Source organism: Prionailurus bengalensis, chromosome D4, assembly GCF_016509475.1.
Source record: "Prionailurus bengalensis isolate Pbe53 chromosome D4, Fcat_Pben_1.1_paternal_pri, whole genome shotgun sequence".
Classification (NCBI taxonomy): domain Eukaryota; kingdom Metazoa; phylum Chordata; class Mammalia; order Carnivora; family Felidae; genus Prionailurus; species Prionailurus bengalensis.
Genome location: NC_057359.1, coordinates 57954121 through 58098299, shown reverse-complemented (window position 1 = coordinate 58098299; position 144179 = coordinate 57954121). Strand labels below are relative to the sequence as shown.

At 43.2% G+C, this 144179-nt stretch overlaps 3 protein-coding genes and 1 long non-coding RNA gene across 16 annotated transcripts; 2 read left to right on the top strand and 2 right to left on the bottom strand.

Moving 5' to 3' along the window:
- Positions 1 to 46258: 46258 nt before the first annotated feature.
- GNE (glucosamine (UDP-N-acetyl)-2-epimerase/N-acetylmannosamine kinase) lies at positions 46259 to 88114 on the top strand. Of its 6 annotated transcripts, none has more exons than XM_043566191.1 (12): positions 46272 to 46409; positions 51605 to 51810; positions 58146 to 58597; positions 59989 to 60141; positions 63047 to 63259; positions 68143 to 68230; positions 68972 to 69182; positions 72054 to 72183; positions 73231 to 73452; positions 75347 to 75529; positions 84608 to 84724; positions 85923 to 88114. In XM_043566191.1, exons 2-12 carry the CDS (start codon positions 51647 to 51649, stop codon positions 86156 to 86158), a joined length of 2169 nt encoding a protein of 722 aa, XP_043422126.1. In that variant the 5' UTR covers positions 46272 to 46409; positions 51605 to 51646; the 3' UTR covers positions 86159 to 88114. The 6 variants fall into 6 exon arrangements, with proteins under 6 accessions (XP_043422127.1, XP_043422126.1, XP_043422124.1 ...); XM_043566189.1 differs by having other exon boundaries at positions 46273 to 46409; positions 73231 to 73446; XM_043566187.1 differs by having other exon boundaries at positions 46274 to 46719.
- On the bottom strand, positions 86752 to 117123 carry CLTA (clathrin light chain A). 8 transcript variants are annotated; one of them, XM_043566193.1, is made up of 7 exons: positions 116756 to 117109; positions 108703 to 108740; positions 106564 to 106681; positions 101854 to 101965; positions 97506 to 97559; positions 96299 to 96334; positions 94909 to 95341 (listed from the first exon to the last, which is right to left on the bottom strand). In XM_043566193.1, the coding sequence occupies exons 1-7, from the start codon at positions 116970 to 116972 to the stop codon at positions 95170 to 95172; spliced, it is 747 nt and encodes a 248-aa protein (XP_043422128.1). In that variant the 5' UTR covers positions 116973 to 117109; the 3' UTR covers positions 94909 to 95169. The 8 variants fall into 8 exon arrangements, with proteins under 8 accessions (XP_043422135.1, XP_043422128.1, XP_043422130.1 ...); XM_043566200.1 differs by lacking the exons at positions 94909 to 95341; positions 96299 to 96334; positions 97506 to 97559 and adding exons at positions 86752 to 87320; positions 88897 to 88900; XM_043566195.1 differs by lacking the exon at positions 96299 to 96334.
- LOC122474873 lies at positions 108105 to 126155 on the top strand. The gene is made up of 3 exons (XR_006295032.1): positions 108105 to 108205; positions 124388 to 124394; positions 126145 to 126155. It is a non-coding gene; the product is annotated as an uncharacterized LOC122474873 (long non-coding RNA).
- A 13313-nt stretch (positions 126156 to 139468) lies between these two features.
- Positions 139469 to 141565, bottom strand: CCIN (calicin). Its single transcript, XM_043565533.1, has one exon. The coding sequence runs from the start codon at positions 141297 to 141299 to the stop codon at positions 139533 to 139535; it is 1767 nt and encodes a 588-aa protein (XP_043421468.1). The 5' UTR covers positions 141300 to 141565; the 3' UTR covers positions 139469 to 139532.
- Positions 141566 to 144179: the final 2614 nt, after the last annotated feature.

Here is a 144179-nt window from a genome sequence, read left to right as displayed (position 1 = left end):
CTTCAACACTCAAAGATAAACCACAGTGGCTGTCACAAATTGATTCAGAGTAGTTCGGCTTCCTAGTATATCCATGAAAATGTGTAAACTATGAAAGTTAACTATAAATATATCGTCAGGTAAGTGAGCAATTAGCACTGTGTTTTAAAGGGGAATGTTTACACTTTGACCGTGATGGTTTCTCTGATAAATCAAAATCTGATGAATCATGAAAACATGGTAAGTGAAAGAAGTCAGACAAAAGGCCACATATTGTGTGATTCCACTTATGTGAAATGTCAAAGGCAAATCTGTAGCAATAGATTATTTGTTGACTAGGGCTGAGGGGATGAAGGTCAGGGGTGACAGCTAAGGAGGCGTGGGGTTTCTTTTTGGAGTAATGAAAATATTCTGAAATTGTGATGGGTGTGCAATTGTGGGAATATATTGAAACAAATGCATGCACCAAAATGCATGTATGAGAGGGGCGCCTGGGTGGCGCAGTCGGTTAAGCGTCCGACTTCAGCCAGGTCACGATCTCCCGGTCCGTGAGTTCGAGCCCCGCGTCAGGCTCTGGGCTGATGGCTCAGAGCCTGGAGCCTGTTTCCGATTCTGTGTCTCCCTTTCTCTCTGCCCCTCCCCCGTTCATGCTCTGTCTCTCTCTGTCCCAAAAATAAATAAACGTTGAAAAAAAAAATTTAAAATGCATGTATGAGAATATTCATAGCAAACTATAATAGCCTCAAACTGGCAACAACCCAAATTTTTATCAATTATTGAAATGACAAACTATGGTTGAGCTTTACAGTGGTATTGTTATATAGCAAAGACAATGAACTACAACTACGCAGAGCAACGCGGATGGATCTTGTCAAATACACTGAATAAGACACAAAAGGATACATACTGATTATTCCAGTCGTATCATACTCCAACTATAGTACGTTCAAAAACAAGCAAAATGGATCTATGCTATGAAAAATTACAACAGTGGTCATCCTTGGCCCTAGAGGTTGTAGTGAATAAAGGAGCCGAGGGCATAAGCAGGGGTCCATCCAGGCTGTCTGTAATTTTGTTTGTTGATCTATGTGCTTGATTACCCAAGTGCTTCAGTTTGAGAAATTTGCTGTGCTTTATGATTTGTTTAATTCTCTGTATATATAATTTTGTAAACTTTATTTAAAAAAAAAAAAAGGGTAGGTCCCCCTCTGTGACCCATTTGGTAGAAGGACAGCTATACAAAACACATGGGCAAGTGAGTTTTTAACCAATTTAAAGGAGCCCTGCTAGCTACATCAATATCCCTCCCCAATGTTGCATGTTGCATCCCACAAAACCTAAATAAGCTAAAACCTAAATCAGTCACCCCCACCCCATGTGTAAGAGCAGGAATAATGTTTTGAGAGGATTGCCTTCTTGCTAATAAAAGATAAGTTTTTATGCATGACATCCACACCAGGGGGCACTGTTGTACACAGCCAAGTTCCAAATAAAAGCCTTTAAAATACAGGTCAGGATCGATGTGGTTATAAACATCCAAAATGTACCTTAATGTTGCTTTCACCTAGAAAGCATACATAGAAAATCTTTTCTCAGAATAGTACAGGATCACAAGAACTCAGAGACTCATTCCTTTCTGAGTAACACTGTTCCATACAAAGTGGGGTTTCTCACAGTGTAAATTTTTTAAGTTTTTTTTTAATGTTTTTTTTTGAGAGAGAAAGACAGCAGGGGAAGTGCAGAGACAAGGAGACACAGAATCCGAAGCAGGCTCCAGGCTCTGAGCTGTCAGCACAGAGCCCGATGCGGGGCTTGAACTCACGGATGGCGAGATCATGACCTGAGCCGAAGTCAGAGGCTTAACTGACTGAGACACCCAGGTACCCCTAAATGTTTTTAACGTTCAGTCTACCACTGGTTGGTTGGTTGGTTTGGGCTGTATTCTAAAATGTTTAAAATCAGGCTCCCTTTTATATTGATCCAGATCAATTCATAGGTATGAACTCCACTCCCATACTCCTTCCACATGCACACAGGTGAGACAGAGGCTACTGTATCTGCTAAGACCAGTCCCAAGTTTACCAGCAGCTTCTTAAATGTCAAGTCCAGTGAACACTGTCCAGTCTTAGTCTTGCTGGACTTCTCTCTGGTGTATGACACCACTCATTTCTTAGAGCTGTGTGCCTTTGGCTTTTGTGATGCTCTTCCCACTCCGACCTTCTCTCGGTATCTCTTCTCTCCCCGCTCTCTTAGTTTCTTTTCTTTGGCCCGCCCCTTTCCTTTCCAGGCTCCCTAGGATGGTCTTCACCCTCTGGTTTCCCTACTCTGCACACTCTCCCTGCATACATTCCTCCTGTTGATTCAACGGTTGTCTCTCGGTTCTCGTGACTCACAGATTCACATCTCTTATCCCAGCTTCTCCCCGCAGAGCTTCTGCCTGTGTTCCAGCTTCCTGCTGACCTCCCCTCCCTAATATCCCTCAGGCACTCAAACTCGGTGCCTCCAAATATAAACTCATCACATTTCCCCCCCAGGCTTGTTTCTCCTTCTGTGTTCTGTTTCCATTGCTGGCCCCACCAACCACCCAAACACCCCAGCCAGAACCGAGAAGTCATTTTAACTCACTCATCTCCCATCTCCCCCTAATTTAATCAGTTGTTCCTTTGTCTCCCCTTCCTCCTCCCCTGTCTCCCCTGGTTCAGTTTCCATCATCTGCCTTCTCAAGATCTTGCTTCCAGCTTTGCATCCCTCCCACCCACCCTCTTATTCAAACCTCTCCACAGCTTCCAGTGTGAGCCATTCAAAATGCAAATCGGATTTCCTTCACCACCCACCTCCCCCACGAAGTCCCAAACCCTCAAATGGCTCTCCATTGCCTGCAGAACTAAGTCCAGTCTTACTCTCCAACAAAAGCCCTCCTAAGTCGGCTCCTAATCATGGTTCCAGTCTCAACGCTCAAGACGCCTCCTCTCCTCCACTCTCTTCTCTCCTGACTCAATGCAGGCATCACCTCTTCCAGGAAACCTTTCCTGATCCCTGTGCGCTGGGTTAGACACTCCACTCCTCCTCCTGAACAACCCGGTGTGTCACACTCGTTCTTGTGGGTTCCCCACTGGCCTCTGAGCATCTAGAGCCTGTTCTGATGCCTGTCTTTACCTTTAGGGCCTGGCACAGAGTCTGGCACTGGGTAGTGGTTCAAGAAAGGTTTCTTGAGAGGAGGAATGGAGAATGACTCCTCAGCTTGAATGGTTAGGGGGCTGGAGGGAACAATCGCCCAAGGAATGAATCTTACAGGAGGAGCAGGTTTTGACAAAAATGAGGACAGGAGAGGAGAGTGTGTGTAAAAGATGAGGACCTGGCCTTTAGACGCCCTCTGAGGTGAACACATAGGGGCGGATGGATACCCAGTACCCAGGTCTGGAGCGCCAGAGAGAAGCTCCGGCCACTGAGTGTTAGAAACATTAAATCGTGTCAGCTAAGAAAAGGCGGACTTGAGGAGGCCTCATCAGGAAGTCTCCTCAGGGCTGGCTGCGGAGCCAACTGCACCTTCTCCCAGATCTGGGCCAGGTTCCACGTGGCTCTGGATGGTAGAAAATAAACACACTCTTTTGCTGACACGTGCCAGAGAGAGGCCGCCATGACTGTACCAGTTGCGGTACAGTGAACTGCCCTTCCTGGATTTGGGTAATGAATGACTTCAGGTCACCATTATCCCAGGCAGGACGAGAGCCACACCCCACTCAACCAATACAGGTGGAGACCGCAATCAGGAGGAAGACCTGGCCTGTGCGCGGAACCCAAATGCCATCGGCTCCTTGCTTGTCCCCACCCCGGGCTGGGTTTCATGACTCTTCTAGGAATCCACTGCCCACACCCAACCTGGAACCAAAGTCCACGCTGGAGGGAATGCCCCAGAATCGCATTGCACAGCAACGTAGCAGGAAACTCAGCTTCCAAGCGACCGTTTCAATGAGGGTTCTCAATCCACTCTGAATCGCATGATAAACTGCTGTAGGGGTTTGGACAACAGGCCTGCGGAGAAAATAAAGAAGTGGGCTCAAAACTCGTTTTGCAGCAACCCACCTGCTGCTGTAAGCCCCTGACTGAGCACACAGAGGTTTGCTACCTGTTGCTGGTCCACAAAGAAAATACTGCTCCTGGGTTATGCACTCCACTCATCATGACCTTAGCTAGGGGGGCAGAGGAGCAGCCATTTTGTATAATGTCATTTATCCCCTGTGCCCATGTGTGTGCCACCTCCAGGATTTGGGAATTGAAGGAGAAAGAAGAGGACGGTGACATTAGTGGCATAGATGTCCCTGGCACAATGTGAAGGGGGGGGGGGGTCCTCAAGGGTGTGGATGCCGGGAGGCCAGGATCACTGGGGGCTGTCTTGGAGGCTGGCTACCAGAGCAGTGCATGGAAAGATGTCCCTGGGTGCAGAGGAGGATGGCTGTGCATCTCCTGGAGGTCTGGCACCAAAGTCCTAAACAGCTCACTACAAAGGAGAAATGTTCTTGACACCTCCTGACTTATCTCTCTTGTATTAAGTACTGAATCATTATGTTACATCCCTTTTTCGCCAAAACTTTTAAATGAATGTGGCGCTGTTGTAGCCCCATGGCATACATTGGGTGTGTCCAGTGGTAAGCTTCTCCCAACTTGAGAAGCAGGGCAGGGGGTTAGATGGTGACAAAATGACAAATGTTTATAAGAATCAGCAGCTAATGGGGCGCCTGGGTGGCTCAGTCGGTTAAGCGGCCGACTTCGGCTCAGGTCATGATCTCACGGTTTGTGAGTTCGAGCCCCATGTCAAGCTCTGTGCTGACAGCTCGGAGCTTGGAGCCTGCTTCTGATTCTGTGTCTCCCCCTCCCCTGCCCATGCTGCATCTCTCTCTATCTCTCAAAATTAAATAAATAAGTGTTTAAAAAGAAAGCAAGCAAGCATCAGCAGCTAATTTAAAAACCTGCCTGAGGTAGCTTGTGAGCACACACACAAAACAACCCAATGTCCATCATGAAATAAATAAACGATGGCATCTGTGACTGGATATTAAGGCGGGATTCTTTGTGTCTATGTTTCAGCTGAGACCCCAAAGGCCAAGACTACATACACAATGGATGCTTAGTTCCCCTACATCCCAAGGGAAGGACTGCACCACATATGTGGATCATGCTAAGACATCATGAAACACTCTTTGCTGGCATCAGTGCTCACTCCCAGCCAGCCTGTGGAGTGCCAAGGCCTCCCCTCCCCTCTCCATCACCCAGTGGGGAGGAGAGATGCTTTCCCCTCCCCTGAAGCTGTGCCCCTGGACTTCGGGGGACAGAAGGGATGACATCTGATGCCTACCGGAGAAGTGGGGAGGCAGAGGGTACGGGAGACTGAACAGGGCTGCACTGGCAACAGTGACTTCTCACTGGCCAGGGCTGGATAGCAGGTGTTGGGGTAGCAAGCTACCTGCACTTGAGTGTCTAGAAGGATCAGAACCAGAATATTAACAGTGACTGTCTGCAGAGGGGAGTGGAATTCAGGGTTGAAAGGAGTGGAAGGGAAGGAAGGCTCTGATGTTTTAATCCAAACACTTTTACACTGGTCAAATAAAATGTGCTTGTATGCTACAAGGACCAAAAAAAAAAAAAAAAAAAGAGAGAGAGAGAAAAGAAAAGGAAGACAAAGGAATAAAAAAGTGCATACAATAAATACAAGACAGTAAATTGTTTCTCCTAGGAGGCAGTTCTGGGAAAACACTTGAAGCAATTTTAGATTTTCATTGTGTTTGAAATTTTTACAATGAACACATTTTATTCTTAGAAACAGAAACATATCCAAAGACAGAACTTAATAAATGAGTGAGTGAATGCATGCATGCATGAATGAATGAATGGAATAAAAGCCACCACACTGGCCAGTTGCGTCCCTCTTCTCTTCATTTCAACACACAACTCAGACCAGCTGGGTGGGGCTGCCGCTCTCCTGTCGTGGAGGCCGTTGGCACCTGTAGAACATTCTCTCCTTTTCTCAGACTGCCCACACCCAGGGTGGGGGCGTCCAGCCAGGACTGCGGGTGGGTTTGTGTTTAAGAGCAGCAGTGGTTAACTTTCCGATATGGGGAAACCGAGGCCCACTGGGAAAAGGAAGTCAAGCAGAAGGTTAGAGAGAGGCAGGGCCAGGGCTGGGACCCAGCTGTCCTAGTAGCTAGTATCATGTTCTTTCCATGAGTGGTGTTTGTGTGGGTGGTGGTGAGCATGGCGACTTTTTTCCTCCTTCGCCCTCTCCCAACCAGCAGCGCAACAACTCACCTATTTGCTCTTTGGCAAGTAAATGAGATTGGCTAGGTTTTTTGTTTGTCGTTGGTTTTTGATCTGTATAGCACTGGATTCCTAGGAAAAACAGAGCACGCTTTGCTTACCGTGCCTGCCCCTGCAGAAAGCTCAGCATTGCCGGATAAGAAACCTGGAGGCTCTGCGGTGACTGCAATTACCTTCCCACACTCTCACCTCTCCTTACCTACACCTTAGCTGGGGCTAACCAGGGACATATTTCCGGGGCAGTCACTCTAATAACCCTCCACAGCCTAGAGCTTTGCTATCCCCAGAGGCTGCTGCTTAAGCCACCATACCAGTTCCCACAGAGCCTTTCTCCTCCCTGGTCAGAACCCCTTCCTGTTGGCTCCTGGCCATGCCCCTTCATCCCCAGGGACTGACTTGGAGAAATGGGCTGTCCCCAGAGTTAATGTGTCCTTGACGCATGGCCAGACTCTAAAATAGCCTCCTTAATGAAACAGAAAAATTAAGTTCAAGTGGGTGTTTAGCACTGAACTTTGGCTCGTACACTCGGTGACCAAATGGCAGCAGAGTCACCAAACAAAAGACCATAAAGTCCATCTTGACCTTCTTGAGGCAAGATGTTTGGAGTCTGAGAGTCCTTCAATAGGCAGGGCAGCTGGCCAGCAGGTGTTAGGAGCCAGCTGGGAGTTTTAAGCAGACAGTTGCTGAGTCTGTAAGGAGCCAGCTGATGCCCCAGAGTAAGAGACACTTAAGGGGCCAGGGGCCCCAAGCCTCTGCTGATTTCCGCTCTAACTTAGGTGCTTAGACTCCATCGTACAGTGTGTTGGGGGATGGCAGTGGGGAATGTCAGCCGTGACTTTCCTTTCCTTCATGTCTCCAGGGGCCTCCGCCCATTTGCTCCCACGTCTCCATCCTGTTCTCTGTTTGCCCTTGATCAACTTTCCAGGGCATGAGCAACAAAGAGCTTTGTGTCTTCTGAAAAGGATGTTGAAACGGAACTAAACACTTCTGTATTTTCAGAACCTCCCCTTTGCTGGCTGCTGTTCTGAGTTCTTAACCTTTCTGTGTGCCATGAGCTCACGCCTTTGGCAGGCTGGCAAACTCTGGACTGCTTTTCAGAATGCTGTTTCTTAGAATTAATTAATTAATTTTAATTTTAGAGAGAGCGTGTAAGTGGGGGAGAGGGGATGAGCCAATCTCATTTACTTGCCAAAGAGCAAATAGGTGAGTTGTTGCGCTGCTGGTTGGGAGAGGGTGAAGGAGGAAAAAAGTCACCATGCTCACCACCACCCACACAAACACCACTCTTTCCCCCTCTTTCCCCCTCTCTCAGAGAGAGAGAGAGAGAGAGAGAGAGAGAGGACCGTAAGCAGGATCCATGATCAACGTGGAGGCCAATGCAGGGCTCAGTCTCACAACCATGAGATTATGACCTGAACCAAAATCAAGAGTCGGAGGCTCAACTGACTGAGCCACCCAGCTGCCTCTTAGAATGCTGTTTCTAGCTGAAATAACTGTGAAGGGAACTGATCATATTGAAATATAGTTACCAAAATATAAACAAACTTGTGATGTGGAAAATAAATGTTACTTTATTAATGCATTGAAGGACAAAATCTAGGGGCGCCTGGGTGGCTCAGTAGGTTAAGCGTCTGGCTCTTGATCTTGGCTCAGGTCACGATCTCATGCTTCATGAGATCTAGCCTCATGTCAGGCTTGATGCTGACAGTGCAGAGCCTGCTTGGGATTCTCTCTCTGCCCCTCCCCTGCTCGTGTGTGCTCTTCCTCTCTCTCTCAAAATAAATAAATAAACTTAAAAAAAAAAAAGGACAAGATCTAGCAGTAGGTCTAATAACGATTATGCTTTTGAAGAAGTGATGAATGGGGGCACATGAGTGGCTCAGTTGGTTGGGCATCCGACTTTGGCTCAGGTCATGATCTAATGGTTCATGGGTTCAGGCCCCACATTGGGCTGTATGCTGACAGCCTGGAGCCTGCTTCAGATTCTGTGTCTCCCTGTCTGCCCCTTCCCCACTTGCACTCTCTCTCTCTCTTTCTTGCTCTCTCTCAAAAATAAATAAGCATTAAAAAAAATTGAAGAGGTAATGAATGTAAGTGCTATTTCAAGGTCTCTGCAGCAATCATGTGATAGTGAAAACATATGTAAGCCTAGCTGGGGCAAATGCCATGGTTTGTTGGCTACAGTCTTAACTGAAGGCAAGTCTAAATTGTAGTTAGAGGTTAGTGAAAATCAGAGTGTAAATGCTTCCTTACTGATTGTACAGACGCTCTCAGTTCTATCTGTGGACATCTGGGAGCCCCCAAGTCAAGGCTTCTGCCTGTAACAGGCTCTTTGGTAGTGCTGGCCGGGGTCTTGCAGCCAGGCTCCCACCTTTATTCTCACCCTGTCCTTAGCCCCCATCCCCTTCAGCCTCTCCTCAGCACTCTTTCCTCAGGGCTAGGAGTTAACATTTTCAGATTTAGATCCATTCGGCAAGAGCCAGGCGTTGTATCCCCCAGTGAACCAGCTGATAGGCAGGTAATATCAACCTCAAAATCCAGGTCTGCCAGTGCTCAAAATAATGTTTTTTCCCACTAGGTCTGTGGCTTTCCCAGTCATCCATAGTGTTGCCCCCAGAAAAGCAATGACTGTCTCTGCTTCCCTTTAGCTCTGCAATGGTTCCCATAAATAAAGGGCAGCCAGTCAGACCTGTAATAAGAGAACTTTCAAATGCTCCCATGCGCAGTGGGGCAGGAGAGCACTCATCTGGTTTTGCCTGCCTGTTCTTCAAGGGCTCCGGCCTGTGCACCCCAACATGATGGTGTTTCAAAATGTTGTTTGGTAAATGGGGCGCCTGGGTGGCTCAGTCGGTTAAGCATCCGACTTTGGCTCAGGTCATGATCCCGCAGTTTGTGGGCTCAAGCCCTGTGTCGGGTTCTGTGCTGACAGCTCAGAGCAGAGCCTGGAGCCTGCTTCAGATTCGGTGTCTCCCTCTCTCTCTGCCTCTCCCCTGCTCACACTCTGTCTCTGTCTCTCTCTTTCTCTCTCAAAAATAAACATTAAAAAAAATGTTTTAATGTTGTTTGGTAAAGATCTCCCTTTATAGTCCCTATTAAAACTGGGGAAAAGGATCCAACCCCAAACCTCTCCCTGCCAAAGCCAGATACTTGTTTGTGTTTACTGCCTCTGTGTCCTACAGACGTGAATCAGAAAGCCTCTTTGACTGGACACAGGGGAAATGAAGGTCACACTACCCCCTGCACACATTGCTCTGAGGCTGAACAAAGGTTTGCCCACAAAAGGCAAGTGTCTGCTTCTACTTTCTTTGCAAAGGATTTAAAGAGCTGTCTACCAGTCAGACCTCTTTTTGAATGGCTCATCTGTCCCCCCAACTCACACTCTGTCCCCCTCTTCCATTCCCTTGATGGAATCAAGACAGCCTTGCATATTTCATCCATTCATTTATTCACCCATTCACTAGTCATCACTTGATGAATATACAGATAGGTGCCTGAAGCCAGTCTCACCAAGCTCATGATCATTGGATTAAATTCCCTCTTAAAATGGATATAACACCGTGTTCTTACATTGCTTTTTATTTTTTTCTAGAAACACGTTCAAAAAGAGGATACTGGTATCCGAAAGCAATTTGTACATAAGCCTATGGATTATGGCTGTTGTTAGAAATACAGAAGAGACAGAGCTTTAGTTCTGACCTGAAGGCCTAAAGGATGGACATCTGTCCTCCCTCCCCTGATAGCCAGAACCCTCTGGATGGCCATAGGGAGGGTCCTAACCTATCTTCTCAGCACCATCCTGCGTAAACCCTTGGCTCTAGGAGCTCTGGTCAGGCTTAGATGCTTCCACAAAGCATCTCCCTGTCCCTGCTTTCGCCCTGAGACCCTCTGCCCTCCCTTGAGGCCCCGTGGGTACCACACGTCCTCTGCGGGGGGCCTTTCCTGTTCCCATGAAGTGAATGCCTCTCCTCCAAATGGACACGCTGCTGTCTGTGCTTCTTACCTGATGCTGGCCACGTGAGTTCTAGGACCTCGCGTGCATGTCATGTTTCTGTGTTACGACCAGCCGTGTGGCACCTTCCCCTCCAAATTCTCGAGATGCTGCTTCATCGTGTTCCTTACATCTGAACCTTTTTGTCAGTTACCTCCAGCCCTTGTCACTTCATCCTGAATATAACCTTTTATTTAGCGTCAGGTGCCTACTTGAGGCCACGCTCTGTTCTTTTTTTCAGTTTTATTGAGGTGACAAATAAAATCGTAAGATATTTATTTTTTTTTAATTTTTTTTTTCAACGTTTATTTATTTTTGGGACAGAGAGAGACAGAGCATGAACGGGGGAGGGGCAGAGAGAGAGGGAGACACAGAATCGGAAACAGGCTCCAGGCTCCGAGCCATCAGCCCAGAGCCTGACGCGGGGCTCGAACTCATGGACCGTGAGATCGTGACCTGGCTGAAGTCGGACGCTTAACCGACTGCGCCACCCAGGCGCCCCGTCGTAAGATATTTAAATGTACGTGATGAGTTGATATATTCACATTGTGAAAGGAGTCCCACCATCGAGTTAATTAACACACACATTATTACCTCACATTTACCTGTCTTCTCTCTTTCTTTCCCTTCCTCCCTTCCTCCCTCCTTTCCTTTCTTCCTTCCTTCATTTCTTTCTTGTGAGAACATTTAAGTTCTACTCTCACAAAGGGCAGAAGTCTGCTTCTGCTTTCTTCACAACTGATTTAATGTGGGGTCTGTCCTTTGGGGGGCAGCTGCGAAAGTTGGAGCCCTTGATGTGTGGACAGCTCCTTCTAGGAAGATAACAGTGACTGGGGGTTACTGTTGGAACAGGCTGGAGGGAGAAGGCAGGAGGATTTGAAGGACAGCAGCCAGTCCCTAGCTTAGAAGCCAGGCCCTCAGACAGCATCTTGAGTAGTGTCTGCAACCAAACCTCTGTCAGGGAGGGGCGTCTGGGTGGCTCAGTCCGTTAAGTGTCCGACTTCTGCTCAGGTCATGATCTCGTGGTTCGTGAGTTTGAGCCCCGCGTTGGGTTCTGCGCTGACAGCTTGGAGCCTGGAGCCTGCTTCGGATTCTGTGTCTCCCTCTCTCTCTGCCCCTCCCCCACTCATGCTCTGTCTCTCTCTCTCTCTGAAAAATAAATAAATGACATTTTAAAAAATTAAAAAAAAAACCCACCTTTGTCAGGGAAAGACAGGGCACTCTGGCCTTCTCTCCCTGTGCTGAGCCCCGGGGAGATAGCAGCAGTGCTGAGCACCCATTGATAACTGTTTCTTTGTTAGCTACAGTCCTGTGAGTCTTTTGAAGGTCAGTTTTTCACGTGGGAGTCTTTTGTTGTTTGTTTGTTTGTTTGTTTTTACATCCAAGTTAGTTAGCATCTAGTGCAATAATGATTTCAGGAGTAGAATCCAGTGATTCATGCCGTATGTATAACACCCAGTGCTCATCCCAACAAGTGTCTTCCTCAATGCCCCTTACCCATTTAGCCCATTCTCCCCACCCACAATCCTTCCAGCAACCCTCAGTTTGTTCTCTGTGTTTAACAGTCTCTTTTGTTTTGTCCCTCTCCCTGTTTTTATATTATTTTTGCTTCCCTTCCCGTATGTTCATCTGTTTTGCATCTTAAATTCCACATGAGTGAAGTCATATGATATTTGTTTTTCTCTGACTAATTTTGTTTAGCATAATACCCTCTAGTTCCATCCATGTTGTTGCAAATGGCAAGATTTCATTCATTTAAAAAATATATTTATTTATTTTTGAGAGACAGAGACAGAACATGAGCAGGGGAGGGGCAGAGAGAGGGAGACACAGAATCCGAAGCAGGCTCCAGGCTCTGAGCTGTCGGCACAGAGCCCGACGCGGGGCTCGAACTCACAAACCACGAGATCATGACCTGAGCTGAAGTTGGACACTTAACCGACTGAGCTACCCAGGCGCCCCTAGATTTCATTCTTTTTGATTGCCGAGTAATACTCCATTGTGTGTGTGTGTGTATTTATTTTCTCTGAGTGAGAGATAGAGAGTGGGGGGAGGGGCAGAGGGAGAGAGAGAATCTCAAGCAGGCTCCACACTGTCAGCATAGAACCTGACAAGGGGCTCAATCTCACGCTTCAGGAGATTATGATATGAGCCGAAATCAAGAGTTGACACTGGGCCAAATGAGCTACCCAGGTGCCCCTATTCTAACACTCTCTATCTCTTCAATCAATATTTATTTAACATCTAATTAAACGCCTGTTTAAACACCTAATTTAAGACCCATTAAATATATATTTAACATCTAGTATTGGGTGGTGGTAGAGGGGAATAAGTTTCAGCTGTCAAAGAAGTACAACTTAATTGAAGACATAAGAAGTAACAATTTCTAAAACTGTAGACAAGTTAAATGATATGATACAAGATAGTACATGATAGTTCCAAGGTGATACATGATGAATTGTTTGCCAAACCACACAGTTTTGCAAAATTCAGGATGTATTGATTCTCTCTGGCTTGGCTTGAGGGCTTGCAAGGGCAAAGTAGGAGCGTGGCATGGGAAGCCTGTTGGGGCAGCAAGTGGATGGAGGTCTTAAAGAATGGAGCTGCACATACAGCTAGCCCCTGGGCTGGAGGAACAAAAAGGTGGGTTTTGGAACTGGCTGTCCAGGCACACTGTCTCTAATCCCCATCATGCCCCAGAGAGAGCAGGATTCCTGTCGTCAGTGACTGGGAATAAGGAGTTGGCTATGGCAAGGGCCTGCCTATCTCGATCTAGGCTGTTCTCAGCTGACTTTGTGGTCCCACAGTTCAGAGTGAGAAAATGGCAAGCCTCCCTCCCAGGCCACATCCTAAATTAGGTGTAGGTTCTGTTAAGAAAAACTGTCCAAGACGGAAATAGGCAAAAGTGATTACATACTAGGTTTCCTTTCATTAGAATGCTTGGGGGCGCCTGGGTGGCTCAGTGGGTTGAGTGTCCGACTTCCACTCAGGTCATGATCTCCCAGTTTGTGGGTTCAAGCTCCATGTCGGGCTCTGTGCTGACAGCTCAGACCCTGGAGTCCACTTTGGAATCTGCGTCTCCTTCTCTCTCTGCCCCTCCCATGCTCATGCTCTATCTCTCTGTCTCAAAAAATAAATAAACATTAAAAAAATTTTTTTAAAGAATGCTTATCATCACCTCTGGGAATCTCTGTCATTTTCTTTTTTTTTTTTTTAATTTTTTTAAATGGTTATTTATTTTTGAGAGAGAGAGAGACAGAGCATGGGCAGGGGAGGGGCAGAGAGAGAGGGAGATGCAGAATCCAAAGCAGGCTCCAGGCTCAGGGCTGTCAGCACAGGGCCTGATGCGGGGCTCGAACTCATGAACTGGGAGATCATGACCTGAACTGAAACTGGACGCTTAACCAAGTGAGCCACCCAGGCACCCCAGAATCTCTGTCATTTTCTGTTTCTATAGATTTGTGCAGCTTGACTGATTTCTTGGTGGTTGAGCTATTTTCCAACTCTGTAGGAATTGAAGCAAACCTGTGAAAATGGCTCAGTCAGTTTAGTGTCTGACTCTTGATTTTACCTTAGGTCATGATCCCAGGGTTGGGATCAAGTCCCAAGTTGGGCCCTAAGCTGAGCACTGAGCATGGTGCCTGCTTAGGATTCTCTCTCTCTCTCTCTCTCTCTCTCTCTCTCTCTCTCTCTCTCTCTTTCTCTCTCTGCCCCTCTCCCCCACTCCAGTACTCTCTGTCTCTCTCTTTCTAAAAAACAAAACAAAAAAACCCACAAAAAAACAACCTAAAAAAACAAAACAAAACAAAACAAAACCCAAATTGTTAGTAATGCAAGTAGTTCTTATCCATAGCAATACAAATGAATGTTGTCTGGTAAAGATACAAGCGATTTGTTCTCTGCAGAAAAGATAATCCCAAACATGACATTCTATTGCACTAGGATATTAATTAGTTTTGCATGTATTAGCAAAACCATTTTATCTTTCCTCATTGCCTCTCTGTTCCTCACATTCTCCTTTGAAACAGTCTTAACATCTTACTGGTACCCTTATGAACTGATGGGTTCGATTAAAATCTTTGACCCCTGTTCGTGTTATATTTGCCCGGGAGTCAGGTTTTTACATTTTTGAAAACATCATACTTGAACACTGTTAATTCCTGCAGGTTAATCAGAAGAAAAGATCTGCCACAATTTCCATTAATGAACCAGAAGTAGTTTCCAGAAATTCTAACTGTGGAGCTTATTGGCAACACTTTGAGAATGCTAAGCAGAGTTTTAAACAGATGCTTTATGAGCAATTAGAAAAGAAGGGGAAAAACATTTACTGTGTATATTGCCAATTGCCACGCTAGGTGATTTACATATATTATCTCACTTAATCCCCAGCAAATCTCTGAAAGAGGTATTATTGTCCTAATTTTGCAGGTGAATGAGCAGGAAATATTTGAGTAAGTATGGTAACACCCATCGGCAGATCATGTTATGTAAGTGGAAAATTACAGTAATGGTTCATGAACCCCAGTGGTTAAAAGGGAACACCATAGGGACGCCTGGGTGGCTGCATTGGTTAAGCATTCAACTCTTGATTTTGGCTCAAGTCATGATCTCACAGTTCGTGGGTTGGAGCCCTCTGTTGGGCTCTAGATGGACAGTGTAGAGCCTGCTTGGGATTCTTTCTCTCTCCCTCTCTCTGCCCCTGCTCTTTCTCTCTCAAAAATAAACTTTTTTTTAAAAGGGTATACCATAAATAAGGGTGCAAATGCAATACATATGTGAGTGAGCGGATAACCAGCAAGATTAAAGTCATGAATGAGTAAAACTGGTGCCAATGCTTAGCTGTGCTCTTAGTGACACGGGTAGAGATATTTACACATCCTGTTTCTTTACACCTCAGTTAACAACAGATCTTCCCACATATCCACCTTCTGCTGTCTGCTTCCCCTTCTGAGCGGGAAAGAGCGAATTTAGGGTCTACTTCAGTGCCTGCCTTCCAGTACCAAGGGACGTGTGCTCCTCTGCCAGAAGGCATCTCCCCCGACTGGAAGCTGAAGGAAATGGAGTCGCCCCTTACAAACAGGAAGGGCGGACCCCTCTGTGATATTATCTGTGATATTAATCTCATTACAAGACTTACTGCAAAATGGCATAATGCTAACATTGAAAAGCTAGGCAGTTACATTTTTCTCTTTTCCTGCCTCTGTATTTCATTAAAAAAAAAAGGTTTATTGTTAAGAGGGAAAAACATCTGGCGGGAAAAGGTTTAAATTATTCATTTCGATTCTGGCCCACCCTCTAACAGCAGAGAGATGAGGGGGCCGAGGCAAGGCGGGGATGAAGCCTGGTGTTCTCAACACCCCTGGGGCCCCTGTTCTACCCCTGCTGCTCCCAGGCCATGGGCTCTTCCTGTCCGTGTCCGACCTCCCTGGTCCATAGTCCTCTCTGTCTTCCACGTGATAGATGCCTCTTCCTCTGGGACACCATCTCTTGGAAAACGCAGGCCAGCGCCGGGAGATCCCACACTTACGAGATCTGCTGGCGGAGGCCGTGAGCGTCTGTGGGTCTCATGCCTCCCCTGGTTCCGCTCTCCTGGCTTCAATTCTCACCCAGCCCCGCCCTCTGAATCTTCTGCTCCTCCTCTCTGTATCTGTGTCTTTTATTTTATACTCTCATCAATATATCCCCCATCCAACACACACACACACACACACACACACACACACACACACACACACACACACACACACACACACACACACACACACACACACACACACACTGGCCCAGACCAGTGTGTTACAGGTGCTGCAACTTCACAACAAACACCTGTTGATAATAAATCAGAGCCTGGGGGGTGGGTTCCTGCCTAGTTTTGCCTGAAGGCGACCCGTCCGCTCTGGCTCTGGGAACCACTGCTGTAATGGGGTGGACGGGGTGGCCCGTCCGCTTCTTCTTTTTTTTTTTTTAATTTTTTTTTAATGTTTATTTTATTTTTGACAGAGAGAGACAGAGTATGAGCAGGGGAGGGTCAGAGAGAGAGGGAGACACAGAATCTGAAGCAGGCTCCAGGCTCTGAGCTGTCAGCACAGAGCCCGACGGGGGGCTCAAACTCACGGACCGCGAGATCATGACCTGAGCCGAAGTCGGACACTCAACGGACTGAGCCACCCAGGCGCCCCAACCCCCTCATTACACTCTGGCAGCTCTGCCCAAGTCATTGGGAGGACCTGGGGCTCACATTCCAGCAACACGGTGAGTACAGCTCTAGGAAAACACCTGTCACCCCTCCCCAGGACACCTGTTTCCCCGCTGGCAGAGAAGCCGCTGATGTTTTTGAAAGAGGTTTCTGCCACGGTCTGATAAAAAGGAGCGTGTGTAAGGGCCTCCAGGTCTCGGCAGAGAGCACTAGGTGGGCTACGGGATGCTGAAGAAGCCTGGAATCGCAGCAGGGGAGGGGGCTGCCCACGGGCTGTCACAGGAACACTCCTCAGGCCTTTGTTTTCCTGACCTTACCTGAGTCTCGGGTCACTCTGACACCGTCACGGTGCCTCAGGGGCTTTTCCTTCTCCCTAAGTCCCACCCACAAGTCTTTACGGTAAATGGTCTTACTTCACTCTCACCTGACCCCCGGGTCTCCCTCCTGACAGTAAGTCTATCCTGACCAGCTCAGACTGACACCCATGTGGAACCAGGGGCCCCTGTCTACACAGTGCCCCAGGCAGCTGACTAGTTTGCTTCCTGTCAACAGAAAGCAAGGCGGCTGGTCTGCTATGTCTCATTCGTTATGAATCTTCTTGTTCTTCTGAACCACCTGACTCCCCGTGGATCATGCTTCCTTTCTGAAACCCCGGGTTTTTCCTAATGACCTTCTCAGAGGCCTTGTCACGTGGCTTTCAACATTTCTATTTTTAGTTCTGGGCTCTGAGGGGACATGAGAATGGAACATGAGAGAGAAAATGTCTCATGAAGGCTGAAGGTACACTGTGTGGAAGGGCACCTCGGCCAGAACTGCTCTGAGAGGGTTGATGAGTGCAGGGAGACAGGGAAAGAGACCAGAAAACAGCCCCCTGGCTGCCCTCATCCGGGAGAGGGGGGGGGGGGCAGAAGATGAGTCAGGAAAAGACTTGAAAAGGAGCCACACAAGGCCCCCCCGGTGCCACAGTCAAAGGAGGGTCAATGCGCCATCATAGGCTGCCGAGGTGGACAAGGGTGCTGACTTTTCAGATGGCGGTTTCAGGAGAGCGGTGGGGCCCGAAGGCAGACTGGACAAGTTAAGGAAGAGCGGGTGGCTGGCGAGTGGAAACCCTAAGTGTAACCTGTTCTCACAATATTATGTCACGAGAGGAAGGAAGGAGATGCCCCTCCCCTCAGGCAAAGTGGCTACAGTATCGAGAACTGGTTTGGGTTGATTGTGTTTGTTTTTGTCCTAGAGAGACACGTTGGTACACAGACAGGAAGGCCTGTCGGGAGAGGAGGGGACTGAAAAGGCAAAAGACGAGGGGGATGATTGAGCAAGGCCCAGTCCCAGTGAAGGAGGAGCCTTGAAAAATCAGACTGAGGTGAGAGTCTGTTGTGTTGAAGCAGCACGCACATCTGACAGTCAGACAAAGCCGGGTGGAGCTCTTGGCCTAGCATAGAGCTAGCATCTCCCAAACCACCCCCATATCCGAACCTTGGCATCTCAGCGCATGGACCTGGAGCCCCAAGCAATGTTATGAGAAGGATGTAGGACCCTGAGGAAAAGATAAGAGGGTAAGTGTGGCTGGCTTACCCAGTCGCCGTGGCCCTGAGCCAATTTACTCTGCAACGGCCCGGAAAGAGGAACTGAAGGCAAAGAGAGAGAGAGGAACACACACACCCAGAAGACGGCCAAACCCACACAGCAGGCTTGAGTCGACTGTTTGTGGCACTTACCTATAAGGAAGACTTAGATGAGAAAGTAAGAACAAGATGCTCAGGCCTTCAAATAGACCTTCCAGCCCCCAGCCCTTGCAACTTCCCTCCGTTCCACTGCATCGAGGCAGTGGGAGGGCAAAAGAAAGCCTCCCGGGGGCGCCCGGCTGGCTCTGTCAGTAGAGCGTGCAACTCTTGATCTCAGGGTTGTGAGTTGGAGCCCCACATGGGGTGTCGTGATTCCTTTAAAAAATAATAATAATAAATAAACTTGAATGCAAGAAAGCCTCCCACCCAAGGCCTGGGGTCGAGTGCACTCTGCCTGGGCTTCTTGGTAAACACATAACAGACCCTCCTAACCAGTGTGGCAAGTCATGGATCTTAGTCCCAGGAACAAGGGGGGTCTGGGGCCGACTGCCTCAGCATGGGTGCTTGAGGGCCTAGATTTGTGCCAGGCTGTTCTAACTCTACTATCTGCTAAATGAATGGCTACATGTATTCATTATCATTTGTATTGGAAAAAAAATCTATTAACTGGCATGGTAATCCTATGGAAAGCATAAAAGTCACTCCATATCTTTTAAAGATCTGTGCGTTGGAAAAATATATAATCAGTCAGTTAAACCCATGATGTCACAAATATTACTCGCTAGTACAAGGTTAAGTAAAGAAAAACAAAGAGTCGATTTAAAGTTGATTTCAGGAAAAATAAAAGTAAAACAATATTACAAGCAGATAGGGCAGTCATCAGACTGAGACACACGGTCTCTCCCATTGCCCTCCGCCCACGAGCGCCTGTGTCCCATTCTGCCCGGGCCTGGCGAGAGGAAGGAGCTCACTGGGTGACATTCAGTGTCACTGAGTGTCAGGCGTTGGGTGTGCATTTTGCATAGAGGTCCCCTTCGACCTGGCAACAGTCTTCTGAATATTCTCCCTTCGGAAGTATCATCAACCTTAGAAAAGCCCAAGGTCAAGCAACTACAAATGGCAGAGGCAGAATTCAAACACAGCTCTGGCTGACTCCTCCACCTGGCTCCTTTCACTCTCTGTCAGGCACGGAGAAGAGGGTGAGTCAGTGTTTAGAAAACATTCAGCTTAGGGGAGGAAGCATGAGGGAGTTTCCTTGGGAGGTTCTCTGTCTCCACAAAGTCGTTGGTGAGGCCACTGTGGGGGATGTGATAAGAAATCACGCTGACTGAAACTTTCATCTTGATATGATCGAAAATTAAAAGAAATACAAGCCCTGGAAAAGGAAAGCCTTCAGTAAGTTTGCAACCACCCATGGCTCCTCATGCTGGGAACTACTTAGGGATTTACCTGTGGCAAGATACTTTTACACTCATCCCCATATTTGAAGGGCCTCAAAGTTTCACAGTCCCCCCTTCACAGGGATCTCTAGCTCCTTACTGCTTACAGTGAGGTCCGTTGGACCAGTATTAGGGTCGTCAACCAACTCGGTTGGCTTGGGGCTGAGGGACAAGGGGACAAGGACATTTCAGCGCTAAAACTGGGATAGTCCTGGGACACATTGGTCACCCTGACCGGTAGCACCCGGAAGCTTGTTAGAAATGGGGAATCCTGGGCCTCATTCCACATCTACTGAATCAGAATCTGCACTTGAGCAAAATCACGTGCCTATTCAGGTCTGAGAAGCAGTGTCACAGAAGGGATATTGGTATAGTAGATCTAGTGATCGTCGCCTGGATTAGTCAGGGTTCTCCAGAGAAACAGAGCCGATACACAATATATGATAGATAATAAAGAGGTTTATTTTCATGAATTGGATCACATGATCGTGGAGGCTTGGCAAGTCCAAAACCTCCCCGATGGAAGGGGCTGAGAGGCTGGAGACTCAGTAAAGAGTTGTTGTTTGAGTCCAACGGCAGTTAGGCTGGAGGCCCAGGAAGAGCCAATATTGTAGATGAAGTCTAAAGGTCATCTGCTGGCAGAATTCCCTCCTGCTTGGTGGAAGTCAGCCTTTTGTTCCATTCAGACCTTCAACTGATCGGATGAGGCCCACCCACATCTCGGAAGACAGTCTGCTTTACTCAAAGTCCACTGATTTAAATGTAAATCTCATGCAAAAACACCCTCACAGAAATATCCAGAATAACTTTTGGCCACATATCTGGGCACCATGGCCCAGCCAGGCTGACACATGAAATTAACCATCACACCCCCTCAAAAGATATGTCCACGTCAAACCCTGGGAGCCAGCGAGTAAGTGTTACCTTACTGATAAAAAAGAACCTTTGCAGGTGTAATTATGTATCTTGGGATGAGAACATCCTGGATCCTCCGGCATAAACCCTTAATCCAATGACAAGCATCCTTACGAAAGACGGAAGAAGAAAAGGTCATGTGAAGATGCACAAGAGGTGAGCGTGACGTGGCCACAGCCAAAGAAACCAAGGCACATCTACAGCCCCCAGAAGCTGGAAGAGGCAAAGGAATCTCCCCTCGAATCTCTGGAGGGGGCGTGGCCCTGCCGGCACCTCCATTTTGGACTCCTGACCTCCAGAACTGTGAGGGAATACTTGTCGTCGTTTTAAGCCCCCAGTTTGTGGTAACTTGTTGGCTGCCATAGGAAACGAATGCCACCGGGAAATAGCCAGAGGCTCCCTCTCGCCCACCTCTCTGCTGTGGTCCATCACCTGCACATTTGCCCACCTGTGAGAAAAGGCTAGAAGCAGTCCTTCCCTCCTACTCCCGGCTTCTGCGACTTGGGTGGTTTGAGTCCAGGCCCCCATCCCACGTCAGGACCCTTCGCCTCTAGTGTCCTCGAACCTCCTGCCCACCCAGCCCTGCAAGCCTGCCCGCCTCAGGCCTCACAGACTGCCCGTCTCCAGGGACATATTGCAGATGGTGTCTTTCAGGCTCTCTGCTCGGCCTTGGGCCCCCACGCTGTCACCGTCTCAAGTCAGCAAGCGTGTGTTGTGTGTCTGCTCCTGATGCCCGCAGAAGTCCTACCCTCCATAGGTTTACTGTCAGCTCAGTCATTTCCCACCCTCTCACCTCTCCGGAAACGCGGCCCGCGGCCACCAAGGCCCAGCAATCCGCGAGGTGCCTGCTCCTCGGTCTCCCTGGGTACGAGCACACCCCACACCCCCGTGTGGGGGGGCAGCGGGACCGATGGAACTGTGGAGCCTCTTTGGAATGTGCACTTCACCTGTTGGCCTTTGCTGGGGAAGAAGCCAGGTACCAAACGAAAGTAAGGCGTGGGCTGACTTCGACCCATGGAGTCAGAGATTGTCCTTTCATGAAAACCTCAGACCCGATGCTCAGGCATGTTTGTATAAGAAAAGATAGGGAACAATGAGGGTATGTTTTCCAAACTAGGATAGTTAAAATTTACATAACCATTACCACAGCCGCTGGAAAAATATAAGGGCAGGCCTCATTTCAAATCCTGCATCATGAAAAGAACTTCACACTGTAAAATCCACTCACTTCAATAATCAAGATATTTCATCAGTAGAGATTGGTATTTATTTATCAATTTATTATACTCTTTGAGGATGGGAGAGTATACTCTCTCCACATCTGATTTTCTTTTAAAAAAAAATCTCTTTCATATCTTTGATATAGTTGTTGTCACTTTAAATAATCCAAAATGTGTTTAATTACTTAAAAAATTTTGTTTAATGTTTTATTTATTTTTGAAAGACAAAGAGAGACAGAGCGTGAGCAGGGGAGGGGCAGAGAGAGAGGGAAACACAGAATCCAAAGCAGGCTCCAGGCTCTGAGCTGTCAGCACAGAGCTGGACGCGGGGCTCAAACCAGGAACCGTGAGATCATGACCTGAGCTGAAGTTGGACGCTCAACCGATTGAGCCACCCAGGCACCCCATGTTTATTTACTTTTAATCGATCAAATAATCTACTCTAGACATAAAATCATGAAGATTAAGACTGAACTGACCTTCAGCACCAAAGAGACCATTCTTGTCTTTCTCAGCATTTTTTTTTTTTTTTAGTGTTCTTACCCCCATTTATATCAGAAATCATGGGGGTAATTATAGCAGAAATTATCTCACTTTCATCAAACTCACTATTTACCTATTTGCTGAGTGTCTACTATGTGCCTGGCATTATACAAGATTTTGGAAGCACAAAGATGAAGAAAACGGCTGTGGCCAACCCTAATGGAGTTTACAGTCTACCGGAAGTGCCATAGCATACATCGAGCGGTGGTTCTCAAAGTATGGTCTGGGGACCCTGGAGAAGGGCGAGGGGCCCTGAGACACTTGCCAGGGCTGTGTGTGAAGCCCCAACTATACCCCTATATTCACAATAATGTAGCCTGTTCTCGTTACTTGCAGTAGTTATGTTCTATGAGGTGGCTGGGGATACTGAATCAGTGAATACTATTGCTCCCAAGGGAAATGTAAGGTTATGTTCCTGCACATCTCTGGTCACAAAGTTTTTGTCAATGGATCAATAGAAAACCTTGTTTTATGTGTGTTTATGTTTAAAGGCACCTTAACATGAGGGGATGGGAGGCTTGTGGGCCATCTCTCCCCTCCCCAACTTCTCTGGGAGGATATCTTGACATGATTTCTTTTTTTTTTTTAAGCTTTATTTATTTATTTTGAGAGAGATAGAGACAGCGTGAGTGGAGGAGGGGCAGAGAGAGAGAGAGAGGGAGAGAGAGGATCCCAAGCAGTTTCCACACTGCCAGCACAGAGCCCGACGCCGGGGCCAAGCCCACGATACTCTGAGATCATGACCTGAGCCGAAACCAAGAGTGGGACGCTTAACCGACTGAGCCACTCAGGCGCCCCTGGTGACATGATTTCTTAAGACCTTCTAGGTTCTGATGCGGTGAGGGGCCTTCTGCCTCAGTCCCCTCAAAATAGACCTTCAGAGCATTAAACTGCTCAGCTGCAGCCCAGAATGGGCTCTTCAAAAGCGGGTGTCCTACCTCTCTACAGAAGCAGCCAGCTGGCTTCTGTATTGTCCTTTCTGGTGTGTGGGACGAAGACCAGGGGAGCTGGCCCCCCAAAAGTGGCTTGTTGTATCTTTACCCAGTCGGGCTCATCCTCAGCCTTGTGTGTACTTGATAATCAGGGAGACCAAAGGGCAGATGTAGGAAAGTTACTCTGTTCACAGCTGAGCCATCTGACTCGCAGACCCCAGCCTGCAAGCCAGCGACGAGAACATTCTTTCAGTTTTAGCCCTCACGGCTGAGCCCTCGTGACAGAGACTGGAAAAGGAGGGAGGGGAGAGGAGGACTTTTTTTCCCCCGAGAGGTTTTAGGTAAGTGAAGAGGAACAGACTGGATGTGAGGAAATAGTTGGGAACGAAGTGTGGAGATTTAACGGAAGAGTGTTGCTGAGGGTTTTGTATACCCTTAGTCATTTTTGGCAAATGTAAGAAAAAAAAAATTGAGTTATTTAAAAATCCTCTTTGGTGGCCCAGCTGGTTTCTCTGATTGCAACACTGCTTTTAAATTCAAACCATGGCTTGCTTCATAATCTGTCAATATATAATGGTTAACTAGGAATTTCTGTGCCTGGGGGCGGGAGACTCATGAGGCACGACACCCTTGAATGTCCCGACGAAATGGCAGAAGACATTTCTATTATTTTCTATATAAGTACAAATTCCTTAAGCTTTCTACGTGTGGTGAAAACAGAGTGGGCGTAATACTTCGGCAGAATTTCCCAGTGGGAATGGTCCTACCTTTTGGGACAGGAAAATTTCTTGTTGGGCAAGAGAGTTTCTGGCATTGACAAAAGTTCTCACCCAGTGAAAACCAAAAGCACCCACTCCCCCTTGTGACAGTGGAAAATAACACCCTCCTCCACACACATTGTTTTAAGTTTATTTATTTATTTTGAGAGAGACAGAGCCAGGGAGAGAGTGTGTGCAAGCATGCACAGCAGGGGAGGGGCAGAGAGAGGGAGAGAGAGAATCCCAAGCAGGCTCCACATGGTCAGCGCGGAGCCCGACATGAGCCTCAATCCCATGAACCATAAGATCATGACCTGAGCCCAAACCAAGAGTCAGATGCTTAACTGAATGAGCCACCCAGGCCCTCCCCGCTCCATTTAAAAATATACCCCCTTGGGGATGGAACTGCATCCCTTGAGAACGACTGTGAGTCAAGAGTAGATGAGAAAGATGAGAACTTCAGGCACTGGATTAGGTGCTAGAAGCGCAGTGAGAACAAGACAGACATGGCCTCTCTTCATCAAAGAGCTTGAGAAATTTCATCAAAGAAATCTTTGATGAATTCTTTGATGAACTTCTGAGAAATTCAGCTCCAGCCTTCTTCTGCCTAACTGTGCCATATCATTTATTTCACTCCTGTAGCCTCCCCATGTTGACGGGGCAAGGGAGAAGGGGGCCCATCTTATGAGGCATTCTTGGAGACCAAATGTTTGTGTCTCCCCCAAAACTCATATGTTGAAACCGTACCCCCCCCCCCCAAACGTGATGGTAGGAGATGGGACCTTTGGGAGGTAGTTCGGATTAGATGAGATCATGAGGGTGGAGCCCTCAGGGATTAGAAGAATTAGCACAGTGCTGGCTTTCACCAGAACGTAGCTATATTGGTACCCTGAGCTCAGACTTTCAGTCCCAGAATTGTGAGAAATACATTTCTGTTGTTTACAAACCGGTAAATTATTTAACTATAGACTAAAACTTCTTCCTGTAATTAACTATACAGTGAAGATAAAAATTTAAACTCCCGCAAAACATTTTATGTTGAGTAATTATGCTATTATAGGTCATTCATTCATTCATTCATTCATCCATCCAAGCATTCTACAAATATTTATCGAGTACTTACTGTACTTCAGGCACTGGGTTAGGTGCTAGGAGCACAGTGAGAACAAGACAGACATGGCCTCTTTTCATCAAAGAGCTTTCAGTATACAGGGACAGAAAAAACTTACAAATTAATTAAACCAATAAAAATCCCAGTTGGGTTTCTCATGAAACTTCACAAGTTGATCCTAAAATTTATATGGAAAAGCAAAAAAGAGAGGAAAAAGAATAGTCGAGTGTATCATAATACTAAAATAATTAAATAGTAAAGACTATATATCTGAATTTTATAAATCTATAATAGGTTTAAGTGAAGACTGGAAATCCTATTTGAATTGTGCTTTTTTGAATGTTACATTGCTTTGGAAATAAAATGTGATTTCGTGACTACAATAGTTATTGACATATGTATACATAACTATCAAGTGTATAGAATATAGTTTAGATTTCTTTTTTACATACATGGGATCATACTATTCATATAGTTTTGGTGTTCCTTTTTCTTTTCTTTCCTTATCTTTTCTTTCCTTTTCTTTTCAAGTAGGCTCCATGCCCGGCATGGAGCCTAATTTCGGGCTTGAACTCATGACCCTGAGATAAAGACCTGAGCTGAGATCGAAAGTCTAATGCTTATCCGACTGAGCTACCCAGGCATCCCTGATACTCCTTTTTCATTTAACAGTGTGTCCTAGAAGTGTTCCACGTGTGTTCCTTTTTTTTTTCAGATTAATTAATTTATTTTTAAATTTACATCCAAGTTAGCATGTAGTGCAACAATGATTTCAGGAGTAGATTCCCTAATGCCCCTTACCCATTTAGTCCATCCCCCCTCCCACACCCCTCCAGTAACCCTCTGTTTGTTCTCCAAATTTAAGAATCTCTTATGCTTTGTCCCCCTCCCTGTTTTTATATTATTTTTGCTTCCCTTCCCTTATGTTCATCTGTTTTGTCTCTTAAAGTCCTCATGAGTGAAGTCATATGATATTTGTCTTTCTCTGATTGACTAATTTTGTTTAGCATGATACCCTCTAGTTCCATCCACATAGTCGCAAATGGCAAGATTTCATTCTTTATGATTGCCAAGCAATACTCCATATATATATATATATATACTCCATGATATATATATATATATATATATATACTCCATGATATATATATATATATATATACTCCATGATATATATATATATATACACTCCATGATATATATATATATATATATATATATATATATACTCCATGATATATATATATATATATATATATATATATATATACTCCATGATATATATATATATATCACATCTTCTTTATCCATTCATCCATGATGGACATTTGGGCTCTTTCCATACTTTGGCTATTGTTGATAGAGCTGCTATAAACATTGGGGTGCATGTATCCCTTCGAAATAGCACACCTGTATCCCTTGGATAAATACCTAGTAGTTCAATTGTTGGGTCGTAGGGAAGTTCTATTTTTAATTTTTTGAGGAACCTCCGTATTGTTTTCCAGAGTGGCTGCATTCCCATCAGCAGTGCAAAAGAGCTCCTCTTTCTCCTCACCCTCTCCAACATCTATTGTTGCCTGAGTTGTTAATGTTAGCCATTCTGACAGGTGTGAGGTGGTATCTCCAGTGTGGTTTTGATTTGTATTTCCCTGATGATGAGTGATGTTGAGCATTTTTTCATGTGTTGGTTGGCCATCTGGATGTCTTCTTTGGAGAAGTGTGTATTCATGTCTTTTGCCCATTTCTTCACTGGATTATTCATTTTTTAAAAATGTTTATTTATTTTTGAGACAGAGAGAGACAGAGCATGAACGGGGGAGGGTCAGAGAGAGAGGGAGACACAGAGGCAGAAGCAGGCTCCAGGCTCTGAGCTGTCAGCACAGAGCCCGACGCAGGGCTTGAACTCACAGACCGAAAGATCATGACCTGAGCCGAAGTTGGACATTCAACCGACTGAGCCACCCAGGCGCCCCTGGATTATTCATTTTTTGGGTGTTGAGTTTGATAAGTTCTTTATAGATTTTGGATACTAACCCTTTATCTGATATGTCATTTGCAAATATCTTCTCCCATTCTGTCTGTTGCCTTTTAGTTTTGCTGATTGTTTCCTTCACTGTGCAGACATACGTGTTCCTTTTAACAATTACATGGTATTTTATAGTATGGATATTCTACATTTATTTACCTAGTCTCTTATTAGAGTTATTTAGGGTATCTCCAGTTTATTTAAAAGGTACAATGATCATGATTGTACAAGTGTCTTTGTATGCATTTGCAGGTACATAGGTATAATAGATGAGTAGAAGTGGCAGTGATTAATCAAATAGTATATATATTAAACTTAAAAATACCGCTAGATAATGAGGTGCTTAGGTAGCTCAGCTGGCTAATTGATGGACTTTTGGTTTCAGCTCAGGTCAAGATCTCATGGTTGGTGAGTTCGATCCCCTCGTCGTGCTCCACGATGACAGCAAGGAGCCTGCTTGGAATTCTCTCTCTCCTCTCTCTGCCCCTCCCCTGCTCAAGCATGCACGCATGCGCTCTCTCTCTCTTTCTCAAAATAAATAAATGAACTTAAAAAAAAAACGGATAGATATTGCCAAATTGTTCCCCAGGGAGGATGCAACCATTTATACTCTTATCAGCAGAGAATGAAAGTTCTTGTTCTGCCAACATCTTTGCCATCATTATATATTATCAAATCATTTTATTTCATTTTATTTTTTATTTTAGAGAGAGCACACGAGTAGAGAAGAGGGGCAGAAGGAGAGAGAAAGAATCTTATGCAGGCTCCATGCTCAGCCCGGAGCCTGTTGGGGTGCTCAATCCCAAGCCCTTGGAACCATGACTTGAGCTGAAATCAAGAGTTGAATGATCCACTAACTAAGCCACTTAGGTGTCCCCAAATCAATTTAGCTTTGGAAGATTTGATAGGCAAAAGATAATTACTCTGTCTTTGTTTTCATTTATGTTTCCCTGAGAACTAGTGAGGTTGAATATCTTTTCAAGTATTTACTTGAATATTTGTGGGTTTTGTTAGTTTTTTTTTTAAGTTTTTTCAATTATTTTTATTCTTTTAATTTTATTTCAGAGAGAGAGAGAGAGTACAAGCAGGGGAAAAGGGCAGAGGGAGAGAGAAGGAATCTTAAGTAGGGTCAACATGAAGCCTGACTTGGGGATGGACCCCATGACCCTGGGATCACAACCTCAGACAAAATCAAGAGCTGGAAGCTTAACCGACTAAACCACTTAGGTACCCCATCAAATATTTACTGGAATATTTGTGTTTCTTCTTCTAAGAATTATCTGTGTTTCTACTCTTTTTGGTCTATTAGCCTTATTTTTAATCCTGTATTTATAGAAATTCTATATATTACAGTTAAGCATTGTCTATGGTATATGTTGCAAATATGCTTTCTAGTCATTTACTATGAGGAGTTTTGAATTTCTATTTAATAAAATCTGTTTTTGCTTATGAATACTGATTCTTTTTCATCCCATGGTTATAAAGATACTGCCCTGTGTTTTCTTTTAGTGCTTTCATAATGTAGGTCTTGAATCAGTCTGGATTTATTTCTGAGTATGGTATGGGGTAGGAAGTCACTTCATTTTTTGTTCTTGTGGCTCTTTTATTGTGCCAGTACTATTTCTTTCTTTCTTTTTTTAATGTTTATTTTTGAGAGACACAGACAGACAGTGTGAGCAGGGGAGGGGCAGAGAGAGAGGAAGATGCACAGAATCTGAAGCAGGCTCCAGGCTCTGAGCTGTCAGCACAAAGCCTGATGTGGGGCTCGAACTCATGAACCCCGAGATCATGACCTGAGCCAAAGTTGGATGCTTAACCAACTGAGCCACCCAGGTGCTCCTCTTTCTGAATACTCTTTCATTTTCCCACTATTTAGAAATTCTGCCTTTACCATATGCTAAAATCCCATGAGTACACAGATAAATTTTTGGACTCTATCCTCTTTCATTAATTTATTAGACAAATAAATTCCCACTCCAGTACTGCATTGTTATAATTACTGTGGTTTTATAGATTGTTTTCATATCTGTAAGTTCTTCACCTCATTTTTTTCTGCAAACTTTTTTTCATTATTTTTGTTGGCTGCACCGGCTTGCATTCCCACCAACAGTGCACAAGGGTTCGTTTATCTCCACATCCTCGCCAACACTTGCTATTTCTTGTATTTTTGATTTTAGCCATTCTGACAGATGTGAGATCTTGGATTGTGGTTTTGACTTGCATTTCCCTGATGATGAGTGATGTTGAGCATCTTTTCATGTGTCTATTGGCCATCTGTATGTCTTTGGAAAAATGTCTACTGTTAGTGTCTCCTGCCCATTTTTAATTGGATTATTTGGATTTTTTTTTTTGGTGTTGTGTAAGTTCTTTCTATTTTTTGAATATTAACCCCTTATTGGATATAGCATTTGTAAACATTTTCTCCCATTCAGTAGGTTGCCTTTTTGTTTTATTGATAGTTTCCTTCACTGCACAAAAGCTTTCTACTTTGGTGTAGTCCCAACAGTTTAATTTTGCTTTTGTTTCCCTTGCCAAAGGAGACATATCTAGAAAAATGTTTCTATTGCCAATGTCGAAGAGATTACTCCCTATGTTTTCTTCTAGAAATTTTATGGTTTCAAGTTTCATATTTAGGCCCTTAATCCATTTTGAATTTATTTTTGTGTGTGGTATAAGAAAGTGGTAGTTTCATTCTTTTGCTTGTAGCTGTCCAGTTTTCTAGCACTATTTGTTGAAAGACTACCTTTTCCCCATTTTTTATTCTTGCCTCCTTTGTCATAGATCAATTGGCCATATAATCACGGGTTTATTTGTGGACTCTCTATTCTGTTCCATTGATTTATGTGTCTATTTTTGTGCCAATACATACTGTTGTGCTTACTACAGCTTTGTAGTGTATCTTGAAATCTGGGATTGTGTTGCTTACAGTTCTGTTCTTTTACATGATTGCTTTAGCTATTTGGGGTCTTTTGTGGTTCCATACAAATTTTAAGATTATTTGTTCTAGTTTTGTGAACAGTGGTTATTTTGATAGGCATTGCATTAAACGTGTAGATTGCCTCGGATAATATCGACATTGCAACATTATTTGTTCTTCCAACTGGTGAGCATGGAAGGTCTTTCCATTTCTTTGCATTGTCTTGCATTTCTATCATCAGTGTTACTATAGTTTTCAGAGTATAGGTCTTTCACCTCTTTTGTTAAGTTTATTCCTAGATATTTTTATTGTTTTTGGTTCAATTGTAAATGGGACTGTTTTCTTAATTTCACTTTCTGCTGCTTCATCATTAGTGTGTAGGAATGCAACACATTTATTTTTTTTTTAATTTTGAAAAAATGTTTATTTATTTTTGAGAGAGAGAGAGAGTGGGGGGGAGGGGCAGAACAAGAGGGAGACACAGAATCTGAGGCAGGCTCCAGGCTCTGAGCTGTCAGCACAGAGCCCGACATGGGGCTCAAACTCACGACCCGTGAGATCGTGACCTGAGCCAAAGTCTGACGCTCAACCTACTGAGCCACCCAGGCACCCCAAATGCAACACATTTCTTACGGCGATTTTGTATCCTGCAACTTCACTGAATTCATTTACCAGTTCTAGTGGTTTTTGGTGGCATCTTCAGGATTTTCCATATATGGTATCATGTCATCTGCAAATAGTGAGAGCTTTACTTCTTCCTCACCAATTTGGATGCCTTTTATTTCTTTTTGTTGTCTGATTACTCTGACTAGGATTTTCAGTACTATGCTGAATAAAAGTGGTAAGAGTGGATATCCTTGTCTTGTTCCTGATCTTAGGGGGAAAGTTCTGTTGTTACCCACTGAGGAGGATGTTAGCTGTGGGTCTTTCATATATGGCCTTTATTATGTTGAGCTATGTTCTCTCTAATCCTACTTTGTTGCGAGTTTTTCTTATGGTAGATATTGTACTTTGTCAAAGGCTTTTTCTGCATCTACTGAAATGGTTATATGGTTTTTATTCTTCCTCTTCTTAATGTGGTGTATCACATTGGTTGATTTGTGAATATTGAACCAGCCTTGCATCCTGGGAATAAATCCCACTCGATCATGGTGAATGATTTTTTTAATGTATCATTGGATTCAGTTTGCTAATATTTTGATGAGGACTTTTGCATCTGTGTTCATCTATAGTTTTCTTTTTTTGTAGTGTCTTCGTCTGGTTTTGCTATTAAGGTAATGCCAGCCTTGTAGAATGAATTTGGGACCTTTCCTTTCTCTCTATCTTTTGGAATTGTTTGGGAAGAAAAGGTATTAACTCTTCTTTAAATGTTTGGTAGAATTCATGTCTGAAGCCATCTGGTCATGGACTTTAGTTTGTTGATAGTTTTTTGATTACTAATTCTATTTCATTGCTAATTGATCTGTTTGAATTTTTGGTGTCTTCCTGATTCAGTTTTGGGAGGTTATATGTTTCTAGGGATTTCTGCATTTCTTCTAGATTTTCCAATTTGTTGGTGTATAATTTTTTGTAATAGTCTCTCTAAAAAAGTTTTTTTTTAATAGTCTCTTATAATCTTTTGTAGTTCTGTGGTATTGGTTGTTATTTCTTCTTTTTCATTTCTGATCTTATTTGTTTGATTGGGAGTCTTTAAACCAATTTCTTTTTAAAAAAAAATTTTTTTTTTTACATTTATTTAATTTTGAGAGACAGAGAGAGACAGAACACAAGTGGGGGAGGGGCAAAGAGAGAAGGAGACGCAGAATCCGAAGCAGGCTCCAGGCTCTGAGCTGACAGCACAGAGCCCGACGCAGGGCTCGAACTCACAAACCGTGAGATCATGACCTGAGCCGAAGTCGGAGGCTTAACCGACTGAGCCACCCAGGCGCCCTAAAACCAATTTCATTTTTGATTTGTGCTAGCTTGCGCTGGTTCAGTAAATGTGCTAGCCTATGCTAGTGTATATGCTTCCCACTGTTCATTGTTTTTTAAAAAATTTTTTTAAATGTTTATTTTTAAAATTTTTTAAATGTTTATTATTTTTGGGAGAGAGAGAGACAGAGACAGAGAGCAAGCAGGGGAGGGCCAGAGAGAGAGGGAGACACAGAATTGGAAGCAGACTCCAGGCTCTGTGCTGATGCAGGCCTCGAACTCACAGACTGCGAGATCATGACCTGAGCTGAAGTCAGCCGCTTAACCGACTGAACCAACTAAAAATAAATGCTTATTTATTTTTGAGAGAGACAGAGTATGAGCAGGGGAAGGACAGAGAGAGAGGAAGACACAGAGTCTGAAGCAGGCTCCAGGCTCTGAGTTGTCAGCACAGAGTCTGACACGAGGCTCGAACTCACAAACCATGAGATCATGGCCTGAGCTGAAGTTGGAAGCCCAATTGGCTGAGCCACCCAGGCACCCCTGTTCATTGGTTTTAAAAACAGCGATATAAAGTATTCCAAAGTAGAATGTAAAGTTGTGTAGTAGATAAGGATAGGCTGGTGATGTGTTCAAATGAACACACACCAATGAAATGGAAATAAGCAGATGATCAGCCTATACCCTTTGCCACCAATCTGGCTGCAAGGGTCCCTGAGCACCAAAAGTGCAAGGTATATCCTTGCTAAAATGTTGCAATAATTTTCTATTCTACCTAGCTTAAATAAAATGTAACAGTACTGATTTTTCCTTCAATCTCATGAAACTAAGGATTCTAAATCTGTTGAGGTCTGTGACTATTAAAAACCTTGAAACCCTCCTTGAATTTTAGTTTAATGTTTAAATTATTTTAGTTTTAATTTAATTTTAGTTTAAGTTCTTTGCTTTATTCCTTTGCTCAAGTAGTACATCAGTTGGGATTCTGAAAGATTTTTGTTTCTACCTTTAATAAACTCAAAGGAAAATACTTTTTTCTAGTGGAACCTAGAATCAAATGGTAGAAACAGAGAAGTAACACTCAGACATTGACTGTTCTCATGCTTTCAAGCTACTGTCCAGGAATACAGGAAGAATTTAGTGGTTTTTTTTTTTTTTTTGGTCTTCCTTTTCAGAGAGGCGGGGCTCAAGATTTAGTCTGGAGTTCAGATGCCTATTAATGACTGCTCTGTGGCAGCTAAGCCAAGAGAACAAACAGCTGCCCTGTTCGTTAATTTGAACAACACCAGGTCCAGAGCTTGTGCTACAAAGCTTTTTGCTCCGGGATGGAAATCAATGTGTATCCTCACTGGAAGTTATGTTTTCAAGGACCTCATGTAAGTAATTTGGCAATTCGATAGAGCTTCATCATGAAAATTGCAGTCAGAAAAAATGAGGACATTACAAGGAAGAAGAGGAAAGCTTTGGTTTTAAGTCTGTCCCAGCCATCTTTTTTTTTTTTTTTTCTAACGTCTTCTTTTTACTGCTAACTCAGGTTAGTCATTCTGTGGTTCCTATTTATTTCTCAGTTACTGTGCTGAAATCCCCAGTCTCCTTAGCATTTCTAAACTGAGCTGAAAATGAACTCTTTCCCTCAGATTCCTAATGTCTTCATCAGATAAGGTGGGTTTGCTTTTACTTTATGAAACTCTGCTTCATAAATGCAGTTTATTCCCCAAAGTGTGATGTTTGTTGCAACTATTTTTACTTTCTTCTTTGTTTTTGGTACATAATGCATAGAGGGGCCCAGCTGATACTCCTTTCTCTCCCAATTGTTTAACTATTGACTAACCACATGGGGGAGAAGAGTGTGTTTACTCTGAGTTAATTAGTATCCAATGATAATGGAAATTACCATGTTTATCAAAATATATCTATGTCATATACTGTAGTATATTATAATGTAACTTATTTAACTTCAATTTTTTATTGAGGTGTATGGAAATCCAGATGTTTTAGGAATTATCATCACATTTCAATTTGGTGATTAAACAACAACAACAACAAATATATATATATATATACATATATATATATGTATATATATATATATGTATATATATATATGTATATATATATAGTTTTTAAGATCACATAGGGGCACCTGGATGATTGAGTCTGTAAAGCATGCAATTCTTGGTCTCAGGGCTGGGAATTCAAGCTCCACATTGGGTATAGAGATTACTTAAAAGAATAAAATATTTAAAAAAATAAAGATCATCTACAGTTAAGGAATGGTTTATGAGCAGTTTTCAATCAAATAACATCATTCTTGCAATTATTGTCAACACAGTCGACTTCCAGCTATGTATCATTAATGCCTAATTTCAATTTGCCTTCCTCACTGAGAATTTATTATCTTTATTTTTTTGTAGCAGTTGCACTTACGTTTAGGCTCAAGGTCAGATTTTCTGAGTTCTAAGTTGGAACTTCTTAGGTGTTTTTTTTTCCCCCCTGTCATGTCTTCAATGAAATCTAAGAAATGGTTGTCTTTAGTTACAAAGGTAACGGTTGTTCTGACTCCCATTTTTCATGGGACTGATTTTTTTTTTTGATGCACCTTGAAATTACCATTTCACCCATCTGCCTAATGTCTGGTGGCTCTACAACCACATCAACTCTGAAATACTGTATGTAGTTTCTAAGCTCCTTTTCACGATACTCTTCCCCTTAATACTACACCCATATTTTCCAGTATTCCTCAACAAAACTTCTCTCCTGTCACGCTAGTCTCCTCTACATATTATTGTCCCTCCCTTATTATGTTCAACCACACCATGTTCTCTTCTCGAAAGATGCCTGTCTAAAATGTAAAATTAATAGGATTTCATGACAGAGTGAATTTGAGAGCTAATGGGGCAGGAGTCAAAGAAGCCTCCCAGTTACTGGGTGGAGGATGATACCCTTCACAGAGAATTAGAGTAGAGAAAGCCCAAGTTTATGGAGGAGGAGAGAATTTCTTTTGGGCAAGTGGATTTGAAGTGCCGGTGGAACACAGCCAAACCCAGATGTCCTGAAAGGAGTTGGTTATTTGGGTTTGGACTGAGAAGACCGGGCTGGAGGTTCAGATTTAGCAAAAACTTAAAATGCTAGTTTGTGAGGCCATGTAGGTGGATGAGGTCACCTTAGGTGTATAGGGAAGTGAGATGAATGTAAGCTAAGAAGGGAATTCCTAGAAAACATGAGCTTTGGGGGTTAGCGGTTTGAGGAAGGATAGCAGCCAGAGAGGTTGCGGGTGGGCAGGAAATCAGGTGTCATGGAAGCCTGGGAAGTACAAAGTTGGAAGAATGAGGCAGTGGCCACAAGTGTAAAGAAGGGGTTAAGAGAAGAGCCGCCGAAGGGCAGAAAAGACTAAGGGCCCGGGCAATCGGAAAAAATGAGTGGGGAAAGAGGGAACTGGCCAGGAAAACACCACTGAATGTTTGACATAGCACACAACACACTGAAGTCTCTGGGTCTCCACAGAGTTTTATACCCTGATAATGTCTAAGAGTCTAATCATCTAGGACTTAGAAAACTGTTATATGTAGAATATTAGAAAAAGCGTGCTGAACCGGCCAGGAGTAAAAGTATAACAAACTGGGCTGGGCATCAGGGGCATTAAAAACGTCTGGCGAAACAGGTAGAACAAGAAATGTAGTTGGGTGCCTTGGGCTAAGAGTGTGCCGGGCGGTGTATTTCAAAACAGATTTGAATTTTGTTGGATGAATTATGCGTATCACAATAGGAATCTCCGACCCATATCATTCTCCAGGTCCCCAATCAAAGGAAAACGCCCTTCAAGCACTGTAAATTCAACATATCCAAATCAGAGATCCTGTCTTAGCACCGCCTCCAGCCCATCCCGGAACCTGTTCCTTCTCTGTTTCAGACGGCTCTGCGGGCCACCCAGCTGCTTGAAATAGAAACCTCAGAAGTTCTCCTACATCATCAGGCCTCCCATCTCATCTCTGCCATCAAGTTCGGTCCGTGCTTTCTCCACATTCTTTTGATTCCATCCTCTTAATTCCCACACCGCCACCTTAATTCGGGTCCTGAAATAGGATTCCTGACTGGTCTGCCTTCTTCTAGTCCTTCCCCCTCTTCCCGACCCATCTTCCGCAATTGTAATTAAGCAAATCTGTTCACGTCACTCCCCTGATTTACAAAACCTGCCCATTCTAGCGAGGAGAAAGAAAGCCTGACCTCCTCGGCAAGACATCCTACAAGGCCCTCACTGACCTGGCTTTACCCCATATCTTAGCTGCATCTCGTTGCTTTCTGCCTCCACATCCAGCGTATAACACCATTAAGTTTCCCCTGTTCTTCAACTCAGCATGCTTTTTTACACTGAATCCCCTGTAAAGTCCGAGCATCGGTGCTGTACTAGTAAGATCATAAGCTTGGGTGCTGGAGGAGGGGAGATGGGGAAGTTGAATCCAAGTGACATGGACTAGCCATAGAGAAAGGAACAGGGACTTTTTTTTTTTTTTTTAAGATTTTATTTCTTTCAAGTAATCGCTACACCCAACATAGGGCTCAAACTTACAACTCTGAGATCAAGAGTCACATGCTGTACCGACTGAGCCAGCCAGCTGACTGGCAATGACTCTTTGATAAGAGATAGGATCCCCCCATTTCGCTCAATGCTTATTAGAGTGTATTTCTTTTTTAAAATGTTTATTTCTTTATTTTGTGAGAGGGAGAAAGAGTGCGTGTATGGGTGCACCCACGAGTGGAGGAGGGGCAGAGAGAGAGGGAGAGAGAATCCCAAGAAGGCTTCATGTCATCACCGCACAGCCTGATGACTGTGAGATCGTGACCTGAGCCTAAATCAAGAGTTGGACACCTAACTGACTGAGCCACCCAGGCGCCCCAGACTGTATTTCTTTTAAAAGTTTTTTTTTTTTTTAATGTTTATGTGTTTTAGAGAGAGAGAAATAGCGCAAGGTGGGGAGGGGCAGAGAGAGGGAGACCCACAGAATCTGAAGCAGGCTCCAGGCTCCCAGCTGTAAGCACAGAGCCCAATGCGGGGCTTGAACTCACGAACCATGAGATCATGACCTGAGCTGAAGTCGGAAGCTCACCCAGGCGCCCCCCAGGTTGCATTTCTTACATAAGTCATGGTTCAAGGAACTATCAGGGAGACAAATATACCCAACAGAACAAACTTCAAGGAATTTCTGATCTGATGAGAAAAACAGGACATAGAGAGTGAGTAACTAAAGTGACCGATTTTCTTAGGTTCCTTATAAAAGATCAGATCCATTATTTTACAGTCATAAATATATACATTCAAAGATACCAGGTAATTAAGTGTGAAATGAGTAATCAAGACAAATGCTACAGGCATTTAGAAGAAGAAGAGATTATTTTGGGATGGGGTGTTCCGATTAGGTATTAAAACAGAGATAGGACCTGAAGCATGAGTAGGCATGTAAGTAGCAGGAGGGATGATGGCCTTCTCATTGTGGGCAATGACACAAAGTGAGGCAGAGAAGGATCTGTTCAGGACAAAAGGATTTGGGTAGGACAAAATGTGGGTGACAGAAAGAGGTCAGGGTGTGATTCTGGGGGACCTTCAAAGCCAAAGTTGATGTCCTAGGCATACCTTGCCTAGCAGGGAATGGGGAGCCACTGAAGTTTTTCTTAAGCAAAGAAATGACTTCATGAAAGCAGTCCTTTAAGGGGGGATTGACCAGGCGGTAATGTGCAGGACAGATTACAAAAGCAAGGGAACACAGGCTGGGTGAGCAGGTAGAGGCACAGTAATTTAGGTCTAAGATGCCATGTTTTCCTAATTCCAAGACACTATTGACATAACAGAGTTTGTAATAAAAATAACTCTACATGAAATGCACATGTTGATTGTAAGAGAAATCTTGATTTTAGGTATGAAACATCATAAAAATGTAGGCAATTTGGAATTAAGGAAATAAAGGCACCTAGGTGGCTCAGTCAGTTAAGCATCAGACTCTTAATTTCTGCTCAGGTCGTGATCTCACAAATCATGGGATCGGGCCCCATGTGGGCTCTGTGCTAGGCGTGAAGCCTGCTTGGGATTCTCTCTCTCCCTCTCTCTCTCTCTCTGCCCTTTCTCTGCTCTTTTTCTCTCAAAAAAGAAAAAAAGAATTAAGGAAATAACAGGATGAACTAAGATGGTGATGGTAGGAATAGGAAGGAAAGAGTAGATGCAAAAAAAAGCGGGGGGGGGGGGGCGCCTGGGTATCTCAGTTGGTTAAGCGTCTGACTCTTGATCTTGGCTCAGGTCATAATCTCACAGTTCGTAAGATTGAGCCCCATGTGGGCTCCACGCAGACAGCATGGAACCTGTTTGAGATTCTCTCTCTCTCTCTCTCTCTCTCTCTCTCTTTCCTCCTCTGCCTCCCCCCAACCAAACACAAACACCCATGCTTTCTGTCTCTCTCTCTCTCAAGATAAATAAATAAACTTTAAAAAACAAATCCAAAACCATTTTGAAGAAGTTGAGACACTGGATGTTAAAAGTCAGAGAAAAGATTACAATGACACTGTGCTTTCGAGTCTGAATGCAAGTGGCAAGTTGGTACCATTAAAAGACATGGGGAAGTCAAGAGGAAAAATAATGAACCAAATTTTATATATTGAGTTTGAGGTAAGGAAATACCTAGCAGGCAATTGGGACATGGGCCTAGAACTAGGAAGAAAGGTCAGGCTAGAGTGTGCATCCACGGAATTATCTACACAGAAGTCAAAATGGAAGACTTGAAAGTGAATAAAACTGAAGGATGGAGTATGTGGAGGACAGGGGGCAGAGGTGTAATCCTTAGGAAATACCCACATTTGGAGACAGGAAGCAGGGCAGGGAAGAAACACCGAATGATATGAAAGGTTGGATTGGATTTGTTCCAGGGTAGGGGCATGAAAGTCATGAGAAGGGAAAGGTTGAGGCTTTATGTTCATGCTTAGGATTTATAGACGTTAATTATGTGTACTTGGATGTGTCTCAAGCATTCTCACAAGTATGAAGAAGCCCACTTCAGTCCAAGGGAATGTCCATGTGGGACCCACCTTCATCCTTAGCTGCAGGCTCACTACCAGGTGGGGGCTATTCCTCAGCTCCAGGGGGTTTGGACCAGTATCTTGGCTGGTTCTTCAGCCTATGCTGAGAAATCATGAAGTTTCCCCAAAGGCTTGTTGCTGGTGTTGAGTGCTGTTGATTTTAGCCAGCTCCTTTTAGGTCCAAAAGAATATCCTTCTCTCAGAACTCTTTAATAAGCAGGTATTTTAGAACATAATTTTGTTGATCTAACTTTTTATAACGGAGCCAAAGTTAAAGACAAACTAGTTTTTAACACTTTTCCGGTTCTTCTGGAAGAGCTGTGCAAATTAAACTTTGTGAACTCCGATTGGTCAGGGATGGCTGAGCTGTCTCTGGCTTACCACATTCCCTGAGCAGACAAATAAAATTATTTACTGGTTTGAAATATGATCCTTTCATAGCTCATAAAGAAAGGTACATTTAGGGCACCTGAGTGGCTCAGTCGGTTGAGCATCCGACTTTGGCTCAGGTCATGATCTCACAGTTTGTGAGTTTGAGCCCCAAACCAGGCTCTCTGCTATCAGCGCAGAACCCCGCTTCGGATCCTCTGTCCCCTCTCTCTCTGCCCCTCCCCTCCTCGTGCACTCTCTCTGTCTCTACTCTCCCTCTCTCAACAATAAGTATTAAAAAAAAAATAAAGATAGTCTTAAAGATCCCAAAAAAGGGCAACATTTCACAAAAGCAAACACATGGTCATTGCATTTATTTGTACTTTTCTTCTATAACTGGGAAAACTGACCCAGGGATGGCTCACAACCACAGGTGCTCTAAAAAGCTGATTGGCTGACATAATACACTGATTAGCCATTGGGGATATGAATAGTGATTAATGAATAGTGATGAATACTGAAATATGAATTTCAAAAGGCCTCTCTTCTTGTTATGAATACCTTAATCAGTACCTTTGTAAGCATATCTTTCCAGCTCATGCTCTTGCAAACCTGAAGTTGGCATACAGTTTAGGACGTTACCGAATTATTTTCAGTCAATGTAACCTTAATCCTTATGTGCTTTTCCTAAAGGGAAAAGAATTGTTTCTCCCCCTATGTAGTGTAGCCTCGTCAGAGCAGTAAGAGAAATCCTCTCTGTTCTATGAAGGTGCCTATATGACTTGGTTAGGCTATAAACAATCTTACGCAGTGATATCTGGTTTGTAAGATGTGTTTTATCTTTTTTATATCCTCAAGAGATTCCGGCAATTAAAAGTGTTGTGCCTGAGATACAGAGTAGGGTGAGGGGAACAGTTAACGAAAGGATATTTATTAAAGGGGAAATATCCAGCGTAATATGGTGATTAGTTGCTCAATTTTTTCCATGTCTTGATTTCTTCATGACACTGGCTGAGGGCAGGAATGGCAAGTACGTGGCACCGTCCCTGCCTTCCTCCCATCCTACCCCAAAACAACATAACAGATACCAGAAGACTCTTTTCCATTGAACACAGTCTTTTCCATTTTCCACGCGGTTTTCTCAGCAGCCACTACCAAATGGTCAGAGTTGGGAATTGAAGTGATGGGGTTGGGGATTCTTCCCGGTTTACGATTTTGATGTGAGTATCTTCTGATTGCAAGGAAACAGGGCACCTTAAGAAAAAGAGGATTTATTTTAAAGACACACATGGATTGAAGTTGTTCAGGATCCAAGGCAAGTCAGGGACTGGATTCTCTCCCTATGGCCCACCTGTCCTACCTTTTATAACATATCTGCTGTGACTATGATTTGTGCCTCATTTTCCAATCCACTACAAACTGGCCAATCCTCCCAGTATTCCACAGTCTAAATGCTTCCAAGAGCTAGTATAGCATGCTTAATCAGTACCCTAGTGTCTATTAGTAAGCATAGCCTTGGTGCTAGGTCTTTTCATAGGCCATGGACAGGCAGTCCTTGGGTACACAGCCCACAGACACTGGCGATGTTTGATTTCTTTATTTTAGTGGTAGTTATCCAGGTATACTCACTTTATGAAAGTTAAGAATTCAACACATACTTATTTTGTGCAAGTTTCCTTGTTATATTTCAATAAAAAGTTGATTTTTTTTTAAAAAAGGGCCAAACCAATCTCATTTTCTTTTTTGAAGGCTTTATAAAACTTGAGTGGCAGAAGACTGTCATAGACATTGTATATCTTGATTTTAAAGGAGATATCTTTAAAAGTCTCTTAAGACATTTATGTATGCAATTCAGAGAGATGTGGCTGGATAATAGAAGAGTTATGTGAATTCTTTTTTTTAAAGTTTATTTAAGAGAGAAAGAGAAAGGGAGAACATGGGAGGGGCAGAGAGAGAGGGACTGATAGAGAATACCAAGCAGGTTCCACACTGTCAGCACAGAGCCCTATGCAGGGCTCGAACTCACGAACTGTGAGATCATGACCTGAACTGAAATCAAGAGTCAGATGCTTCACCGACTGAGCTACCCAGGCACCCCAAGAGTTATGTAATTCTTAACTAGCGGAACAGCATACCCAAAGATTGATGAGCAAGTTCAACCTGAAGGTTTCTGTCATAAGAAGGACTCTGTTTAGTATAAAGAGAAAATATAGGGTAGTGGCTAAACATGTGGGATCAAGGCCTGGGTTCTTCTGTATAACAACTGTGTGACCATAGGCAACTTTCCCTTTTGTGGTTTCCCCCTATCTATAAAATGGGGGCGATGAAATCTACAATTTTGTTGTTAGGAGTACTGAGGGAATGTAAATAAAGTCTTTAGAATAGTAGAGTACTAATACATGGGCAGAATTTATAGAGAAGCAGAGTACTTTTTTAATTAAACCACCAAATAAAAGAGGAAAATAAGTCCCTATTAGAAGAAATGTTCCCAAAGTCAGATGAACGTCTGTCGGGGATGATTTAGAGAGGTCTTCTCCTTCAATGAAAAGGGTGGGTTAGATAATCTTTTAATATCAAGGATACTTGTGGTGCCTGGGTGGCTCAGTTGGTTAAACATCTCTGACTCTTGACTTGGGCTCAGGTCATGATCCCAGGGTTGTGGGATCCAGCCCCACTATCGGGATCTATGCTGGGTGTGAAGCCTGCTTAAGATTCTCTCCCTCTCTCTCTCTCTCTCTCTCTCTCTCCCTCCCTCCCTCTGTCCCTACCCCACTCGAGGTCACTCACTCTCTTTATCTCAAAGGAAAAAAGATTTAGGATTCTCTGATAACCTAATTATGCCATAAATGCTTAAAGTTATTCTGTTTATGGAGTAATCTATAGAAAAATATGATTTTATTGTATTATAAAGCCATAAAAGTACTTTTTTTATAGCTTGTAGAGCCCTCAGATTAAAGCCAAAGGAAGCCAAACCAAGCATACAGAATGTAATGACTTGGGAAGATTTTTGATATGTTAATTCACTCTGTTAAATAGCAAAGTAACAGAGATCCAGAATTATAATATTACCTATAGAAATGTGATCTCAAAAAGCCAGAGGGAAATGCTCCTACAGCTCCTTGCTACAACTACATCTTAAGAGAATATAGGGGAAAATTCTAAAAAGAGGGCCATTTCATTCATTTCATTTTCATTTCAAGGTGAAATGATTCCATGAACACAGAACTACTAGACTGTATATGGAAATATACAGTTCTCAATATTGGTCAAGCAAACATAAAATCTACAAGTGGCTTAATAAGGCACAAATTCTCAAAATTGTATTATCTTTACAAAATGTATTTATATTTCTAGTTACATTTTTTCCGAGCTATCATCTTTTTTTAATGTTTATTTATTTTTGAGATACACACACACACACACACACACACACACACACACACACACAGATTTCGAGTAGGGTAGGGGCAGAGAGAGAGGGAGACACAGACTCTGAAGCAGGCTCCAGGCTCTCGGCTGTAAGTGCAGAGCCTGAGGTGGGGCTTGAACTCATGAACCACGAGATCATGACTTGAGCCGAAGTCGGACACTTAACCAACTGAGCCACCCAGGTGCCCCTGCATTAAGTATTTTTAAAAAACATTGTATTGTACTTGGGGGTACTTCGTAGCTCAGTTAAGCATTGACTCTTGATTTCAGCTCAGGTCAAGATATCACGGTTTGTGCATTCAAGCCCCGCATGGGGCTCTGTGCTGACAGTGCGGAGCCTGCTTGGAATTCTCCACCTCCTTCTCTCTCTGCCCCTCCCCTGCTCTCTCTCTCTCTCTCTCTCTCAAAATAAATAAACATTTAAAAATTATATTGTATTTCTACATAGAAAAAAGTGCAGATATCTTAAGTGTACAGTTTGAGTTCTAATAAACTAAACACACCCATGTAATAAGCACCCAGATTTTTAAAAACTGAACATTTACATTGTTTTTTAAAAATAATTTTTTGTAACTTTCAAAAGAAAAAAATTAGTGTTCTTTTCTGGATATTTGCTGCTGTGGCGTGTAACTTTATTTATTTTTAAATGTTTTATTTTTAAGTAATCTTTACACCCAACATGGGGTGAACTCACAAACCCGAGATCAAGAGTCACATGCTCCACCAGCTGAGCCAGCCAGGTGCCCCTGGCATGTAACTTTAAAAGCAATATGCCCATCTTGAACATCTCCTGGGAGTTTCAATAGCACTTGTGGTAGGCAACATAGTAGTTTCCCAAAGACAGCCATGATCATCTAGCCATGATCCCTAGAATTTGTGAATGTTTCCTAATACAGCAGAAGAGATTTTGCAGATGTGATTAAGGATTTTGAGATGGGAAGATTATCCTGGACTATTTAAGTGGGCACAATGTAATCACAAGAGTCTTTTTAAGTGAAAGAGGAGGAGAATCCAAGGAGATGTGACAAGGAAAGCAGAGGTCAGAGGGCCACAAATCAAGGAATTCAGCCTGTAGAAGCTGGAAAAGGCCAGGAAACGTTGTTACTTGCTCCCTAGGGAAGGTAGACCCACTGAAAGTTTTTGTTTTTTCCTAATTATTTTATTTTTGAGAGAGACAGAGACAGCATGAGCTGGGGGCTAGAGTGGGGGCGCAGACACAGAGAGAGAAAATCCCAAGCAGGTTCCGTGCCGTCAGCACAGAGCCCGACGTGGGGCTCAAACTCACAAAACTATGAGATCATGACCTGAGCTAAAACCAAGAGTCAGCTGCTTAACTGACTGAGCCACCAGGTACCCCCCACTGATACCTTTATAAAAAATTGACATATATATTATATTTTATATATATATTACATTAGTTTCAAGGGTACACCATAAACATTTGGTATATGTATATACTGTGAAGTGATCACCACAATGTCTAGCTAACATCCATCCCCAAACATAGTTACAATTTTTTTCTTATGATGATACCAACATTGCTACTTTGATTTTAGCTGGGTGAAACCCATTTCAGACTCCTAACTTCCAGAACTGTCAAGATAATATATTTGTTTTTAGTCATTAAGTTTGATGTGATTTGTTATAGCAGCAATAGGAAACTAAGACACCCTCTGGTGAATCCGTGTCCAGACTCATGTATCTTACTGCTCACTTAGTAGCTTCATCTGGCTACTTCATAGGCATCTCAAACATATACCAAATTAAAGCTTCCCTTCTAACTCCCCAAACCTGGTTCCTGCCTCAGCTTTTCTCTCATCTTGGTAAATGGCACCCATCAACCAATGACTAATGCCAGATACCTGGAAGTCACCCTTGTTTCTTTTCCTTCCTTTTCTGTCATTCCCTCATAGCCAATCCCGAATTTTCAGTTCTACTTCCAAACTCAACCTCATAGTCATCCGCTTCAGTTGAGTTTCGCTGCCACCATTATTTTTGTTTTACAATTAATTGTATTCTCTTTAATATGAAATATGTATACATATTGCAAAATACAAAAGATATTATAAATAGGTATTCACTGGAAAAGTCCATCCCCTTGCAGCCTGTCGGTGTTACCAGTTTTTTACGCATCCTTTCAGTAATTTTTTTTTTTACACTGCCACTATTCTTTAAATGCTAATCCATTCTCTCCATAGTAGCCCAAGTGATATTTTAAAAAGAAATCTGATGGCACTTACTTACACAAATCCCCTTAAGATCTCTCCTTTTGTGTCTGATATGACCTTCTAGTAGCTCCAAGCTAGTTGCAGGGTAACTGATAGTATATTGAGTACTCTGCAAATTAGAGCTTCATTATTAATGTTTATTTATTTTTGAGAGAGAGAGAGAGAGCGCGAGCACAAGCAGGGGAGGGGCAGACAGAGAGGGAGACACAGAATCCAAAGCAAGCTCCAGGCTCTGAGCTGTCAGCACAGAGCCCCAATGTGGGGCTCTATCTCCCAAACTGTAACATCATGACCTGAGCTGAAATTGGACGCTTAACCAACTGAGCCACCCAGGCACCCCTAGAACTTCATCATGAATTGAAATACACGATGTGCAAAAGTTTGATTGGATTTGAAAAAAAATTTTTTAAGTGTTTATTTATATTTGAAGAGATAGTGAATGAGCAGGGGAGGGGCAGAGAAAGATTGAGACAGAATCTGAAGCAGGCTCCAGGCTCTAAGCTGTCAGCACAGAGCCCTAGCTGGGGCTTGAGCTCAGGAGCTGTGAAATCATGACCTGAACACTTAGCCAGCTGAGCCACTCAGGTGCCCCTGAAATTTGCTTTATAGCAACAACTCTGGATGGGTTGTTAGATTATTTAAATAGTTTTACCTGTGGTAAATTACTTAAGGATTGTAAAAAAAATGTTTTACTGTTTTGTAACACCAACTCATTCAACGTTTGTCACTGGTGCCTTAGCGATTTGAAAAGATCACTAAAAAGCCTTTATTAGGAGCTGTGGGAGCCTTTTCCCTGACACCTTTTCTGCTGCTGCCAAGTTCCCAGACCGATGTCCCTGGGGCAGGGCTGGTGGGAAGTTTCCTAAAGAGGAGGCCTAGGCTGAGCGTCTTATAAGGATCAGCCGGTGTGTGGCTTGTTTGGGTCATCAACACTCCATCAGAGCCTTCTAGGAGACACGGTCTTGGAGCGACAAGGGTTTAACTCAAGAGATGGCTCTGTGGCTGACCGGCTGCACGGCAGAATTGTTTTGGTGATAGCCTATAAAATGCCCGAGGGAATACAAGGCCTAATTCCCCCTGGGTGCAAGGCCAAAACCACTACCCTGGGTGAGGACCCGGGCTCCCGAGCGTGCGTAGCGGCGCAAGAGAAGGCGTCGGGGCGGGAACAGAGCGAGACCAGCAAGACCCCGACCGCCACGACAACGGAAGGCCCTCGGCGCCCCTGCACCGGCCCCCTGCAAAGACCGTTTGGCCAGGGGGTGGGGCACGGGAAGGCGCAGCCAATCACAGGGTCGCTCTCAGGTTACGTAAGGGCGCGTTCGCCGATTCGGCGCTCGGGGTGGGCGTGCAGGGGAGTGCGTGGCTGGGATCTAGACCCAAGTCGTCCGCGCGCTCGGCCGACGTGCGGAAGGCGCGGGGGCGGTCTTGGGCCGGCCCGCTTGCTGGTGCTGCGTTCGGCTCTGCCCGCGAGGCGGGGTGGCGGCGGCGTGCGAGGGAGCTGCGCGCCAGCGTGTGGTGAGAGCCCCGCGTCGGCCGGGACTCGGGAGACGGGCCGGGGAGAGCATCCTTCGGACCCCCACGGCCTCTTCCCCCGGTCTCCGCCTCGTGGCCCCCGCAGCCCGGCGGCCGCCCGGTACCTCTCCGCGTCCCCAGGCCCGCACAGACCCTGGCCTCGCCCGGTCTTCGCAGGCCTACGTACCAGGGCCCCTCCGTATTCCTGTTACGGGCTCCGTCTTGTGGCCCGCGGAGCAGACCGCTTCATTGCGGGCCCCGGGCGGGTAGCCGGAGGCCTGGCATGATTCCATCCCCCGGGCAGCGCTGCCCAGTAAGGAAAGGGGCTGTCCTGGGAGATAGTGAGGGTTCTGTTACGGGGGTGTGCAAAAGAGGGCGGAGAGCTCCTTGACAGACAAGTTGCCCTGGGGTGTAAAGGGTTGGATTAAAAGATGAGTTGGAAGGTCTGCGCCCAACCCTGCCATTCTGAGTCTGGGCTTCCGTAGTAGTTTGATGCGCGTTTATTTTCCTCTCCAATCTTGAGCACACCTGTAAAATTGTTAGAGCACGAACAAGTATTCTGGGCTCCTCGGAAAGAGAGGAGTGCCGTGTAGCAGTCTAGATAATTGGCTAACCCAGCTAGAGAAGCTCTGGAAGAGGCCAAACCAAACTAAAGCTCGGGAATAGGCTTCAGAAATTTCAGGCCGCTTTTACATAGCTCCTTCCGTCTTAATTGTAAGTCGCATCCCCGCTGCACCGAGGAAAGAGTGGTATGTCATGTTCTCTTAATTGCTATGGAGCTTGGCAAGACCTGCCACGAAGAAGGCCCGTGGATGTTAAGGAACAGACACTAGGCAAACACTGGATGTGTAATATCCTGCGTGCTGGGTCTGATTTTTAGTTCTGGCAACAAACTGTACTTTGGGGCAGGTAAATTATTTTGTCTGTACCTCAGTGTCCCCGTCTGTAAAATGGGATTGGTGAGAGGGCTCTCAGGATGAGATGGTTAATGTAAAGCTCTAAATATAGTTAGTGCTTAGCACCTCAGAAGTACTTAGCAGATGCTTACTGTTACTGTTTCCTCTGCTCAGTGACTACTTGAGCCAAGCGCTGGTGAGTCTTTTTCCAACAGTTCAGTTGAGAGGTCCAGAGGAATATTTTTCTGGGAAGTGTTGATCATGTTGATCACCTTTTGTTAGTATGTAAAATGATCACTCTTGAGAGAATGCAGGAAGTGGGCTTTAAGAATTGGGTTTCTCAGAGACTGCCAGTGAATTCGAGATGAAAGCATACTTCTCTGAAATTTAGCTATATTTTAGTTACAGTTCTGGAATTAATAGGTGAAATGGGTGTAAATATCCAGCCCCTCCTGACTTTCTGAGCTTTAGGCTTGAGGGAAATGTGGACAACATACCTACTTCACAGTGTCTATTTAAAAGATTCTTAAAAAAAAAAAAAAAAAGATTTCTTATTTTGATAGTGACAATTTCAAGTATGCTGAAAAGGACAGAAGACAATATGACACCCTCTACCAGTCACCAAGATTTAACACATATTAATATGTTACCGTGTTTGTTTCACATCTCTGCCTGTGGTATGATTAAAAAAAATAAATGTTACCTAAGCCTTTTCAGCCCCATTTTTCTTTCCCTTCTCTCCCTCTCCAGAGATAATAACTACTTTCCTGAGTTGGTGTGTAACTTTCCTGTAGAGAAATAAACAACATATAATGTTTTATACATTTAAACAGTACATTATACATTAAGACATTTACAAAAAAATGGTACCTTATGTATCTAAGATTTTAGAATTTGTTGTTTTCCTCTAATGTTCTGTTGCTGAGATTCACAAGTGTGGACAAATATAGACATAGTCCATTCTTTTTAATTGCTGTCTGGCATTCCAGAGTGTAAACGAATTTTATCTTGTTTCCTTTACATTGCACTTTATGCAACTTAAATCATGCTGGTATAGTTTAAGTCCATTTTGCCACATTTACTCATTCTATACTGGTTACGGGGACTCTGGTCACAGTTCTCAGTATAAAAATGTATCTTTGGGTATGACCTCTTATGCAGAATAAATGATAATGTATACTGGGCTGAAAAAAAATGTATTTTGTTTCTGGTGCTCCTATTTGGGAAAGTGAACTAGTTAAGATCTATTATGTGGCCTGGTGTCAGGTATTAGATTTAAGTTTCTAAAAATCAGAGACTAGGTCTTTCTCAGCTCTGTGTCTGTCTCAGCTCTCTTCATATTAAGTTCATATAAGAACTGTTCTCAGTTCTCTGCACATAAATGTTTGTGACATTGATTATTTTTACTTTTGGGGTTCTCATACCCTTCATATATTTGAAGAGTTGATGGTGCAATTTTCAAAACTTTTTGCACCTTTAGGTTTAATATTTCCAGTGCCTTTTAAGTTTTCCAATTTCCCCATTCAATTCAGAAACAAAATTAAAAGCATGTTTTTTAAATTAAAAAAATGTTTTTATTTATTTTTGAGACAGAGAGAAACAGAGCATGAGCAGGGGAGGGGCAGAGAGAGAGGGAGACTAATCTGACACAGGCTCCAGGCTCTGAGCTGTCAGCACAGAGCCTGATGTGGGGCTCAAACTCACGGACCGTGAGATCATGACCTGAGCTGAAGTCGGATGCTCAACCGACTGAGCCACCCAGATGCCCCCAAATTAAAAGCATTTTAAAAAGCAAGGTATGAATATCCGTTTGTAGAATGTTACCAGTTGCATAATATGTGCTGTATGTATTTGTAAGCAAATACATCTGTATTTATATATGCATATAGTTTACTTATAGAAGTATAGATAAGAATATAGTAACTCATAGCATCCAGTGAGAAGAACTACATGGCTGGGGAACACAGATGAGAAGAATTTTTGCTATGTAGCCTCTTGTGACTTCTCAGTTTTAAACCATGCAAATGTATTACCTAATCAAAAAATAAGTTAAAATTATATATATATATATATATATATACACACACACACACACACACACATATATATGTATATATATAAAACTTCTCCCCTTAAGCCATTCTACCATATTTTTAAGATTTAACTTCCTTTCCTTAAAGCTTTGGCCTTAATAACATTTTTGCCTTTTTCATTGTTGGTTTATTTAGCTAGGTTACTCTCAGTTTTGTTAGAATAACCTTTGACTTACTTGGTAAATACTAAGTATTTTAGTATTGCAAGATAGAGTTTACTGTTCTTCTTAAATGAAAACAAATTAACCAACCATGAAAGATTTGCTTTGCCCCACCCAGCAAGTTGAATATCACCAACAAGTTATTCAACTCAAATTTAATCATCAGTGAAAGAGGGATAATGCACAAGAACATTTAAAATAACCATTTTTGGAAAAATATTTTTGCCTTTAACGATATTGGTAGTTGGTTAGAGCTTATGAATACAACTGTCTTGACAGATGCTTATTTCATTATTTTATAAATGATTTCTGTTGGGTGCCATTAGCTTTTACCAGAGATTGTGAAGTTCAGAATGGGCCTAATGATGGGGCAGTTTGTGTGCTCACAGAAGTTCTAGCCCAATACAGAGGTGAGATGGCCACTGATGAGATTTCCAGCGGGTTTTAGAGTATCCTGGTCTAAAAGGCAGCTCCCCTTTTACTGGCATCTTTACTCAAGCTTCTCTGTATTACTGATTGCAAGTTCTAAATATTGACACACTTCCTGAAGCAAAAGCATTGCATCCATGAGGTGGAATTTCACATTGATATAGAGAAGTTTAAAATGCTCCATAAAACATCTCTTATCCCTTGCCACCAATTTTTACTTTTGAATGAAGGGTGTAGATGGCAGGAGGGCAGAGGAGTTGAACAAAAGTATATATGTGTATGGTAAGGCCACACTGCTCAGAGGAAGATAGCAACTAAAAGGGGTGAGGTGGAGAGGGACCAAAGTTTATGTCAGGGTTTTCAGTAAGAGGCAACCCTGAGACCGGGTTTTGAAGAATGGGGAGGAGGCCAGGCAAGGGGAAAAGGAAGTTTTAGGTAGAGGTACTTCTATCTAGAAAGGCACAGAGATTTGAAGATTCGCTGGTTGAACCGCAGGCACTTTGGTATGGCTTTGGCACCAAGTACAGGTAATTGTAGGTCGAGGAGAAGTGGTTGGAAAGATGGGCTAGGCCCAGATCAGCAATTCGTACTTCATCCATACGTTATGTATTCTGTCGATCATGGTAATCAGATTTACAAACTTTGGACCGATCACTCTGAAAGCCTGTGCGAGGCAGGCAAAGACTGGCAACAGGCAAATCCCTGTGGCACCTCTTAACAGTAGTTCAAACCTAAAATGAGAGGTTGGGCTGGGAGATGTCCTGGTGGGGGGGAAGAGGAGGAGCTAGATTTGAAAGCTGTTTAGGAGGCGGAATTGACAGGGCTTGGGAGGTACAAAGTAAGGAACAGAGAAGACAAGGATGTCAGAGCATTTGGATGAATGGAAGTTCATAACTGACTTACATAACAAGGAAGGAGGAACAGAAATGAGGGGGAAAAAAGTAAGTTTGGGTTGGGCTACTGACTTTAAGGTGTGTGTATAAGACAAGAGATGTCTCGTCTCGTAGGCATTTGGAGTTGTCAAGTTTGTAGGCACTGGCTGTAGGTGCTAATGAGGCTTTGAAGGTAGGGGTTTTTATTTTACCGTTCTCTTCCTCAGCACTAATCACAGTGCTTTGTATATAGTGGGTATTTAGTGTGAGGGGGAATAGATCTTATCCCTTATAAAATGTGATCTTGAACCTTGAGTTAATTTCCTCTTTCAAGACCTGTGTTTCCCTTTTTGTAAAAGAGAGAGTTGAACTAGATCAGTTATTCTCAGTCACAGTTTTGTAGTAGACCGGTATGTTGGGATCAGTTGTGAGACATTGAAAGTAGTTTCTAACTAATTAAGAGCTGATGGTTCCTTGCCCTTCAAAGAGGAGTTGATTTATATCACTGTTTCTTAATTGCATTCCAGTGTGTTTTCTTAAGTGTCACAGAAAGGGGTGGAATTTGTCAGCTGGAATTTCTTAGCTCTGGGTGTACCAGTGGGTGTGTCACACAGGAGTGGGGGTGGAAAAAAGGTTAAGAAGCACTGTGTTAAATGTTGGTTAAAGGCTTATTAGAACTGCAGAATTCTGTGTTTGTATCTAGGACCTATCATTCTGGTTATAAATAATTTGTTTTTGCAACTTTAGGAACTCTATTTTAAGAATCTTTCAAAGCAAAAGAAACAAGTCATGGAGAAGAATGGGAATAACCGAAAGCTTCGGGTTTGTGTTGCAACTTGCAACCGTGCTGATTATTCGAAACTTGCCCCGATCATGTTTGGCATTAAAATGGAACCTGAGTTCTTTGAACTTGATGTGGTGGTACTTGGCTCTCACCTGATAGATGATTATGGGTAAGATGAAAGCATTTTCTTATGATATTCTTAATTGCAACAAGGTGTGCAGAGAGCTTGGCTCTTGGCCTCATGTGGACCTAGCTTCAAATCCCAGTTGTGCCATTTAGTTTTTATATGGCTTGGAGAAGTTGCATCTTCAGGTTCCTCAGTTATAAAATGGAATGAAAACCTATGTTGCATGTTACTGTGGAGAACGGAGATTGTGCTGTAAAGCGTCCATCACAGTGTTGCTGCTTAATAGGTGCTTGATAAATGAAAGCCATAAATATTTTTATTATTGTTACATTCAGGAGAAATGCTACTTATAAATCTATATTGTGTGACTACAATAATGTAACTACCTGTAATGTATTTTGTGACTTCTAATGGTACTGTGTTAAAACTCATGTATAGATTGACCGCATCCCAAGTAGTAGATATGGAATAAGATTTTAAAAATCTAATTGATCTACAACATAAGGTAGAATGTTACATTACCATTGGTATTTATTTTGGTGATATTAGGTTTATTATTGATCACAGTCTAAATTTGAAAAAATGACAGTTGGGAAATCTTGGAATAGAATGTCTAAACCAGAGATAAACATTCATTGTGTTCTGTGTAATAAAGTGGCATTTAGTGCACTCTTGTGGCATAAAAATATTAATGCAGTTTCCAAAGATATCAATAATACACTATTACATGTGAGAGAACCTTGTGTTAAAGTACAATTGCCTTTTTCAGACTATTCTTTAAAAGCAAGACAACAACAAGAGCAAAAGCAAACAAAAACCTGTCTCTAAAAACCAGTCCGCTCTAGGTAAATACATAAAGTAGAGAAGAAACTTATGGCTAGCTCAAAAATTCATAGGTTTTAAACATGTCAAATGAATTCTGGCTATCTAAGAAAATCCACTGGGTTTTCGTATGTACATAGAGCAAAGTAGAAGAGAAATTTTAGCCAGAGCCTGAGATGAAAGTCTAAGTGGTTCTTGTACTTCTGTGAGAAGAATTTGACAGGAAGACTAGTGGAAGAGAGGCTGTGAAGGAACTTGTGCTAGGTCTCTTATCTGCCAGCCACTATAAGGTTAGAAAGGCAGTATTTGTTTGGTGAGACTGATAGATAGGCAACTTGACTGGTACTTAATGGAAATGTTGTATGAAGTACACTGACATAAGTTTCCGGGAGAGGAACTGGATGACTGGGAAACAAAAGTGAGAAGGTAGCCTTTTCCCTGTAGAACCTTTTGTATCTTAAATTTTAAACCATTCGAATGTATTATTATATTAAAAGACATTAAAACAACAGAAAAATAAGCTACCTTCTATTTCAACTACCTGGGTACTTTTTTTAAAAACAGCATTTTTAGGGGTGTCTGGGTGGCTCAGTTGGTTAAGTATTTGACTCTTGATTTCGGCTCAGGTCATGATCTCATGGTTCACGGGTTTGAGCCCTGCATGGGGCTCTTCGCTGACAGCATGGAGCCTGCTTGGGATTCTCTCTCTCTACCCACCCCCTCGCCCCCCCCCCCCCCCATCTCTCTGCCTCTCTTGCTTGTACCCACGTGTGTGTTCTCTCTCTGTCAAATAAATAAACATTTTTAAAAAACATAGTATTTTTATACTCCTAAGAATTGGGTGAAAAAGAAAATCAAATAAGTAACAACAGACTACTTAGAAATTCATTTGTTCATTCATTTCCTAGGAGTTGGTAATAAAAAATTTTTTTAAATTTTAGAGCAGTTTTGGGTCTACAGCAAAATTGAGCAGAGGGTTCTGCCTCCACACATGCATAGTCTTTCTCATTTTCAACATCAGCCCTCCATCCCTAGTGGTACATTTGTTACAGTTGAACTTAAATTGGTACTTCATTATTATCGAAAGTCCATAGTTTACATTAGGGCTCACCATGGTGGTTTAAATCCTATATGTTTGGGCAAATGTATAATGACACGTATCTACCATTATAGTATCAGAGTCGTTTCCTTTCACTGCCCTAAAAATCTGTTCTTTAACCACTGTTCCTTTTACCATCTCCATAGATTTGTCTTTTCCACAATGCCATAGTTGGAATCATAAAGTACACAGTCATTTCAGATTGGTTTCTTTCACTTAGTAATATGCATTTAAGTCTCCATGCATTTTCATGGTTTGATATTCCTTTCTTTTTAGCACTGAATAATACTCCATTTTCTGGATATACCATAGTTTATTGATTGATTCACCTACTGAAGGGCATCTTAGTTACTTCCAAGTTGAGGCATTTATGAATAAAGCTGCTGTAAATATCCGTTTTGCAGATTTTTGTGTGGACATAAGTTTTCAGCTCCTTTGGGAAATACCAAGGAGCATGATTGCTGGATTGTGTGGTAAGAATATGTTTAGTTTTGTAGGAAACTACTGAGCTGTCATCCAAAGTGGCTGTATCATTTTGTTTTCCCACCATCAGTGGGTGAGTGTACCTGTTGTTCCACTTCCTTGTCAGCATTTGGTGTTGTCAGTGTTCTGATTTTGGCCATTCTAATAGGTTTGTAGCAGTATCTCGTTTTAATTTGCATTTCTGTGTTCTATGATGGGGAGCAGCTTTGCATATGCTTATTTGCCAATTTTGTATCATCTGTGATGAGGTGTCTGTTAAGGTCTTTAGCTCATTTTTAAATCAGGTTGTTTTGGGGCACCAGAGTGGCTTAGTTGGTTGAGCATCCAACTCTTGATTTTGGTTCAGGCCATGATCCCCGGATCGTGGGATTGAGCCCTGTGTCAGGCTCTGGCTGAGTGTGGAGCCTGCTTAGGATTCTCTCTCTCCCTCTGCCTTTCTCCACTGCTCATGCACACTCTCTCTCAAATTAAAAAAATGAGGTTGTTTTCTCTTACTGCTGAGTTCTTCTTTTTTTAAATTTTTTTATTAATGTTCATTTAAAAAAAATTTTTTTTAACATTTTATTTTTGAGACAGGGAGAGATAGAGCATGAACAGGGGAGGGTCAGAGAGAGGGAGACACAATCTGAAACAGGCTCCAGGCTGTCAGCACAGAGCCCGACGCGGGGCTCGAACTCACGGACTGCAAGATCATGACCTGAGCCGAAGTCGGCCGCTTAACCGACTGAGCCACCCAGGCGCCCCTATGTTAATTCATTTTTGAGAGAGAGAGAGAGCACGCGCGAGAGCATGACAGCAAGTGAGGGAGGGGCAGAAAGGGAGACAGAGGATCCAAAGTGGGTTCCAAGCTGAGGGCAGAGAGCCTGATGCAAGGCCAAACTCACGAACTGTGAGATCATGACCTGAGCCAAAGTCAGATGCTTAACCAGCTGAACCACGCAGGCACCCCGTTCTTACTGTTGAGTTCTAAGCCTGTGGACCAAGTAAGTTTTAAGGGAAATTGGAAAATCTTCTGAACTGAATAATATTACAGTATATCAAAATTTGTGGGTACAGATGAAGGAGTGCTTGGAGGAAATTTATAGCTTTAAATACTTAGGTAACAAAGGAGAAGTTTCGAGTTAATTGTCTATTTTCACTTTCTTAAATGAGAAAAAGATGAGAAGGCACCTCAGTAAGTAGAAGGGAGAAAAGAATGAAGAGTGGAATTCAATGAAACAGAAGTAGGTTAAGCAATAAAAGAATTATATTTAAAAATATTAAGTTGACAAATTCCTAGCAGAGCATAAGAAAAAGAGAACACAGAGATTACCAATTTAAGATGAGAAAGAGGATATAACTACTGATCTTATAGCCATTAAAAGAATAAAAAAATATTAAGCCAGTAAAGTTGGCAATCAGTGTATATAAAATGGACAAAGTCTTTGAAAAAAAACACTGCTTACCAAACTGACACAGAAGAAATAGAAGAATCACAATAGTCCTATATCAAAGAAATTGAGTTCATTATTAAACACTTCCTATGAAAATAATTTCCTACAGAGATGGGGTCACTTATGAAATCTATCAAACATTTAAGCAAGAAATAACACCAGTCTTTTTTTTTTTTTTTAGTTTTTAATTTGAATTCCAGTATAGTTAACATACAGTGTTATATTAGTTTCAGGTATATAATATCATGATTGTATGCATTACCCAGTACTCGTCATGATAAGTATACTCTTTAATCACCATCACCTAGTTCATGTATTCCTGCCCCCCCCCCCCCCCCCCACCGCCGTAACCATCAGTTTGTCCTCTACAGTTAAGAGTCTGTTTCTTGGTTTGTCTTTTTCTCTTTTTCCCCCTTTGGAAATAACACCAAAATTCTTCTATATTAAAAATTTTTTTTTAAGTTTATGTTTCAGAGAGAGAGAGAGCATGCACAAGTGAGGGAGGGGGCAGAGAGAGGGAGAAGAATCTTATGCAGACAATATGCTGTCAGTGCAGAGCCCGATACAGGGTTCAGACTCACAAACCGTGAGATCATGACTTGAGCCAAAATCAAGAGTCAGATACTTAACTGAGTTACCCAGGCGCCCTGGGAATAACACCAATCCTACATAAACTCTTTCAGAAAATAGAGGAGAGGGGAACTTTCCCAGATTGTTTTATAAAATCTGCATAATCTTGATAATAAAACCTGACAGAGACATTGTAAGAAAAAAAATTACACCAGTATCCCTTATGAACATAGATATAATTTTGTTTTTTTTTTTTAATTTTAGAGAGCATGTGGGTGGGGGTCGGGGAGAGAAAGAGAGAGAAGACCTTAAATGATCAGCACGGAGCCCAATGCAGGGCTCTATCCTGTCACCCTGTGATTCATGACCTCAGCCAAAGTCAAGAGTCAGATGCTCAACCGACTGAGCCACCCAGGTGCCCCCATAGACATGAAATTTTTTAACAAGATATTAACAAATCACATTCAGCAATATAAAAAACAGCTAATACATCATAACCAAGTAGGTTTATCTCAGGAAATCAAGACTGATAGAACATTTGAAAATCAGTGTTATTCACATATTAACAGAATAAAGGGGAAATACCTGATCATCTCAAGAGAGGTCAAAAAAGCATTTGACAAAATTAAATCAGTTATGATAAAAGCTCTTAACAGACTTTGAATAGAAGGGAAATTACTCAATCTGGTAAAGACCGTTGTTAGAGACAACATGATGGTTTGTGTAGGAAAATTCCAAGGAATCTGTAAAATGACTGTTAGCACATGCACATGATGTAAAATGATGTATGTAAAGAATCTTTCATGATCAGAGAAAATATGTATGAAATGGATTAAATAGATTATAAAATTGTGTGTGTTCTCCCCATGTTAAGGTATCATGCATAAAATGGCAAGAAAAAAGAAAAATGATTACACTGATATTGCTGAGTGGTAGGTTTAGGGAGGATAATTTTCTATATTTTCCAATTTAAAAATACAGATTTTGAAAAATTATACAGAATTACATTATTATATGTTTATTAAAAACCGTATTTTTTTAAATCAGCCATAACAGACAGGAAACTTCGAGGCACTGAGAATTGCTATTGTTACTAAAGCATGAAACAGACATGAAATTACATTTTATAGCCAATTTAATGCTGTAAAACCTACATTTACACCCCATTCAGAATTATGCTGCACTGATGGTACAGTACAAATTCAGAAGAGAATTTCCATCATTCAGAAATTTATAGTATAGTGACAGGTCAGGGATCCTGATTGCCTATTTTTTTTTAATAAAAAATGAACTTTTCTTTTATAAGTAACATTTTTTAAAAATTAGGTAGCGTATTGTTTTAAAAAAAAAAACTTATAAAAAGAGGAAGAGAAAAGTCAACCACCAAAAACTTTGGTCTCTATTTTAATAAAAAAATTCTCCCCCAGTACCCTGAGTGCCCAGGTATTGGCCAGGACACTAGTGAGACACTAGTGAGGGTGCTGGATATGTTATATCTTGATCTGGGTAGTAGCTATAGGGGTATTTATGTAAGATAATCAAGGGATCTGTACATTAATGATCTATGCTTTTTAATTTTTGTGTGTAAGTTACACCTCAGTTTGTCTATTTTTTTTTTTAATTTTTTTTCAACGTTTATTTATTTTTGGGACAGAGAGAGACAGAGCATGAACGGGGGAGGGGCAGAGAGAGAGGGAGACACAGAATCGGAAACAGGCTCCAGGCTCTGAGCCATCAGCCCAGAGCCCGACACGGGGCTCGAACTCCCAGACTGCGAGATCGTGACCTGGCTGAAGTCGGACGCTTAACCGACTGCGCCACCCAGATGCCCCTCAGTTTGTCTATTTTAACAAGTACATTTTATAAAATATTTCTCCCTTCAGCGTTGCTCTTAGATTGGTTTTTCATATGTTTTTATGGTCCTGTGTTGAAGAACATGCTCTCATATCTTTATTTCTCTCCTGCTTTAGGAACACATATCGCATGATTGAACAAGATGACTTTGACATTAACACCAGGCTACACACGATTGTTAGGGGGGAAGATGAGGCAGCCATGGTGGAGTCAGTAGGCCTGGCCCTAGTGAAGCTACCAGATGTCCTTAATCGTTTGAAGCCTGATATCATGATTGTTCATGGAGACAGATTTGATGCCCTGGCTCTGGCTACTTCTGCTGCCTTGATGAATATCCGAATCCTTCACATTGAAGGGGGAGAAGTCAGTGGGACCATTGACGATTCTATCAGACATGCCATAACAAAACTGGCTCATTATCATGTGTGTTGCACCCGAAGTGCAGAGCAGCACCTGATATCCATGTGTGAGGACCATGATCGCATCCTTCTGGCAGGCTGCCCTTCCTATGACAAACTTCTCTCTGCCAAGAACAAAGACTACATGAGCATCATTCGGATGTGGTTAGGTACGTATCAAACTGTATTCACTCTGATGGTTGTTTTTGTCGGTGTTGGGTATGTTTCAGTTCTTTCAGAAACCATTGTAGGTAGAATATTCCATTAGAAATCGGAAGGCTAAAGTTTTAGTTCATAGATCTTACCTTATGGCATGACTTCACCTCTCTGAGACTTCTCAAGTTTTTATTTTTACTTATTTTGAGAGAGAGTGCACACCCACGTGTGAGCAGGGAAGGGGCAGAGAGAGAGGAAGAGAGAGAATCCCAAGCAGGCTCCGTTCTGTCAGCACAGAGCCTGATGTGGGGCTCGAACTCATGAACCCTGAGATCATGTTTAGCTACACCTTAAAGTAATCTTGAGTTTCATCGATTCATTAAACTGCTGGTAATTTGCTAGAAACGGAGAAGATTTACATTTTTCTAATGCTTTGAAATATTTTGGATTTTATTTAATTTATTTATTTTTATTATTTTTTAATGTTCACTTAGAGCAGAAGCAGGGGAGGGGCAGAGAGAGAGGGAGAGAAAAAATCCCATGCAGGCTCCATGCTGTTAGTGCAGAGCCCAGTGTGGGGCTTGATCCCACAGACTGAGATCATGACCTGAACTGAAACTAAGAGTTGGATGCCCAACTGACTGAGCCACTCAGGTGCCCCTATTTATTTACTTTAAAGTTGAGCCACTCAGGTGGCTATTTATTTACTTTAAAGTTTATTTTGAGAGAGAGAGAGAGAGAGAGTGCAAGAGTGTGCATGTGAGCAGGAGAGGGGCAGAGAGAAGCGAGGAGAGAGAGAATCCCAAGCATGCTCCATGCTGTCAGTGCAGAGCCTGACTTGGGGCTTGATCTCATGACCTGAGTCGAAATCAAGAGTCAGATGCTTAACCAACTGAGCCACCCAGGTGCCCCTGAACTATTTTCGGTTTTAAAACAATGGGTTCTAGTGACAGCTACTTAAAGTTAGATATTTTGTTTATGGTAGCAAGCACCTTTATAAAATTTGCTGGATTCTTGGACTTGGTGCTCTAAATTCTTTTTTATTTTTATTTTTTTTTATTTTTATTTTTTTGAGAGAGAGTGCACAGGGAGGGGCAGAGAGGGAGAGAGAATCTTAAGGTCCACATCCAGTGCCAAGCCCAGCTCGGAACTTGATCTCAGGACTGTGAGATCATGACTTGAGCCAAAATCAAGAGTTGGATGCTTAACCGACTGAGCCACCCAGGCGCTCCAAGTTCTTAGTGTTTGATCCTATGTCCAGATACTCTACCTGGAATGTGACAAACTGGCTTTTCCTTAGAACTTTTGAAAACACAGACTTTGGGGTCTTACGTTTTAGAATTTGCTTCTTCCTCTTTAAGATTCTTAACTAATGAAGCAACGTGGTTTGATTTTCTTTAAACAGGTGATGATGTAAAATCTAAAGATTACATTGTTGCGCTACAGCACCCTGTGACCACTGACATTAAGCATTCCATAAAAATGTTTGAATTAACATTGGATGCGCTTATCTCATTTAACAAGCGGACCCTAGTTCTGTTTCCAAACATTGATGCAGGTAATTGGAAATGAAATTATGCCACCTCCTTTTCTGATTTTATGTTTCTATTATGTCCCCTTTTGACTGCCCCTCCTATCTTATCTTATCATTGAAGGCCACTGTATTCTGAAATGCATTCCAGTTTTTAGGGGGTCACCAATTTTGTAGTGGATTAAAGTTTGTGATGTTTTTGCCAAGTCTGATAGAAACTGGGTAGGAAAGAAAGAAATACTTAAAAAAAGTTTTCTCTAATCTCCACTCTAGTTCCAAGTTTAGTCTCTGTCCCCCAGTTTCCACCAATGAGAAAATGCAATAGCCAGAAGACAAACCTTAGAAAGTGAAAGGGTATCTCTAGGAAAGTAATGATCCGAGTGAGTGCAATAAAATAGCCCTTACTGTTATTTCTTGTTCCCTTATTTATATTAGCTATACCTTAATCTTGAGCACAGGCAGTTTATTTATTTATTTATTTATTTATTTATTTATTTATTTTTTTCTGAAATTTATTGACAAATTGGTTTCCATACAACACCCAGTGCTCATCCCAAAAGGTGCCCTCCTCAATACCCATCACCCACCCTCTCCTCCCTCCCACCCCCCATCAACCCTCAGTTTGTTCTCAGTTTTTAACAGTCTCTTATGCTTTGGCTCTCTCCCATTCTAACCTCTTTTTTTTTTTTTTTTTCCTTCCCCTCCCCCATGGGTTCCTGTTAAGTTTCTCAGGATCCACATAAGAGTGAAACCATATGGTGTCTGTCTTTCTCTGTATGGCTTATTTCACTTAGCATCACACTCTCCAGTTCCATCCACGTTGCTACAAAAGGCCATATTTCATTTTTTCTCATTGCCACGTAATATTCCATTGTGTATATAAACCACAATTTCTTTATCCATTCATCAGTTGATGGACATTTAGGCTCTTTCCATAATTTGGCTATTGTTGAGAGTGCTGCTATGAACATTGGGGTACAAGTGGCCCTATGCATCAGTGCTCCTGTATCCCTTGGATAAATTCCTAGCAGTGCTATTGCTGGGTCATAGGGTAGGTCTATTTTTAATTTTCTGAGGAACCTCCACACTGCTTTCCAGAGCGGCTGCACCAATTTGCATTCCCACCAACAGTGCAAGAGGGTTCCCGTTTCTCCACATCCTCTCCAGCATCTATAGTCTCCTGATTTGTTCATTTTGGCCACTCTGACTGGCGTGAGGTGATACCTGAGTGTGGTTTTGATTTGTATTTCCCACAGGCAGTTTAGATCCGGAGTCCCCAACCAGTTTGTCCTTAAGCCTGACCTGGTTGATCACCTACTGGTGGGTGGTACTGTAGCCTTTGGTGCTAGTGAGACCTTAGGCAGGTTAATGGGAATGTGAGCTATAAGTAAGAAATGCAGAGCAGGGCCTGGTGCTATAGAATTTTCAAGTACTGGTTTAGCTGACACCACTCGTTGCTGAGCTTTTAGGCATTTTTTGGTAAAGGAGGCAGGACCCTTCTCTGCAGTACCAAGATGTCAGCATCTTACTCTGAAAGTATCCTTCTTAGTGTCTCTTGAATAATCTTTTCTATTAGGGGAAACAAAGTAGGATGTTAGTTGGAAAAAAGAAGAACTCCCAACCCAGGTTTCATCCAGGTAACATATTAGTATTTCAAAAATGTTAATATTGATTCTTCTAACCCTTTAATTTTTCTATAAATATTTGGTAATGTAATTATATATCTCTGATTCAATATTCATTGTCCGCGATACTCTGTTTATAATATACTTTCCTGATTGTACACACTTTAGAATTAGAGATATTTTTCCCCAGTGAAAATAAAGGTCCCAGGAATGCCCAAATCATGTCTGCTACATGCCCCTCTCCTCCTCGCGGGGCTTTTGATAAAATTAACACAAGGAACTTTAGGGAAGTAAGAATCACGGCATCCATTTATCATTATGAGGCTTAGTGCCCAATTCCCCAATGGAGGAGAATAGAAGTAGTGTCTGTGGTTTAGGCTTAAGGCCAGAGAAAGCCTTCAGTGAGCCTAAATCTGAATCTCAGAATAGTACTACCTTCTGGCGTACTAAATACTACAATAATTATAGTTGATGACTGACGTGCTCTGGCAGAACTGGATATAGAGAGGGGTGGCCAGGTCTGCAGTAGGGATTAGACCCTGAGTCTGTCACCTACCTTTCCACATAGAGAAAGTTAAAAAGAGAGAAAGCACATGTGTGCCCAACTTCTGTTACGTCAATGGCTCCGCCCACCATTAAATATGGTGTGCTAACACAGTTTGGTGCTCACGGTCTTGTCTAATAAGATTAGTAACCTTATCTCCCTTGTTAGATGCTGGTTAGGAAAGGGTGAGTAAAGAGGCAAGCAGAGAGGCATTAATTATTGCCTCCTCCTTCATACACCTGTACCATTTTAAATAATCCTGCATTTAATATAAAATACCAGCCACAATATCAGGTTCTACATGCATTTTGTTGGAGTTTAGTCCATGTAATCAGGGATGCTATCCAGTTGAGCAGTTGTTAGGGTAAATATGAGCATAGCTAAGGCAGAGGCTCTCTAATCAGCTTGGTGTGTGGAGCCCAAGACCTTTCAATTTAGGAACTCCCAGCTTAAGAGAGAGAGACTGTTGGCCGTTCTTGCTTCTTAGTTGTTGTTTAATGTAAAGGCTTTTATTGGGGCATTAGTAAGAGGTATTTACTTTGATGAATGCTGTTTAATGTTCCTAGATGAGTTGAAGCAGAGAGCTGACCAGACATTTTAAATATTCATCATTCCTGGAAAGATCAGTAATTAAAATTATTATCTCCCTAATAACCATTGTGCATCTGCATAGAACAATTTCTTTAAGTGGGGCTATACTTGCCAGTGAAAATGGTTTTTTTAATCTCATAAACCATTTAACAGTTGATTTTCGTTTTCACAGGGAGCAAAGAGATGGTTCGAGTGATGCGGAAGAAGGGCATTGAGCATCATCCCAACTTCCGTGCAGTTAAACACGTCCCATTTGACCAGTTTATACAGCTGGTTGCCCATGCTGGTTGTATGATTGGGAACAGCAGCTGTGGAGTACGAGAGGTTGGAGCTTTTGGAACACCTGTGATTAATCTTGGAACACGTCAGATTGGAAGAGAAACAGGTATTTACCTTTGTCCATGTCTCAGCTATCTAGAGATATATATGAAAGCAGTGGCTCTGGCAAGCACAGTGTGGTCATTGCCCTGCTGTCTAACCAATCAGATTAGTAACTTGGCCTCCCATGGTAGGCAATAGCTAGGAGAAGGTGAGAGAAGAGGCATTAAGTACTGGCTCCCCCTCATACATTTGTAACATCTTTAAAATTCTGTATATGAATTATTACAAGGCAGTGCTGGCATATATTTTTATGAATCAGTGAGTGAATGAGATTAATGACCAGTTGTAGCCTAAAATTTATAAATAGCACAAAGTGATTACCAAATTTTTTTAGGGCTCTACATTTATTTTTAAGGTCTTTGTAATATCAGAGCTAAGCGTTTCTTAGCTGATTATGGTCTTTGATGGCTGTGGGTAAGTTGGAATGGTTGAATGTATTATAAGTATATGAATGCTAGTCTCATTTTTGGGTACAGTAGAGTACTTTTAGTGAGTACTTTAGAGCATGAAAACTCTAAGATGCTCCCTTAATAACTGAAGGATAAAGAAATTTTATTATTTGCTAATTGAGTTAGATCTTGTTTTTAATAGTAGTCTAAATTCTAATACTATACATGGAAATATATTTCTGTAGCTAATGGAAAAATGTATGGACTTTGTGAAAAAAGAACAAGACTAGAATCAAGGAGGTTAGTTTCAGCTCTGCTTTTTCTCTATTCGTAATTGCTACCCTAATTTTCTGTTGTCTTTAGGTCTTCTTTCCCTTACGTTATTATTATTTGTTTTTAATTTACATCCAAGTTAGCATATAGTGCAACAATGATTTCAGGGGCAGATTCCTTTATGCCCCTTATTAGCCCACCCCCCCCCCCACAACCCCTCCAGTAACTCTCTGTTCTCTATATTTAAGAGTCTCTTATATTTTGTCCCTCTCCCTGTTTTTATATTATTTTTGCTTCCCTTGTGTTCATCTGTTCTGTGTCTTAAAGTCCTCATATGGGTCATATGGTATTTGTCTTTCTCTGACTAATTTCACTTAGCATAATACCTTCTAGTTCCATCCACGTAGTTGCAAATGGCAAGATTTCATTCTTTTTGATTGCTGAGTAATTGTGTATATACACGACATCTTCTTTATCCATTCATCCATCGATGGACATTTGGGCTCTTTCCATACTTTGGCTATTGTTGATAGTGCTGGTATCAACGTTGGGGTGCATATGTCCCCTTGAAACAGCACACCTGTATCCCTTGGATAAATACCTAGTAGTGCCATTGTTGGGTCATTGGGTATTTCTGTTTTTAATTTTCTGAGGAACCTCCATACTGTTTTCCAGAGTGGCTGCACCAGCTTGCATTCCCACCAGCAGTGCAAAAGAGATCCTCTTTCTCCACATCCTTGCCAACATCTGTTGTTGCCTGAGTTGTTAATGTTAGCCCTTCTGACAGGTGTGATGAGGTGGTATCTCAGTGTGGCTTTGATTTGTATTTCACTGATGATGAGTGATGTGGAGGATTTTTTCATGTGTCGGTTGGCCATCTGGTTGTCTTCTTTGGAGAAGTGTCTATTCATGTCTTTTGCCCATTTCTTCACTGGATTATTTGTTTTTTGGGTATTGAGTTTGATATCCCCTTTCATTCTTAACATATTACCTTGCTCCCCACTTCACAGAGAAAATACAAACCACTGAATGGAAATTCTTTTGACTCCATTCATTAAGAAAATATTTAATAAACACCTAGTATGTGTAGGCATTGGGATTTGTCAGTAAACCAGACTAACAAGGGCTGAGCTCTCGTGGAATTTCATTTTAGTGGGAGGGGAGATAGATGATAGACAAAAAAGAAAAAAAAAAAGAAGACTGTCAGAATTTATGTGTGGTGTGCAGGGTGTAACCTGCAGGTGATGTGCCGGGCTACATTAGACTGCATCAGGGAAGGCCTCGTTGAGGAGATGACACTTGAGCTGAGATCTGAGTAACAGTGAATCTGCTGTGTGAGGATCAGAGAGAAGCAGAGGGAACAGCCAGTGAGAAGACCCTAAGACAGGAACAAGCTTGATGTATTTGAGCAGCAAAAGGCCAGTGTAGCAGGAGGGTACTGGGCGGGAGGAAGAGCGATACAAGATGATGTCAGAGAAGGAGGCAGAGCTTTGTAAGCCAGGGTAAAAAATCTGGGGTTCTTCCCAAGCATCATGGAAAGCCATTTATGGGAGGATGACACGATGTGACTTGCATTTTGGAAAAACCACTCTGCTGCTCTATGAGAGTGGAATGTGGTGGGACAGGAGTGGAAGCAGGGAGACTACTTGAGAGGTTATTTCAGTTGATATGAGAGTTGATAGTGGCTTAGAGTACATGATAGTAACAGAAATGGACAAAAGTTAGATTTGGGGATTGTTATAGGACTTGCTGCTGCTTGGATGTGAGCAGTGAAAGGAAGAAACTTGCAGATTTTTGGATTGAGCAGTGGGGGCACTCTTTGCTGACATAGGGGACACCGTGGGAGGAACACATTTGGGAGGGGTGCAATTAAGAGTTCTCCAATAGCTGTGTTAAGTTCGAGATGCCTATTAGATATCAAAGTGGACATGGCAGACAAGCAGCTAGATAGTTCCAGGGAGAGTCAGAGTTGGAGATAGAAGTTTTAGAGTGATTGGCATGTGGATGTTGTTTAGTTAGGATATTAGTTCATCTGCTGTAACAGAGAGAACCAAGATAATAGTGCCTAAGTGGGATTTTCTTTGTTTCTCATTGGTATAACTCCATGGTTATCAGAAATTTAGCCTCCATCTGTCTGCTTGAGGGATGCTAATCTTGCTATCAAGTCCACATTTTAGTCATTGGGAAGGAAGAGGAGGGAAGATGTCCTTCTTTTAAAAGCACAACCTGGGGGCGCCTGGGTGGCGCAGTCGGTTAAGCGTCCGACTTCAGCCAGGTCACGATCTCGCGGTCCGGGAGTTCGAGCCCAGCGTCAGGCTCTGGGCTGATGGCTCGGAGCCTGGAGCCTGTTTCCGATTCTGTGTCTCCCTCTCTCTCTGCCCCTCCCCCGTTCATGCTCTGTCTCTCTCTGTCCCAAAATAAATAAAAAACGTTGAAAAAAAAAATTAAAAGCACAACCTGTAAATTTCAAATATTTCCTCATGTATCCTGTCAGAACATAGTCACAGGGTCACAGCTAGCAGTAGGGGAAGGTAAAGAATATAGTCTTGAGCTGGATTATCAGATGCCTGGCTAAAAATTCTGATGCTAGTACAGACAAAGGATATGGAGATAATGGTGCACCCTGCCAGAGATGTCATTTTTTTTTAAATTTTTTTTCCCAACGTTTATTTATTTTTGGGACAGAGAGAGACAGAGCATGAACGGGGGAGGGGCAGAGAGAGAGGGAGACACAGAATCGGAAACAGGCTCCAGGCTCTGAGCCATCAGCCCAGAGCCTGACGCGGGGCTCGAACTCCCGGACCGCGAGATCGTGACCTGGCTGAAGTCGGACGCTTAACCGACTGTGCCACCCAGGCGCCCCGAGATGTCATTTAAAATGAAGGGATTGGGGTGCCTGGGTGGCTCAGTCGGTTAAGCGGCCGACTTCAGCCAGGTCACGATCTCACGGTCCGTGAGTTCGAGCCCCGCGTCGGGCTCTGGGCTGACGGCTCAGAGCCTGGAGCCTGTTTCAGATGCTGTGTCTCCCCCTCTCTCTGCCCCTCCCCCGTTCATGCTCTGTCTCTCTCTGTCCCAAAAATAAATAAATGTTGAAAAAAAAAAATAAATGTTAAAAAAAAATTTTTTTTTTAAATAAAATGAAGGAATTATAGGAGATTAACCAGGGTAACACGCAAATAGGGAAGAGAATGGAATCCACAACCAACTGCCGGAGCTAGTCAGCATTTAGAGTTCTGGTGAGGAGGAGGGGACCAGTGGGAAGACTGAAAAGGAGTTGCCAGTGAGTCCAGAGGAAACCCAGGAGTGTGATAGCATTAAAGCCCAGAAAAGAAAATGTTTCCAGGAGATGGTGTTGAACGCTGCTCAGAGTTCAAGGACAATGTGAAAGAAGAATTGAACACTGGATCTGGCATTGGGTCTTTAGTCAAAGGCAGTCTTGTACTTTGTCATTTGTCACCACACTTCTATAAACACATGTCCATCCATCCTTTCCTCCATACCTCTTTACATTGGAAGGGTTGGCATCTCTTTCCTGCCCATTGCTCAGCCTTCTACCCGTGTTCTAGATCCGTACCCTTCCTGCCTTCTCAGGGACCTCAGGGGTATCCTTTCTCTACCATGATTCTTTAGCCTCCTCATCATTTAAACATGCCTTCGCCTCTCACATCTGAAAACCAACCCCTTCCTCAACCCCATGCCTTTTTCCAGCTCTTCTCTTCTTAGCTAGGTCTGTTGAAAAATATGGCCATTTTCACCGTATTTACTCCATTGCACTGGTCAGAAAATATATGGAGAAAAAGTGACTGAACAGCTGACTGGCTGATAGACTAATGGAACGACCTGGCCTGACTGCTGATGAACACCTGGCCGAGTAGATGGAAAGCAGGGTGGATTGAAAGAATGGATGCACTGAACGATTAGATGAGGGGTGGGGGGTAAGTGGGTACTAGATTAATGTACATCATTTATTTCAGTAAATCAACAAAAACTTGATTTATTCTTTTTGGGAATAAAGGATCCTAGTGTCCTTAAGTATTTGGTACATGAAAATCTTGTTGAAAGTGCTTTAAAGGTATAAAGGAGAAAAGTCGATGTTTCTCTGATAGACTCATTTGAAGTCCTCTGGGTTTCAGGGTTAATAATGAGCACAACACATTGCTAATTTCTTTATTCTTTGGATATTTCCACTTCCAAATCATTGTAATGTGTCACTGGGTTCATCTAGGGGAGAATGTCCTTCATGTCCGGGATGCTGATACCCAAGACAAAATACTACAGGCACTGCATCTTCAGTTTGGCAAACAGTACCCTTGGTGAGTATATACCCTTTGTAAAGAAGTGATTTAAAAGGGGGAGCTGTGGGCACCATTTTTAAGCTGTGATCATTCTTCAGTCATTTTAACAGAGCTTTTGTTATATATCCCTAGGGGTCCCTAGCTGTCAGGGAGACAGGGCTTGGCAATAGAACCCCTGTTACTCTACCAGGGGTTCAAATGGAGGACAGCTGTTTTTTATTTGTCTCAGTTAATTAATATAGCACTTCTGCCAGGAAATACTTCCTTAACCTACTTTGACTTTTTATAAATATTAGAAAATAACTGATTTTCTTTAAAAATAGTCTAGTTCAGCATTTTAATTTAGACTGCTCACCTTTCTGTTTCAAATTAATGAGATTTTCCTTTATTTGGATGTTTGAAATGTTTGAATTCTGAAAATAACTTTTTTTTCCTCACGAATGTAAAGGTTTAAAAAGCAATAAATAAATAGATTCATTGTCCCAAATTATGTTATATTCTGAAATTGGCTTAACAAAGGTAATTTGTCTTTGATGATAGAGACATTTGTTAATGGTATCCCAGTCTGGAATAGTTGTATTTCAACCAACAGTGGAGTTAGACATTCCGTTGATAATACACTGAAGATATCAGATGTTATTTTAAAATGAAAAAGCACAACTTTATTACCTGAAGTCTTGGTTTCTATTAGTACCGTGTCCTCCATACCATTTCACATGTATGAGAGAAGCATTTAATTTGACTTTTTTGATACTGCAGTTCAAAGATATATGGGGATGGAAATGCTGTTCCAAGGATTTTGAAGTTTCTCAAATCTATTGATCTTCAAGAGCCACTGCAAAAGAAATTCTGCTTTCCTCCTGTGAAGGAGAATATCTCTCAAGATATTGACCATATTCTTGAAACTCTAAGTGCCTTGGCTGTTGATCTCGGTGGGACAAACCTCCGAGTTGCAATAGTCAGCATGAAGGTAAAATAATTCCTAAGTCTTAACTTCATACCTCATATAAATAATTGATCTTTTCTTTAAAGTATGGTTGGAAGGTAGGACTAGAAACATACATTAGAGTTTATAATCATTTGCCCACAGGATTGACTTTTAGATCCATTACAATGTTTGTCTCGCAATATTTTACAAATTATTGACATTTCAGAGAAATAAAATTCTCCGGGAATCCAAGTTAGTGAGACTTGAATTAACCATGGGAGACCCCTTAGGTACCAGAGAGGGCTCTTGCCACCCAGGAGACCTGGAATTCTGTATTTGGTAACAGCATGTAGCATGTTGATTACGGTCATTATCCAGAGGAAGACATTGGCAAATGGGGAAGGGAATTGCATCTCCTCTAGAACATGATTTTTAGTTGAGTACAGCATACTTCAGTCCCTTAACCAAAAAATCAGCAGTGTTGACAGAGACTGAGAGAGCATCATAAAAACACTAAATTGTTCATATTAAAAGATCTCTGATGACTTAAGAATAAACCTACCAGAGGGGCACCTGGGTGGCTCAGTTGGTTGAGCATCTGACTTCGCCTCAGGTCGTGGTCTGAAGGCTGGTGAATTCTAGCTCTGCGTTGGGTTCTACGCTGACAACTCAGAGCCTGGAGCCTGCTTCAGATTCTGTGTCTCCCTCTCTCTCTGTCCCTCCCCTGCTTGTGCTCTGTTTCTCAAAAATGAGTAAAGATTAAAAAAAAAAAAAAAAAAAAAAGCCTACCAGAGAAGGTTCTGAAATCTTGTGGATATATAAAGTTTTAGGAGTCCATGAAAAATAGTAAGGTCTTAAAAAATAAAGTTGTTTAGGGGCGCCTGGGTGGCTCAGTCGGTTGAGCGTCTGACTTCGACTCAGGTCATGATCTTGCGGTCCGTGAGTTCGAGCCCCGCGTCGGGCTCTGTGCTGACAGCTCAGAGCCTGGAGCCTGTTTCAGATTCTGTGTCTTCCTCTCTGACCCTCCCCCGTTCATGCTCTCTCTCTGTCTCAAAAATAAATAAACGTTAAAATAAATAAATAAATAAAAGTTGTTTAGATCAAATAGAGCAAAACAAAACCTAATTTTCTCAAAAGAAGTGGTGGTCTCCTTTGTAAATACTCTTTAAAAAGTATTAATAGAATGGGCACCTGGGTGGCTCAGTTGGATAAGTGTCCAACTTCGGCTCAGGTCATGATCTCACATTTGTGAGTTTGAGCCCCCCACTGGGCTGTCTGTTGTCAGTGTAGAGCCCACTTCAGATCCTCTGTCCCCCTCTCTCTCTGTCTCTCCCCCGCTTGCATTCATGCATTCTTTTCTTTCTCTGTCTCTCAAAAATAAACATTCAAAAAAATATATTAATAGAAGATTTTCTTAACCTGAAGATGATCTATTCTGTGTCAGTGGTCAGCACCCTTTGTAGTGGTGAAATTCTAGAGACATCCCTATTAAAATCAAGAAGACAAGAAATGTTTTCTGCAACATTATTTCACATAATTCTGGGGGAATCACAAAGGGATAAAGCAAGGAACAAACAGCACAATCTCTCCTTCTCTGCCCCTCCCCTGCTTGTGCTGTCTCTCTCAAGATACATAAATAAAATTTTAAAAGATCAGTAACTTTCTACTTACATGAAATTTTAGGCAGATTTTTGAGTTTTCCTCTTGGTGAGTGTTTGTTAGCCTGACTGCCCATTAACATTACCTGGAAGCTTTAAAAAAAATACAGATGCCCAGGCTATTTGAATCTCTGCAGGTGGGGTCCAGGGCATCACTATTCGTTCACTATTTGTTGAAGGTTGAGAAACACAACTTTAGGTTTACTTTTTAAAAAAATATTTATTTACTTTTGCACATGTGTGTGCACAAGTGGAGGAGGGGCAGAGTAAGAGGGAGACAGTGAATCCCAAGCAGGCTCCTCGCTGTCAGCGCAGAGTCTGACGGTGTGGATCTCAAATCAAGTCAGATGCTTAATCAACTGAGCCACTCAGGCGCCCCAATTTCGGTGTCTTTTTAATGACAATCATTAGTGATTGCTTTAACCCTTGTAAATGGATAAAATCCATTAATAACAAAAGATTGGGAAAGAGCCTATTCAGAACAACAACCAAAATTGTAAGAATCATCTAAACTAACAACTTTCGCAATCTATCTATATGAAGAAAAGTATAAAACTTCAACAAATAATGTAAAGGCTTGAAAAGTGTCCTAGATGGGAATGCTGAGTATTTTTAAAATGTCAGCACTTTTCCAAATTGAATTACAAGTTTAATACAATTCTAGTCAACATTTCAGTGGGATTTTTTTAAAGTTTGGCAACATTATTCTGAAATTTACTCAAAATGATGCACAAGTGAGAAGAGCAAAGAAAAAACTTAAAAACCATAATTGGGAGAGACTCTCCTTGACTGGCTTTAAAACACATCACAAAGCACAGTAATTTAAACATTTTGGAACCATGCCATTATTGGCTTCACTTATGGGAGGTGATCAGAGCTTACCTCCCTAGGATATATATTTAGGTGCCTCAGTTTTTAAGCAAGGAAGTTTTTCCAGCCTGAAAGAGTAAACTACGACCTTTTCGTGAAGATTGTGATTAGCCAGCACTGACTTTATGCGTAAGAGGGGCGCCGTGATTTGCTGTGAGCTGTTGTTGCTTCAGTAGCCATGTGCCAGGATGGTTTCTCAGGAAACTACTTGGACATACCCCACGGCCGCCCACATCAGAGCAGCTCCCTTCCTGAGCAGTCCTCTAAATCTACAGTACTCTCTATCCTATAGTGAAGTCTGATGTATCGTGAAAAAGGTCAGAAGATTCACAGGCTGCTTCTTAGCTTAGATCAGTGAGACAGGGCTTGTTCTTTTCTCTTTTAGGGTGAAATTGTCAAGAAGTATACTCAGTTCAATCCTAAAACCTATGAAGAGAGGATTAATTTAATCCTACAGATGTGTGTTGAAGCTGCAGCAGAAGCTGTAAAACTGAACTGCAGAATTTTGGGAGTAGGTGAGATTGTGAATTACATATTCAAGACATGTTCGTTTTTTTTAATATGAAATTTATTGGCAAATTGATTTCCATACAACACCCAGTGCTTATCCCCACAGGTGCCCTCTTCAATGCCCATCGCCCACCCTCCCCTCCCTCCTACCCCCCATCAACCCTGTTTATTCTCAGTTTTTAAGAGTCTCTTATGGTTTGCCTCCTTCCCTCTCTGTAACTTTTCCCCCCCTTCCCCTCCCCCATGGTCTTCTGTTAAGTTTCTCAGGATCCACATAAGAGTGAAAACGTATGGTATCTGTCTGTCTCTGTATGACTTATTTCACTTAGCATAACACTCTCCAGTTGCATCCACGTTGCTACAAAAGGCCATATTTCATTCTTCCTCATTGCCAAGTAGTATTCCACTATGTATATAAACCACAATTTCTTTATCCATTCATCAGTTGATGGACATTTAGGCTCTTTCCATGCTTTGGCTATTGTTGAAAGTGTTGCTATAAACATTGGAGTACGCGTGCCCCTATGCATCAGCACTCCTGTATCCCTTGGGTAAATTCCTAGCAGTGCTACTGCTGGGTCATAGGGTAGGTCTATTTTTAGTTTTTTGAGGAACCTCCACACTGTTTTCCAGAGCGGCTGCATCAGTTTGCATTCCCACCAACAGTGCAAGAGGGTTCCCATTTCTCCACATCCTCTCCAGTATCTATAGTCTCCTGATTTGCTAAGAAACGTTCATTTTGACATACAGAGTTTTCCAAGTTCTGATGCATGACTGACCGTCAAGTCACTGCTCTGTGTACAGATGGCTCCAGGACCTATCTGTGGGCCCCAAGCGTGAGGACTTCCTAGAACCCCAGTAATTGTTACGGGTACATTGGTGGGGAGCTACAGATTTTGCTCAGAATTGCCTGACATTTCCTTGCAATCTTTGGTAATGCTTGTCTTAGGAGATCTTGGGTGAATTAATTTGTGTTTGAAACCCAGTAAGTTGGCATACTTTCTAAGGTTGCTTATGAGAATTATTTTCCTTGTGTGTGTGGTGGAGCTCAGGTATTTCCACGGGTGGCCGGGTAAATCCTCGGGAAGGAATTGTGCTGCATTCAACTAAACTGATTCAAGAATGGAACTCTGTGGACCTCAGGACCCCCCTGTCTGACACCTTGCATCTCCCTGTATGGGTGGACAATGATGGCAATTGTGCTGCCCTGGCGGAAAGGAAATTTGGCCAAGGAAAGGGCCTGGAAAACTTTGTGACACTTATCACAGGTACAGGTAAGAGGAGTAAGAGGTTGTTTGAGGAGCTAGAATGGGTGTTGGGGCATGCCTTCAGCACCAGCAGGCAGCTTGTGAGTCTTCTTTAGTGTTCACTTCCTGCCTGAGTAGAGCCAGGAGGTGAGCCCCACATGAGAACTTAGGGCCTTCTCAGTCTTTCCTGGGCATATGCCCTGCCCTGGGCATGTGTGTGGACCTCCGATTGCTAGGAACTTGTCAGAGCTGTTCAAAGCTCTTATTCCCCAAAGCTTCTCATTCCCAGCTTTGCCTCCCAGTCTTCTTGGTTAGTATATTATTTGCCTCATCTGTCAGCTGTCGCCCTAGGCAGCAGAGACGAATAAATATATTTTGCCTTTAAATGTTTTTGACAAAGACCACCTGAGTGCCTCCCCAGCTCTAGGGGAGTTCTGAGGTCAGTGACACAAAGGTGAGCTGAGCTGAGCTCTTCGAGTTGGTCCTCCACTAGCCGCCAAGTAGGTCAGAACAAGCAACCACAGGTTTTCGAGAATGAAGTTGGTCCTGCTTCTTCCAGTACTGCTGTCTCTGTGCAGGATGTGGGCTGGTTCAAGGCCACCAAACTGGGGAGTGGGTGGTGGGACCAGAAAATGCCAGAAGGAGCTCTTAAGACTCAGTTGTTGTTTTTTTTTCTTGAGTAAGCATTCCCTGGTTGTTACAAAACCTGTGATTAGTTTCCAGAGTTACAAAAAAAATTGGTTCTGAGAGTTTTTGCCAGTTTATTCATTGCTTTAGTGGAGGGATGGACTTTTGGAGTCGCCTACTTTGCCATTTTTGCTGATGTCCTACTTTTGGAATGAAAAACAGACTGAGCTAGTAAGTGATTGAGCCACCATTTATCCCAGATATATGTAACTTCAAAACTTGTGTGCTCTTAAACTCTGAATTATGCTACCTTCTCTTGAAGCTCAGGCCCTTCTTCTCTTAGTTGCAGATACAGTTTCAGCAAGCTTGGATATCATTTCTTAGTTCAGAGCAGGTAATTTGCAAATGAGAAGGGTGGAGTTAAAGAGTAGGTGCCACAGGAAGTAACTGATGGCAAGAGAGCTCTAAAAATAGTCTTCTCAGGCTTTCCTCCTTAATAACTCCTAAACTTGGTAACAAGAGTCATTGATATTCATAATCATTGAATCATAGATTTTTGGACATGGTGGCATTAAGAGGCAAAATCTTAATATTCTCTGTTTAAGGAAGAAAGTGGTGTGTGAAAGGTGGTGTGCGATACATTTGGGAAAGATGGTCTTATCTTGGGTTTCTCCCACAGCAGAGCCCAAGACGAGGACTTAGGTGTGAGAATTTTATGTTGGAGGTGATCCTGAGAAGCAGGAGTAAAGGAGCGAGAAGAGTAGAACAGAGTAGATGGAAAACCGTTATCCAAGTTGCCTTGAGGGCAGTGGGGGCTGAAATCTACCAGAACCTCTCAAGAAGCCTGTGGAATATCATCCAGAATTGTCCACTGGAATCTGTTGGCTCTTACCTTGCTTGGTTGAGGATGCCCTGTGCTCACATGGACAGTTAGGCTCTAACGTTAGTGTTGGCGATGGCCTTGGTGAGAACAGGCATTGTGAGCTTGAGGTGGTACACTGGCATCACACGGTGAGTCTGAGCCTGCATGGATCTGTTCCCCACAGCTGTGCTTGAAATCACAGTGAGCCACGTAGGTGCGACACAGGGCATCAGGGGATCTGCTAGATAGATTTTCCTCCAAGATGCTTCCAGGTGAAGTGTTAATACTTAGTAAGTTTCCGCTATTTAGGAAAAGGGGCATCATAAAGAATCACACATTCCAAAGCTTTGCTAAACACATGAGGCATTGCCATATTCCAGCTTTCTGTTTCAGGGGAAGAGCCACCTCAGTGATTATTGTCTCTCGCTGTAGGAATTGGCGGGGGTATCATCCATCAGCACGAATTGATCCATGGAAGCTCCTTCTGTGCTGCAGAACTTGGCCACCTTGTTGTGTCTCTGGATGGGCCTGATTGTTCCTGTGGAAGTCATGGGTGTATTGAAGCATATGCCTCTGGAATGGCCTTGCAGAGGGAAGCAAAAAAGCTACATGATGGTTGGTTTCTTTCTCCTGAGGGGTTAAATAGCTAAATTGTAGACAAGTATTTCAAAGTACATATTCCAAAAAGAGCTGAACACTGAAGCCAGAACTTCTACCCTTCCCACTTCCTGGAGGAAAGATGGGGTTCCTCATACTAAAACTCCCAGGTACCCTTAGTCTTGACCCATATTAACACTTTCCTCTCCAATGCTGGGGGTGGACAAGGGTCTTGAGCTCCAGGAGAGCAGGGAGGATTTTTTAAATTTTTGTTTCCTCAGCCTCTAGCACAGGGTGGGTGCTTAATACACATTTTTAAAACTTTCTTTTTTTAATGTTTGTTTATTTTTGAGACAGAAACAGAGTGTGAGCAGGGAAGGGGCAAAGAGAGAGACACAGGATCTGAAGCAGGCTCCAGGGTCTGAGCTTTCAGCACAGAGCCTGATGTGGGGCTCGAACTTGTGAACCATGAGATCGTGACCTGAGCTAAAGTTGGACGTTTAACCGACTGAGACACCCAGGTGCCCCCTTAATACACATTTAAAAAAAATTTTTTTAACATATATTTATTTTTGAGAGACAGAGGCAGAGCATGAGCTGGGGAGTGGGGGGAAAGAGAGAGGGAGAGAGAGAGAGAGAGACAGAGAGAGAGACAGAGAGAGAGAGATACAGAATCTGAAGAAGGCTCCAGGCTCTGAGCTGTTTGTTAGCACAGAGCCTGGCACGGGGCTCGAACCCACAAACTCCAAGACCATGACCTGAGCCGAAGTCAGGTGCTCAACCAACTGAGCCACCCAGGCGCTCCCCGTCCCCCCACTTAATACACATTTTAATGAAGAAGTAAATGGATTAACATAACTACAGTTGTGAAGTCTGAGAAGTCTGTTTGAGTTAAAGCTATTTCTGGACATGTTAATAAAAGGATGGTTTCTTGCCTAAGAAAAAGGAGTCATTTAATATCATTATAATATAGTGTCAAGTGCACTGAGAACGATGGCCAAGGAATGTAGACGTATAGAAGGACACCAGCGTTCTCTCCCTGCCCTCTTCATATGGGGAAGGGAGTGTTAGGGTGCTGTCTGGAGGTTGAGAGAGGGTAAGTAGAATTAGCAGGGCAAGTTGGGATGAGCCAGGGATGCTTCCAAGCCTGGGAAACAGTGGTATGGGTACATAAAGGGCAAGGTAGTGTAGAGCGTAGCAAGAGGGAGGCCAGGACCAGCAGCTAAAGAAGCCATTGAGAACTTTTAGGGTAAAAGCATGGTCAGATCTGAATTTTTTTCTGTTTTCTGGGAGAAAAATAGTAGTTGAATGGAGTGGCTTTATTTTTCAAAATCTTATTTAAATTCTAGTTAACATACAGTACAGTATTGGTTTTAGGAGTAGAATTTAGTGTCTTTTTTCCATTGGATATTCTTTTCTGCTTTGTTGAAGATTAGTTGACCCTATAGTTGTGGGTCCATTTCTGGGGTTTTTATTCTGTTCCATTGATCTATGTGTTTTCATGCCAGTACCATACTGTCTGGATGACTATAGCTTTGTAATATAGCTTGAAATCCAGAATCGTGATGCCTCCAGTTTTGTTTTTTTCAGGATTGATTTGGCTATTAGGGATGATTCCATAGAAATTTTAGGATTATTTGTTCTAGCTCTGTGAAAAACGCTGGTGGTATTTTGATGGAGATTGTGTTAAATGTGTAGATTGCTTTGGGTAATATAGACATTTTAACAATGTTTGTTCTTCCAATCCATGAGCAAGGAATGCTTTTCCATTTCTTTGTGTCCTCTTCAATTTCTTTCATAAGTGTTCTATAGTTTTCAAGAGTTTTACCTCTGGTTAGGTTTATTCCTAGGTATCTTACGGGTTTTGGTGCAATTGCAAATGGGATCGATTCTTTGATTTCTTTTTCTGCTGCTTCGTTTTTGGTGTATAGAAATACAGCCAATTTCTCTATGTTGATTTTATATCCTGCAACTTTGCTCAGTTCATGTATTAGTTCTAGAAATTTTTTGCTGGAGTCTTTTGGGTTTTCTACATAGAGTATCATGTCGTCTGCAGATAGTGAAAGGTGGACTTCTTCCTTGCTGATTTTGATGCGTTTTATTTCTTTTTGTTGTCTGATTGCTGAGGTTAAGACTTCCAGTACTATGTTAAATAGTAATGGTGAGAGTGGACATCCTTGTCTTGTTCCTCAAGGAGAAAGGCTCTCAGTTTTTCCCCATTGAGAATGGTTAATTAGCTGTGGGTCTTTCATATGTAGCTTTTATGATGTTGAGGTATGTTCCATCAATGCCTACTTTGTTGAGGGTTTTTATCAAGAATGAATGCTGTATTTTGTCATCTATTGAGAGGATCATATGGTTCTTATCCTTTCTTTTATCAATGTGGTGTATCACGTTGATTGATATGCACATATTGAACCAGCTCTGCAGCCCAGGAATAAAAAATCCCATTTGATTGTGGTAAATAATTCTTTTAATGTAGTGTTGGATTCAATTTGCTAGTATCTTGTTGAGAATTTTTGCATCCATGTTCATTAGGGATATTGGCCTGTAATTCTCCTTTTTATTGGGGTCATTGTCTGGTTTTGGAATCAAGGTAATGCTGGCCTTGTAGAATTAGTTTGGAAGTTTTCCTTCCATTTCTGATTTTTGGAATAGTTTGAGAAGAATAGGTATTACTACTACTTTTAAGTTTGTTTGTTTATTTCTGAGACAATGTGCATGCGCAAGCTGGGGAGGAGCAGAGAGAGGGGAAAAGAGAATCCCAATCCATGCTGATAGCATGGAGCCTGAGAGAGGGCTCAATCCCACAAACCGTGAGATCATGACCTGAGCCAAAATCAAGAGTCAGATGCTTAACCTACTGAGCCACCCAGGCACCCTAGTATTAACTCTTCTTTCAAGGTACGGTAGAATTCCCCTGGGAAGCCATCTGGCCCTGGACTTTTGTTTGTTGGGAGTTTTTTGATTACAGTTTCAATTTCTTTGCTAATTATGAGTCTGTTTAAATTTTCTATTTCTTCCTGTTTCAGTTTTGGTAGTTTCCATGTTTCTAGGAACTTGTCCATCTTTATGATTGCCCAGTTTGTTGGCATGTAATTTTTCATAATATTCTCTTATAATTGTATTTCTGAGGTGTTGGTAGTGATCTCTCCCCTTTCATTTGTGATTTTATTTATTTGGGTCCTTTCTTTTTTCTTTTTGACAAGTCTGGTTAGGAGGTTATCAATTTTATTCTTTCAAAGAACCAGCTCTTAGTTTTGTTGCTCTGTTCTTTTTTGTTGTCGTTTGTTTCTGTATCATTTATTTCTGCTCTGTCTTTATTATTTACCTTGTTCTGCTGGCTTTAGGCTTTCTTTATTTTCCCTTTTCTAGCTCCCTTATGTGTAACGTTAGGTTGTGTATTTGAGACCTTTCTTGATTCTTGAGGTAGGCCTGTATTGCAAGATACTTCCCTCTTAAGACTGCCTTTGCTGCATCCCAGAGGTTTTGGACTGTCGTGTATTCATTTTCATTTGCTTCCATGTACTTTTTTTATTTCTTCTTTAATTTCCTCATTAACCCATTCATTCTTTAGTGTGATGTTATTTAACCTCCATGTATTTGTGGTCTTTTCAAATTTTTTCTTGTGGTTGACTTCAAGTTTCATAGCGTTGTGGTCTCAAAATATGCATGGTTGATCTCAGTCTCTTAAGGGCTGATTTGTGACCCAATATATGATCTATTCTGGAGAATATTCCGTGTGTACTCTAAAAGAATGTGTATTCTGCTGCTTTAGGATCAGATGTTCTGACTTTATGTGTTAAGTCCATCTGGTCCAGTGTGTCATTCAAAGCCATTGTTTCCTTGTTGATTTTCTGCTTAATCTGTAAATTGGTATAAGTGGGTGTTAAAACTCCCTACTAGTATTGTATTTCATCAGTGAGTTTCTTTATGTCTGTTAGTAATTGATTTGGGTGTCCCAGGTTGGCATAAATATTTACAATTAGAACTTGATGGGTAGACTCCTTAATTATGATATAATGCCCTTCTTCATTTCTTTTTATGGTCTTTGGTTTAAAATCTAGTTTGTCTGATAGAAGTATGGCTATTCCAGCTTTCTGTTAGTATCCATTATCATGATAGATGGTTCTCCATCACCTCACTTTGAATCTGCTGATGTCTTTAGGTCTAAAATGAGTCTCCTATAGACAGGTTATAGATGGGTCTTGTTTTTGTTTTTTGTATCCATTCTGATACCCTGTATCTTTTGATTGGAGCATTTAGTCCATTTACAGTCAGGGTGATTATTGAAAGAAAGATAGGAGTTTACTGCCATTATGTTACCTGTAAAGTTGGTGTTTCTGATGATGTTCTCTGTTCCTTTCCAGTCTTCGTTGCTTTTGGTCTTTTTTTCCCCCCAGAGTCCCTCTTAATATTTCTTGAAGGAATGGCTTAGTGGTCACAGATTCATTCAGTTTTGGGGGAAACTCTTTATCTCTCCTTCTATTCTGAATGACAGCTTTGATGGATAAGGTATTCTTGGCTTCATATTTTTCTCATTCAGCATGTTGAATATATTCTGCTATGCCCTTCTGGCTTGGCAAGTTTCTCTGGGCAGATGTGCTGCGAACCTGATCTGTCTTCCCTTGTAGGTTAAGGACTTTTTCCCCTTGCTGCTTTCAGGACTCTTTCCTTGTCTGTGTATTTGGTGAATTTGACTATGATATGCCTTAGTGATGACCAGCTTTTGTTGAATGTAATGAGAGTTCTCTATGCTTCTTGGATCTTGATGTCTGCATGCTTCCCCAGATTAGGGAAGTTTTCAGCTATAATTTGCTCACTGAAACGTTCTACTCCTTTCTCTCTCTCTTCATTTTCTGGGACTCCTATGATAAGAGTGTTACTCCGTTTTAATAAGTTGCTGAGTTTCCTAAGTCTACCTTCGTGATCCATTATCTTTGTTTCCCTCTTCTTTTCAGCTTCATTATTTTCGATAATTTTAACTTCTGTATCACTGATTTGTTTCTCAGATTCACCCATTCTCACTGTTGTGACATCTTTGCAGTTTGGTTATAGCATTTTTAATTTCAGCCTGACTAGGTTTTAGCTTTTATCTCTGCAGTAAGGGATTCTCTACAGTCTTCTAAGCATTTGTCGAGCCCAGCTAGAATCCTTATAATTGTTGTTTTATTTTTTTATTTTTTTATTTTTTTTATTTTTTTATTTTTTTAATCAACTGTTTCTTTTTTTTTTTTTTTTTTTTAATTTTTTTTTCAACGTTTATTTATTTTTGGGACAGAGAGAGACAGAGCATGAACGGGCGAGGGGCAGAGAGAGAGGGAGACACAGAATCGGAAACAGGCTCCAGGCTCTGAGCCATCAGCCCAGAGCCCGACGCGGGGCTCGAACTCACGGACCGCGAGATCGTGACCTGGCTGAAGTCGGACGCTTAACCGACTGCGCCACCCAGGCGCCCCTATAATTGTTGTTTTAAATTCTAGTTCAGACATATTACTTATATCTCTATTGATTAATTCCCTGGCTGTCATTTCTTCCTGTTCTTTCTTTTGGGGTGAATTCATCCATCTTGTCATTTTGGAGGGGAAAAAAATAATAATAAAATGGAATTTAAAAAATAATAAAGGAAGCTAGATCCTTGGTGTATAGCTTGAAGCTTGATAGAAGAAAAAAGATTAAGAAAAGGTAAAAAAAAATTTTTTTTAATTAAAAAAATAAAATACAATAAAAAATTTGCTTTCTGTATCCCAGGAAAAAAACAAACACAAAAACAAATAATAGAAACAAAGCAAAGAAACAAAACCCAAAGGAAGCTAGATCCTGTTTCCCCTAGAGCTGAAGCTTTGCAGCATTCTATGATCTGTAGACCTAGTGCATGGAAGCGGTTTGTGTTGGTCTTCTGGTTGAGGGGCCTACTACTTTGATTCTCAGGCCAACTTGCTCTACCAGAGATGTGCCTGGAGGGTCCAAGGGGGCGGGGCTTGGTGTATTGGCTCTGTTCTCCACTTGGTGGCTCCATTCTCTACTTGGTGGCGCTGTTTAGCTCACTGAGGTTGATCAGTGCTGATGGGCTAGGGGTGAAAATGGCTTCACCCCACTCTGTAGTCTCCAGAGAGGGAAGTTTGTGCCCCCACAGATGTGCAATCAGTCATCCTCCTGTGTCCCCAGATTCTCTCAGCTCCCCACCTTCATTCATCCTGTGTCTGCGCTGTCTACCTGCCATATGGTGCCACCCTCCTGGGTTTTATCTCAGACACAGCTGTGTTTCAAAACCCCACACTTCAGAGACCCCTGCGGCTTGGGACCTGCATTGAATCCTGTGGGACCGCATTTTGCTGCACTGTGGCTGGTGCCGGCTTGTCCTATGCAACAGTTGGGCGACTGTGCAGCAGCAGTGGCTTAGAGTTTATGGTAAATTGTAACACGCAGCCAGCATCTTTGTTCCTGTACTGGTGAGTGGGGCAGCTCAGTGGTACCCACCAGGGCTTTTGCCTGCTTGAGAGGCCATGTCGCCTCTACCAAACGCACTCCAGGGGATCCTCAGACCACACTGCCCGCTCCGGGGCTCTGCCCTGCTTCCTCGAGGGAACTGACCTCTAAAACTTCAGACTCTGCACTCCACCCTCTCCTTTTTCCCCATCATTGGTTTTGGGGAACAGTTTTTTTTATGTAGTCCCCTGCATGTATTTTCACTCTTTTATTTTTTTTTCTTCATTCTTATCTCCCCTCCCCCTGATCAGGGATCCCTCCCCTTCACAGGGTCAGCCATTCTTTTCTTCCAACGACTCAACCTTCCACAGTTCCTACCTTGCATAGGTTGTTTTTCCTGTTCGTAGACATGCAGTTTTGTCTTCTAAGACTTCCGGTCAATTTCTTAGGTGTTCAGAATGATTTGATACTTATCTAGCAGTTTGGGGGAGGAGGCAAGCTTGGAGTCACCCTACTCCTCTGCCATCTTGCCTTAATCCCTCCAAATGGAGTGGCTTTAAATAGTACAATTCTATAGTGACTTCCCGTTTTCTAGTCGGACAGCTGGGGGTTGACAATATGAAAGGAGGAGCAAGTTGTGGCAGAAGATGATGGTTGGGTGCTTATGGGACATAGGGTGGAGATGTGTAGGCAGAGTCTGGCTACAGGAGTCTGGTGCTCGGGAGAGAGGACTAGAGGTGGGGATTTGGGAATCCTCAGTGCTGAGGTGGCAGTTAAACCTTTGAATTGAATGAGATTGGAGTGAGGCAAGAGTTAGAGGTGGAACCTTGCAAAACAGTGTTTAATGGGCAGAAAGGAAAACCAGGAATGGGTAAAGTCACAGAAGCCAAAAGGGAGAGTGCTTCGGGGAGGGAATAGTTGGGAATGTCAAGTGCTGCTTTTGAGAGAGAAAATCAGAAAAAGGTATTGATTTTGGCCATGAGGACGCTATTTGAAGCCCTGAAAACTATTTTTCAACCTCATTTTTTACATTCAGCCCCCCTTAGGAGCCTGTTCAGACTTTTCTTAGTCCTCCCCCCCCCCCATAATACTTTAATACCATATATCTGTTGATCTGTTTGTATTTATGTATTATTTGTATAAGAAGAATAAGCTTATATACTGCCCTCCCCACCCCCCCCAAGAACCAGTTTTGGTCCCCATCAGGGCAAATGCATGTCTTAAGAAAGAGCACAGTCGGGGCGCCTGGGTGGCTCAGTCGGTTAAGCGTCCGACTTCGGCTCAGGTCATGATCTCACGGTCTGTGAGTTCGAGCCCCGCATCGGGCTCTGTGCTGACAGCTCAGAGCCTGGAGCCTGCTTCAGATTCTGTGTCTCCCTCTCTCTCTGACCCTCCCCCATTCAAGCTCTGTTTCTCTCTGTCTCAAAAATAAATAAACATTAAAAAAGAAAGAGCACATTCAATCACAGGAGCAGAAACTTGACTACGCTGAGCGGGAAGAAGTGCTTTGAGGACATGGAAATTGTGACCACCTGCCAGTGGAAAGCAGACAGTAGGAATGGAAGCAAGGGTTGAGAATGCGGGAGGGAAAGGGCAGTTGAGTCCCTGCTATAAAGCTCCTGGCGAGGGGGTGGGAGATGAGCTGCAAGGCCTCGACAGAGGGCCCAAGAGAGGGGAAGGATGAGTGAAGGTGTGCAAACAGACGTGTTTATAGGTGGGGGCAGAAAAGTGAGGGGACTGCTGCCTGTTGGTGTCCTTTAGCAGAGAGGCCAACAGGACGGAAATCCTGTGGTAGGAGGTGGGGTATAAGGTGTGAGGTGGTGGAAACTGAGAAGAGCCACGGGGGGGAACGGGAGAGCGCTGGCAGGGGCAGCTGTGAGAAGATCCTTGGATGGGGTCAGGCGGCAGCCTGCATGGCTGGGATTTTCTCTCATCAGCACACAAGTATGACAGCAGACGAGGAGGCAGATTGACCTGGGTTGATGACGGGCAGGGTGAGGGGCAGAAAAGACCAGGACTATAGATAATAGACGTTTTTAGTGAGCATTGACTCTGGCCAGCACTTAACTAAGTACTTGATATCTGTTACCTCATTCAGTTCCTCACATAATCCTGCCAGGGTACATGGTGTTACCCGTTTTATAGAGAAAAGAAGGGTCTGCAGGTGGCGTGACGTGGACAGGGTTGTGCAGCTGGTAGTGGCCGAGCGCCAGCAACTGAGAACCCCTGTCAGCGTCAGTTCTTCAGGCCCTGCCGTGGAACGTGGGGCACTCGCAGTAATGTGACCTGCATCTGGGGTGGATAAAGGAAGGAGATAAATACAGAGGAGTCTGATAATTTGGGGGAAAAAACACGTTAAGGACTCAGTTTCACGTGGCGGTGAGAAGTAAAGAAACTAGAGAGCCGGATAGGAGGCTGTGGTTGGAGTTGAGGATTTTCCAGGTGGGGAAGTTCTGGATGATAGGTAACCAAGACAGCAAGAGGGCAGCGGCCTCTGGAAAATGTATGTGGACATTTGTGCGTGGTAAAAAGCTTTGCAAATGTGAAAAGAAACCATGTCTTCCCACTTGGGGGCTTGCTGCCCGCAGGCAAACTTAAAAGGTTGGCCCTGCTGCAGGGCTGCCACAGCTCAGTGATGACTGCTGCCTCTTGCCTCTTCTCTAACAGAAGACCTGCTCTTGGTGGAAGGGATGTCAGTGCCAAAAGACGAGGCCGTGAGTGCAGTCCATCTCATCCAAGCCGCAAAACTTGGCAACGTGAAGGCCCAGAGCATCTTGAGAACAGGTGAGCATGTGGCTCTGGGCAGCTGTGCCCTAGAGGGCCCCTCAGACCGCCCAGGGCTCTGACACGTACCCAGCCCCCCTCGGGACCAATGCTCTGGAATGTGTGTTCAGGGCCGTTTTTCCCTGCTGTCTGAGAGTGAAAAAAAGGAAATGGCATTCAAGGTATTTGGCAGCATTGCTTTATTAAACAAGTTTTTTGTTTTGTTTTAAAACCATGAATAAACTACTTACTCATTTTATAGGAGATCTAGAGAAATACAGGAGAGTAGGAAAAAGTATCCCTTTGGGGAGCCTGGGTGGCTCAGTCAGTTGAGCGTCCGACTTCAGCTCAGGTCATGATCTCACTGTTTGTGAGTTCGAGCCCCAAGTCCAGCTCTGTGCTGACAGCTCAGAGCCTGGAGCCTGTGTCAGATTCTGTGTCTCCCTCTCTCTCTGCCCCACCCCCACTCTCTCACATGCACTCTTTCTCTCTCATTCAAAAATACACATTAAAAAAAATTGAAAAAGTATCCCTTCAAGTTTTGCTCTTCAGAGATAGTCAACTATTAGCATTCCCTTCCAGTCTTTTCCAGTTTTTTTTTTTAAACATAGTTGAGAGCATATGGTGTAGTATTACCATATCTAGCTTTTTTTAAATTTCGAAGCATAACAACGTTTTCTCATATTAAGAATAAATCATGAGGGCGTCTGGGTGGCTCAGTTGGTTAAGCATCCGACTCTTGATTTGCCTCAGGTCATGATCTCACAGTTTGTGAGTTTGAGCCTGCATTGGCAGTGAGGAGTCTGCTTTGGATATTGTCTCTCTCTCTCTCTCTCTGCCCCTCTTCCACTCAAGCGTACGCTTTCCCTCTCAAAATCAATAGAAGCGGGTGGCTCAGTCTAATGGCCAACTTCACCTTAAATCATGATCTCATGGTTCATGAGTTCGAGCCCCACATCAGGCTCTCTGCTGTCAGCACAAGCCTGCTTTGGATTCTTTGTACCCCTCTCTCTCTGTCTCCCATCTTAAAAATAAACATTAAAAAATAATTAATAAACCTAAAAAAAGAATAAGTCACAAACAGCTTTAAAAGTACCACTTTCTCTTACGTAGTGTGAATGTAGTGAGTATTCTGGGCTGCTGACTCTTTCCACTGTCCTCTGGTGTTTTTGATTTGGCTCTCTCCTTGAGACTTATTTTCATTTTTGTTTTCTTGTAGCTGGAACGGCTTTGGGTCTTGGGGTTGTGAACATCCTCCACACTATAAATCCTTCCCTTGTGATCCTCTCTGGAGTCCTAGCCAGTCACTACATCCACATCGTCAAAGATGTCATCCGCCAGCAAGCCTTGTCCTCGGTTCAGGATGTGGACGTGGTAGTTTCGGATTTGGTGGATCCCGCCCTGCTCGGTGCCGCCAGCATGGTTTTGGACTACACAACTCGCAGGATCTGCTAGGCCTCCCAGGAGGGGACATGGACCAAGACTCAGAACTTCTTCGTGGAATCAGGTTGTCTTTTAGATGAGCGTTTCTTACAAAGCAAATTTGGTATTTAGCAGGTGACTTCAGCAGTTAAGTTTTTGCTTTTAGTCTCCTCTTCCAAAGTCACTTTTCCCAACCCGTTTTGGTAGATGCTGCTCTTTCTGGGGTCATTTTAGCTCAAACCCTGTAAGTACCAGTCACAATTTTCTGTGCCAAAGGAGCTGTGATAGTAGACAAGGAAGCCTTAGGACTCTGCTCACCAGACGTACCACTTAGACCTGCAGGTCTTGCTTGAGATGGGCCTTGATACTGGAGTTTGGATTATTAATCCTTCCTACTCTGACCTTAAACTCAGATTGCAGAAAGGGATCCAGTCAGGAAACAGAAGGAAATCTCACCGTGAATGGCTAAAGTAAAATTTTTTAAAAACAGCTTTACTGAGATATTTTTAAAAGTGTACAATTTGGTAAGCTTTGACATACGTATATACCTGTGAAACCATCACCACAATCAAGACATTGGACATACCTGTCACCCCCAAATGTCATCTGCTTAAAGATGTTATTTGCTACTACTCTTGGAGAGTCTTGAGCAACTTTAGGGATCTGAATTACAGTGGCTTTAAGTGACCTTGTCCTTATCTTCTTAAGGACAGCTGAGAAGCCACTAGGACTTAACAGCCTCTGAAAGGAGATTAACCATCCCCAAAGGATCTTCGCTATGGACAAACACCTCTCCCTTCAATAACTTTTCCTGCTAATGTTGAGTATGACCCTGGAGTATCTCCTAAGGCAGCGTTTGTGGAGCCCGTATCTGTGAATCTGGATTCTGGCGAAATACGATTTTGTGCTTTCATTGGTGTCTAGATACAAAGGCTAGGGTTCTTGGTATCAATTTCAACCTGGAAGAAATATGAATACCCACCATTTATTAAGTGCCTACTGTGTGCCAGGTTCTGAACTAGGTGCTCCATATACGTTATTCTAAATTCTCACAACCTGGGAGGTAGGTGTTTTAATTTCCATTTTATACAATCGCAAATTAAGTCTTGGCGCGTTTAAGTGATGGCACCTAAAGCTGTGTGGCTAGTGACTCTCAGAAACAGGATTTGCTCCCAGGTCCATCTGTGCTCTTCTGCTAAACCACACAACCCCTCAAATAAAAACCTTGCAGAAGGTAAATATATCCTAATTTAGTTCAGACTGACAACAGCTTTAATAAGACTGTCTCATTAGCAGTGACTCAATTTGTCTTTGATGCTGTCCCTCAGTGATAAATTTAATCAAATATTCTTCTCTGCTGTGGACATTTTGCCAATACAGTATTTTGTCTAGTGACAGGTTTTTATGGGTACTTTCAGATGATCTAAGAAAGCATATGCATGTTTTTCAGATTCTTATTTTAGGAAAACCAGAAAGTTTCTATTGTTTCAGTGTTAGCATACAAAATAAAGTGTGAAAGAATCACTGATTGCATTTGAACTACTTCCTTCCTGGTGGGTTAATGTGAATAGATAGGTTGGCTGATTCCAAGAACTCCACCGGCCCTGAAATAATCTCCAGGTTCTGGTTATTGTTGAAAAATTCCACCGTGATTCCTAGGAAGGAAGCTAGTTCTCCTTGGCATCAGCGTCTGGGGTGAGGTGGTGTCCTGGGAAGGGACACCAGTTGTTCCTGGGCGACATCTGTAACTGCTCTGGACACCAGACGGTTGCATTGCTATCAGGCTTCATACCAAATATTTGGAAGGATGGTTCTAAATCTAAAACCAAATCTTAGTTTTTATTGAATTCACAGAAAGGATAATTAATATATTCCAACGTAATTATTACTGACAGTTAAATCACATATTTATTTTAGTGTAAATATTTGTATGTTACTGTTCTGAGCCAAATTCTAAAGAAAAAATAAATATATTTGTGGAAATCCTAATATTTTTGCATTTTGTTTTCTTAATTAACTGTCTAGCTAAAATCCCTTCCCAGAAGAAATTTATGTTGTTGCACTGCTTACTTTTTGAAGGTCATGTAACTTCTTAAGGCATCTAGTACAGATTTCTTAACCAAACAAATAATAAATCTTTGATAATATGGAGTACTGCTATATAATATTTTTATATATTGCAGATGATCACCACAGTAAGTCTAGTTAACAGCCATCACCATATCTACAGAACTTTTTTTTCTTGTAATGAGAACTTTTAAGATCAACTCTGGTAGCAACTTTCAAATATATGGTATTTGAGGTACAGGCGTACCTCATTTTACTGCACTTCACAGATAATGTGGTTTTTCTTTTTTGGTTTTTTTTTTTGGTTTTTTTTTTTTTTTTTTTTTTTTTTTACAAATTGAAGGTTTGTGGCAACCCTGTGTCACACAAATCTATTGGCACCATTTTCCCAACAGCATTTGCTCACTTTGTGTCTCTGTCACTAGTTGGTAATGATCGCGGTATTTCAAAGTTTTTCATTATTATATTTGTTGTGGTGATCTGTGATGTTACTGTTGTGTTTGGGGGCACCATAAGCTGCACCCATATGAGATGGTGAACTTAAACCAAGAAATATGTGTGTTCTGACTGCTCCACTGACTCGCCATTCCTCCATCTGTCTCCCTCCTCACACCTCCCTATTCCCTGAGACACAATATTGAAATTAGGCCAGTTAATAACCCTACAACGCCTTCTGTGTATTCAAACAAAAGGAAACGTTACACATCTCTCACTTTAACTCAAAGGCTAGAAATGAGTGAGAAGGGCAGGCCAAAAGCTGAGACAGGCCGAAGCTATGCTTCTCACGCCAGATAGCCAAGTTGTAAATGCAAAGGAAAAGTTCCTGAAGGAAATGAAAAGTTCACTTGCTACTCCAATGAGCACACATATGGTAACAAGGCGAAACAGCCTTATCATTGGTATGGAGAAAGCTTCAGTGGTCTGGATAGAAGATCAAGCCAGCCACATTTCCTTAGGCCAAAGCCTAATCCACAGCAAGGTCCTAACTCTCTTTAATACTGTGAAGGCTGAGAGAGGTGAGGAAACTACAGTAGAAAAGTTGGAAGCTAGCAGAGGTTGCTTCATGAGGTTCAAGGAAAGAGGCCATCTCCGTGACATAAAGTTGCAAGGTGAAGCAGCAAGTGCGGATGTAGAAGCTGCAGCAAGTTATCCAGAAGAGCCAGCTAAGATCACTAATGGAGGCGGCTACATGAGACAACAGATTTTCAATGTAGACAAAACAGCCATATATTGGAAGAAGATGTCTTCTAGGACTTTCATAGCTAGAGAGGAGAAGTCAGTTCCTGGCTTCAAACTTCAAACGATAGGTTGACTCTCATTAGGGGCTAAGGCAGCTGGTGACTTTAAGTTGGAACCAGTCAGTGTTCATTCATATACCATTCCAAAAATCCTAGGGCATTTAAGAATTATGCTAAATCTACTCTGTCTGTGCTCTGTAAATGGAACAAAGCCTGGATGACGGCACATCTGTTTACAACATAGTTTGCTGAGTATTTTAAGCCCACTGTTGAGGCCTACTGCTCAGAAAAAAAAAAGATTCCTTTCAAAATACCACTGCTCGTTGACAAGGCACCTGGTCACCAAAGAGTTCTGATAGAGAGGTACAATGACACTAATGTTATTTTCAAGCCTGCTAACAAAACATCCACTCTGCAGCCCATGGGTCGAGAAGTCATTTCAACTTTCAAGTCTTATTGTTTAAGAAATACCTTTCATCAGGCTCTAGTGCCATATATAGTGATTCCTTTGATGGATCTGGGCAAAGGTAATTGAAAATCTTCTGGAAAGGATTCACCACATCTGGTGCCATTAAGAACACTCATGATTTATGGGAAGAGTCAAAATATCAACATTAACAGGGGTTTGGAAGAAGCTGATTTCAACCCTAATGGATGACTTTGAGGGGTTCAAGACTACAGTGGAGGAAGTGAGTGCAGATGTGGTGGAAATAGCAAGGGAACTAGAATTAGAAGTGGAGCCTGAAGATGTGACTGAATTGCTATTACTGTCATGATAAGATTTTAATGGATGAGGAGTTGCTCCTTATGGATGAGCAAAGAAAGTGGTTTCTTGAGATGGAATCTACTCCTGGTGGAGATGCTGTGAAGACTTGAAATGACAGCAAAGGATTTAGAAATTACATAAACTTAGTTGATAAAGCAGTGTGGGGTTTGAGAGAATTGACTTCAATTTCAAAAGAAGTTCTGTGGGCGAATATCAAATGGCATTTAAATGCTACAGAGAAATTGTGAAAAGAAGAGTCAATCAATGTGGCAAATTCATCGTTGTCTTATTTTAAGAACTTGCCACAGCCACATCAACCTTCAGCACCCACCACCCTGATCAGTCAGGAGCCACCAACATTGAGGCAGGACCCTCCACCAGGAAAAAGATTACAACTCACTGAAAGCTAAGATGATGATTAGCATTTTTTAGCAATAAAGCATTTTTTAATTAAGATATGTATGTTTTTAGACATAATGCTGCTGCACACTTAACAGACTACAGTATTATAATGTAAACATTTATTTGCACTGGGGAACCAGAAGATTCACTTGACTCACTTTATTGCAGTATTCCCTTTATTGCAGTGGTGTGGAATTGAACCTACAATATCTACAAGGTAGGCCTGTATTATTTATTTTATTTATTTTTTATGTTTATTTTTGAGAGAGAGAGAGGAGACAGAGCATTAGTAGGGGAGGGACCGAGAGACAGGGAGACACAGAATCTGAAGTAGGCTCCAGGCTCTGAGATGTCAGCACGGAGCCCAACACAGAGCTCAAACTCACCGCGACATCATGACCTGAGCCGAAGTCAGACACCCAATCGACTGAGCTACCCAGGACTCCCGGTAGGCCTGTATTATTAACTATAGTTGCCACACTGTGCATTACTTCCCCATGACTCAATAAATGGAAATTTGTATCTTTTGACTCCCTTCAGCCGTTTCACCCACCCCTTCCCCATCCTGCACCTCTGACAACCACCAGTGTGTTACCTGTTCTCTATGAGCATGGTTTTTGGAGTTGTTTTTTTTTTTTAAGATTCTACTTGGATATTTCATATGGTATTTGTCTTTCTGACTTTGCCCTCAAGGCCTATCCATGTCACAAATGGCAGTATTTCATTTTTTATGGTTGAATAACGTGTGTGTATGTGTGTGTGTGTGTGTGTACATGTATGTGTACACAGATACCACATTTTCTTTATCCATTTATCCACTGATGTACACTCAGGTTGTTTCCAGATCTTGGCTATTGTAAATAATGCTCTAGTGAAGACAGGGGTGCATTTATCTTTTCAAGTTAGTCTTTTCATTTTCTTTGTTAAAATACCCAGAAGTGCAATTGAACTATACATTGGTTCTATTTTTAAATCCTTGAGGAAACTTCATACCATTTTCCACTGTGGCTGCACCAATTTGCTTCCTACCAACATAGTACAAGGAGTCCCTTTTCTCCACATTCTCCCCAAACTTTTTTTTTTTTTTAATGTTTTTATTTATTTTTAAGACAGAGACAGCATGAGCAGGGGAGGGGCAGAGAGAGAGGGAGACACAGAATCCAAAGTAGGCTCCAGGCTCTGAGCTGTCAGCACAGAGCCTGACGTGGGGCTTGAACTCATGGACTGTGATATCATGACCTGAGCTGAAGTCAGATGCTTAACCGACTGAGCCACCCCGGTGCCCCCTGTCTTTTTGATAATAGCCATTCTCACTGTGGTTTTGATTTGCATTTCCCTGATGATCAGGGATATTGAGCATCGATGTATCTAGCTAGCTGTTGGCTATCTATATGTCTTTGGAAAAATGTTCAAATCCTTTGCCCATTTTTCAATCGGGCTTTTTTGTTCTGGTATAGGAATTTTTACATATTTTGGATTGACCCCTTATCAGATATGATTTGCAAATACTTTCTTCCACTCATTAGGTTGCCTTTTCATTTTGTTTCCTTTGTGCACAAGCTTTTTATTTTAATGTAGTCCCACTTTTCATTTTTGCGTTTGGTGTCAGATTCGGAAAATCACCAAGACTAATGTCAAGGAGTTTATTGCCTACTGGTTTCATGTCTTATATTCAACTCTTTAATCCATTTTGAGCTAACTTTTGTGTATGGTGTAAGATAAGTGACCTAATTTTCCCAACAGCAATTATTGAATACACTGTCTTTTCTTGATTATATATTCTTGTCTACTTTATCGTAAATTAACTGACCATACATTCATTGGTTTATTTCTAGGCTATTCTGTGCCATTAATCTAGGTCTGTATTTATGCCAATACTTGATTACTATAGCTTTGTAATAATATAGTTTGAAATTAAGGAGCATGAGGCCTCCAGCTTTGTTCTTTCTCAAGATTGTGTTGGCTGTTTGGAGCCTTTCGGGGTCCCATACAAACTTTAGGGTTGTTTTTTAAAAATGCCATTGGAATTTTGAGAGATTGCATTGAATCTGTAGGTTGCTTTGGGTAGTGTGAACATTTTAACAATATTCGCCCAATCCCTAAGCATGATGTATCTTTCCATTTATTTGTCTGCAGTTTCATTTATGTCAGTTTTCAGTGTACAGGTCTTTCATGTTTTTGTTTAAAAATCCCTGGGTATTTTGTTTTTGATGCCGTTTTATAAATGGGATTATTTTAATTTCTCTTTCTGGTAGTTTGTTATTAGTGTACAGAAATGCAAGATTCCTGTGTATTGATTTTGTGTTCTGCAACTTTACTGAATTTATTAGTTCCAACAGTTTTTTGGTCTTTGGGGTTTTCTATATGTCATTTTATCTGCAAAAACTGACAATTTGGGTGCCTTTTGCTTGCCTAATTGCTCTGGCTAGGACTTCCAATACTATGTTAACATTTAAAATTTGACATAAAAAGCAAAGTGGTCCAAAGAAAGAAGTTTGAAACTAAATGTTGAACACTCTACTGAGTCCATGGACCAAACTCCCTCCTTTTTATGAAACCCCATGTGGGTGATGCAGGTTATTATCAGGAACAATTCTAAGTTACTACAGCTTTGTCACAAGCCACCCTAAAAACTTAAGAGGTTCAAACAGTAATCATTTCTCTCTCGGATTCTGTGGACTAGGAATTTAGGAAAGGCTCTACTTGGCAGTTCTGACTCCAGGTATCGGATGTATTTGCATTTACAGCGGCTAGAGCTGGGCTAGCGGGAAGTTAGAACACGAGGGACTGGCCAGACGTTTCTGCTTGTAGTTTCAGGATCTCTCTGTGTGGGCTGGTCTGGGCTTCCTCACAGAATTGGCTTCGGGGTGACTCAAGGACTTACCAGCCTGTGTAGCTTTGCGTGTTCCAACAGACCAGCTGTAAGCTGTGTTGCCTTTGATTTAGCTTTGGAAGTCACAGAGCAGTCCTTTTGTCGTGTCAACCAGTCACCTCTTGATCTGGGGAATGTCAGACTTTATGGATCTTTTACAACCGCCACATCTCCCCTCAGGAAGCCAGTCTGGTGTGAGAGAGGCAAGACCAGCCTAGATACTGCCACCAGGAGAATACCAAAAGGTAAGCTGCCCCACGTAGAAGGCCATGGGAGCTCACAGAGGGGAGTAAGGGAAAGCATTTTGGAGGCGACCTTTGAGCTGGTTCTTAAGATGGATTTTGACATTTTGAATGGCATTAGCAAGGTCCAGAAGTAATAAATGGTTGAACAGCGAGTGATTACTTGACTGCAATCAAAAGTGGCTGAAGGAGAAGGAGTGAGCAGAGGCCAGAAATGTGAGCCAGATCAAGGAATGCCCAACCTAAGCAGCTTCGAGAGAGGTGGGGACATGGGCAGAAAAGTAATGAAGGTTCCTCTCCCCTCTAGATACAATTACCACGGGAGAGATGGTGAACTTTCCTTCTTGGCAATATCTACTACCCCTCCTGGGTGGTATTACAGGAGTTTACAGCAGTCTCCAACTTGGAAATAGTATCAGGTAACTATAAGCATGTATTTCTGATTTGGCTTTATTAGTTGCTTGAACTATCACCTAAAATGTGACAGGCTGAAAGGCATATAACACGTGTTGAAGCCTGAATGGAGTACACAGTCTCTTAGTGCTACCTGTCGTGTAGATCAGTATGGTCCAGAGCTTTCTGTGATGATGGCTGGGATGCTACCTAACCACAGGCAGCCATTAAGCATATGAAATCTAGGGCTGGAAATGTATTGTAATTTAAGCACACGGGCCTAGTGTGTCGGTTAGCCAGGCCTACATGAAGGGTTTGGCAAGTTCAAGAGTGGAGTCCTAGGGCTGGCACAGACCCTAATGTGTGCTGTGGAAATTCAGAGTAACAGGGCTAGCCACAAAGTAATGCCATCCTGATTCAGGTTTACTGGGTCAATCCGATGGAATAATATATACCCCAGAGAGACCCCTGGTGAAAAATACTACCCAAGCCCCTAGAGTAGGGGACAGTGACAAGAGCCGGCCGGGAAAAATATCTGGGTTGGTAAGGGGATTCACAGCTCTCTCTCTGGGGAGCAATGGGAGGTTAATTTCCAGCCACGGGACTCCCTTTTTTCAAATAGAAACTTCCACAGCATCCTACTACATACAGATGGCAGTAACTTGGAGCTCTTTCAGTTCAGAGCGGGGGTGGACACTCCGTGGCTGTGCCTCCTCAGTGCTAGAAGTGATAAAAGGAAATCCATCATCCTTTCCAATCTTACTCCAACGAGTGTATCTTGAGGTCAATAATGGGACTTCATGGTTGTTTCTGAAACAAATTTATTCTCAGAATAATGCACAAAAGAAGAGGTTGAGGCTACCTTTGGGAGGCTTCCTCCCCCTCCTCTCTGAATGCCAGGGAGAACACAGTTGAGGGAAACATGCAATCACAAACAATGATCAACTCTAAAGACAAAAAGGTTTGGTCCAAAAGAACTCAACATAATTAATCCAATTACTGTGAACAGCTTCACTGAGTAGGATTAAGATATTGCAGATGTAGTGTTTCCACAGGGTGGCTCTTCAGTGCACCAGGGGGGCCTGCTTGAGGGAGATGAGGACAGAGCGCATGCGGGAGACGTCTTTGGCCTGCTTGCTGGACTTGGGGTTAAAGTCACACAGCCGGGCCACCCGTTCCCACTCAGTGCCTGGGGACGACTCGTCTATGTCGTTTACAAAGGCTTCTTCTGCTGCCCTGGAAGCAACAATGAAAGATGTTGGTTTAATGTAGAACCCCTTGTGAGCTACCTGGTGGCTGCCTCTTCATGCCTGACTGAATGGCATCTGCTTTTCCAAAGAGTAACAGCCCCTGCCTGGCTCAGGTCAGATTCAGGAGCATACACGTGGCCAGTTCTCCCAGGCACAGGGGCCCGGACTGCTGTGTAAAATGTTGGAATACAGGTGTTTGGTGCAGGGCTCACTCTCTCTCTGTCTCTGTTGACACAGAGCATTAAAAAAGCAAGTCCTTGGCCAGCTATGCACTGCCTTCATTAACAGGAGCAAAGCAGCAGGCTGGTCAAGAATGTGAACGGTGGTTTATGTTGGGCTCTACTGAGTTTCAAGTAAATTCAGAGACTTCTAAAAAGCCCACCGGTCATTGCATGATAGCCTCTGGATTTATCCCTAAGACCGGAGAGAAACAGGGCAGATCAAAAGGAATTCAAGACAAAGCTCCCATGCGAGCAGGCACTAGAGACTTAAAGCCATTCTGGAAGGGGGTTTGTTAGGACATTGTCCAGTTCAGCTCAAAGTTGGCCATTTTCCCTCCAGCCGGGTGCCTTGGGCCACTCAGGGCACTCTCTGGAAGGGGTGGGCATCTGATGGCTGAACAGCCAATCAATGTCAGTTGCTTTTTGCTAGGATGCTGCTCCAACGATCTTTCACGTCAAGGTCAGCCCACCCCCCAGTTGGGAACTGGTGGGAGCTACAGCCTGAAAGGACAGCGGAAGGAGGAGGGAAGACACACTATATTCATCTACTCCGACAAGCATCACGGGCAAAGCAAAAGCAATGGAGATGACTGGTCTGTGGGGACGGGGGGTGGCACTCTCACAGGGATGGCCGTGGCAGACACTGCTGAAGCCCAGAGCCACTACAACACTGCGACTTCATGGCACACACAGTTAGGGGCAGTGAGAAAGGTTTACTTAACTGTTCTAGGCTGTAGCAAGGATGGTTTATGTTTGTGCTTAAAGGTGAAGAGAAGAAAAGAAACAAGGAGAGAAACTTTAGGTCAGATATAGAAAATGAGAATGAGCTCAATGCAGATGGTCAGTAAGCTAGACATGCCCTTGCCACTCTAGCTACACTTGGGAACGTGCAGCTGGCTTTGCTGGGCCACCCTGCTGCCCAGCAAACCCAGACTCGACCTTTCCAGTCTCCATTTCTACTCCAGAGAGAATGTGCAAAAAATCAATCCAACACCACCTGTAAGTCCAGCATTTCACAAATCTCATTGCAAATGCATCTGGGGACCCAGGGAACCCCGCTCTGTATTCTAAAGGGATGAACGTGTAAAGGTCACAGGCCCTAAGAGGCTCTACAGCCATGAGCCTATTGTCCACCCTTCTACCCTCATCTCCCTTGTATCAAAAGCTGGTCCTAATTCTTAAGGAAACAGCAATACTGCTCTGAAAACAAGAATCCTTAAGTACTTTTCCGGAGAAGATGTAGTTTTCTTTGGAAGAATAAACCACAGTGGCCCACACCAGACAGCTTTGGCCATCTGGACCTTAAAAAGCTTGGGGCCTCTTTGTGCCACACTAGGGGGATAGGGCATCAGAAGGTGGCCACTAAACAATTTCCAACATATAAAACCATAGAGAAACAATTACAGAGCTCCCCCCTTACCCAATGAGACAATCTCCTCTGCTCTGGACTCTGCTGCCCCAAGGGAGAAGCAACCAACCCCACATGTCGTTCTATAGAATTAAATGTAGGAAATCCTGCCTCCCTCCCCCCCCCCCCCCAATAGCTCCCAACCACAGAGCTTCCACCTGTTCCAGGTGGGGACACGTCCCGTCCCCACCTAGGGCAGGTAGGTAGCAAGAAGTTAGAGCCCACCCCCCGTCCCACAGCCTTCCCAGACAAGGTCACAAATGACCCACATTTTAAAAGGGAATCTGCTTCCTTCTCTCCAAAACCCTGGATGTGCAAAAGGGCTATCGGAGTTAAAGGGAGTCACGATTCTGCAAGACAAATCGATGGGTCATACCCCCAACCTTAAAACTCTTAGGCAATCCCCAGAGTGCCAATCTGAAATAATTCAGAAAGCAAAGCAACTTGTGACATAACAGGAACATTAACTCTAAACAAAAAGTAGAATCAAAACAAGAAAAGGAATTAGTTTTGCAACATACACATAACCAATCACGTCAGCGAAGGGTTGTTTGTAGAAAGCTTCATCTGCCACCCTAGACAGCAAGAGGTCCAAAAGGCAGGCAAGCAGGCAGGAAAAAAGAGAGAACATTGAGAAGCAGAAACATCTCAAATCCACAGTAGAGGCATGACTGTGCTCCAGGGCGCTGCTCCCAAGGCTCCGTCCTCACCCAGCAAGGCTTCAAGTGCTGGAGACCAGCAGGCAAGGTTCTCTGCTGGCCTTCCCCACCTTCTCCTGACAACGGCGAGCCTTTCTCAGCGCCCGCTTCCAGGTAAGCCCTTTTAGAGACTCCGAATCCATCCGATCCAATCCTCAACCCCAACGACCTAGGAGAACACTAGGACATGGTCTCACCAACACTTTACAGATCAGGTAACAGGAGGCCTAGAGATGAAGCAACCTGCCCAACCCCAGGCGACAGAACTCAGAAGCAGGCCGGCCTGGCTCTCTGCACTGTGCAGTAAGGCTTCTTCCCCGCTGGCGGATGACCGGGAAGCCACGCCGCCTTCCCGTCAGCCTCAGGGAGTCTCGCTAGGCACGAACGCTGCCAGCTGCCCGACACCAAACGCGCTAGGCCCCAAAGCCACTATCCAACTACTGCTTCTGAACCACCCTGGCTCAATGGGATCAGTTTTCAGTATTCTGGGAACAGATGAGGAAAAAGTTGCCGGACACAAGTGGTCTGGCAGAAAGGACTGCAGCCCAGGGTCCTGGCTCTGGCACCGTCTTCCTGTGTGTCCCCGAATAAGCTGGTTCGTCCGCTCAGTCCAGCCAGACTGGACTGCCACCACAAGGTGCAGTCCAGAAACCCCAACTTCACTTCCCCTCTCACACCAGGAATGGATCAAAGTGGCAGGGCTCTATGGGACAGAAAGGGAAGGGGGGCATGCTGGGTGGAGGAGTTTACACCCCCACAGACAGGCTGGCTTATTTAGACTTTGTTGCCCCAGGCTGAATCCCTGGGCCTAGCCAGCCCACCCCATCTATTGTGGGTGGGCAGGAAACCTCCCTGCGGAAATCTTACCCTGTCCTTTGCCAGGCTGGTTTTGGGGCACAGGAGCGGGAGGGGCATTTTGAAGGAAAATCATGCCTGTTTATTAACCTAAGGTCACTTATTTATTTAAAGGGAAATTCTAGTAATTTTATTTCAGTTTATTTTTAGACTCACCCACAGCCTGCCTTCTTTCCCATTTTGGTTTATACATAGGAGGTGTTTTGTGGAAATTTGATTGTAACTCTCAGTGAGTCACCAGGAAAACAGAGTTGTTTGTGGGCAGAATGAGTGGGCGGGAAAGGAAAGGCCAGACAGCTTGTAAGCCCATAATCCTTTTAGTTTACACAAAGGGCTAAACCTAATCAATTTCAGTTTGTGCTTGCTCCTACTGGAAGAAAATAAAGGTTTAGTGACTCCAGTGGAGGCATCACTAAGACAACAAAAGCCTGAATGCCAGGCTTCTGTTCCTTTGCAGTTAGCCTCAAGACTAAAGAGTTTGTTAGTGACAGCAGAGCCCCATCCGGGTCCGGTTACAGACAAGCAGGACAAATGGAAAATCATCATCTAAGTGGCCTGTTTGTTCTTCACCCACCAGACAGAAGGGCCTAAAAGCAGCAATCCTCATGGAAGCCTGTGGGAAAGGGGGTGGGGGGAGGGAGGAGGAATGCCTTTGGGCCTGACCACAGGGTGCTCAAGAGGTGACCCACATCAATAGCCCCAACAGGGCATGGGAAAAATGTCTGCCAACTTTTAGAAGTCTTGAAAGAGGGGAAAAGTTAGCACCAGACACCCCTGTAAAAGGGGAAATGTTTCTGTCAGTTTGGAAGGGAACATGGTCTGCGGCTGGTCTGGAGTACACACTGTCCTGACTGGCTCCCGTGGAGGAGGAATTTGTTTCCACAGGCTGTCACTAATAATTGATGGCTCTTGTGCAGTGGCATCTGCACCCTGCGTTGGGATAAAAGCAGGGAGATGCAATCTGAGGACTGACACCAGTCTACAGATGCAGTTAAGACAAGATCTGCGGTCATCTGCCCAGCACCACGCCTGGGCACCTAGCAGGTTTTAGTTTGGGGCACCTAGAAGTCAGGAGGCCTGACGATACACTCAAATATAGGCCCTTGCTACCCACCGCATCTCTTCTTTCAAACTACTCTACCTATCTTTGTGTTCCCCTTAAAAATCCAGCTGCTACAAAAGTCATCCAGAGAGAAGGGCACATGCTTGAAACGGAACACTTCATTTTCTCAAAATACTCTTCACCTACGAACAGAGTTCCTTTACATATATAAATGGGACTTAGTCCCACAGGATGCTGTTTGGAGAATCAAACACGGAGGGGGAGTGGTCAACAATGTCACAATCTCGAGGAGGGGGTGTGTGCCATTGGAAGAAGTTCCCCACGGTGGCTCTAAACGGCTCCCATGCTAGTCCATGAAAACTAACTGGAGTAAAATGTAAAAACCACCCCTTCTATCCTGGAACCCTGGTGACAATGGCTCATGTGCCTCCAGTTTTACATACTCAGAGTCTGCCCTGCGCTTCGTGACCTGGTTTTGAAACAGCTACACATTCTCCATAAGTGGCAAGTTGAAGTCTTTTCCCCTCTCTGGAACTTGGGAAGTTCACCTATGACATCATCCAACCCGACATTCTACGATTCTAAGAAAGGTACCCAAGCCCTAAACCGATGCCTGGAGGGACTAAACCTTAGAGACTGAGCTCCTGAAAACAGGAGTGCTTACTCCAAGGATAACTGATACTGTATACAGACAACCCCTTTCTTTCCAGAAAGGCTACAGTTTAGCAAAACTGGCCTGAAAAAATTTCCGCAATTAGAAGCCTATTCCCACCATAATAATTTTTTAAGCCTGAGAATCTGTATGTCAACTTGTTTACACATCAGGGACCCTGAACAGGGAGGGTCAGCCCGGTTTTACCAAGTACTTCAGGGCAGACAGGCCCCCCCGGGCAACTTGCTAGAATAAATGGGGCCTCACATGGTACTTGCACAAAGAACTCGCTCCTCTCCCTTTAGAGATGTGAACTTGTATCTGTGGTAAATCATCTGGAATGAGCACAGAATAAAGCAGCCTGGACCTGTCAGCACTTCAAAATGACCACAAGCTCAGGAGAAGCCCTGGTAGTTAATGCTACCCTGAGCAACTCAATGTGAAGACCAGAGGGCAGTCCCCACCGTATTAGAACTTCACTGGAACCTGAGAAGCATTCCTAGAAAATACCTCCCCACAGGAAGGGGGCCAGGACTAGGCTCCCATTTAGCATTTAAGACGCAGCCAACAGAACCAACTATGGCCAACAAGAGAAAGGTAGCCGAAGCCTACCGCACACAATGGTCCATCTGTTCTGCTGTAGGTGCCCCAAGATGGCACAGGTTGGCTGGCAAAGCGGTCTGCTCCCTCTTTTCTGGCAGGTTTCCAGCAAGAAGCTGCCAGAGACCAAAGCACTTAAACCAACTTCTGCCTCTGAGGCAGGAACCTACGAAGGCGCTTTACCCTGAAAATTACAACTATCCCCAGGCTCAGTCTAGCCTATCTTTCCACTGAGGTAGTGAAGCGACCGTGTGAGAGCTGGGCTCAGGATGCAGCAGGAAGGTGAGCCACTGGCCTACATCAAGGCCAGCAGTGCTGCCTCCACCTCTCTGAGCTACTTCCAAGCAGACTGAGCATGGAGACCACAGCTCCTGCTCGGCTGGGAGAGGAGGAGGCGCTTAGTTTCTCCCTCAACTTTAGGGAGTACATCATAAAGAGCACTTTCAAAAGGTCAATCTTAGGTCAATTTTCTCAGATGTATGCGGAGGACCCTTCGTTCTCAAGTCACCATTTCGGAACATCCCTGGCTACTGAATTACAAAGCACATTTCCCTGCTAACGGGCCCCTCTGCCTAGCAGCTTTCAGAGAGCAAGGCTGTATTTAGGGGCTGCAACATGACCAAGTCTATAATCCCCAAAGTACTGAGATCCGGGTATATTCATAACACAGCCCTTCATTTCAGGGTTACGTTTCTGCATGTGGACTTAATCTATGACATAACTTTCCCTTTTGCTGCTTCATACCGATACAAGCAACACATATTAACCAAACTCTTAGCTGAAGAGCTAAATCCACTACAACTGGGATGGCTAAAGGACAGGCTGGATTAAGCTCATAAGACCCGAGAGACTTGCAACCTTTATGTTTCAAGTACTTTTTCCAAAACCTGCAAATACATTTCACACTAAAAGAGGCAGCACGTGAGAACTACAGTGGCCACTGGAAATGAATTTGATTCCATCCTGGAAAGCAAGCAGTGCTGGTAGCACCGGGGACTGACCTGTTATTTGCTTTTGTTTTCTGTAGCTGCTCGTCCTGCCTCGCATACCACTCTTCTAGCTCCTTTATTGCTTTTTCTTTCCACTCTGCTTCTTGCTTCCGAGAATTGGCATCTTTGAAGGGAAGGAAAAGAAATAAAATGAGGCGAAACACAAATCGAAGTCTGCTCCATAAATTTTTTAGTCTTATTAAAACTGCTGTGTGCTGGCGGGAGACTAGGCAGGAGGGAAGACAAAATTCTGTTTTCCCTGTTTGTGCATCCAGTCTCTGATCTCAGGGATTCCATTCAAGGGGTTTCATATTTTATCTCAATCCACTGACATTAGTGGATTCACTAATTTTGGGATTTCTTTTGGGGGTGGGGTAGGGGAGGAATACTTTCTTTCTTTTTTATTTTTTTGTTAATGTTTATTTATTTTTGAGACAGAGAGAGACAGAGCATGAACGGGGGAGGGTCAGAGAGAGGGGGAGACACAGCATCTGAAACAGGCTCCAGGCTCTGAGCTGTCAGCACAGAGCCCGACGCGGGGCTCAAACTCACGGACCGCGAGATCATGACCTGAGCTGAAGTCGGACGCTTAACTGACTGAGCCACCCAGGTGCCCCAGGGATACTTTCTTAATACAAAAAAGCCTTTGGGGGCACCAACCAGGGAAAAAACAACTATGGACCATTCTTTAATAATGCTGTCAATATCAGTTCAGGGTGGACAATTAATATTACATCATCTAACAACATCTTCTCCCAAACTATATTTAACAGCCTAGGTTTGACAACCAATGGTTTTGTAAAACAGGTTGGCACTCTCTTTTAACTAAAAATGGTAGAAGCACCTCTATGAAGCAGGGAGCTGTTGTTAAAATTACCAGAGGTAGAGAAGATTCAGGAATATAGGCGGTAGAATATAGATGGTAAATGTTGAGGGGGACCACAAAATAGCTATTCCTGCTTGGACTGCAGAGTGAGTCTGTGGCAGAGCTAAGACAGAAGTAAAAAAAAAAAAAACTAATGGAGGATTGCTGGGGGTTGAGGTGGGGTAGGGGATCACTAACAGTTATCCAAAAGGTTCTAGAAATTAGAAGACGCAAACTTAGGTTTGCCATACTGGATTCTCAAACATTAAGTTTCTCAGCTAAGTATTCACTAAGACATTTAGCTAAAAAGACCAAGTCAGTAGAGAGCGGGAGACAGAAATGCAGGTCACATGCAGTTGACATCTGAAGTTACTCTGAGAGTTCACTTTTAAACATGTTCTTAAGGAAATACTCTCTGGCAGGTGTTTTTATTTAAAAAAAATTTTTTTTAAGTTTATTTACCTTTGAGAGAGAAGACAACAAGTGCGCACACACGAGTGGGGGAAGGGGCAAAGAGAGAGAGAGGGAGAGAGAATCCCAAGCAGGCTCTGCACCGTCAGCAAAGAGCCCAATGTGGGGCTTGAACTCACGAACCCTGATCATGACCTGAGCCGACGTTGGATGCTTAAGCGACTGAGCCACCCAGGTGCCTGTCGCAGGTGTTTTATAATAGACCCCTCTTTAATCTTTATAACAATCCCAAGAAGGTAAACTCTAGACCCATGCTCAGCACTGAGACAAACTATAGCTCAGAAAGTTTGAGTAACTTTTCCTAAAGGTTAAAGTCAGTGGCAGAGCTAAGATTCAAACCCAGATTTGCCTCTAAAGCTTACACGTTCTTACTTCATTAAGCTGCCTCCAAAGGGAAGGATGGAAAGGAAAGCAAGCCTAGAAAAAAAATCACAAGATGTGACTAGAAGGTGCTCACCAGTGCTCCAGAAAAGAGTCTGGACAGCACAGAGCCAGAGCCCGACCTGTAAGTAGCATCTTCGAGGAGGTTACAGAGCAGTGGTGGTGGCCAGTCACCCCCTGAAGGAAAGAAACTGAGCATTTGGGAGCATTTTTGGGGCCTTTGCAAGCACATTTTATAGTAACAACCTACAGAAAAGGCTGTGTCTATAACTACTAGAAATAGCCTACTGGCACCTAGAAACTCTCCAAAAGTTTTGGATTCTAAAGCAGCTGTTAGCCTGTAGCCTGTTGTGTAAGTGAAATGGAGAACGCCACGATGCGACGGGAAATGCTGTGAGCTGGCAGTGCGTGTGGACAAGAAACCAAAGAGTACCAAGGTTAAAATTGAAGGTCACCTTTTCAAGAGTGGTGAAATCACTTCTAAAACATTACTTTTTGACTGCAGAGTATTTGCCTTTGTGTGTAGTCTAATGATTTTTTTTTAACTTATTTCTCTGAAAAATTAAATAAAAATTGTGATCTGCTGATTGTAGTCGCTGCATAAAACCACCTCTTTAAATCATCTACTTGCTTTTACAGATTTATGAAGGGACACTAGCAATAAGAATTTAGAATTCTTAAATGCTTAGTACAACAGGGCAGAGATCTAAGCTGCAATACAATCTCTGCATCTGGGCAGGAGAAGAGGGAGGGAAGGATGAAGAGTCCCCTTAGAGAGCAGGGCACATGGACGGCTGTCTTCTCTGGCAATCCCTATTACTGCTCATGGAAAGGAAAATTATTTGAGGACACAGCCAACAGCTAAGCTGAAAACGACTGACATGGATTCTCTATTTTTAGCATCTGTGCTTTCTCACAGTTCTTGCAAGGAAAACAAAACAAAATTGAAAAAAACACCTGAGGTTCACAGACCAATTTAATTCAGCTGCAAAGCCACATGTTTGACTTCCTTCATAAAAACATCCTAAGGGGCCACCTGGGCGGCTCAGTCGGTTGAGCATCCGACTTTGGCTCAGGTCATGATCTCACAGTTCGTGGGTTCGAGCCGCGCGTCGGGCTTTATGCTGACAGCTTGGGGCCTGGAGCCTACTTCAGATTCTGTGTCTCCCTCTCTCTCTGCTCCTCCCTTGCTCACCCTGTCTCTCTCTCAACAATAAATAAAGATTAAAAAAAAATTTTTTTTTAAAAAGCATCTTAAGAAAACTACAATTCACTGAACATTCCTAAGGTGCCCAATCTGGTAACTGAAAAAACACAATTCTTCCAGACACCAAAAGTGTACTCCGTCCATGGAAGACAACTTTACTAAACTTTGGGGAAAGGGAAAAGATAAAGTTGGGTTCTGAAACGTGAAAAATACTAATACCAGCTAAGTCTTGCCTCTCAGCTTACTCAGAAGCAGCAGCCAGGACCAAGGCTGCCGGCACCACAAGGACAATTTTCATCTTACCCGATGCAGGAGCTACTAGCTACACGTGGCTGTTAAAATTTAAAATTCGGTTGCTCAGTCACACGAGTCACATTTCCCGTGCTTAACAGCCACATGTCGCTAGTGGCTACCATCACTGGAGAGCAGAGATAACGTAGTATTTCCATCATCAAAGAAATTACTACTGGATAGTGCCATAAAGGTTCAAATAGAAGTGTGTCCTTTGATCTCCAAGTCACATAAACTGGACTGGAGAAATAACAGACTCGGTCCTACTTCCAGGTGTCAACTACCCCAACCGAAGAATAGGACTCACGTGTTTACTAATTCAGTGGTTCCCAAGAAAGAATAACGCTGACATTGTGGGTACACCGAAGAACATCATTATTTCTAGATACACAATAAAATATTTAGGCATAAAATACGTGATGTATCTGAAAGTGGACCAGAAATGTGTGTGTATAAAACATACACACACACACACACATTATATTTATATAAAGATAACCCAATATGACAAAATGTTAATTACTGAATCTAGGGGGTACACACAAGCTCATTTTACTCTTCTTTCAACTATTCTGTTTGAAATTTTAATGAAAAGTTGAGAAGACTGCCCCATGGCTTTATGTCCACACTGTGCCATACCTCTGCAACTCCCAAGTACAGATACCAAGCCTCCCAATCCTGACCAAAAGCGACACTCCATACACAGATCTTCACCGAAGGCCAGGCCAGCTGGCACTGATCTTGGGCTGGGCCTGCCTGGTGGGATAGTGTTCACTAAATGCAATGTGACTAAGGGATAGATGGGTCTGGACTATGAAACAGGGCAGACTTGAGCTGAATTGTGACTCCACCACTTCTTAGCTAAGTGACTCAAAAACTTATCCTGGGATTCTCCCATTCCTCACCTACCTACAGAGGTAAAAACGTACCTTACAGAGCTATCAGAACAGGAAAACAAAACTGTACATGTTTCCTACAATTTACATTTTCCTCTTAAAGCATTACCTTAAATTCAGCCTTCAAATGATAAATGGACTCTGGAGTCTCTCACATGGACAGGATACCTACAAGTTGATACAACACCCTTATAAATACCACCCGGACTACCCTTGGGGTTGGTAACACTGATCTTATTCCACAGAGGACGTAACAGACACTGGAAGGTTTGAGCAACCAAGTGCCCAGAGCTGGTAAGAGTTAAGCCTGGGCCTTGAACCTAGTCTTTTACTCCAAGCTCAGGACTCTGTCCACAGCAAAGCTCTGCTCTTCCTGAAAGGATGCACTCGGTGGCCGGTGGCGACTCTCCGAGCTGCCCTAATCCTCACACAATGGCCTGTGATCAAGCGTCTCCATGCGGGTGGCCTTGGGGCCTTTATTTAGGTTGAGAAAGAGATCTTCCCAAATATGAGACAAGGACATTATGGCTAATTCTAGTTAAAAAGGGTAAGAGTCAAGGTCAACTATCACACTGAAAACAGACACCCAAAGACATAAAGGGATTCCTTACCAAGGGCTTCCAAGCGTTCCGTTTGCTCTTCTCTCCACTTACGGATACTTTCAGGCTCTGACTGCAAGCGATCCACTTGTGAAATAGCTGCATAACTGTCTGTTGGACCATTACTCTCCTTAACACAAAACACAATTGTGTTCTATCAGTACCAGACGTTCCTTCCTGAAACACACTTCATCCGTGGCAGGACCCCTGGTTGGGTACAGCACGGAGGCTGTTGTAAAATGTTAAAGGATTACCTTTAAAAGCAACAACACCTCACGTGCCAATAGGGAGCTTTCAACATTACTGCACAGAATCCTTACAATCTACAAGGGAGGTAGTTTTTATCCTACCTGTTAATAAATAGGACGTGAGTGGGAGAGAGGAAAATTGGGGAGGCGGGTAATAATGGACTTCCTAGGAAACAGTGTTAACGGTTTTTGTTTCCCCACTTGACACACAACTTCTGTGGAATCTTCAAAGTAACAAAGGTAAATACACAGCCCAGAAAGGCCTAGAACCTAAGGCTTCTAAATGCCATTATACAATGTAGGAAAAAGATCACTTAATGCCACCTAACCAAAATGTGAGAACTCTGGGTAAAAGAGTCCAAAAGAAGACGTGCAGTCCCTACAGTCACACCAAAGAAAAGAATAAAAAGGCAAGCAAATATGAGTCACAAGTGGGGGGTGGGGGGGCAGGTTCTTTTACAGTGGCTAAGGTCTGACAGCTGATACACTGATAAAGACTCAAACAGAATTTAATCTTTAAGAGATTTATCTTTTAGATTTTTCACCTGTTGAACTAGGAAGTAAATTCCAAATGAACCTAACCAGACCATAAAAGATGGAAGGGGAGTTACTTAAAATATTAGTAACTAAAAAACAAACAAACAAAACTTAGCAACACTTTCCATGTGTCAGGCACATAAAAGCTTTATCCCCCAAGCAAAGTTTTTCTTCCCATTTCACAGCTGGAGAACTGAGACACAGAACTGACATGTCCACTTCACAGCTAGTTAGGGACAGAGCCAGAATCTGAACGCTGTTGTGTCTCGCTCTAAGGATTAAGCTCTAAACCAGGGATTGGAAACTAGAGTCCGTGCCACCTGCCTGTTTTTGTAATTACATTTTACTGGAACACAGCCGTGCCCATTCACTTATGTTCTGTCTATGGACGCTTTCACAGCACAGCAAGAGTAGTCTGACAGAGACCTTCGTGACAAAGCTTAAAATGTTTACGACCTGGTACTTAACGAAAAAATTAGTCCATCCTTGGTTTAAACCAATTAGACTAACATCCTTCTTTAATTGGTTGAGGGATGGGCAGAAGAAACCCAGGCATAAGCAAAGCATCATGCTATTCCCCCAAGGCTATAGTGACTACTTCCACTTGGTCCAGAAGGAAACACACAACTCTTGTTGGGTGCTTGGGAGAAGAGGAGAAACCTCCACTTGTTCTAGATAAAAGGACATGCACACGTGAAGCCCAATGTGCCCTGTGACCACCATTCGACCACCATGAAAAAGCTAGAGCACAAAAATGCATGCTTGGCGGCCAGAGTCCGAGAACACTTCAATTACATAAACTACTAAAACTTCGCTGTGTTTAAGGTAATCCAAGTTGGGCTAGCAACTGAAAGCTTAGTGAGGAAGAGGTAAAATAATGGTAGTAACCAAAAATTCCAGCCACCCCCACCCCCAATATCATCTCAAAAGTTCAAATGCTGGCCCCACCACATACCAGCTTTGTTACTTTTAGACTACTCTCTCTCTGTGCCTCAGGCTATTCATCTGTAAAATGGGAAGGACAATAGTACAGGTTCCCCAGGTTGTTGAGAAAATTAGAGATTAAATAGAAGCACTTGACACAGTACATGGCACATAGTGTTTAGTCACTGCTACCATCACCATCACGAAGGTTCATTTCTGGAGAATAAAACCGGTAACACTAGGGCCAGGTCAGTAACATTTTAGAAGAAGGCTCTATCAATGTCACTTCTCTTCAAATCCTTCCATTCTAGCAGGTAACATACCCAATACTAATACATCTAGGAAAGTCAAAAGAGTGGAGTCCTTTCTAGATCAGTGAATTCAAATCACAGGAAAGGAAGCCTTGACCACTATCATTCAACATAATCACAGTACTCTGTACCTGGTAGTATTCGCCATTCATCACTCCATCAACAGCATCTGCAAGACATAAAATTCAGTCTATCAATCAGGGCTGGTCAAACGCTAGGCCAAAGCACTCTGGCATATAATACCATACTATATGCTGCAGGTACTGTAAGTTATACTAATACTATCCCTTGTTAGGCACTAGACAGAACAAATGACTTCCTGTTTAATGAAATCAAGATGTACTTATACACAAATTACTTCACCAAAATGTGGGTAAAATCTGCACCAAGCCCCTAGTTCAAAACCTTTTGATCTTCTGGCCTAGAAAGAGAACACATGGACGCCTGGCAGAAGAATCTCAGAGAGCAACAGTGTCTATGAAAGTTCTGGAGAAGGCAAAGCAAAAGTGGGCCCTAGAATCATCCAGTCAGCAGTGACATGCAGCTTCATATTCAAACCAAGGTGCTTTCTTGGAGGTAAGAACTCTCCATCCTGTGCCTATAGAGACCCAAGGGTCTACACCTGACTTCTTGCTAATTCCTCCAGACTACCTGGAATTAGCCTGGGCTAGTAAGATTCGGGCATACCAAATGAAATCAGTGTTTTCAAAGACACAAGTTACAAAAAACTCAAAGTATGGTGTACCATCCAGTCTTGCACAATTAATTACTCATGAGCTAAATGAGAAAGTCCATCTGAGAAATGTAAAAAATGCCTTTTCAAGTAAGACCTAGAGACTATCAATCCATATGGTACACAATGGTGGTCCAAGGGTGCCTAGTGTCTCAGTCGGTTAAGCATCAGACTCTTGTGACCTCAGCTCAGGTCATGACCTCACGGTTCGTGAGGTGGAGCCCCGTGTAGGAGTCTGCGCTGACTGCTCTCTATAAATAAATAAGCAAGCAAGCAAGGAAACATTAAAAAAATTAAAAACAAAACAGTGGTCCACAAGCTAAACATATTTAAAACACAAGTAAGTACTAAGTAAGAAAATTTCCCCAAACCAGGATGTCCAGGTTTGGGGATGAAGGCAGACAGACGGACGACCTGGCAATACTGGGCCTCTATGAAAGGATGGCCTTTACATACAGTGTGCTCTGGTCTATCTGCCGGGATCCCCGTCCCACTTTTTTTTTAAACTCCATTCTGTATCTCACTAATTCAGTTACCTGATCAGCCTGCATCCTAACCCCTGCCCTGACCCAAAAGCAGTCACTAAGAGGCAATCTACAGACTGAATGCCATTCCCGTGGAGTGGCTGCTCTGCCTTCCTTCAAAAGCCCTGATCCAGGCAACATAAAAATGTAGCTTCCACCTACACATTCTGCTGACCGACCTACATCTACTACCTACTATGAAGGACTTCTATCATGTATCCAATTTTTTCAAACTACAACGACCATCTTGTCGCCTGGGGAGAGAGACGGAAGAGATGAACCTAAAAGACACAAGAACGCACACAGTGAAAGAACGCCAAGCAAGCAGTTAGTGTGGGCCACCATCAACAAGGCCCTCAGAAGGCACTCTATGGAAACATCAGGGCTTTCCTCAAGGCCTGGGGCAGGATGCTCTCATCCTTCCCTCAAGAACAGGCAAAGATTTCATTAAACCACTCCTCTGCTCTTGATTCCTAACTAATTAAACCCAACTCGAACTGCCTGTTTTCCAAACCAACCCTAACATTTTATCCATTCTTTTGGTTCTCTTGCTTCTCCCAATTACTCTCCTCTTGGCTTTGAGTATTGAAAACTTTTATAGATTACTTCCCCAGCACATCTCCCTAAGACACTTTAAAAAAAAAAAAGGAAAAGAGAGAAAGAAGAAAGAAATATATAATTTCAACGCTCAGCCCATCGGCTTCTACCCTTTAGCACACACATGGCAACTGCTTTCAGTGAAACCAGACTCCTACAACATATGCTTTCTTGGAATTCATTCATCTATGTCCTTAAATTCTCATTTTTTTTAGTATGAAAGAACCTACTATTGTTTCCAAGGTGCCAGGCACCATGTCCAACATTTTACACACGTTAAGTTTTAATCCTTACAATAAACCTAGATGTATCAGCCCTTCACAAATGACCTGAAAATAGGTGTAGAGTCCCCTGAAAGATAAGGTGTTCTTGAAGGGGCAAATAATTAATGACAGTATTTTCTCTCTTGATTTTTTAAGATATGTAAGAAAAAATAATAAATGCATGTTTTATGAGATAATCAGCTTTTCAAAAGTGGTGCAATACCTCAGCAGGCCAGGAAGTCAGAGGAAAGATCATCTGATACATGAATACAAACAGCCAGGATCTAAGCATTTACCTACCTTCATGGATTTTGATCTATGTTTCAACGGCTGGTTATGGTTCTTGCTTATTTCAACATAGTTCTCATATTTTTTAATAAAGCTTGATTTTTTTTCCCCGTTTTCTTTTAGAGGGAGTGTGCAAGTGGGGGAGAGGGGAAGGGGAGGAGAGAAAGAGAAAGAGAGAGAGAGAATATTTTTTTTTCTTAACATTTATTCATTTTTGAGAGACAGAGAGCGAGCATGAGCAGGGAAGGGGCAGAGAGAGGGAGACACAGAATCCAAAGCAGGCTCCAGGCTCCAAGCTATCAGCACACAGAGCCTGACGCGGGGCTCAAACTCACAGACTGTGAGATCATGACCTGAGCCAAAGTCAGACACTCAACCCAGTGAGCCACCCAGGCACCCTGAGAATATCTTAAGTAGGCTTCACACTCAGCATAGAGACTGACACAGGGCTTGATCCCATGACTCTTTGAGATCATGACCTGAGCCCAAATCAAGAGTCAGAAGCTCAAGCCTGCTTAAGATTCTCTCTCTAAATAAATAAATAAATAAACAAACTTAAATATATATATATATATATATATATACACACACACACACATACATATATATATATATAGAATTGCTGGTCACAGGATGTACATTTTATTTTTTTAATGTTTGAGAATGAAAGAGACAACATGAGTGGGGGAGGTGCAGAGTGGGGGAGGGGCAGAGAGAGAATCCCAAGCAGGCTCCACACTGTCAGTGCAGAGCCTGATGTGGGGCTTGAACTCCCAAAACCGTGAGATCATGACCTGAGCAAAGATAGAGTCAGATATTCAATGGATTAAGCCACCCAGGTGCCCCAGGATATACATTTTTTTTTTTTAAATCAACGTTTTATTTATTTTTGGGACAGAGAGAGACAGAGCATGAACGGGGGAGGGGCAGAGAGAGAGGGAGACACAGAATGGGAAACAGGCTCCAGTCTCTGAGCCATCAGCCCAGAGCCCGACGCGGGGCTCGAACTCATGGACCGCGAGATTGTGACCTGGCTGAAGTCGGACGCCTAACCGACTGCGCCACCCAGGCGCTCCTCAGGATATACATTTTAACTAAACATTGACCAACTGACCCCTTTTAGTCTATTTCTATTACTACCATCAGCACATGATTGCCCCATTTCTCAGACTTTTTTTTTTCTTTTAATGTTTGAGAGAGCACTAGCACAAGCAGGCTGGTGGGCAAGTAAGCACAAGTGGGGGAGGTGGGGGGGGGAGAGGGGAGAGAGGGGGGGAGGGGGGAGAGGGAGGGGGGAGAGAGAGGGGGAGGATGGGGAAGGAGAGAGAGGGGGAGGGTGGGGAAGGAGAGAGAGGGGGAGGGTGGGGAAGGAGAGAGAGGGGGAGGGTGGGGAAGGAGAGAGAGGGGGAGGGTGGGGAAGGAGAGGGGGGAAGGAGAGGGGGGAAGGGGAGGGGGGAGAGGGAGAGGGGGAAAGGGAGGGAGAGAGGGAGGGAGAGGGGGAAAGGGAGAGAGAGGGGGAGAGACAGGGGGAGGGAGGGGGAGGAAGGGAGGGAGGGAGGGAGGGAGAGAGGGGGAGAGGGAGAGAGGGAGAGAGAGAGAGAGAGAGAGAGAGAGAGAGAGAGAGAGAAAATATCCCAAGCAGACTCTGTGCTAAGTGCAGAGCCCTTCATCTCACATGATTGAGATCATGACCTGAGCCAAAATCAAGAGTCAGATGCTTAACCTACTGAGCAACCAGGTGCCCCCATTTCTCAGACTCTTAATGACACTAAAGACTGAGTTTTGGGTTTTTAAATTTTGGCTAATTTGATAGCAGGGAAAAAACTTAAGGTGGCTTTGTTGTGTCAATCTTATTTCTTGTGAGGTAGTCATGTAGCTGACGTTTGATTTTCTTCCTTACTGAATTGTGAGAATTTTGCCCATTTTTGTATCTTCTGATCTCTAAATATTCGCTTTGTATTATTTGTCCTCTTATTACAAATATTTTTCCCATTGTCATTTTGTATGATTTACAATATTTAACAACTAGAGCTACTTAACTTGTATGCGGACACTATCAATTTTTCCTTTAGGATTTCTGTATCTGCTTTTATGCTGAAGGACTTTTATACTCTGAGATAGTCACTTTTCTTCTGATACTAAAATAACAAAAATGCCTCTCTTTAATCCACCTGGAATTTAGTTTTTGTAAGACAGAAAGAGTGAGATGATCTTGACTCCTAGAGCTTATAATAGCTAGTATGGTCAGGCCTAAGCCTAAATTCTGGTTAATTTATTACATTTAACACACCAACTGTCCTTAATATATTCCAACCCAGGGCCATTCCCAACAGGAAGAGACTTTGATCGCTACTCCATATACAAAACTAGAAGCAACTGTCATCCCATACCTCCTCCTAAGTCACATGCTGCCTGTCCTTTAGGTCTGAAGTCTCATTCAAAACCCACTGGCAAGTGATCTGAGCTCGTTAGTTACTGTACAGACATTCAGCTGGCCCAAGTCCAAGAATTTCCTATTGCTACAAAAACATGCATAGACGATATTTAGGGCCTTGATTTATTAGGGTAACTAAGCTAAGTAACCTGATGCTCCAGAAGGAAACTTCCTAGGGCATCTCAGGAACTCCAGAGAGAAACAAAGGCCAGAATTCGTTTCCAGAGAAGGAAGATACTTTGTCCCAAACCCACTTCGACTCCCACATTCCCCATCCACTGGGGGTCAGGCACACATCGGTTTGAATTCCAGGGGAGACATGTATTAGCTTGCTACCTTAGGAAAACTGCTCAACTTCCCCCATGATCAGCTCTTACCTGTAATAGGACGCCACTACTTAGCCTGCGCTTACTGCATGGATGTGAAACCACAAAGAAGCTGGCATACATTAAGTAGGCAGTACTACTAATTATCATGCATGAGACTTCCCTGAATTCTCTCCTCCACTGCTACCAAGAAAATAACTCTCCTCCTCCAGAAAACTTTAATTCATGTGCCTCCCTCCCTCCTTCTCCAAGGACAGACTTGTCAGAAACAACAAATATTGCCTCACTGCCATAATCTCTCAGTAGCTCCTTACCCGCGGTCTCCCCTCCCTCCTTAGCCGTCACGATCGGGGCTTTTCCACAGGTCTAGACTTATGCTGCCACTTTCCTGACTACTTGCTCTTCAGTATGCGAGCCACTTCACTCAGCTGGTCACCCTCCCCCCCTCGAAACTAACCTCTCTTCTCCAGACCTCCTAACAACCGAGGGAGTCATCCAAGGCTCAGGACCTCCGGTTTATGTCTGTTCCCATCCTTCATGGGAGTTTCCCCCAAGGCTGGAGAAAGTTTAAGTATGTTCCTCTTTCCTGAATCTGTTAGAGCATCCTGCCCATATATTTCTGTACGGTAACACATCCGATACAGGGCTTCCTCCTAAAATCTGTTTCCTCAGCACACCCCGAGGCCCATAAGCCTCGTAATGCCTCTCTCTCCCTGCTACTCCCAAGGAATAAGAGTACAGCCAGGTAACTGTGGTATTACTACCAAGTAATACCAAGTACAGTGTGTTAACGCTTTACAGGTACTAATGTAATCCTATCAACTCTGTAGATCTGTACAAGGCAGCGGTGGTTACGGAAGCTGCCTGAAACCACAAAGTTAAACTCGGGCTCAAGCAGTCTAGGACAGCACAGAATCTTAACCACTAGAGTGCCTCTTTGAAAGGAAAGAAAGCAGAGCCCAACTAGTTCTCTAATCCCCAAAGGAAGTGCTGACCACTACACTATTACTGATCTCAACTGCACTGTCAGGGGACTGGCTTCAAGTCCATGAACGCTTAGGTCACTAACAAAGTCCTTCCTAGAAACTAAGTCAGCAACCATCCCTTCCTTCCCTTTGCTGAAAGCTTAATGCACAGGGGACCTATCCCCTCCCCTTTTACCTCTCCAAACTGCCCATCACCAACATTTGTCTTTCTATGCAGGACTCTCAGACCTAATATTTTTGTTCATTCCTTTGAGTATCTATTACGTGCTAGACACCCTGCTAGGCACTGGGGACACAACCGTGAGCAAGAGTAACACTGTCCTTGGATCAGGACAGTTTTCTAACTATGGGTCCTGATTCTCTGAACTCTGTCCTACCCAAGGCAGCCACAACTGCCTACTTCTGTACCTTTCAGAAATGACCACCTCTTATCCCACGAAACCCCTGCTGACACAACTGCAACAGAACATGGTACAACCAAAGGGCAGGGGGACTTGGGGCACAGAAATAAACTTGCCCTTTTTTCCTAAGCAAGTCATTGCTCTGTAGGACCCAAGTTTTCTTTTATTAAATGAGGGAAGTAAACTAAGGATCTAAAAAGTAAATTTATGATTCTCCGGCAAATGTTAACACCACCCAACCACAAAAACCTATTCACTTAAGGCCAACTTCATCTCCTGCCACAGCCCAGTTCACAGTTCAGTCCCACCTGCAGGCTGTAATTTGCATTTTCAAGTGTATCATATGTTCTCGTGTAAGTTTTTATTGGGGGACTGATTTGCTTAGGAGGTACCATGGTGCAGCATAAAAACTCAAGAGTCTGTAAACAAGCAGTCTCCCCACTCCTACTCACAAAGATGGTTCCGCTTGGCTGGCACAGTGATTTGAGAGTTCTGAGTCCGAATCCTTCCATGAAGAGCACAACTACAGTGCAACAAAATCTCGGTCTCCAATACCCCTTAGCGTCTCATTCCCAGCAGGTTTCTCTCATTTATGTTATCTGCATGGCCCTTTAAGGCTGTAGTACAAGCACTCCTATCTGCCCTACTGTGCCCTATTCTCCTTTAATTCTTTTTTTTTTTTTTTTTTAAGTAAATGAAAACCCAGGTCTTACTTCTTCCAGCTAATTTCCTACTTCCCCATATGACTAGAAAGGTCTCTTCCACTCATCTCTTGCTTCCACCATAATTCCAAACATCACCCACAGCTAAGGCATTCAAAGGTCGGGCTGGCATCCTAAGGCTCGTTTTTTGGTTTTGTTTTTGCCAGACCTCTGGCTGGGAAAAGGCCACACAATATTCTCTCTTCACCTTTTGGAAGGCTAGTCCAGGCTAATCTTAAATTCTGCTTAGGCAACACTGCTTACCAAAGCTGTTCCTAGAGGAAGTAGAGCTCCAGAAATCCTGGCTGTAATCCGTCCGATAAATGGTAAAACTCTTATCCTTCTTTGGCTGGAGTTTCTTCCTCCAGGGCTAGGCCACCTTCCTCGAGTTCCCTACTCACGCCTCCTTTCGTCCCCATAATCCAACTCTACACCTCTGAAGTCCTTAAATGCTGAACGGTATTGCCACCTCTGTTGGTGTATATCCCCAAAACGACAGCACTATGCTCATTTTTTCTGCCTTCCTTTCCCAGTAACTGGTTCTGTGCTGGGTTCAGACTTGCCTTTAAGTCTAGCCAAACTGCGCCAATGCGGCTATGTTTCAGAGGCCAGGCTCAAAGCACAGCAAGTGCTCAATGAAAAGTTCCTGAGCTGAACCGGCTTCTTCAGGCTCGTCAGCCTGACAAGTACTCTATTTTCTTTGCTTTCTCGCTCTATCCCGTCCAGGAGCACTTAAACACGCTCATACGACAGAGTAGGCTCACCGAACCTAGGTTTCTGCAATGACTGGGCCAGGGTCTCGTTTCCTCCTTGCACTCTTCCTTACCCTCCTCCCCGTTCAGCAAAAAACAAGTTACACAGAGCCCTCAGACCCACCCTGGGCCAAGTTTCTACACAAGTCCTCCCGCCCCAAACGCGCCCGCACTCTCACCCGGACCCCCCGGCGGCTCGCCGTGCGGCTGGGGCCCGGGGGCACCGCCGTCCAGGATGGCGAAGGCCTCGTCGTTCTCGATGCCCGCAATCTCGCTCTCCTGCTGCGCCAAGAAGGCCGCGGCCGGGTCTTCTTCGCCGGCACCGGCCACCCCGTTCCCCAGCGCGGGGCCGCCCGGGGCGCCGGCGGGGGCGCCGAACGGATCTAGTTCAGCCATGGCGGGCAGTTCAACGGCACGGACACCAACGTTGAAAGACAAGCCAACCGCCCCACCGACACCGCGCCCCGCAGCGGCAGCTGTGGCGGCGACCGCGATCCGACGACAAGCGGGAGGGAGAAGGCGGAAGCGGAAACCCTGCCCCTATATCCGGTTGGTCTAGGCGGTGTTGGGGTGGGAGCCGAGGGGCTAACAACCAATCAGAGGACAGAAATAGTTCAAGAACCACCCAATCAGCAGGAGGAGGGGAGGGCCTCCGAGGAAAACTCGTGACTCGGGCAGCGCGGGCTGTGAGGGTAGTGAGCCCAGTCAGGCCTGAGGAAGGCGGAAGTGGCTTGACTTGAAGCAGCCTTACCCACCTGGCCTTTGGGGCTGCTCTGACCCTGGACTACCGTCTCGGAGGGACTCTAGTGCTGAAGGCGGAGGTGAGGTGAAGTGAGTGCGACAACGATCGGTGGATTACGGAAGAGGCAAGCTACTTACGCTTTCTGAACCCAGGTTTCCTCGTTTGGAAAATGGGATCGAGAATCTTGCACTGCCTCCCTCCCAGGCTCCTTGGGAAGGCTGAATCCTTTCAGAGCTGTTTACTGGCTTTATTAAAAATTTTGTATTTGTTCATTCATACACCCAGCCTGGATTATTTTCACCTGTGGAGACGCCTGACTGAAACGTAATTCATTCAGGGCCGCCTGGCTGGCTCGGTCCGTGGAGCATGTGACTTTTGGTCTCAGGGTGGTGAGTTCGAGCCCCACCGTGGGTGTAGAGATTACTTAAATAAACTTAATTCGTTCCGATTTTTCTACCCCACAGTATTTTTATAAAAAGGCGAAGATATCTCCTTTTATAAAGCCTTTTTGCAGCGAGTATGTCTTACCAGGGCTACACATACATTTCTAGAACTGAAAAACTCCTTAGGGATCACCTAGGAATTTCATAGGGAAACAGGCCCCTGTGTGGGAAGGGATTAATCACCCAGGAGTGCTCAAGAGGAAACCCAGGTCTTCTGGGCACCTCAGAATTGGTACAACCTCTTGTATGTACATACCTCTGTCAGCGAAGGACAGCAGTTTTCTTTAAAATTCCTTCAATATAGGGGCGCCTGGGTGGCTCAGTCAGCTAAGCCTGCGACCTCAGCCCTGGTCTTGATCTCCCCGTTTGTGAGCTCGAGCCCCGCGTCGGGCTCTGTGCAGACAGCTCGGAGCCTGGAGGCTGCCTGGGATCTCTGTCCCTCCCCTGCTCACGCTCTGTCTCAAAATAATAAATAAACGTTAAAAAAATTTTTTTTAAAAATTCTTTTAGTATTTAACATCAGGGGATTTTGTCTACACCATAAAAATGATAATGGGTGATTACATTTAACCCCCCACCATCCCCCCCCCCCAAAAAAAAAGAAAAAAGCAAAACCCAACCAACCAGAGGTCAAAAATGTCTCCTGAGATGGTCAGCAAAGGACAGGAAAGTGGTTTCTTGAAAACTATATGTATCGTTAATGACATGGGGTGCCCGGTAGCTCAGTTGGTTGAGCGTCCGACTTTGGTTCAGGTCATGATCTCACAGTTCTTAAGTTCAAGCCCCGCATCCGGCTCTGTGCTGACAGCTCAGAGCCTGGAGCTGCTTCGGATTCTGTGTCTCCCTCTCTCTCTGCCAACCCCCCCCCCCCCACTTGTGCTCTGTCATTCTTTCTCTCAAAAATAAACAAACATTAAAAAAAATTTTTTAATGACAAAAGGAGGTAATTATTTGCTTAAAGCATGTATTTTTAACGTTATTTTTAGTAGGAAATGTAAGAAAGTTTTGAAGAAAAGCATTTAAGAAACTTAAAATCTTAGGCCTGCAATTCAGTTTTCTCCTCCCTCTTTTTGTTTAATGCTCATCCCTAGCATAAACTATCAACAACATAAGGAGTTTCACATTCGTCTTTTCCTTGAAACCATCTCTCCTGCCCGTGGGTGGAAGATAATGGGAAAAGATAGCCATGAGGGGGGCCAAGGAAGACAACTGTTGGATGCTCACAACAGTAGTAGCTGAGGGAGACAGCCTTCACTCTTGAAAGTAGATGGATACGGCTGAAGACAAGCGTATTAGAGTCAAATCAGGGAGGGCTTGAGTGCCCAGGTGAGGATTATTCCTGAATTGCAGGGGCTGAGAGGAGACTTTGAAGGACTTTAAGCAGGCAACAACTTAGAACCCTGTTCTGAAATCTGCCATCTCAGGCAATGTAAACATAGAGGGTTCTGAGAGCAGAGACGACAGTTAGGAAAGGTGCTGCACTGAACCTACAGTGGTTCAGGAGGGAGACGAGGGGGACCGAGGATGATATTCCAGGGAACTGAGCAGCGGGCTCTGATGGAAGAAAAATAATGGAGGTAATGTACACATAACTTGGTAACTGACCACATTTAGGAGGCAGGGAGGAGGTCCACAGACAATATTTATAGCTTAGAAAACCATGAACAGAAATAGCCACGACAGGAAAAGCCAGTTGAGTGCCATGAGGCAGGAGATGAGACAAATGAAGAGTTCAGTGTAGATTCTTACTGAGCACAGGGCACCTGTAACGTATTCAGGAGGCATTCAACAGGATATTGGAAATCAGTCTAACATTTAGGAGAGGAGGCTTTAATTCTAGCAATGGTGGGTAGAGTTGCTTAGGGCCAACTCTTCTGCTGAGAATAACCAAAAAATCTGGGGAAGCAGTTTTTTCAAAATCTCTCTGAAGGCATCAGAGGACTGACTGCCAAAGCAGTGAGGAGTTGCGGACCCAAGTCCTAGGAGAAGGTGGTAAGCCAAGAAAAGTGAGTCTAACATTTGGAGCCACTTTTCCTCTCAAGGAGATTGTTAGTTCTAAAAGCAGAAGCTGAGAAGCCAAGTAGAGCTCTCAGTAAACAAGGCTGGGAGGAGAAAATAGTTGAGGGCTTACCAAAAAGGAAGAACCCTGGGGCACCTGGGTGGCGCAGTCGGTTAAGCGTCTGACTTCAGCCAGGTCACGATTTCGCGGTGGTCCGTGAGTTCGAGCCCCGCGTCAGGCTCTGGGCTGATGGCTCAGAGCCTGGAGCCTGTTTCCGATTCTGTGTCTCCCTCTCTCTCTGCCCCTCCCCCGTTCATGCTCTGTCTCTCTCTGTCCCAAAAATAGATAAACGTTGAAAAAAAAAATTTGTAAAAGGAAGAACCCTGAAAACTGTACCAGGTTTTTATGTGGGGTCCAGGAGGGCTATGACTGTACAGTAGGAATCAAGGTGAAGCTCTTCTAAAGCCCAGCTTTGAATCTTACAAATCCTTGACTGGGCTTTCTAGTGCCTTTAGCCTAGAGCTGCCTGCCAAAAGCAAAAGTAAATTCTAATAGAAAAACATTCATCCAAAAATAGCTAAGCATGAAAAGACAAAACATGCTCAGAGACATTTTCAGAGACAGACCTATAATAGAAATCCCAGAGGATTCAGATAATGGAGTTATCAGACCTACGTTTTAAAATAGCGATGATTAAGGACTTAGGGGAATTAAAATAAAATAGAGAATTTCAGCAGTTTAAACATTTGAGAACCAAAATTTATAGTATCTGTTACTAACAAGTCAATGGATAAATTTAATAATGGATGAGACATGACTGAAAAGAGAATTAGTGAGCCAGAAGATAGAGCAGAAAAGTATCCAGGCTGAAATAGAGTCAAAAGGATGAAGAACACAGAAAAGAACATAAAAAACATATGGGATATGAGGAATAGGTTTTATAGACATAATTGTAGCTAGAAGGAGAGGAGAGAGATTGGAGCAGTGTTAAAAGACAAAATGGCTGAGAATTTCCCAAATTCAAATTTCCCAAATCAAGCTACAGTTTCAAGAATCACCACGAACTCCAAGCATGTCCAAACAAAACAAAACAAAACCTCCCTTAAACAATTAAAAAATAAATCTACAGGCCTTGGGGTGCCTAGATGGCTCAGTTGGTTAAGTGACCAACTTGACTTCTGCTCAGGTTGTGATCTCATGGTTCGTGAGATGGAGTCCCGAGTCAGGTGCCATGCTGAGTGTGGATGCTTGGGATTCTCTCACCCTCTCTCTGCCTCTTCCCTGCTCATGCTCTCTCTCTTTCTCTCTCTCTCTCTCTCTCTCTCAAAATAAACAATAAAAATCTACAGGCCTCTTGTGCATTTTTAAATCGACATCTAAATTTTTTCATAACTTAATTAGTGGCAAGGATGTAATTTCTAATACAAATATTGATCCTTTCCAAAGAAATTGTTGTATTGCTCTTTTAAGTGTATCCAGTGGTATCTATCATGATTTGATGCTACCATGCATTAAAAAAATACATAGCAAAACTTTTCATTAACACTAAGAAATTTCAGATTCTTACTTTTGCTCCCTGAACACATACTACCATTCTAACACTTGCCCCTAAATTCTACCCCGTTAGAGTGTTTTTGTGCTTGAAAGACTTATCGATCAATTTATCATACTTCTTTGTAACAAAAATATGTAATACAAATATAATTGACTATTTTTAATGTTTATTTTTGAGAGAGAGGGCACGTACGAGGGAGCAAGTGTGGGAGGGGCAGAGAGAGAGGGAGAGAGAAACCCAAGCAGGCTCTGGGCTATTAGCATGGAGCGTGATGCAGGACTCCATCCGGCAAACTATGAGATCATGACCTGGGCCAAAATCAAGAGCCAGATGCTTAACTGACTGGGCCACCCAGGCGCCCCTGTAACTGACTTTTAAAAAACATCCCATAACCATAAGGCTCTGTGAAAATTTTGTTTTGGATTGACATAATTAGTAGTATACATTCAATCAAAGCAGCAAAATATACCAGAAAATGTCATAATTATTAAATATAAAAAGTGAAATTTTATTAGAAATTCCTGTCTTAAAAGAGCTAGATGGGCTTGTATATTTATTGCTTATTAATAAATTACCTTAAAACTTAGCACCTTTAGGTAACAAACATTTATTATTTCACAGTTTCTGAGGGTCAGAAATCTGAGGGCTTAACTGGGTGGTCCTGACTCCGGATCCCATGAGGTAGCAATCTATCGGCAGTGGCTACGGTCATTCAAATCTTGATGGGGACAAGTTAACCACTTCCAAAGTCACTTACAAGGCTATTGGCAGGAGGCTTCAGTTCCTCGCCATATGGGCCTCCTCAAAATGTTACGACACAGAAGCTGGCATTCTCCAGAGTGAATAATCCGAGAAAGAATGACCGAGACAGAGGCATGGTCTCTTTTTACAACTTTACTGAGATACAATTCACATCCCGTACAAGTCTCCCATGTGAAGTGTACAATTCAATGGCATTTAGCATATTCACAGAGTTGTGCGTCCATCACCACTGTCAATTTTAAAACATTTTCATTACTCCCAAAGAAATTTTACACTCCATCCTCTCAAATTCCCTAGCTCTAGGCAACCAGTTTTCTACTTTCTGTCTCTATAGGTTTGCCTGTTATGGACATTTCATGAAACTGGAATTATGCAATGTATGGTTCTTTGTGACTAGCTTCTTTCACTTCACATAATAGTTACAATGGTCATCATGCTATGGTATGTTTGTACTTTGTTTCTTTTTATGGTTGAATAATATTTCACTGTATGGTTATATCTCATTTATCCATTTATCAGCTGATTTGGGTTGTTTCCACTTTTTGACTATTATGTATGAACATTCATGTACAAGTTTTTGTGTGCATACGTGTTTTCATTTTCCTTAAGTATATATACCTAAAAGAGAAATTAGTGAGTATTTATACCCAGTACATACATTACTGGTCATATGGTAATTCCATGTTTAATCATTTGAAAATTGCCATACTGTTTTTCAAAGTGGTTACACCATTTTACATTCTCAGTAACATTGTATGAGAGTTCCATTTTCTTCACAGAGTCATCAGTGCTTATTTTTTTTATTATTACAGTGATCCTAGTGGATATGAAGTAACATCTCATGTTTTTTTTGTTTATTTATGTTTAATTTTTTTTACTGTTTATTTATTTTTGAGAGACAAATCATGAGCAGGGGAAGGGCAGAGAGAGAGGGAGACACAGAATCGGAAGCAGGCTCCAGGCTCCAAGCTGTCAGCACAGAGCCTGACACAGGGCTGAAACCCACGAACCATGAGATCATGACCTGAGCCAAAGTCAGATGCTTAACCAACTGAGCCACCCAGGTGCCCCTATTTATTTATTTTTAGAGAGAGAGAGAATTGTGAATGGAGTAGGGGTGGAGAGAGAATTCCAAGCAGGCAGAATTCCATGCTGTCAGCTTGGAGCCCAACATGTGGCTCATGAGCATGTGTGCAAGCAAGTAAGGGAGGAGCTGAGAGGGAGAGAGAATCCCAAGCAGGCCCCATGCTCAAACCCAGGACCATGACTCAAGCCGAAACCAAGAGTTAGACACCCAACCCACCAAGCCACCCACACACCCTGAGGCACAATAGGTTTTAAATTTGATGATAGTTATTTGTGTTTTTGGAGTAATATCTAAGAAACCATCACCTATCCAAAGTTGTAAAGACACCTATGTGAGAATGGTACTTTTTTAAAATTCAAAATCTGAAATAAAAAGGGAGTCATTAAAAATTTAAACACATTATAAACATCAAAAGAGGATATACAAACAACTGTATGTTAATAACACTGAAAAAGTAAATGAAAAACTCCTAGAAAATATAACTTAAAAATAACACAAGGAGAAATAGAATTGGATATTCCTATAACTAGTAAAAACAATAAATCAGAAAGCTTCCCACAAATTCCATTTGCCTTCATTAGTGAAATTTCTTGTCTTCATAGATTCTTCCAGAGAATTTTAAAAAGGAGGATATACTGCAACTCATTTTATGGTAAGCATAATCTTGATACAAAAGCCAGTAGAGAAAGGAAAATTACAGGCAAAGTCATTCATGAGTATAGTTGAGAAAACCATGAGTGGGAGTCAGATGGAGTAAGCACATTCCTCCTGTCTCTCCCACTGAATGCAGCTGTAAAACCTAGCCAGAATGCATGGAGCAGAAGCTATTTGAGGACTCTGAAAAGTAAATAGTGGCAGACAAGTTGGGGAAGAAGACCAAAATATGAAGCACTGAACTGGCAATGAATTCACCATTTTTTATCCTCTGGTTCTCCTGCCACTTGGTCTCAGACACGGGTGCAGTTATGAAAGTGCATGGCAGGCAGAGTAAGCTAAGCAAAGCTCTAGCTTCCTGGTGGAGAACCAAAAAGAAGAACCCCAGAGACCTGAATAGTACAAGGGAGATCGTAGAGAAGGAGCACCTTGGAGAAGTGGCCCTATAAAATTGCTCACAAACTCCTGGGCTCAGCCCTGACCTGTACTTAGGTCTGGTCTTAATCAGCATGTAAGACTTTGAGAACTGCACTTTCCACCATCCAGGTCCCAGACTGTCCACTGGGTAGCACACATGTGGACTAGATCTGAACACCATTGCAAAGTGAGAAAATTAAAATGAAATTCTAACCACAGTCCACAAGACTGGTTTGGAACTTACAGCCTGAATCTAATTAGGTCAATTGCATACTAATAAAAAATAACATTCTTCATATGATTTAAACAAGAGCCAGAGTCTCCTAGCTTAACACTCAAAATGTTTAAGATACATTCTTAAACTTGGCAGATGAATAATTACTTGGCATATGAGTAACTAAGGAAAATCTCAACTCACAAATAAAGACAGTCAACATGTGTCAATATTAAGATGACTTAGATGTTGGACTCACGTGACAAAGACTTTAAGGCAACCATTATAAAAATGCCCTAACAATTGTAAACATCCTTGGAACAAATGGAAAACTTGGAAGATTCAGTAAGGAAATAGAAAATATAGTGAATAACAAAATGGAAATGCTAGAACTGGAAAATAAGAAAGCCCAGAAGTTAAAAACTCACTGGATGTATCCCAAAGCAGTATGGAGATGACAAAGGGAAGAGTCTGTGAACATAAAGATGAGTAAACATTAGTCTAAACAATAGTGAGGGGGAAAAAAAACCTGAAAAGATCCCAGGGAACCTGTGGAACAATAAAAAAAAAAAAGTCCAGCATTTGTTCCATTAGACTTCCAGAAATAGAGAAAGAGTGCAGAGCTGGAAAAATGCTTGAAGTAATAACAGCTGAAAACGTCCCAAATTTGGCAAAAGACATAAATCTACATATTCAAAAGGTTCTGTGAACTCCAAACAAGATAAAGCCAAAGAATTTTATACCCATACACATCACAGTAAAACTGCTGAAAACTAAAGAAAATAAATCTTCCATGTGGTCAGACAAAAATAATACATTCTGGCAGAGAAGCAATGATTTGAATGAATGCTGAATTCTCATCAGAAACCATGAAGGCAAGAAGGGGGTGACACAATATTTTTAAGGTGTTGAAAAAAGGAACTATCAAGCCAGAATTTTCTATCCAGTAAAAATAACCTCCAGTAATGCAGACAAAATAAAGACATTCTCAGAAGGAGGAAAAGTGAGAGCATTCGTGGCCAGTTGACACGCTCTAAAAGAATGGCTAAAGGAAGTTTTTCAGAGGAAAGGGAAATGAAAGCTAGAACATCAAGAATGAAGGAAGAGTGAAAAAATGATAAACATCTGGGTAAATATAATAGACCATTCTTTTTCTTTTGAGTTCTTTAAAATATGCTTGATATTTAGAAGCAAAAAAAAAAAAAAAATAGAACAGTGTCTGATGGGGTTTTCAATGTGTGTAGATGTAACATATAAGACAACTATAATATAAAGGGGGAGGGTAAAGGGACCTATATGGAGTAAAGTTTTTGATATTTCACTTGAAGTAGTTAAATATTAATTTTAAATAGACTATGAAGTTCAGTATGGATACTGTAATCCCTAGAACCACTAAAAACTTTATACAAAGAGATATTATCAAAACACAATAGATTAAAATGGAATGCTAAAATATATTCAAATAACCCCAAAGAAGGTGGGAAAGAAAGGAGAGGAATGAAAAAGAGGGGCAAAATGGAAAATGAATAATAAAATGGGAGCCCTATATCCAAACATATCAATAAGTCATTAAACTTTTTTTTTTTAATGTTCATTTATTTATTTTTAGAGAGAGTTTGGGGGAGAGAGTCTGTACCGTCAGCACAGAGACTGACTCAGGACTTAATCTCATGAACCGTGGGATCATGACCTGAGCTGAAATCCAGAGTCAGATGCTTAACCAACTGAGCCACTCAGGCATCCCTAAATATAACTGTTTTCAACAAACCAATGCAGGGGCGCCTGGGTGGCTCAGTTAGTTAAACATCTCACTCTGGATTTCAGCTCAGGTCATGATCTCATGGTTCATGGATTCAAGCCCTGCATGGGGCCCTGCTTGGGATTCTCTCTCCATCTCTCTCTCTTCCCCCTCCCTGCTAGTGTGCTCTTTCTCTCAAAAAATAAATAAATATTAAAAATAAACACACCAATATAAAAATCAGAGTTTGTTAGAATAACAAGACACGAACCAATTATAGTCTGTCTATAAGAACCTTCAAGATAATGAATGATATAGATAGGTCAAAAGGAAAAGGATGGAAAAAAGATCTACCATGCAAACACTAATATCAGACAAAGGAGACTCAAAACAAGGAAAGTAACAGGGATAAAGGCATATATTATCCGATGATAAAAGGGTCAGTTCACCAAGAAAACACTAAAATCCTAAATGTGTATGTAAGTAACAACAATTACCTCAAAATACATGAAGAACAGAACCAAAAAGAAAAACACACAAATCCACAATTATAGTTGGGGACTTCAATACTAATAGAAAGAAGTAATAGAAAGAAAATCAAGGATATAGAAGGACTGAACAACACCATCTGCCAACTGGATTTAATTGACATTTATAGGACACTCTATTCAGTAATAGCTAAATATGTGTTTTTTTCCCAAGTGCATATGGGACATTCACCAAGACAGACATATTTGGGGTCATAAAACAAACTACAACCTGGGGTGCTTGGGTGGCTCAGTTGGTTAAACGTCCGACTTCAGCTCAGGTCACGATCTCACGGTTCGTGGGTTTGAGCCCTGTGTCGGGCTCTCTGTGCTGACAGCTCAGAGCCTGGAGCCTGCTTCGGATTCTGTGTCTGCTTATCTCTCTCTCTGCCCCTACCCAACTCATGCTCTGTCTCTCTCTCTCTCCCAAAAATAAATAAACATTAAAAAAATTTAAAAACAAACTACAAAAACAAAACAAAAAAAAATTGGGAAAATACAGTGACCATAATGAAACTAAAGTAGATGTGATGAACAGAAAGATACTAAGAAAATTCCAAAACTTTGGAAATTAAACAAAACACTTCTTTTTTTCATAATGCATAGAAATTATTTATTTATTTATTTATTTATTTATTTATTTATTTATTTTTATTTTAACCTGTTTCATTTTTTAGTTTTTAAAATTTACATCCAAATTAGTTAGCATATAGTGCAACAATGATTTCAGGAGTAGATTCCTTAGTGCCCCTTACCCGATTAGCCCATCCCCCCTCCCACAACCCCTCCAGTAACCCTCAGTTTGTTCTCCATATTTATGAGTCTCTTGTGTTTTGTCCCTCTCCCTGTTTTTATATTAGTTTTGTTTCCCTTCCCTTATGTTCATCTGTTTTGTCTCGTAAAGTCCTCATATGAATGAAGTCATATGATTTTTGTCTTTCTCTGACTAATTTCACTTAGCATAATACCCTCCAGTTCCATCCATGTAGTTGCAAATGGCAAGATTTCATTCTTTTTGATTGCCGAGTAATACTCCACTGTATATACGTGTGTGTGTGTGTGTGTGTGTGTGTGTGTGTGTGTGTGTATATATATATACACCACATCTTCTTTATCCATTCATTCGTCGATGGACTTTTGGGCTCTTTCCATACTTTGGCTATTGTTGATAGTGCTGCTATAAACATGGGGGTGCATGTGTCCCTTCGAAACAGCACACCTGTATCCCGTGGATAAATGCCTAGTAGTGCAATTGCTGGGTCGTAGGGTAGTTCTATTTTTAGTTTTTGGGGAACCTCCATACTGTTTTCCAGAGTGGCTGCACCAGCTTGCATTCCCATAAACAAAACACTTCTAAATAGTCCATGAGTCAAAAAGTCTGTAGGGAAATTAGAAAATATTTTCACCTGAGTGAATGAAAATACAAATATAAAGTTTGCAGGATGTAACGTAGTTTTAGAGAAAAGTTATTAGTATTAAATTCTGGTATTAGAAAAGAAGAAACGTCTTAAGTAAATAATCTAAGCTTTCACTTTAAGCAACTAGAAATAGAGCAAAGTAAACCCAAAGGAAGCAGTAGGAAAGAAATGATAAAGAGCATAAATCAATAAAATTGAAAACAGAAAAATAGAGAAAATTAATGAAATCAAAATCTGGTTCTTTGAAAAAATAATAAAATAAATCTCTAGCAAGACTGAAGATACAAATTACATGCAATACTCTGCAACATTAAAAGGATAATAACAGGATGTTATAAACAACTGCACATAAATTTGACAACATAAGTGAAATGGACAAATACTTGAAAGCCACAAACTACCAAAACTCACCAAAGATGAAATGGATAATCTGCACAGTCATATGACCACTTAAGAAATGGTCACCTCCCGAGGGAAAAAAAAATCTCCAGAACTACCTAGTATTGTCAGCCAAATATTTAAGGAAGTAACACCAATTCTAAGCAATGTCTCCTGAAAAAGAGAGAGAAACAGAGACAGAGAAAAGGGAGCACTCCTCAACTCATTTTATGAGGGAAGCATTGCTCTGATACTAAAACTAGACAAAGGGAGTACAAAAAGAAAACTATAAATCAATATCTCCCAAGGACAGGGATGCAAAAATCCCCTGACAGAATACAGTCCCTGACTTAATGCTGGCTCAGTGTATAGTTTTTCAACTTTATGATGGTGCAAAAGCAATACTCATTCAGTAGAAACTGTTTGAATTTTGAATTTTGATCTTTTCTCAGGCTAGCGATACAACACTCCCTTGTGATGGTAGCTCCAGATCACAAGAGTAGACAACAAATATACTTAGAATGATTCTGTACCTATACAACCAATCTGTTTGTCACTTTCAGTACAGTATTCAATAAATTACATGAGATATTCAGTGCTTTATTATAAAATAGGCTTTGTGTTAGATGACTTTTTCCAACTGTAGACTCATGTAAATGAGCCTGTTTAAGTTAGGCCAGGTTAAGCTATGATGTTTGGTAGGTTAATTGTATTAAAGGCATTTTTGACTTGAGTTGTTGTCAACTTACAATGGGTTTATCAGGACATGACCTCACTGTAAGTCGAGAAAGATCTGTATTAGCAAGTTGAATCTATCAACATGTAAAAAGAACAGTATATGATGACAAAATGGAGTTTATCTCAGGATGCAAGCTGGTTCAATATTTGAAAAACAAATCAATGTGGGGTGCCTGGGTGGATCAGTCAGTTAAGCGTCCCGCTTGGGCTCAGGTCATGATCTCACGGTCTGTGAGTTCAAGCCCCAGGTCAGGCTCTGTGCTGACAGCTTGGAACCTGGAGTCTGCTTCAATTCCGTGTTTCCCTTGCTCTCTGCCCCTCCCCTGCTCTCTCTCTCTCTCTCTCAAAAATGAACATTAAAAATTTTTTTTAAAAAGAAAAGAAAAACAAATCAATGTAATCCACCACACTCAAAGTCTAATGAAGAAAAATCACATAATTCACACAGAAAAAAATTTGACAGATTTCAACATCTACTTATTACAGAGTCTCATCTATGAAAAACCTATCATGTTAATGATAAATTTGGCATATTAATGGTGAAAGACTGAATGCTCTTCCCCTAAGATCAGTGACAAGTTAAGGATATTCCCTTACCACTCCTATTCAATTTTGCACTGGAAGTCCTAGCCAGTAAAGTAAGATAAGAAAAAGAAATAAAAGGCGGTGGGTGGGGGGATGGGTGAAATAGGAAGGGGATTGAAGAGTACACTTATTGTGATGAACACTGAATAATGTATAGTGTTCTTGAATCACTATATTATATATCTGAAGCTAATATAACACTGTATGGTTTTTCAAAGAATTTTAATTAACGTTTATTTATTTTTGAGACACAGAGAGAAAGAGAGCATGAGCGGGGAGGGGCAGAGAGAGAGAAGGAGACACAGAATCTGAAGCAGGCTCTGAGCTATCAGCACAGGGCCCCACGCGGGGCTTGAATCCACAAACTATGAGATCATGACCTGAGCCGAATTTGGATGCTCAACCGACTGAGCCACCCAGGCGCCCCATAACACTGTATGTTAACTGTACTAGAATTAAAATTTTAAAAGAGTATGCAGAGGAAGGAATGAAGTTGTCCCTATAATTGTCTATACAGAAAATTTCAAGAAATCTGCAAAAAAACCTCCTAAAATTAATAAGTTGCAAGATACACGGTCAACACACAAAAATCAATCATATTTTTCCATACTAGCAATGTATAGTTAGAAACTAAAAATTTTTAAATACCATTTACAGTTAGTTCCCTACGATAATTTTACGAGTAAAATAAAAATGAGCGAATATATAGTAAATGGAATCCAGCACTATATAGAGGGAATTCTATAGTTCCTGAGTCCAGTAATTATATAAAAACATACAGTTTTTTATATAAAAATATGTCATATGTTGGGGCGCCTGGGTGGCTCAGTCGGTTAAGTGGCTGACTTTGGCTCAGGTCATGATCTCGCGGTCCATCAGTTCGAGCCCCACGTCGGGCCCTGTGCTGACAGCTCAGAGCCTGGAGCCTGTTTCAGATTCTGTGTCTCCCTCTCTCTCTGCCCCTCCCCCATTCATGCTCTGTCTCAAAAATAAATAAACATTAAAAAAAAAAAGTATGTCATATGTCATAGCCAAGTTAGGTTTATACCAGGAATGGATGAATGGTTTTGCGTTGACAAATTAATAAAAGTGACTTGTCCTTATTAATAAAGGAGACAACTTGTGTTCATTTCACTAGATGCAGCAAAAGTATTTGATAACATTCAATATCACAATAAAAACTCTTAGTAAATTTGGAATAAAGGCAATTTCCTTAAAGAGATAGAAAGTCATTACACATAATATAATTGTGTATTTGGAAAGTATAGCAGTACCTACAAATATATTTTTAAAAAATTTTTTTACATATTCTGGATACAAGTTCTTTGCTAGATAGGTGACTGGCAAATATTTCTTTCACTATGTAGCTTGTCTTTTCATCCTCTTAACAGTATCTTTCCTGGAGCAAAAGTTTTTCATTTTGATGAGGTCCAATTTATTATCAATTTTTTAAATGGATCATGCTTTCAATGTCATATCTAGGAAATCTTTGCTTAACCCCAGGTTACAAATATTTTCTCCTATGTTTTCCTCTAAAATTTTGTAGTTTTGCTTTTTACATTTAGAGCTATGATTCATATTAGTGGAGAGAAGATATTTACCACATGTACAACTGATAAAGGGCTCACATCCAGAATATATAAAGATGTCCTAGAAGTTGCTAAATACAAAGTCAACATACAAAACCCAGCTGTATTTCTATACATATTCAACTATGAAAAGAGGAAATTAATTTTTATTTATTTATTTTAAATTTTTTTCAATATATGAAGTTTATTGTCAAATTGGTTTCCATACAACACCCAGTGCTCATCCCAAAAGGTGTCCTCCTCAATACCCATCACCCACCCTCCCCTCCCTCCCACCCCCCCTCAACCCTCAGTTTGTTCTCAGTTTTTAAGAGTTTCTTATGCTTTGGCTCTCTTCCACTCTAACCTCTTTTTTTTTTTTCCTTCCCCTCCCCCATGGGTTTCTGTTAAGTTTCTCAGGATCCACATAAGAGTGAAACCATATGGTATCTGTCTTTCTCTGTATGGCTTATTTCACTTAGCATCACACTCTCCAGTTCCATCCATGTTGCTACAAAGGGCCATACTTCATTCTTCCTCATTGCCACGTAGTCCTCCATTGTGTATATAAACCACAATTTCTTTATCCATTCATCAGTTGATGGACATTTAGGCTCTTTCCATGATTTGACTATTGTTGAGAGTGCTGCTATAAACATTGGGGTACACGTGCCCCTATGCATCAGCACTCCTGTATCCCTTGGGTAAATTCCTAGCAGTGCTATTGCTGGGTCATAGGGTAGGTCTATTTTTAATTTTCTGAGGAACCTCCACACTGCTTTCCAGAGCGGCTGCACCAATTTGCATTCCCACCAACAGGGCAAGAGGGTTCCCGTTTCTCCACATCCTCTCCAGCATCTATAGTCTCCTGATTTGTTCATTTTAGCCACTCTGACTGGTGTGAGGTGATATCTGAGTGTGGTTTTGATTTGTATTTCCCTGATGAGGAGCGATGTTGAGCATCTTTTCATGTGCCTGTTGGCCATCCGGATGTCTTCTTTAGAGAAGTGTAGGAAATTAATTTTTAAAAGGATACTATAAAGTATACCTACATGCATGTGTACAAATTTTTAAATGTCAGGTAGAATAAATCTAAAAAAAGTATGTGACACCTCTACAAAGTAAAGAATAAAACTTTAAGGGAAATTAAAGAAGACTCTCCAAAGTAGAGACATATACCATGTTCATGAATTTTAAAAATTGATATTGTAAATATATCAAATTTCCCTAAATTGATCTCTAAGTTTAGCACAATCACAACCAAAATCCCAACAGGTTTTCTGTGGATCCTAATGGTCTAATTCTACTAAACTGTGGAGGATGTGATAGAGCTTTGGTAATGTCAGTAACTGCTGACTGTGGTATTGGCATAAGATCAGAAGAATAGACCAATGAAATAAGAGAGCTCATAAACACATTTCTGACACGTGATTTACAACAAAGGTGGCACTGCAGAGAAGTGGAAAATTGGCACTGGGGCAGTTATATAGCCATATGAGAACTTTGTAACCCCGGGGTAAAGAATGATTTCTCCAAGTATCAAAGAGCAGTAACAAAAAAGGAGAAGACAAATCAGGCTAATTACAATGAAAATGTACCATTAAGAGTGAAAAGACAAGCCACAGAGGCAAAGAAGATATCTACCATATGTGTAACTGATAAAGGGCTCATATCCAGAATATATTAAGAATTCCAACAAGTCAATAAAGAAGACAGAAAAAAGAAATGAAGACTTCACAAAAGAGGAATTCCACATGGACAATAAACATGAAAAGACGCTTAACCTAATTATCCAACTAAGAGAATGCAAATTAAAAACCACACTGAAATACCACTTAATATCCAATTGGCTAGGATTTTAAAAAGTCTGACCAATAGCAAGTATTGGCAAGCCTGTAAAGCAACAGGACTTCTCATATACTGCTAATGGCAATGTTAATTAACAATCACTTTGCAAAAATAATTTGGCATTATCTTACAAATAAGACAGTAATTCCACTCCTAGGTATATGCCCTAGACAAACTTGGTACATGTGCACCAAGATACACTCACAAGAACAGCATTGTAATTGTAATGGCCCAAACTGGAAACGACCCACATGTCCATCAACAGGAAACTAGATAAGGAAAATGACATATTCGTATAAAATAGCATACAGACGTGAAACGGATGGAACTAAACCTACATACAACAACACGGATAAATTATAAAACATAATTTTGAATGAAAGAAGCCAGACACAAGATAATTCATACTGTACAATTTTCTTGTGAAGCTCAAAAACAGTCTGACCTAATCCATACTTCAGAAATGCCTATTTAGATAATAAAACTATATAGAAAACCCAAGAACACATTATCCTAAAGGTCAGAGGGGAGAGAAGAGATTATAATCTGGAAAGGGGCTAGATAGCTTTTGAGGTATTGGCAATGCTCTATTTCTAGCACTCAATAGTGGTTACAAGGATATTTACAGTAACTCATTAAGCTACACGGTCATGCATCATTGCTTTTCTGCATGCGTTGTATTCACAATAAGAAGGGTTATTGAGCATGTGTCTTATTTCTTGGTAAGTGTTCTAACTTACATGTGATGTGTTTACTTTGTTCAAAGATGTAACACTGATCTTTCGGAAGTAAATGTGGAATGTTTTATGTCATCCTTTAAATGGTGTAAAATACGCAACTAGACATGGGATGATGGAGCTCCTTCTCAGGAATGAGAGAGGTGAAGATGTAGAGTAGACATGCTTGGTAGCAGGTATTTTCTAAAATACTTTTTTTTTTCAACGTTTATTTATTTGTGGGACAGAGAGAGACAGAGCATGAACGGGGGAGGGGCAGAGAGAGAGGGAGACACAGAATCCGAAACAGGCTTCAGGCTCTGAGCCATCAGCCCAGAGCCTGACGCGGGGCTCGAACCCACGGACCGTGAGATCGTGACCTGGCTGAAGTCGGACGCTTAACCGACTGCGCCACCCAGGCGCCCCTAAAATACTTTTAACAAATCTTGGACATTCTAATTCTAACATAAATGGGTAGGTAGGAAAGCATAGACTTGCCATGAGTCTGTGGCCTAAATGAAATAGTACACTATGACTGTCAGTGTTGCTGAGCCACACTGTCTGTGTTTTGTCCTCACGGGACACTTCCTCAGGGAGAATGCTTTCTCTGAGAACAGTGGCATGCAGAAGAGGAAAGGTTATTAAGCAACTGTCATAAAATAAGCCCATGAAAAGATGCTTAATATCATTAGCCATCAGGGAAATGTAAATCACAACCACAATGAGATGCCACTTTGCTCCCACCAAGATGACTATGTTTGGAAAGAAAGATAATAAGAAGTGTCCACGAGGACGTGGAGAATTTGAAACGGTCATACATTGGAAGTGGGAATGTAAAATGATGCATCTGCTTTGAAAACAGTCTGGCAGTTTCTCAAATAATTGAACATAGAGTTACCATATGATCTAACAATTCCACTCTGAGGTGTATATCCAACAGAAATGAAAACATATGTGAACACAAAAACTTGCACATGAATGTTCACAGAGCATTCTTCATACTAGCTGAGAAGTGGAAACAACCCAGATGTCCATCAGTTAACTGATAAATGAGTAAATAAAATGTGGTCTATCCATACAGTAGAATGTTACTCAGCCATAAAAAAGGAATGACGTACTGGTATATGCTATGACATAGATGAACCTTGAAAACATTAGGCTAAGTGAAAGAAGCCAGTGAAAGAGTCATATATTGGGACACCTGGGTAGCTCAGTCGATTAAGCATCTAACTTGATCTCAGCTCAGCTCTTGATCTCAGGGTCGTGAGTCCATGCCTCGCGTTGGTCTCCACGCTGGGCATGGAGCCTACTTAAAAAAAAAAGTCACATATTGTACGATTCCATTTATATGAAATGTGTAGGACAGGCTAATCCATAGAGACAGAAAGGAGACTAGTGGTTGCCTAGGGCTGGGAAGATGAGGGAGTTAGAAGTGACAGCAAAGAGGTTCCAGGCTTCTTTTGGGGGTACTGAGAATGTTATAAAATGGTGACAATGATTGTACAACTCTGTGAATATCTAAGAGTCACTGAATTGTACACTTTGGTTGAATTGTATGGTATGTGAATAATATCTCAATAAAGCTTTTCAAAATATGTCATCATTCCATCATGCTATTTAATATTTCTGAACAACCTAACTTGGACAAAACACCCCAGTTTTTAGTATTTTTTTAACCTTTATTTATTTTTGAGGGATTGAGAGAGAGAGAGAGAGAAAGAGAGAGTGCACCGAGCAGGGGAGGGACAGAGAGAGAGGGAGTCACAGAATCTGAAGCAGGCTCTAGGCTCTGAGCTGTCAGCACAGAGCCCGTCGCGGGGCTTGAACACACAAACTTCAAGTTCGTGACCTGAGCCGAAGTCGGACGCTCAACCGACTGAGCCATCCAGGTGACCCCAAACACCCCCAGTTTTTAACACCAGACTTCACACCTTAATAAAAAACACTGGATAAGTAGGAGAAAAATACAACAAACTCTTCTTTGGATATTGGTGTCTTGATGAAAGGAGGAGGCTTCACTGATGCTTCCCTGACATCAGTTTATACCCTTGTGTGGCATCATGAGGCAGTACATCCTAGGAAGATGTGGGTAAAGGTGTGTGTGTGTGTGTGTGTGTGTGTGTGTGTGTGTGTGTGTGTGTAAGGTGTTGGAAGAATAATTTTGAAAGGGAAGGTGGGAAAAGAGAACTAGAATGAAATCTCCACCACAGGTATATTCTTAGGTAGATTCATTTTAGGAAAAAAGTTGAAGATCTGAAAACTGATGCCCTAAAAATTGTACATTGTCTGAATTTCCCTTGGAAAGACTTCATGTGCCCGAGTTTGAAGACCAGAGTTGTCGTTCAAAAGTCTAGTCTTTCAAGACCACAATCTCTGCTACGAATTGCTAAAGTTTCCCTTGTGGCTAAAGCCGAGAATTTGACTCTACATTCAGCTCTGCCAGCCTCCTCAGGGTAGTAAGCTTCCAATGTTGCAGCCTTATGGTCTAATTTTAAGGTGGGAAGGGGTTAGGAAAGAAGGAAGAGGGAGAAAAGAAGGACCACTTGGGTCAATAGATCAAATTAGAATCCTACCATGCCAAAGATCTCCCTTTTTAGCAAGCACCCTAGTGATTCTGCTGCAGCGGGGGGACAGGTCAATTCTGTCCAAGACTGCAAGGGAAAGAACTGACTGAGAAAAGGACAAAGAGGACAGTGTTGTCAGGAGACGGTTTGGTGGCATGATAGGAACAGAAGCCAGACTGAGTGGTTTAGAGATTGATCTGGAAGCAAGAGGTGGAGCCAGAGAATAGATGCACAGGAAGCTCAACTAAGGAAATAGATGAGCAGAGAGCAAGAGCTGGACTTCAGGGCCAAGGAGGGTTTGTTTCCAGAAAAAGACAAACTTGAGAATATTTGTGGAATAAAGAGAGAAAATCAGGAAGGGGGTGTAGAGAGAGAAGGAACTGAGGGTCCTGAGAAGTTGTGAGGTGACAAAACGAGACCCAGGGGAGGGGATCAATGCTGAATCCTGGAAGGACAGCTCTTCCTCTGGGATGCAGGAAAGCAGCAGAAGGTCTGGAGAGTTTTGGTAGATGTGGGCTTGTTCATGGAGCTCACATCATTTGACCTCTATTTCTCTGGACGTGTGGTGGCAGAATGAGAGGTAAACAGTTGAGAAAGAGGAGAGAAAAGAGTGGGGCCCCAGGACACCAGAGAGGGTTAGAGAATCAGCCGTGGGGAATGGCACCCGGAGTCAGCGAGAGGTGACGCGGTGGCCAGATAAGCCTGGTGGGGTGGGGGTGGGGCAGGTGGGCTTAGCCACATGGATCTGTAAGGTGCTGTTGTTCTTCCAGCTGGAGGACGGCAGTGAGGTAAGCAGAGGTGGGGGCTACCCAGCGCTGAAGAAGTGAGAAGGGTGGGAGAAATTCCAGAGAAGAGGTCAGCTGTGAAGTGGAAGGTCCTCGCCTGCAGGGAACAAAGTAAGACGGGGCAGAAGGCAGGCTTTGAAGCCAGAGACCACCCAGCAGTGAGGTCAAGAAGATGATGCGGAGCAGGTCAAATGGGGCTGAGAGGCAAAAAGAAGGGGACGGAGCAGGTTTGAACGACAAAGCTACCTAAAGCGTCCTGTACTAATACGGTAGCCACTAGCCTCCAGGGTCCTTACGTGGTTGGTTAGTCCAAATGCGTTTGTGCTGTAAGTGTAAAGTACACACGATTCCCAAGGCTTCGTACGAGAAAAAAAGAATGTTAAACATCTCAATAAATGTTTGCCCTGATCACTTGTTTAAATAATACTTGGATATATTGCGTTAAATAAGATACGTTAACGTTAATTTCACCTGTTTTTTACTCTTGTAGCATTGCTTCTAGAAAAATTTAAATCACATACGTGGCTTGCATTATATTCCTGTTGCACGGCACTGCTATAGATACTCCCTTACTGGGGCATGGATTGTCTGTGTCATGCCCGCGGCCCCAACGCCCGGAACAAGGACCTGCACAGAGAGGCCTCAGTGAATGGTGTGCATGTGAACTGATGAGAGGATGAATAAATCAATTCATGAATGCGTGAGGGGAAAAAATGAGGATTATATATTAGTACGCAAATGAATGAAAGGGGAACAGAGATAGTTAGAATTGAGGACTGCTCATCAAAGCTTTGAGGTAAGGAGTCTCAGAGAGCATTTTATGGGACTTTACTAATATAAAGGCTCAAGAACCTGGACCCTTGCCACACTCTTATTTTCCTTTAAAAAAAATGATCTCTTTTGGCACTTTTATATATGCCAGGACTGTCCTAGGCATTTACATGTATTAACTCATTTAAGCTTCACCCTATGAGGGAGGTGGTGGAATTGGTATTTAAATCAGGCCAACTGGTCCCAATGTCTGTCCTCCTAACTACTATACCATCCTGTCTCTCTTAGCCCCTCTCATCCCCAAGTTTCTCCAGCAGAGACACATTAGTCCCCCCTTTATCTACAGGGGATCTGCTCCAAGACCCCTAATCGATGCCTGAAACTGCAGATGGTACTGAACCCATCGTATTATGTTTTTTCCTATAGAAGCATTTCTCTGATAGAGTTCAATGTATAAATTAAGCACAGTAAGAGACTGACAACAATAACAAACGATGGAACAATTTTAACAATATGCCGTAATGAAAGTTGTGTGAATGTGGTCTCTCTTTCTGTCTCAAAATATCTTATTGTGCCGTACTCCCCCTTCTTGTGATGATGGGAGATGATAAAATTCCTGCGTGAGGAGATGAAGTGAGGTGAGTGACCGCGTTGTGACATAATGTTAGGCTCTTACTGTCTTCTGATGATACATCAGAATGAGGACCATCTGTTCCTGGATCACAGTTGACCATGGGAAGCAAAGCCACAGAGAAGGGGGGACAACTATATAGATTTGTTTTTTCTCCCTTTACTGATCTCTCTTTTGCTCGCAGTCCCTCAAACCCTGTATTCCTGGAGAAAGTTTTCCATGAACTTTGCTTACTGAAAACAACTGTAAGTAACCCCCCAACTTCCCCACAAATAAGACACAAACACACGATGGCTGCATAGTCAAATACAACAGCCAAGTAACCATGCCTCCTCTGTTCCCTCTGCCTCCATCCCTGAGCCTTTCCCACACCACCTTCTTCGCCCAGACCGGAGTCTCCTGTCCCAAACCTAGGATCTGCCCTCCCCTGCCTTCCTGGGCAGACTCAAGGGGAGTGAGTGTTGGAGGAGCCTGAGGCTCTAAGCAAATGCTTTATCTTTCAGTCTAGTAGATGCCAGCGGAGAGGACTACAGAGGATAGAATGGGGGCTTTCCGGACACCACCTTGGCCAGTGCCCAGGAGTTGCTTCAGTCCCACCCACCGGGGACTCCATTCCAGCCTCAGCTTGGATCCCTCCAGGGACAGAGTAGCCCTGAATTTCCACCCACTGGGAGCAGCCCTAGCCCAGGATCTCCTCTTTCAGGGCCAAACATAGACTGGAACACTAAGAAGGAACCAACAGGCCACCTTCCTCTCTTTCTCTCATTAAATTGTGAATAATAATGCATTTACTTATTCTCCCACTTAAAAAGTTGTTTAAATCCTTTGAAGAATCTTGCAAGGCAGCTTGGCTAGACAGCAGGCAGGACAGTCCAGTGCTTCCGGTGGGGGGGCCAGGGTCTTCCACTCACCCATCTTTTGGTCCAACAAGTAGGCGTTTGGGTTGATGGTGTAGTCCTTTGTCTGGACATCACTGGCTGTGGTGACACCCCCACAGACAAACACTTTGCTGTCTCCAATGGAGCATATAGCATGGGACACATCCAAGGGGCAGTTGTTGGGCAAGAGAGGCACCGAGGTGGTTGTCTTGTTGGCCTTTATCTTCTGCAGGTTGATTTCCACACTCTGCCGGTGGCTGTGTACACAGAGGATGTTGTCCTGATGGAAAGAGAGCAAGGGCCGGTGGTTGAACTCAATGGGGAAGGTGATACACTGGACCACATCCCCAGTGGTGGTATCAAAGCAGTCCACCACTCCAACCCGAGAAATGTAGCCCTTCACCAAGCACCGCCCAGTGACAATGTACAGGTTCCGGTCACCCTTGGTGATCACGGCTGTGCCATCCATAGGGATGCTCATCTTTCCTGCCAGGCACCAGGCCTCCTTGTGCTCATCATAGCGATAGATGTTGGAGACATACCGCCTTGGAGCAATGCTCCCACCCACTGAGTACACTGTCCCCCCGCAGGTCACCATGGTGTGGAAGACAAGCCCAATTGGCAGGTCTGGCAACTTGGTCCAGGAGTTGTCATCCATGTCGTACCGCCAAGCTGTCTTCAGCCCTGAAATCTGCTCAGTGGTGCCACCAGAGATGTAGATGTAGCGACCAGCCGAGGTGGCGCTAAGCGCCGCGGCCCGATAGGGCATCTCTGACAGCTTCAACCACAGGTTCTCCTGGATGATATAGGCAAACACGCCATCATTGAACTTGCCATGGGCCTTCTGGCCCCCTAGGATGACCACCGAATCAAGCAGGGCGCCTTTCCGCTGGTAGCTCAACAGGCTGCATGGCCTCTCCTGTTTTCGGTCCATAAGGACACTCTCAATCAGGGTCACATGGGCCGAGCTGTTCTCCATGCCCATCAACTTGTTGCTGGCAAACATCAGTGTCTTGTTGGAGACGGCATTAAGGTTGATGTAATTGAAGAACTTCTTGAAATACTTCTCCCGCTCATCCTTCCGGAAGTGCACCCAATTGATGAGTGCGCTGAGCGCCTGGTCCTCATTGAGCACATGCAAGTTTTCATCTCGGAGCAGGCGGCCAAAGATGACAGGTGGACAGCGCATGAAGTGCATAGAGCCCTCAGGACTCGCCCAGTAGTGGAAGTTGTCACGAATGCCAGAGTAGGCCAAGTCTGATACCTCTTTGAGCTCAAACAACTCAGCCAAGAAGAGGTAGCGCAAGCAGTTTGCTCGGCGGATGGACTTAATCAGGAAGTCATTACAGTGGATTCGAAGGCGTGGTGTGTTGAAATACTGGGCCCCACGCAGGAGCTCCTCCACGTTCTGCTCCGAGATCACCACCTTGCCGCTGTAGAAGTAGTCCAGGAGCTGGTCCACTGTGGCCGGACTCAGGTAGTTGGGGTCAATGGTGATAAAGAGCTCATCGGTGGTCTTCATGTCATTGCTGGAGATGAGGCTCTTCACCAGTGGAGAGACAGCAGCCAGCACGTTGCGATGTGCAAAGAAGACATGGTGGTCCACAGTCAGGGCCATGTCCCAGTACTCTTTGCGTTTCCTCTGTTTGTTCAGGTTCTGCAGCACGAAGCTGTTGTAGTTTTTCTCCGTGAATTCCAATTTCATGGTGCTTCTTGCTGGTTGAGGCAGAAGATCAGCGGCAGGTACTGGAGAACAGACTTTCTCACGCCTTTGGGATTCAGATTGATGGTTGTTTGCAGAGCAGTTGATCGGAGAGGAGGGGGGGCTGGGAGAGAGGGTGATGTCATAGAGTGGATGAGGGCATCACAATGCCAGCCCCCTGAGGCCCCTCTCAGAGGCACAGGACCTTTCTCCCCTTTGATGGCTCCAACGTGCCACGGCTAGATCCCCTGCCAGGACCTGATGCCCTGGGCCCAGAGCTCAGGAGAATGGGTTGCAGCTCTAATCTGGGACTTTCCAAACTTAGTTCAAGGTTATATCCGGAATGTTAGAGCCAGTTTGGGTGGAGGGTGGTATGGGAAGGGAAGAGGGGAAGCTGAGGGAAGAAAGGAGATTTTTGGATTTAGAAGAATCTCCCCATGGATAGGAGGGAAACAGACCCAGAGAAGGGAAGGGACTTGCTCAAGATCCCACAGCAGGTTGGAAGTAGACCAGGGCCTGGAACTCAAGCCTTCTCTAACTCAGTGTTCTTTACTTTCCAGGAAGCTCCTAACTCCCTAGCTCTCCCCAGTCTCTGGTTCTCAGGTCTCGAGGTCCCTTTCTCTGCCAAGGCTCCTGGCCATCAGAGAATTTCAGGCTCTGTCCTTTGCCTTCTGACCTTTGCAGCCATGGACACCGTTTTTCTTTTTTTTTTTAATTTTTTTTTTTCCAACGTTTATTTTTGGGACAGAGAGAGACAGAGCATGAACGGGGGAGGGGCAGAGAGAGAGGGAGGCACAGAATCGGAAACAGGCTCCAGGCTCTGAGCCATCAGCCCAGAGCCCGATGCGGGGCTCGAACTCACGGACCGCGAGATCGTGACCTGGCTGAAGTCGGACGCTTAACCGACTGCACCACCCAGGCGCCCCCACCGTTTTTCTTTAAAATGGAGAGACAGAGGCTACTAGTTGGAGCAGGGATACAGGAGTTAGCCACACACTGGGGGATGGGAGGGCCTCTGAAGCTCTGATTATTTCAGTTCCACAGCAAACTGGGACCTCCTCTCCACATTTCCAAGTCTATAGTCATGCAGCTTTGGGAGCTGCGGTGGGTCAGCTCTCTCCATCAAGTGTGGACTTGGACCAGTGGCTCAGACTCTTCTAAACTTCGGTTTCCTCATCTGTGAGATGGGAATAATAATACCTGCTTCAAAGATCCTTAAGAGTTTAAATCAGAAGATGACTAGACAGTGTTAAGCACAACGTCTGGCGGGTAGCAAACGTCCAATAAATGTTAGCTGCCGTTACTTTATTAATCTATTAGTTCGCCCAGGGCTGGTGTCCTTGGCTGCTCCCTTCCTAAATGCCTCTCTTCGTCTGGTTGGCTTGTGATGGTGGTGGGGGGGTCTGGAATCCCGCGTCCCCTCTGGGGCAGGGGGGCTCCCCGAGCCCCTTCCGGCCACGCGGTGGAGCTGGAGGGCCATCTCCGGCCACTGAGGCCCCGACTGCCACGCCGCTCCTCGCTCGCAACCGCAGCGGCTCCAGCTGGGAAAGCGGCGCCCCGCCCCGCTCCGCCCCGCCCCCTCTTGCCACGGGGTTCCGCGCGCCCGGCCGCCGGTGGCAGGGCCTCCCACGTTCACCACCCGGCCTCCGGTGCCCGCTTTACAGGTGGCGGCCCCGGGGAGAAGCCGTCTCAGACTCGGGGCGTCACCCCTCAGCAACCCGGGCGGGCGTGGGGTTCCCCGAGTGCCCGGCTCCTGCGGAGAGTGGAAGAGCCCGGGGGCCCCACCCGCACCAGCCTTTGGGGGCCCCCAGCGAGGGGCTCAACTCGCAGGCGTTTGCGGGGATGGCCAGATGTCACAGAGAGGACCTGGGCCCGGAGCCCCACTCCTGACCCTTACGTCGTCCTTAGCGCCCCCACTAGGAAACCAGTGTTGCCTGGAGCGTGGGGAGCGTGAGCCTGCCGGCTCTTCCCCTGCCCCGCTTGGTCCACTTATTCATCGTCTCTGCACCACATCCTTCCAGTTTAGACCTGGCTTTTTCTTTGGGGATTTGACAGCTTGAAAAGTATTTAAAAGTACTTACGTTTGAATGCTGAACTTGTTCACCTTGATACCTGAATGGAATAGAGGCACTCAGTCTCTTGACCTATCCCTGCACAAGGCTAAGAACTAATGTTTTTTCCCATGAAAAGAAGGCTGACTTCAGCCCCTCCACCACAGACTAGCCGCGAGGTTTAGGTGGACCCCTCTCTGTCCGTTTTCTCCATGTGAGGCTAACTGAGCTCTAAATGCTTCACCAGCCCTGATCTCGCGAGAGGTGGCTGCCACCTGGGTGCAGGTGAGACCTCTTGGTGTTGATGCCGGCCGCTTTTTTCATCCATTGGCATCTAGGCTTGCCCTTGTGAGAGGCCAGCAGACCTCACCTCCAGGGGCGTTTCAACCAGTAGAGGATGGGTGGGGTCAGGCCTGTGGTTGCATCCACCCCTTTGCCCCCATATCTTTCAGAAGCCTTAGGGGCATTTTGGTGGAGGATGTGGCCGCGCCCCTTTACGTTTGTTTCAGGCACTAGAACACCAGGGCAGGAAGTCTCTCCAGTTACGAAAGTTGGGCACAGGGGGTGTCACGGGACCTGAGAAGATCCGGTAGACTTAACTCTTTGTGCCAGACCTGGTACAGCCCGACAGACTGCAGCCCCGAGTGGGGAAGGGAGCACAACTCTGAGAGCACAGGGCTAGAGCCTGGAGCCAGGGTTCCTAATCCCTTCCTCTGCTCTCTGGCGACAAAGGAGAACTGGCGATCTGGCTTGTCTTTGGCTCTTATTGATTTTGGGAGTTGCTGTCTTTAAGAGATCCATTAAAGAAGTGAAATCAATGCCCACCCGCTCA

Coding starts and splice junctions, on each gene's coding strand:
- GNE (XM_043566187.1), top strand. CDS start 46,690: ATGATTCCATCCCCCGGGCAGCGCTGCCCA. Junction 63,260..68,142: donor TCAGATTGGAAGAGAAACAG/GTATTTACCTTT, acceptor GGGTTCATCTAG/GGGAGAATGTCCTTCATGTC. Junction 72,184..73,230: donor CTGCAGAATTTTGGGAGTAG/GTGAGATTGTGA, acceptor GGTGGAGCTCAG/GTATTTCCACGGGTGGCCGG.
- CLTA (XM_043566193.1), bottom strand. CDS start 116,972: ATGGCTGAACTAGATCCGTTCGGCGCCCCCGCCGGCGCCCCGGGCGGC. Junction 97,560..101,853: donor AAAACAAAAGCAAATAACAG/GTCAGTCCCCGG, acceptor CTTGCTGTCTAG/GGTGGCAGATGAAGCTTTCT. Junction 95,342..96,298: donor CCTTGCTACAGCCTAGAACA/GTTAAGTAAACC, acceptor TGTTGCTTCCAG/GGCAGCAGAAGAAGCCTTTG.
- CCIN (XM_043565533.1), bottom strand. CDS start 141,299: ATGAAATTGGAATTCACGGAGAAAAACTACAACAGCTTCGTGCTGCAG.